The following is a 135,860-nucleotide window of genomic DNA, read 5'->3' as shown; positions in this document are numbered from 1 at the left end:
ATATTCTAACATGATTTTGCTTTGAAGCTGTGGTGATTCAAGCACTTCAGAAACACGGGGAATATAACATTTCTTTCTCTATGGATCAAGCAATTCTTCTTCTGCTTTTATTAAAATATTTATTTAAGGTAAGAAAAATACTCTGTGTTTTGACGGTGGATAGCTAATCTAATTGAATGTTGAAAATAAGTGGTTTGTGATTTGGACTGGGTTTTTTTTCCTGTTGTTTTAGCAGTCACAGGGGGCTCTCATTAGTGCTACTGAACATTCCCAGTCTTCCTTCTAAGTTGTTGGAAGCTCTTTTGAGATCCTTAGTCTCTCTCATTTCCTGCTGCTTTGGATTTAATGTTGTTTCCTAGAAGAAGTAGCATCTTTAAGTAACTTATAAACAGGTATGGGGTGAAGTAAAAACTTCAGTGAGTTCAATATCATACCTTTGATAGTGGTAAAAAGCAGATCTTTGGGGAGGACTGTAAGAATAGCATATGAGAATTATCTATACTGTTTTAGTTTCCCACCATTTGCAGCTTAAGGACTTCTTGAAATGGATGTATTTGCAGTGCATTTTGTTAGCTTCAATATTATTCCTTATTTCACAATTCACAGTTCAGTTGCATACGGTTTTAGTAAAAATCAGGAACAACCCACTGAGAAACAAGACACTATCTCCATGTAGAAATATGATGCGATGATAGCACCTAAGAAAATACACAGTAAATAATATGAGTGCTTCTCATTTTTATGGTACATATATGGTGGCACTGATTTTTATTTATTCTATTATTAGTAAATAATTTTTATCACTTTTATGAACTTCTATGAACATGAATGGGCCTTCTCTGACACCCCTTGAAATTTTTATTACTTGTTTTAGCTTTGTCAGATAAACTATTTATTTTGTGAAGAACTGCCTTTTTTTGGTTGTTGTTTACTTTGAATCTGGAGCATACTAGCTATGCTTCATCCTTTTCAGTGCTTGTACTTGAAGAGCAAATGAAAATCAATCTCTGCTCAATTCTGGCTGCTTAAGACCTCTGCTGTATTTTCCCTCAAGTGCCTCTTTTTCAGACTGAGAAGCCTACTTGAGTCTTGTGTTGAGAAGTAGTCGATAGCAGAAGTCAATAAGTGTTTGGGTTTTTTTAGGTCTCCTGGCTGATGTGTAGCTAACCTGAAAATAGATTTGAACCTTAGGTATTTGTGCTCAATTTAATAATATTTTTTTTCTTTTTTAAATTACTGCAGTCTTTGGACAAGGGCCTAAAAATTACTGACAAGGTGCTGAAAAAAAAAGGGACATTCTAAATCCCTCTCATTGGATATAAGTATGGAACAATGTCTGCGTACACTTGAAAATGTGGTTCTTGTCTTTTAGCTCTAAGGAGGTTGTATTTATGTACAGTAAAATGGCATACATTATTGCTGATGGTGGAAAATTATTTTAAATGGTTAATTAAATTATTGCCAAATATATATTTTTTATCTTTAAAAACAGATTTTCTTACTCTTTGGATTCTCTGCAGTAGATTGTTTACAGGGAACGCAAGTCAGCTATACACCCATTAATTAAAAGCCTGCAACTTTTCGAGAAAAAATGTTCCTCAAAAGACTTGTGTGTATGCCATCAATACTAGTCTAGTGTGTCAGTTCATCCCAGTGGTTTTATGTAACCTCTTCTAAAGAATTTATAGAAGTTAAAGGTTTTATAACCTTTATAAAGTATATACTTCAAAAAGTATAATCCAAACTCTGAACAGTAAATCTTGATAGATTTATAGTTACGTTAGTTTGTCATTAGTTAAAGGAAGTTATGGTAAGCTAAACTGAATTCCAGGGTATGTTAATTAAAAAAAAGAAAAAAGCTGAATGTTTTTGCTTTTTATATGTATGGGTTTTTTGTTTATTTGTTTTGTTTGGGGGGGGTTGTACAGGGAAGATTACTTTATAGGACAACAAAAAGTAATACAATAATAAAACTAGAACCTGTACCTGCAGAACTTGTAAAAAATTATGAAGCCTCTGTGTGTCACACAGTTGGGCTGGTGATACTGGTCCATATAAAAACTGTTGCTAGCTGAAAAGCTATAGTTAAAACCAGTTAAAATTGACAGAATTTAATTATTTAGTTAGAGGTACATTTTCTACTAAGTTGCATTCCTGTATGTTTCTGTTACAGGGTTCAGAGTGTCTCGACTGTGACCAAGGGAAGATGCCTGCTAGAGCAGTTTCGATAGAGTGGACTGAATTGCCCAAAGGGGAGGATCCAGACTACTATATTGTGACATGCCAGCAAACAGATGCTTTCAGTCAAAAAGTAAATTTCATCAGTCTAAGCACTGAGTAGTTCCATATGTTTTTAAGCTGTAAATAACAGTAACTAGTAGCATTGTGTTTGATTGCTTTTTTTTTTCTAATTCAAAATAACAAATCAAGAGAAAGTTTTAAAAAATTTTACGGAATTTTGTAATTCATGTTGTTTATGTGCACTATTACAGAGTCCTCCTTAAGCCAGTGGAACTTAAAAGACCTTCAAGTATTCTGTTGAATAAAGATAGATAGGCATATGTTCAAAATTAAGGATATGCAAGATCTTCAAGGAGAAAAACCCTTTGAATGAGGAGTCTAACTTCTCCAGGAGAGGCACAGACACTACTCCTACCTCTCTGTGGGAGGGTGTTGTTCTTATTTTGAGTACAGGATGTTCTGGAACATAAAGAAAATAAGAGGATTTCAATATGAAGGTGTTTGTTAATAGTGTGATTTCTAAAAGGTTTTGTTTTAAATATTGGGTATTTTACAGTTTAAATGAAGCTGTGAGTTTGATATGCTGCAATATCAGCTACCCTTTTAAAAACTTTATAGATAATTTATGAATTGCATTTTTATTACTTTCACTATATTCAGAAATTCTTTTAACTTGCAGATTGTAAGAAACATTTCTAAAGTTGAACAGGAACCTGTTAGTACTACAGTTCTGCTTGAGGAAAATAAGAAGTATGATATAACAATAGAATCTCTAAAGAATGGCCAAATCTTAAGGGTAAAATCATTTAAGACACGTAAGTAGAGTAGCACAAAAATATATTGGTATCTTTATAGTTAATCTAACATTGAAGATTAGAGAAGCAGGTGTTTAAATCTAGAGGTTAATCATGTATTTAGAAACTCTGAATTGATATATATTTTCAACCATGAGGGGTAGTAGGAATAATTTCATATAACATATTTGTTTAGGGTAACAATTCTGAAATATGGGACTGATGTAAAAGTTAATGAGACTTTTAAATACCATAGCTTTTGATATGCTACAGTAATTCTAGGAGAAAAGATTTATAAAAGAAGATCATGGAGAAAGTTACTTAAAGCCTGGCAATTTCATATCAACATAGGGTTGTGATTTCTTTTCTTTTATAACTTAAAAAAAATATTTTTGTTTTTTCTTCATGACATTCCCACTTTAAAAAGGGTTAATTAGTAGCTTGAGGGCCTTAGCATTGTGACTCACTGGAACAGACTTTTAGTATAAGAATTTGTGAGTCTGGTCACTGAGCTTATAAAAATATCCTCTACAGCTATCTGTTTAGGACCATAAGTCCCACCAATTACTAAAATGAAAAGGCTTTCTAATCTTAATTTCATTAATTAAAATAGTTTATAGCACTACCTTTGTACACATTACAAACTCACACTAGCTTTGGAATACAGACTAGGATATGTATACAAACAACATAATTGGGAAAAATACACAGTTGAAAACATTGCAGCAGCTGTTGAATGCTGAAAGTACATTCAGCAAGCTACAGAAAATGGTTCATGGTTATGCTACTAATGTGTTACTGCACTGGACATCTATTACTTAACTGCTATTCTATAAAAGTATGTACTTTTACAGCTAAACACTCCTTAAACCGTGCACTTTTATTTCTTTTTGCTTCAGACATAAGTTTACATACCGTGACAATGATTAAACCATGACTTTTAAAATGACACTACCTTTCTTTCCCTGCTGTGTGTATCGCTTATCACTTCTCAAAAGAAAAACATAATGATGTTAATGGAACTCTGAGTTAATTATTCCTTTGTGGTAAAGACAATGTCTATTTTTTCTTGTTCTACTAGGTGGAATTTCAGAAAATTACATAAAAACATTTGTAACAGCTACTACAGTGTCTTTTAACTGGAGTATGGTGACCAAAGAATTTTCAGTTTCTGTTTTACTGAATGGTACTTCTGAGATTATAAAAAGACCCAGTGGATTCTTTGTATGGAGAAATTTGACACCTGCCACCTTATATACATTCAAGTTTATATTTGAACAATTACATCTTGAATTTGTAAATGTGACTCAGTCACTGGATGTTCAAGCCGAAACAGGTATATATTAGAGTTTCTTGTAGTCACAATGAATGCAGGTTAGTACTGCACATTTTCTAGATAAGTTAAGAGTAAACTGTAAAATCCTGTATTCCATTTTACAGTTTATAGTAGATATGGATTGTTTTAGTTCTGGAAAGTGGAAAGAAATTGAATGTTACTGACATAGAAAAGTTATTTCTACTTACTATTTCTTAGTATTATTAGTAGGAATAATTCGGATTTTTATGTGCAAATATTTTAAGCTAACTGTATTTTTGCAGTCTAAAATGGAGTCAAGTCAATGTTGAAGTTGAGTTGTAATTATTTGAGTGTATGTATTGAATTTGCTACATAATTTCAAGGAAAAAGCAATGAAAATCCTGAATTTGATAAGCATTTGGAACACTTTTTACAGCATTCAAAATACTGCTGAATGGCTAGCCTAGCTGTGCTATTTTGTTAGAAGTGCTGTAAAAGAGACAGGATTCTGAGGATGTTACGGCTTAGTTGTGTAATTTTAATGTAATTTTAAACATGCTACTCTGATAATGCAACTTAAAATCTTTAAAATTAGAAAAAGAAAGAATAATATACACTCAAAGTCAAGGGAATAATTATTTTCCTAAACTCGGGAAGCTATTAAAAGCAGGTTATTTGTTAACTTAATTTTTAATGTTTAAAAAAAAGGACCATTGGAAACTAAGTTTAAAGAATGATATTTTTTCTGGAGTAGGATTGAAAATTAGTGAATATCTTTCTTTCTTTTTTTTTCCCCCTTCACTGGCTTGTAGTTGATATTCTTCTAATTCAGTCAATCAGATTTTTAAGACATTCAAGATTTTGAAGGACTGTTGACTCATAATTACTGAATATTTGGGGGTTGAAATCATGAATTAATTAAATGCTATTGTCATCAAAATGTGTAATTATAAGAAATCTTGCACTGTACCACTGACATGAATGATACAGCATCTCTTTAAAATCCTGTCCTTCACCTATAGGCACCTGTTCCCAAGGGTGGGTGGCATTCCAAAGCAGCTGCTATCGAATGGGTAAGGAGAGCAAGCCATGGAAATCAGCACAACAAACCTGTCAAACATCTTCTCAAGGGGCACATCTTCTTGACATAGGGAGTGAAGAAGAATATGGTTTTATGTTGTCATATCTCCAGACAATTAGCCGAATAATCATGATATGGACAGGTCTTAATGACTTAAAGGTCAGTCTATTTTATCTTCTTTGCTATTACACATATGGAAGCAAAAACATTTTGATATGTAGAGCCCGACTGCTTGAAATAAAAGTTGCTAAACAGTACATTGGTTATTTGTTTATATCGTTATTAGTAATGAGAAGAGGAATCATTATTTCTTCCTGTTTAGAAATACTGAAAATAGCTGTGGAAAAAAACATGTAGTTTATACATAACCTGTTTAACTTTCCTCTATTTTGTGTATATGTGTGTGTGTATTTCCCTGGGATATTGTTTTGCCTGTAGGTGGTGCTGTATTACCAGATTTTAAATCTTAATCTACACAAACGTTGTTTACTATGGTTACCAAAGTCCGGTATTGGTTTACTCAGTTTTGATGCAGGTCTGAAATGTTGAGTGTTGAGCTTAGGGACGTCAATCCAGTACAGATGCTGGATAGGCCAGTGGAGAAGGAATTGGAGCAAGGTATTTCTTGTAAAAGGTTTCCTGTTCCTCATATTTGAAATATGAAGGTTCTTAATGATGCATCTGCTGTTACAATATGATTCACCGCGGTGTGGTGTCTGATGGTGGTCTGATTTGGGGACGACTACAGACATAAATAAAAATATTGGGAAAGTGTTTAGAAAGATGGAGGCATTTGCCAGAACAGTGGGATCCAGTCTTCTGTAATTTGGTTTAGTGAAAACTTCTTTTAAGTATCAGGAGGTTGGGAGAAAGGCACTGTTTTTCGGTTTAAAAAATCTGCACTTCGAAATTTAATTTTAATATTGATTTGATCAAATTATTTTAAAAGAAATGCTGTGAAAACAGTAAAACCAAAGCAAACCTTATGTGTAAGAGCAAGAGTGGTGTCATACCACCTCAAAGACAGAAAAAATGTTTTTTGCTGGCTGGGACTACACAAACAAGTCAGAGTGGGATAACATACAGACTGAAGAAACACAAATCTGTCTAGGTTTGTGGTTAGTGAAGCACTAACCATCCTGGTTATTAAAGCACTATTAATATATGCATTTTACATGTAATATTATTTTGTATATGACACTGTAGAGTCACTTCTCAAATGGCTGTAATTTTTACACCATTCATCATAACCAACTTGGTATTTTAGAAATATAGGTATTTGTAAGTGGCTGCCAGAAATAGATGTCCCATGGAAGCATAATATTTTGATGTGTTGGAAAGAGTACTAGAAATTTGGGGGGTTTTAACTCTGATTGCACAGAAAAGAGTTAATTGCCAATTTGGAATTTGACTGTTAGTCAACTGTTTAATCATTACATGCATTTTTATGTTTGTGGGAGTCAGTCAGTTAAATGAACTAGATGAGTACCATGTCTTAAGAATAGCAAGGGATAATAATAAAATTCTTGTTTTTTGAGCACTTCTTTCCTAATTATTTGTACTTAGTTAGTGTGTTCAAGTACTGTTTCATTCTGAAGTGTCATTGTTGTCATTTGTTCTCATTTTATGAGAACTCTAAATTGTACTTGCATCAAATTGTACTTACCTCAGGAGCTCAAAGATCATGGAACATACACCAGGAGTTGCAGGATTTGTTTAAAATCTGAATAAAAAATACAGATTAAATTATTTTTCTTTCTCATTCATATTTGAAGCACTAGGGAGTTAAATTTCTGTTTTCAAGTGTTTTTCTCTCTAAGTACCCATGGGACTTGAAATATTTAATGAGAAGAAGTTGAGACTATAACCTACTCAGAAGATTTCAGCAGCCTTCAGTGCCAAGCACTGTGACATTGATAAAAATTAGTGATGTTGTGAGCAACATTAGTTCTGTAGCATTTGTATTCTCACAGTGTCTTCTTCTTTAACTCTGCTTTGATCTGTACCTGAATTAAAATCATTCCTGATGAGGCTGAACATTCTTGTGAAAAGTAGCAGAAACTCTGGAGATGTAGGTCTGTGCCTTGGATAAGAATGAATGGAATGCTTTGGTGGTACCATCATGTCCCTCCTGACATGTGCAGTTCTTCAGAGCTAGGAAGTGGTAAAGGTAGCCAAAGATTGTTCACTGAGGTTTCTCTTACAAACCTTGCTGCAGAGGTTTGCATCGTAGTAGTATCTTGTGATTTCCTGTGGTTGTTAACTCTGGTGACCAAGAAGACCAGTATAAAAAAATTTTGATTTATATAGTTTCTGAAATGGCAGAGTATACCCACAAGTCCTCCTGAAAGTCAAGTTGAATTATTTCATACCACTGAAAATCTTCTTTACTTTCCTGGGGAAATGAATGATATCACAATATTTCATTTGATTTTTTTTTTCAATATAACAAATTAACTAAAAAAATAGTCACAGTCTCAACAAACATGAGTTTTTATTGTTTTCTCAGAGCAATGGAAAAAATCCTTTTTTCTCCTCCTCCTCCCCACTTTTGAACATCTTTAATAAAAGAGTAAACAACAGAAGACTTAAAATGATGGTGGTACCTCAACTTTTCTCCATTACAGTACTTAAAGCATTTACTTAGGCTGTAGCACCACAGACTTGCTATGCCTGAAAGCACTTTATGCAAGTTTACTGCCTGAGAGTGCCTCAATGCCATGCAGAAATGTGCTGGGTTTTCTATTAAGCCCTTGTAGATGTTAGTATATGTTAGTGCAGTGCAGACTGAAACCTGTCTCCCACTAGAGGGATCTGTGTTGCCATGCTGTAAGCATATTCTACAGGCATCTTTCCTCCAAAATATCATGTTGCCCCATCTAGTACCTGTTTTCTGCTAGAAAAACTGAAAGTACCTCAAAGGTAAGAAACTTGGAGGGAGGTGTGAGTGTGTCCTAAATGCTGAGCGATCAGTAAACAGGAAAAAGGAGAAAGATAACATTTTCTCATCCGGTTGTGAATCTAACCATGTTTTTTTTTCAGCTAAATATTTTTGCTTTCAGACGGGATTTATGGTTATTTTACGCTTTTTTTTTTTTAAGTGAATGACATTTTTAGACAATTATCTGTACAAGATTATGAAATTATTTGATTAATAGTGATTTTTAAAGGCTTGTTTGTAATGATGAAACATACTCATGTGGCTTATATTATGTTATGTTATTAGCTTGTAATCTTTTGTAATAGAAGAGATAGAATTTTACACTGAAACATTTGCTTTATTCCTATATAATTAATTTGTATAAATGAAGTACATAAGTTTTGTATGTTTGGGAAATATGCTTGCAATGAGGAAAGCCTTAATAATTCATCATTATAATCTAAAAATACATGTTTTTCTAATGGTTTTTTTTTGAATCCAGGAAGAAGGTCAGCTCTTGTGGACAGATGGATCTCCCTATCTTCTAAAAGCTGGTATCTCATCTTTGTCAATGATACCAGAAAACCAAACTGACTGCTATGCCCTTCAGAGAGATCCTACTGGTCCAGATTATTTCTTCACAGGATTTTTCTGCTATGTACAGCTGCCATATATTTGTGAATATGAATGTAACTATATTTTTTCAATCTTTTGCATTTATTTTTAAAAACCTTCCCCTGATTGCATTTATATTTGAAGATACAAATATATATTAAAAAAAAGGTTTTAATGAATTTTTTTTTCACTTTTGCTTTTCTTTTTCAGTACCTTTGGTGCCAGAGAACATCACGTTTAGTGTGCATGATGTCAAGACAACTGAAGCTGTATTTATGTGGAGTGATATGGGCATGTGGCTTAAGTCAGGCTTTGCACTTGTAATCAAGTACTATTTTGATCAGTGGAAACCATACATTCTGAACTTGCCTGTTAATACAACTCAAACAAAAATTGTGCACTTGTCTCCTGGCCTTCACTATAGTTTTTTATTAGCAGCAAGGAACTCAGAAGGAGCACAGTCTATCTTAAGTCCAATTCTGAAGGTAGAAACAAGTAAGTAACAAAAATAAATAGCAGTAGTAACCAGATAATCATACACTTTTTATATTTTTTTCCTTTGATTAAACAAGTTCTTGTGTTGATATTTTGTCTGAAAACATAAGTAAATCTGAGCATGAATTCTGATCCAGTATTTACTAATTTGTAGAATGGATTCCAAAAACTTCATTTAGGTTTGTGCTAAAATCCTTTCTTGGGATTGATTAAGAAAAGCTCAGTTTTCAGTGGCTGCAAGAACAAAGCCATACAAATTTTGTTTCTGTGAAGTATATTTTAAAATCTCATTATTACAATAATTTTACAGAGTTTCTACTGATGTTCAAAGGTAAAGCTGGATGTCAGAGTAGCAGTAAAGTATTTTTTGGCTATGCTGGTGAAATTCAGAAACATATTTTCAAATCGGAAGTAAAAGATTATGTCAGAACAAGCAGAGGTATCCCTGTTTATCTGCAGTTAAGATTAAGATGATCTCTATGGTTTAAAAATCCATTGTATTTTGACCTGCTGTGTGATGCAATAAGTCCTAAGTAAAATTCATTCACAATTAACTTGTATTCTGGTAAAGTCTAGCTGAATGAAGCCAAATGAAACCTACCAACTGGTAGACATGAAAAATGCCTTTTCACCTAAAGGTGATCAAGTGGAGATGTCCTGTTTTGGTGATGCTGGGGAAGTTTTCTCATTTTCAGAAGTTAAAGAAAACGTACTGCCCTAATGTTTTTACCAATCCTGGCAAGGCAGTTCAAATGTAGATAGAGGTCTATTTTCTTAGAGATAGAATAAAATACAGGTTAATCTTTAGGTGAAAGAAGCTATTCTTTTTCTCCATCATATATGTTTTGTACAGTTCACTTCCTCCTCTGGGCTTTAGTGCACTTGGAAGTTCTGTCATATCCTGTGCCTACCAAACTCTCTTCTCTATAATCTGATTGTTTGGTTTCTGTTTAAAAGACCTTATAATGCAAGTTGCCTCTATAATGAAGAAAATATATTCTTGCTTTCTCCTATGCAAAGCAACTATAAGAGGTGGGCTTGTGTGAACTTAGTGAAGTTCAACAAGGCCAAGGGCAAGGTTCTGCACCTGGGTTGGGGCAATCCCAAGCACAAATACAGCCTGGGCAGAGAATGGGTCAAGACTAGCCCTAGGCAGAAAGACTGGGTGGTCTTTGTGGATGAAAAGCTCAATATGACTTTGCAATGTGCACTTGTAGCCCTGAAAGCCAACTGCATCCTGGACTGCATCAAAAAAAGAGTGGCCAGCATATCAAAAAGGGTGACTCTGCCCCTCAACTCTGCTCTTGTGAGAGACCCCACCTGGAGTACTGTGTCCAGGCCTGGGGCTCCCAGCACAGGAAAGATACTGACCTGTTGGAATGAGTCCAGAGGAGAGCCACTACATTAATCAGAGGGCTGGAGCACCCCTCCTGTGGAGACAGGCCTTAACTGAGAGAGCTGGGGCTGTCAGCCTGGGGAAGAGAAAGCTCCAGGGAGATCTTTTAGTACCTTCCAGTGCCTAAAGGGAGCCTACAAGAGAGCTGGAGAGGGACTTTTTGTGAGGGCATGTAGTGATAGGACAAGGGGAAATGGCCTTATGTTGAAGGAGGGTGGGTTTAGATTAGGTAATAGGAAGAAACAGTGGTGAGGCACTGGAACTGGTTGTCCAGAGAGGTTGACTCTCCATCATTGGACGTGTTCAAGACCAGGCTGGTCTTGACGGAACTTTGAGTAATTTGGTCTAGCAGAAGGTGATCCTACCCAGGTAAGGGGGGTAAGAACTAGATGATCTTTAAAGTCCCTCCCAACCCAAACCACTCTACAATTCTGTGATTCCATGAACTTGGGTAATGCATACCATTTGTCTTAGATGATATTTCTGAATGGACTGAAATAGAAGAGATGACCTAAATTCAGAGACTGAGTTCTACATGAAGATCTAGGTGATTCAGAAAAAAACTCAATTAGAGAATAGGAGTATTCTCTATGTGTCAATATTCACTGTCACTGATACGCTGTCAAGGTTGCCTTGTTAGATTTGCTCTAATACTCTTGAGCCTGTGTGTAAGTGTGTATTGTGAGGTTTTCAGGCTCTATTTAAAAGAAACAAAGAAACAAGCAAAAAGACCCCCAAAATATCCCACAGTTATTGGTGAAAGGCATGAGTAACTACTGTCTTGTTTCTATTCCTAATCTTATTCAATAGGGCCGTTGCACTCCCAGAAGTTAGAGGCTACATATGTTTCATCTGCAGAAATACATTTAAAATGGAATCCTCCACAGCATTCATCCAGTGCTTCTTTTCATTACTACCTTGTCAACGTGTTGGATACTGAAACCAACATCTGGGAACAGTTACCAGTTGAAAAAAGCAAGACTTCAATAGTCATACGAAATATAAAACCTTATCATCACTATCAGGTATATTTACAGAACGTAGCAGAGAAAGGAACTCTCAGCTGCCATGAAAAGCCTATATTAGTCACAACAGGTGATGTATCCATTTTTTAAGATGTTTTATTTTGCTAGACAGAGTTTAAGTTGAAAATACAAGGCATAAAGGTATTTTTAAGGCCTTGTACAGATTGTGGTTGTTGGGATATTCTTCAGAACCTTCCAAAATTGTGAGTATACCAATACCCTTATTTATTTATTCATTTACCTACTTACAGCATATTAGTATGAGATAAAGAAGTGACATTCTGCTTGAGAAATACTGATTTGTAGTTTATGTCTTTAATTTGAGCAAAGTAGAAACATTAGAGTGATTTCTTTTTTAGGTGAAAGCAGATTAATTTATTCTTCTAATAATAGATACAGCGACTCGGATTGTGTCATCTTTTTACTCTATATATATCTGGTGGAATGGAATATGCTTGCAAAATAAGTCTCTATTTGTTATGAGAAAACAGAAAACAGAATCTGCCTGTAAATCATTTTAAGAAATAAGTAAATGAATCAGTAGTTCTAAAATCATGACATTTTAGAAGAAAAAAATAAACCAGAGACATCATTGGGAAGTGATTGTAAATTGATTGTAAGTTTGATATATGGTTTTATACTGACATCTTTTTCTTTAATCAAGCTGTCAGTCCACCGACAGCTGTTTATATTCACCCAGAGGATGTACAAGAAGAGAGTGTGATCCTTCGCTGGAAGCTGCCACAAGAGTGTCAGGAATCCTATGTTCAAGTAAAACCTAATGCAGACATGGGTGAAACTAAAAAGTTTACATTAAGCAATACAGAAGAATTTAAGATTGATCTCCTAGTTCCTGGAACGACTTATGAAATAGCAGTGGCAAGTGTGAATAATGGAACTATGAGTGAACTGAAGACCATTCAATGCACTTTAAGTAAGATATTGTTTATGGTGGAAACTACAGACTATAGCACACATTGGTCTAACTATTGTTGCTATGTCTAACAGATTTTGTAGATCAAATCAATTTGCTAAATACCCAAGGATCAAAACTAAAATATAAAATGTTCAGATCCAATCCTAGTTGTTAACAGAAAAGTTAACAATTTTTGCAAGGAGGGTACAACCTTGGAAAATGCATTGGTAATAGTGACAACTGCAATGAGGACCATAGCTGGAAATCCTGTTACAACTGGCAGAAGAAACTGGGTGAATCATTGATTTACATTGAAATAGGAAAATACTGGAATGGTTGAAACAGCGTATTTATTTTTGGAGATACAGTAGTTGTTCTGTGAACTGCGAGAAAAAATTGCCCTACCATTAGTGAGAGGGCAGTAGGAAAGGAGTAGAAAGAGTTAGAAGTAGTAGTCGGTAAAAAGTAAAAGCTTTACATTGTTTATCAAAGGGTCTTCCCCATCCATAGGGAAAGGTTTAGTGAAGAGTCTTAGTTTACCAAAATGTTGAAATGCTTTTGGTGCAGTTTAAATTTTTTGCATATGTGAAAGGAATGGGCAAGATTCACTTGGTATTCAAGTGGTATTTGAAGGCTACAGCTGTCAGATTATAGATACATGAAATGCTGCATTGTAATTTTTTTTTTCTAAATGATTACAGTATTTTGGAGGGTAGCAGTCTTAATCTTTTTTCAGAATTTTTTATATAGGATTATATTTAATACCTCATTCATGACACAGATGACAAAATTCTAGATGAGATATTTCACAGCTGTCAGAGCCAACTGTAAGGGAAGAAAACTAAACACGTCAATGTTATATCCATCAAACCTATCTCATTCTCCATGGTCATCTCCCTGTCCATATTCACATTTCTGTATATTTTTCCAACTATCCTGCTTACCTTCCTAGTGCAGTTCTGGTTGAGAAGATAATTCCAGTAATAAAAACTTAAAAGATCAGGTTGTTCTTTGTTTCTGAGAAGTGATGTTTTACTGTGATAGCTATTAGTTTTTGCACTGGGCAAGCATATTTCTCAGCAACTCAGGGTAGTTGCTTCAGATTCATTATGTGGTTTTCATTTAATTTATTTTCAACTGATTTAACATGTGGCAATTTCTTTTTTCTTTTTTTTCTTTTAGAGCCCAAGCCTGTTCAAATTGTAGTTCCTTTTGGGCTTTATAGCAATGCTGTGGTACTCTTTGTTCGCATGCCTGATATTGGAGTATTTGATGGCATTTATGTTACAAGTAAAGAAGGACCTAATGCAACATTCACTCTAAAAAGTGATGGTAAAATAACAGTTGAAAATCTTACTGCAGGAACAGAATATGATTTCTGTGTTTCCACAAAAAGTGGAAAAATGTTGAGCTCCTGTTACCATATATATGGTGTAAAAACATGTAAGTATTTTAAGTTCTTATAAAATTGCACCATATAAAATCCTGATTTTTGAACCTTTTTAACTTTATTTTTACTTCAGTGCAATAGAAAAGACATCCTATTCACAAATCTTCTTGATATATCTGTAAGCAATTTGTAGTTGTTCTAACATTAGCTGATTTTTAAACAAGACTATAACAATACCTTATAATTTCTAAACTTGCTAAGTTGTGGTTTTTATATTGTCTGTAAAATGTCTAGCAAGTATTTCAGGATTTGGGGCTGTATTAAATTGATGTCCTTATAGGAAGCAAAACACATTTTGACAGCTTACTTTAAACAAGCAGATGAGTATCAATGGAGTTACTTCTGTGTCTTGAAATTATGAAGCTCATTCCTCCTGATGCATCTTTAAGCAAGTAATAAAAACACTGAGATTCTCCAAGATAATAAATTCAATAACAAAGACATTAAAAAAAATTCTAGCAAAGGTTTTAAAAACAAAATTTTAGTAGGAACTTCAAAACTGTTTAAAAATACCTGCTGAAATTCTGGTTTGACTTTCCTATTTTTTATTATCTTTATACTTCCATAAGATTTTCTTTTCCCATTTTATAATTTTCCTTTGAAATTCTTTTCTGCTCTGTTTCTTTCAGAGTAGAAATTTTTTACAAGGAAAAATTAAGATAGGATAGGAAGAATTAAGGAAGAAAGAAGAGGAGAATGATGGCAAGACAGAAAAATCTTTCCTAGATTGTGAAAGACTAGAAAGTTGATTTTTTAAGAAAAATCAGCTTTCAAGGATTTTCACAATAAAAACTTTGTGTTTGATCAATCTTGTGACAGGATTTTATAAATTTAGTGGCAAACTGCCTTAGAAAACGCAATTTTTGTCTATCTCTTCTGGGGCCCCAAAAACTTGGAAGAAAAAAAAGTCCTGATCCCTCACATGTACACAGTTTTTCTTGAAAAAAGTGTACATTTTGGTATATTCCAGACAAAAACAGTTGTGATAGGAATGAAATAGATGTAAAGAAGAGTGGATACTCCTCTGAAAAGTGATCTGAATTGTACCTGACAAGACTATACTAATTAGGGATAAAGTATATTTGTCTAGCATGATATACCCAGTTTTGCTGGGCTGTTTGACAAAATTTAAGTATGTTATGACCATTATGGGGGTGGTATTGGAGGGATCAACTTAATTCTGAAGCACTTTCCCACCTTGGAGTGCCAACTCTGTCCTTGGAGATGTGCATGTTCAGCCTCATGTAATTTTAAGATAAAGAAGCAAGTAATTTTCCTATATCTTTTTTCTTTCTCCATTTTTCCTTTCTCAATTTTGGAATTGCTGTGTGTCTGCATGCCTGAGATCAGATTTTGCCCTCTATTTGTTTGAATCTATTACTGGTTATCTTCGCTTTTATGTCTACACAGGAGATACAAAAAGTGTTAGACTGAACAAAGTATTGGATTGAACTGTAATGTGTTTTATGTTCTTCTGTAGGTCTGGCAGCTCCGCTCAATGTACGAGAAGGTGACGTTACTGACACTTCAATACAGATTACTTGGGATCGGGCTGATGGAGATTTTGAGCAATATGAAGTTATATGCACAAACTGTGCAAGCGCTTTCAGGGTATATTTTTTAGAACACCACTTGTGTATAAGCAATGCAGTTATTTGTCAGTCTTCTATTAAGAAGAAGCTATATCCCCCATTAAAATGGTTGGATATACCATTTACATAAGATAAGAAAATTTTGTAAGCAGTTTTGTGAGAGCTGTATTTGTATTTCTAGGTCCAGAAGGTTAAGCAAGAAACAGCAATGTTTTCCAACCTTAGTCCTGGTAAGCTGTACAATTTTGCAATTCGAACAGAGAAAGAGGGTTTCAGAGATAGTGTTCTTGTGACAAAGGAAATAGACACAGGTGAGACCACAATGTTGTCAAATTTAGTATTTGTTTTACTCCTTATATATGTCTTGCTTTCTTTCTGAATTTCCTTTTTGTCTCAGAGAAAAGTAATTCAACCATCTTCATAATTTTCTTACAATTTTTTCTTATTTTCTTATAATTATTCACTTACATTGTTATTTTTCTTATTCTTTGTCTGCAAGTGACTTTTAAGAATCTGAATATGGTTCCTGTGTACGATGAACTACCAATGTTGACTTCCTGCTGACTCAACAAGCTGTACAGTCCAGTAACTGATACTTGCACACCAGCGCTGGCTACCGGCACTATAGAAAACAAATTTTTTTTCTTAGACTTCTCTTTAATTCTTCATTTTTCACTTCAGTGCTGAGTTTGAGCATGCTTAAATGTTCAGAGCCAAATTAGTTTTATGATGTTTTCTCATTGGCCTCCCTGTATATCACAAGGAAATTTGGGCTTTTCTACATTTAGGACATTTGATTCTTAGCAGTGTAGTTCTCCTCTATTGTAATACTGCTAGCTGCTTGAACCCAAGAACATGGCCTCTCAAGCTATTAGATCTGGCATGTTATATTTTCCTCTAACCTAATGTGGAAAAATAAAGCATAGTAGATGTGACTGAAATGGTTCAACATCTGTGATCGAAGATACGTAATGTGTTGCATTTAAGGTACCAGTGAGGTAGAACTGATATAGGAATGTAAAGTGTGGTGTAAAATAATTTCTGAGAGGACAAGTCATGCAGAGGCAAATATGGAGCAAGTAAATGATAATTCACTGACATTTCCTTTTCAAGAACTAAGGACTTGAAACTAGAAGAGAGAAAGTAGAAAACAAACAAATGCAAATGGTTGTTTACTAAATTTGTAGATAAATTGCAGAACTTCTGGCCACAAGATATTTTGTGTCATGGTTGTGATCATATGTTCAAGTGGAGACCAAAGACATTTACAAAAGAAAAATCTGCTGAGGTTTACTAAATTAAAAAAAATCACCTTTGGCTCATGAAGTTCTTGGGCTGCAAACTGCAGTTTGGGAGATTAAGAAGGGGATTACCACTCTATGCAATTCTTGCTTTTCTGGAGACATATGCTTTTGGTCACTCTTGAATAAGAGACACTGTGCTGCTCATGACTTTGGTCTCTGTCCAGTATGCTACCTCTTATACTGACATTTCTTTTCTTGAGGAATTGTCCACTTTTCAGGAACTCCACATCAGTGATATCAGAACTGCACTATGTAGCATTACAGAGCAGCAAACAGTTTGGCTCCGCATCTCCTGGATAACAAAAGCCCCTGTACACGTTACCTCAGTGGTAGTAGTCTGTGTATCCTTGAGATAAGGAGAGACATGACATAAATTTTGTGGAGTTTGCATTGCATTCTGATGATGAGAGGCCTGTCATAAAGAAATGTGTTTAAAATGCTTTTTTGAATCAATGTATTTTGTTGTATTGTCTCACAGTACCAAGTGCAGCTAAATATCTGAACTATAGCAGAGACTCTGAATCAATAACTGTCACCTGGCCACCAGCCCAAAATATATTTGATGGATATGTTCTTTCAATAAATAGTAAAGACTTCAGTGAGAAGAAAATGTTACCTTCTGATGTAAGGTATGATGATTACATTTAAAAAATAACTGATATGAACTCAAAGCAGCTGTTTCACTATATATTTAAAATAAGTAACCTGTCCTGTTATTTATATGTGTATTTGATAATTTAATTGACATATGATACTATACCATGTACTTTAAGAATTGCATTTTTTTAACAAATTGCAGGTCTCATATGATGTGCTTGTGCAAAGAAGACCAAACAAAATACTGCATTGGAGTGAGCAGTAGTAGAACCTGTGTGCAATTCTGGATGTTTAATTTAATACTTCAGGACTTTCTAGTACTTGAACTTACTGTGAACCATAGTGTAATGCAGCCCATTTAAGATTTCATAATACTAAAATATTTTTTGAGTGACAACATATAAACATGTGTATACACATCATGTGTAAATAATATCCACAAAACTATAAAAATTAAATATATGAAGAGATGTGCATTTCTAGAATCCTAAAGAACACAATCTCTTCTTTTAATCTTTGTAGAATGTACAAATTTGAACATCTTCTGCCAGGCACTGATTTTCTAATCAGTATTGTGACAATCAACGGATTAAAAAGGAGTCACCCTACCATCCTCAAGATTAACACCTGTAGGTTCATTTTATTAATGACTTTTCACAGTTTCAAATAACTAAGGTTGTTACATTTTAAGGTATTGTCTTAGAAAAACTATTCCTTATTAAATCAATGCATCTTAATAATGTCTGGATTAATTCATGTAAGTCATTCTTTTCAATCTAAACATATTTCAAAGCTACTAAGCATATAAAAGCTTTTAAAACACAAACAAGTTTCATCTGTATTTAATGGGATTCTGCCAGTAACTGAATCAGCAGTAGTATTAGGACGATAAAATTTTTCATAAAAATTTACAAATTTTTATTTTATTTCTGATTCTATTGCTAATATGTGGAGACAATTTTCATTTATTTGAAGGTCTTCTTAAGTGCAAAATGAAATCTATTACTACATGGAACTATAAAATAATGAATTACAGTAGTGTATTCTGCAAATGCTAATTTCCTTAAAATTAATATAGATAATTTTAAATTTAAATTTTGCATTCTCAGATCCTGGTCCACCATCGGATTTACAGGTGTTTGGACAAGAAGAAAATACAGTCTATCTTTCTTGGAAACTACCAAGAGGAGGATTTGATATGTTTCAGGTGAGATAAGGATGGGAAGAATCCAATGTAATTTTTTTTTTTGGTAATTTCTCAATGAAGTTATCATTCTGCACGTACTGCAAACCCAGCAATAAACATTTGTCTGTATAACCCGTGGAAGTATGAGAGGGAATACTGCTATGGGGAAAGGCCAGCTAAATACATACTTCCTATTGCATAACAATTAAAAAAAAAAGAATATTCTAAAATTATACTTTTCATAGCTTTCAAAAATTGATTTTTCAACTAGTGTGCAATAAAAAAGATTACAGATCAAGGGTTGAATGCAACTGCAATGTAATCTTTTTTCCTTAGCTTTCCAAATTTGTAATACAAATTCATTTAATTACAGTGAAAGATAAAAAATACATTCCATATAGAAGAATCTAAACATTTTCTTTAGAAAGTTACAGAATAAAACATTTTTTTTTTTAATACAGCAATTTATTAAACAAAATTGGAAACATCTGATACTGCCCATACCCTCCTGACCTTGGGCATTAAGAAGTTTAGGGATTTGGTATGTAAATAAAAATAGTTACTATTCCTGACTTTTTTCAATCATTTATACTTTAGAATTTTTTTATGTCCCGTTTAAAAAAGTATTAGAAATAACTAGTACTTCCCTGTTCACCATACCCATACTTTTCATTTTATAAACTTCAATTTTCTCAATTGTCTTTTAAGCAGCATTCTTTTATGGAAGATGTTCTACATCTCTTATTATCTTTTTCTTTAGTTTTTCTAAGCCTTTGGTATCCTTCTTGAGATTGGTTGTTCCCATAGGTGTGGGTACACAGTGGAGTAATCAGATGATTAATAGCATTTTCTGTTTTGCTTCCTATTTCTTTCCTAGGCAATAGCATGCTGTCTACCTTTCTGACTACTGTCAGACTATTTTTAAAACCTCTTCTGTGAACATTTCAGTTCAAGACTACTCAATTTGACTGAAAATTCATAGTTCATTAATAATGATTCTGTGTGGGAACATCCTTACCATTGAAACAAATAGATCAGTTACTATTTCTCAGATGCCTTGTCTACACTGAGTGTTCACTTTGTATTTTGGTCTGCTAGTGGTCTTTCCAACATCCAGATAAGCTCATTGTGTGTTTAAATCACTGGTTTTATAAGTTATTACACCCTTTTCAATTTTTTTTCGGTCTCTTGGCCCACTAACCTGTGTTTCTGCTCTGCCTTGCTTCCTTGTGCTTCTTACGTTAGCTTGCATAAATTATATAAGTGTATAGACTTTATTTTTCTTGTATAGACAAGGTCTGCAGTTTTAAATGATATCATTCTCAAAGTAATACTTTTTACTGTTCAAATGGCTTTGCTCTTTCTGCATTCCCTCTACAAAGTTTTGAGTCATATTATGTGTCAAAGTTGCATTTCAATGTTTTTTTATACCATGACACTTTTGGATACTCTCCATAATTTTCTTTTAATTTGCTTGATCATTGTTCAGTAGCTCTCCTTTTATAATTAAATTTCACTACACTAGACTTATAATTTTTTTCTCACAAAGAAGCTGATATAACAGCGTGGCTCTTCAGCATTTGTAGTTTGAATCATATCACTTGCAAAAAAATCTAGAGTTATTTTGCTTCTCTCACTTCTCTTTCAGAAAAAATCCACTATGACATCTAAATACTTCGTACATGGATCATATTTCACTATGACATGCAACCAGTCTCCCTTTTGTATCCTGGCTTTTGCAATCTGTCTTGTATCATCCTTTGCATTTTGCAGCTACTGTGTCAGCACAATAATGCGGTCAATAAAACTTTGTGATAGTGTAGTGTTGTTTTAAACATGTCATTTGAATCAATATAGATTTAGAGATATGATCTTGTACAGTTAATTTACTAGTCTAGGATATTTTTTAGTATACAATAAGACAAAGTACTTTCCTTAAAAGGTCTACACGGTTTATACTCTAGTACTACAGTGTTCAATTATTTTACTCCCTCTCTCCCATGACTTCAATTATATCCTTACCTAAACCTTGAAATCTAAGTATCCTTAGGATAGTTCCTTGATATTTCTTCTCTCTTCATTAGTGTAAAGTTGCATTGATCTGAATGGATAAGAGTAGCCAGTTAACCTCTCAACACTGTTTGCTGGTGTAGCCTGGCGTATTTTTACAAATTTTAAAATTAAATTCAATTATCTTGTTCCTGTTTTGAACCTGTTCAGATACACTTTTGAATGTGGTCATGCTATTTTTACCATCCTGTGGAAAATAATTGTCATCTGTAATATTGATCTTTATGGCATGGTATTATTGCTCAGGATCTCATAGAGCAAGCAACCAGTCACATTAGACAGTGCTTTGTTTGCATAAATGAGCTTATCTTTAAATCTTTAATGAGAAAGGCTGCCGTAGACTGGTTGCTTAGTAAGGTGCACCTGCATAAAAGGGATCATTTTACTAATCATTTAAAATTAATTATCTCTGATCAGCAACTCTCTATGCAATATATTGTAGTTTGTAGAGCGAAGAGTTCACAAAAGGTACTTTCCTAACTTGTTTGTACTAGATGTAAATCTTTAATCTATAGCTTTGCTTCTAGCATCTTGCAGTGCTGTAATTCTAATAAGGTGATGACAGTTTCCAAGATTTAGTTTGCATGAATAGGCACCATGCTGGTAAAATATACAGGGGGGAAGTGGATTGCTCTTCCATAAATGAATAGCAGCTAAACCAAAGTGCTTTCAGGTCGCTGCCATGTGTATAATATCCCCCTTCTGTTGGAGGAAATAACGTGTCAGGACAGGACTTGCTGATGTAGGCAGTTGCAAACCTTGATCTCTTAGTATCAACAGCCATGCCTGAGAAACCCATGTGTGCATGTTGGAGATGCTTGTCTAGTGCCCTCCTCTGAAGGGCAGGCACAATCTGCATCTTGCCTTTCACTAGTGCATCTATGAAGCAGTCTGCAGTTTTCTATGTCCCCACAAAGGACTGTCACAGGAATTTTTTTAGTCACCTTAGAGTTGTCTGGGAGGTCAGAAGGAATCCTCACAGCCTCTAGGAGTTAAGTGCTCAAATTTCAATTACTTGGTATCTCCAGCACTTTTATTCTCTGCAGTGGCTGTAAACAAAAGAATTTTCAAGGCATAACAGTGAACAGAGTTGAGCGACTGATTCCTTGGGATTCTTTTTAGAATCTCAGCTCTGAAGAGCGCACAGGTGGAATTTTTGGTTGAATGGTTTTGGGTGGGGTCTTTTTGGTCTTTTTTCCCCTTTGTTTGGTTTGGTTTTTTTGTTTTGTTGGCTTTTTTTTGCCAGAAAGGTACAGAGTTAGTTAACTGTACAGTTCATCAGTACAGCTGTGTGACTGAGCAGTCAGGGTATACTTTATTATCCTTTCTCCAAGAGCAAGAACCTGTAAGCCATGACTTAACTTTGATTCCTACATCTACTTTCAAAGTCATTGCTTTCACCACTGTCTGTTCACTGGGCTATTCATGAATCTTAGAGTAATTGTGGATCAACCTTGTGGAACATAATACAAAGCTTCTTGATTTTTTTTGTCTTTAAAATATGGAAAATATTCTAAATATTTTTATATTTACAGGTAGTTGCAATCTCTTTTATGAAGTTAAATGGTCTAATATAAGAAATTCTTTTTCTTCAATAGCTTTCATATTGTCCAATGAATAATGAAAAGCTGATTATCAGAACTATTTATGACAACAGAGCTGTAGTGCAAAATCTGGCTCCTGGGACAGAATATATTTTTCATTTAAGGACAGTTAAAGGCTTGGATTCCTCTGTGGCTGTGGAGAAAAAAGTCATCACAAGTAAGAAAATACCTTATGTCGTTTTGAAAACCAGTAAATATTCAGAGACATTTAAATCATTGTTTGTAAGTGACTGAAAAGGGTCACGCATTTCAAAATGAAACTTTATCTTTGGGAGGCAAGTTCTGCCTCTTCTTTAGATACTTGTTTAAACAGGACCCTTCCACATAACACACTGGATTCAAGTTGAGGAGTGTAGACATAGTTGAAGATAGCTCTTTGAAAAACAAGGTGAACTCAAAATCCTTTCAGCTCTAACAGAGCCAGAATAGCTTCCTATACTTTGAGAAACACCTTGAATTTTGTTTACAATTGTTTCTGCATCTCTTAAGTTCTTGCAAGCCCGTAGTCTCAGATTGTAGGATTGTTCCTGTACAAGGCCACAGAATGCTTAATATAGTAAGAGAAATTGTGTTTCAGATAGCTTAACAAGGTCCAGAAACCAGTATCTTGCACTCATTTTCTGTCTCTGAGCAAGCATGTTTTCCAATACTCCTGTGACACAACATAAAAAGAGGGAAATTTTTTTTTGAAGAGTTTTGAAGAAAAAGATTTATATAGAATTCTGACTTGCCAAAGGGGATAAAAAGCAGCCAATTGTAATCAGGAAATAAATCAACTCCCACATTTATGTACATGCACATCGTAGACCTCCTCTCTTTTTCAGTGGATTTTCTATGGCTTGTTTGGGCTATAACTCCTTAACTGAGTTAATAGTCAAGGGGGCTCTATTTAGTTATTCAAAGATAAATGAATCTCTAAAAAAAGCCCCAGATCTAGTTCTGCAGATTCTTGATAATGAAAAGTGAAGCACAATAATCATTATCATGGTCCTAAACGTGATTTTTATCCTCAAGTAAATATTTTCAAGAGAATTGTGGATGAGTACAATGTATGGCTAAATTATGGAGAGTTTACTATATAATTTTAACGGTAAATCTTTAGGATTTTCTTTCATGTCGAATAATAAGAACATGTTAACTAATATTTTTTGGGAAAGTTTCAAGCAAGATAAATTAATAATTTAGATGATTCACTCTTTAGGAGGAATGGAAACATTTTTCTTTCCTAACTGCAGCTGTGCTGCAGAGGTTAATGGAGGTGTTATTTATAAATTATCTGCAATTTTAGGAATCTTCATGTAATCAAAAGGATTATTTAAAAGGGAAAAAAACAGTAATCACTGAGACTATGCTATTTACTGTGTTCCTAAGTGAACAGATGAACGGTTTTCCAAATTTATATGGCCTATGATGTATATTAGAAAACTTTAAACTGAATAAAATCACTACTTCTGCTTAAAAAGTGTTCCCATTCTCATTCTGTTTTACCAGTGAGCAGTGTTAGTGTTCTTACAGAAGATCTGATTAATTTGGAATTTTCTTCCATAAATTACATAATGCACACAGGAGATACATTCCCAGGTTTTACTCTGTGCAACATTATGGCACAGTTTACTACATAGCCATACGAACATAGTTCTAAAATTTGTATCAATATTTCACAATGCTATGAACTCTTAATTAGTTTAAATAAAAAATATCTATTTTTAAAAACTAGTATTTTCTTATGTTTTAAGGACTAGTGATTAAATTTTTCATTATCAATCTGAATAATTTTTATGTAGAACCTGCTGGGATATGTGGTCTGACATTAAAAATGGTAAATAGTTCATCTGCAACTGTAATGTGGAATCCAACCAAGACAAACTTCACTTCTTATAAAGCATCTTTATCAAACGACACCTTTATAAAAATGTTAAGGATTCCAGGAACACTGACTGACTTCACTGTTATGAACTTGACTGCTGGTGGCATTTACAACTTCACACTGCAAAGAGTGAAAGGAAATACTGAAGGAGCTTCTTCTTTCATTGAATTTGTAACAGGTCTGTACAGTTTCTTGCTTTCTCTTTGCCAATGAATGGTAACTGCCACTAACAATTCATGTTTAGCTTTTTAGATCTCACTTCATAGCATAACACTGAAATTTCAGGAGATCTTGCATGTAATAGTTTGCTTTCGTTCTGGACATACATTACTTATACCCTATCCAACCTGCATGTAGAGATACACTACCAGAAACATTATGTCTTTAGCTGTGTTGCATTTCTTTTGGCCAGTTTCAGGTCTTATCCTGCAAGGAGTTACACATGAGCTGTGTTTTACCTTACCTCATTTCAGTAGGTTTTTTACAGTCAGTGAAGTTAAACAGGTTTAGAAATGTTTGTAGAGTTAAGGCTTTAGATTGTAAGCTACACTCTGAGATTAATCCTGGGTTGTATAAAAAGACCTCTAAAAGCATAAAATCCAGCTTTAAAGGAAGTTGAGATCCATGGAAATAGTAGCACTGATGATAGCAGCAGGACTTAAAATTTATAGGTATATACCAAAAGGAAGAAACTATGCTCTCAGTTAAACTTGTCCACCTCCACTATTATTCTTATATTTTTTGTTCTGTTAGTGTTAAAATAAAGCAACGAATTAAAAATGAAAATGAGACAATACAGACTGAATATAACATCTAAAGTTAATATTTGTATATTTTAATATTTTAGATTATTTTATGGCAGAACTGGAGTAATCTGTTTGAAACAATTCTGCAACTTTGAATAGTCAGTGCAAAGAGTTTGTGAAAGATATATAATCTAAGCAGATTTAGAGCAAATAAAAAAGGAGTGGAGCTCTTTCAGGGTGGAAGCAATATGATATTCAGACTGTGCAGTACGATACTAATGTGTAAACAGTGTTAGAAGATTTAGTCTGAATTCTGGAGAACCATATTAGTAAAGCAGACAGAGAACTGAGTGCAAGGGTAGTGGTGAATTTGAAATGTGGCAAATAGCATCACTGACTGGGCTTGCTCTGAGAGATAAGCATAGGGAAAGCTGTTAGTTGTGCATATGTTCCAGAGTAGAAAGGAGACAGATACACAAGGCTACATTTTAATGGCCTATTGAAGAACTTAATATTTGATTCATTATTAGGCTTAGAGTGGATGATTCATATTTAAAGGTGCATTTAAAGGCAGATGAAAATGAGGTAGTGTGACAGGAGCAGGTGGGAACTTGACTTTAATAAAAGGAACAGACTACCCAAATTTTGGGGACTTAACTCACTAGAGTTCATGGAATTACTAGGATTACAAATACATGAAATGTATAAAAGAGTTAAGAACCTGCTAGCAGCAGAACAAGCACCAGCTGTATGTTGAATTTCAACAGCAACTCTACTTATGTCAGTAGTAGTAGTGCTAACTTTAAGGCTGAGGGCAGCAGAAACACCAGGACTGTTCAGCAGTGTTAACTGAACACTGGGCAGAGATCCTTGAGCTTGCTCTCTGGGAATGGAGATTTCCACACAGTGTACTTGGGAGCCTATCAGCCAAGTCTCAGAGCTAGTATAGCAACTGTAGTACCCAGACTAATTAGCAATTATCCTTCATGTAGTAAGTAAACTCTTCTTGGATACTTTTACATTTAGTTGTACCTACCAATATATTTTTCAAGGGCGTTAATGTCTTTTATTCCAAAATTCTCTTTCAGAACCTGCAAAACCAGAAGGACTTAGATTCTTCAATGTTTCATCATATTTTTTTTCACTGTATTGGACACTACCATATGGACTTGTAGACAGATTTCATGTGGATCTTATTCCTGATCATGCTTCTGTTGTTATCCTAGATCTTGGAGTTAGGAAGTATCAAGTATGTGCTTTTATTACAGAACTTGCATGGCCAGCTTTTCCTTATGCACTTTGCTGGTGAGAAATTGAAGCTTTCCCCCTTAGCTGTTTAATGTGAATATGAATATGAAAGTGTTAATGAAAAATTGGTGAGAGCAAATTTCAGCAAACAAAGTTTGTTACTTAACAAGTAGTGAATTTACTTTTTTTTTAAAGTCTACTAGGAGGATACAGCCAGTCATCCAAGGGTTCATGAATAGTTTAACAAGGGAAGGGCAGGGCTATTGAGTAATACAGACTCATTAATTGTGCACTTGCCAGGAAGATCTGCTCTTAAATCATTAATGCAGGCAACACTTCACTGCTAAGCCATCAAAAAGATATAGGAGCACTTTTTGATTCTGCGGTCTGGAAATTATAACAGTGTTAACAGAAATAATGGTTGTTCTGGATATTTTGCTTTTTTTTTTCATTGGAACTGCAAAGATACAGGTATTTTATATAGCGGCTTGCTAAAAAAAATTAATTATATTGATTTCAAAGGATGGGCTAGCTTAAGGGTCAAAAACTTGTTTTTCAGGTTGCTTTTTTGTTCATTCTTTCCAAGAGGAATTTTATAATGCCTCATCTTTACTTTGATAATGATAACACAGAAAAACCTGTATAGATACATTGATAAGTGATTCTCTGATAAAATTAATAGTTAATTTTGTTGTTCTTTAATATTGAATGTTATACTTATCTTAGGGAGGATAGTTAAATAAGATAGCAAAATACTGTAGTGTAGCCAACAGATGTAACCTACTATCTTTTACTGTTGCAAATTCTGTTATATCTTTAAAAGCTTATTAACAGATCACTTTCAGTAATGAAATGATTAAATTTTTCTGTGATTTTTTTTCTGTTTTATTTTCTGTTTGTTTGTTTTTTCATTTTAATGTTTCTTGGTAAAAGACTTAAATAAATCTATGTCTTATTTCAGGCTGATTTTTCTAATACTATTCCTGGAACAACATACAATGTTACAGTGTCTGCAGTTTCTTCTTCACTTTATAGTTCACCTGCAAGTAGAACAGTGACAACAAATGTGACAAGTGAGTTAAAAATGACTGATGAAATTTCGTTGATTTTTTTTTTAAATAAACTTTTTTGTGTTATTATATGCACAGTAGTATCCAAGAAATTATAATCAGTTTTGAACAGTGATTAAAATCTTTCATCTTCTTTAACTGTTTAAAAATACACTGAATCTGATCTGTTCTATGAGAGCATGAGAATTTTCAAGCTTTTGAAAAATTTGCTATTGTGTTATGTAGTAATATCCATACCCCAATTTATATGTATAGTGGCACATACAGAAATGTTCGGAGATATTTAAAAAAAAAAAGTAGCCATATCAGATGTGTTTTTTAAGACAGTGAATTTGCTTTTGACATGTGTCATGGAAAAGAACTTTAATTAAGAATGCTGGAATATGTCAAATATCAAACTATCATGAAAGTGTGTTTTTAAGACAAAGATCTTGAGCATTACATTTTTTACATTCTTACAGGAGAATAGTTCCAGTGCTCCAAAATTCATTTAATCGTTTTTGTAATAGGACTTTAGCCAGAAAAAAAGTGTTTTTTTCAAAAGTACATCAATTTTCGGTAGTTTTATGAGTTTATGCTGGTAGATGATTTAATTTCTCTATAGAATCTGTGAATCTGTCTCCATTATTAGGAAAATTAATTAACAACTGGGTTATATGTGTATGGTTTTTTTTAGATCCTGGACCCCCTGTGTACCTTGCAGGTGAAAGAGTGGGCTCTGCTGGGATTCTGCTGTCATGGAATACACCACTGCATCCAAATGGCAGAATTCTCTCCTATATTGTTAAATATAAAGAAGTCTGCCCATGGAGGCAAACAACTTATACACAGGTCACAACAAAGCCAGATAGTTTGGAAGTTCTTCTCACCAATCTTAATCCTGGAACAACTTATGAAATTATGGTAAAAGCTTTACAAATGACTCTTAGTATTTTGAATTCTGATTAATTGTAAATTGTGTAAGTTTATAGTAGGTCCCTATAGAGTTTTCAGAGGGACATTGCTAATAAATTGTTGCCATATTACAAAATACACTAGTCAGGTATTTGTTTACAGTAATGTTTTTGAATGTACTTAAAAATATTTCCAACCAAAATTGTATTGAAATGTAGTTTCTTCTATTGATATTCTTATTGAAATATGGCATTATGTGCTAAAATATGAAAAGCAAAGGGTAGAATTTTCAGAAACATCTAAATCCATCCTCATCTTCATTGAGTTTTAATCTTTCAAATGACTGGTGCACTTTGGATATTACACATAGATTTCTAAATCATCTCAGCCAGATCCAGAAAAGCAGGTCTTCTATGTATGGAACTTGTTTATATTGAGATTAGGCACTCCTGATCCATCTCTGAACTCTTCAACAATACATGACTTCAAGTGGACACAAATTAACTGCTATTCTCTTGGCAGTAGTTGCCAAGCAATTCTTTGCCTGACTTACTGTTTCACAAGAACCTCGGAGAGGTTCCTCTTTTCAAAATCAAGAATTAAATGAAATTATGTTTTTGATTCATTACATATCATGACCCTGAGATTAGCTCAGCTTTATTAGCAGGGTGCTAATAAAGCCAAGGTTGTAGGTTTGATCCCTGTTGGACCCTTTATTTAAGAGTTGGACTTGATGATCCTTCTTGGGTCTCTTCCATCTTAGAATATTCTCTGATTCTGTGATGTAATTTCATACAGCACAAACCTATAAAGAAAATTGAAGTTGACCAAGCTAGGAATAAGGCTGTGCAAGGATCCTTTGTAAGGGTGGTGTGTGTATGTAAGAAAGTAAAAAATGTAATTATGCCTACCATTGTGGGAAAGTTGCTCACTGTCAATCTAGTGCTGATGACTGTGCTGATAAAGCCAGTATATCCACAGCTTGAGAAATTTTTATCATTTAAACTCCTGCCTCCGGTCATCTGCTAAAAAACCCCACCCCCCAAAAGAAAAAAGTTTTTCTACTATTTGATAAAAGCATTAACACTTGGGATCTAAGCAGATCAATCTCCTCAGATAAATGACATTATTAAGAGAACTCAATTTGCAATCAGGAGTACCACCAGAGCTCTTCTGTGGGGTTCATTATTAAAGGTTGTGGAAATTACATTCTTTGCTCAATATATAAATCTTCCTTGGGAAAACTATGAGGCATTTTAAATAATTTGTTTTATTTAGCAGTAATTTGCCCTTTCTTGATATATATGGGAAGAAATTTTTCCCATTCCTGATGCCTGAAACATTGCTCTTAGAGCAGAATTTGATTCAATGATTTGTGACCCACTAATAACCACTAAGGTGGAACACTTTCTACTTCATATATGTGTACAAAAAGAAATATGACTTGTTTTCCTTCTCTGGAGGAATTTCTTGTGGTTCTTTGGTTAATGTTTGGGGTCTATTGTATCATTAGAAGTAGCTCTTGAATTTTGTATAAGTGAAAATTCTTCACTGTTTTAGGGTACCTGGCTTGATCCTTTTGTGAAATTCTTTCTGGTAAATAATGTGACATTACAGTTCATCAGAGCTTATAAGATTTGAATATAGGTTTCCAACCTGTTTGTAACAGTCCAGTCTTAATTTCTTTACATCTAATAAAAAACCAAAACAAAACACTTATAAAGGAATAGCAGTTACAAGAGTTAATTTTCTAAATGCTGAAGAGCTATGGATAATTTTGAACATCTGATCATCGATAATTTTGTGAAATTATGCATGGAATATTTTTTTTCTAAACTTAAATAATCGGTGACAACATAAGTCAAAGCATAAAAATTAACATGCCTTCCAAATGTAAACTGCAGCTATTGAACCTTGGATAGTACTTTGTTATCTGCGCAGTAAAATTGTCCTTTTAAAATGTTTCCAAGACTTTTTGTACAATGACTCTTTTTGTGGCAGTGGTGTCTAGAAGTTACCAGTACATTGTGTAAGCATTTATTTTGATTTTTCTTCACAGCTTATCAGTGCTTGTAGCTGAAACCTTTACCATACAAATTTTTGCATACTTACGTCATAGTAACTTCGAGTTGTCTTGAAACTACACATATGAAATAGGAGTTTCCATGTCTATCTTAATGCTAATTTTTCTTTCTGAACTCTTTTTTTTGAGATGAGATAAAACCCAGTGTTTAGGTGAGGATATGGCTTTAGATTTATGTAATGCAATGTAAAAACTGTCAGAATTTTCTGACTGCCTGTCAGTCCCCTGAAGCTCTCCAGTCAATTTTCTCAGCTACTGCAATTACTGTGGAATTCACCAATGCTTAAGGAGGTTTCAAGTCATTGTCTCTGTGATGCACAGTTAGGTAGGATTGGCTATAATCATGAGGTGTGTGTGCATGGGGGGCATGTTTGTATGGCTTAGGAAGGAGCTAGCCAGTGACACAGATTCTCCTTTACATCCTAGATGTAAAGAATACACTACCTTGTATTTCTTTGCTGTGTTTTTCTGCTAGGGCTTAGTCCTTTTGTTTAAACAGCTTTACAGTCTTTGAAAGATGCACTGTTTAGTGCTGAGAAGTGATTAGAACAAGTTTCCCTGTCTGACCTGTGGGCTCCCTCTACTTTTTTTTTCCCTTCCTGTGTGCTGTCTGTCACTTCTATAGTGATCCACACTTAGTTTTACACATCTGCCCCTTCTCACCCTGTGTTCCCCTAGGTCTGTGCTGTCAGGTCCCTCAGTGCCACTGCCATACCTTTGTTGCTTGACGTTGGCAGGAGGGAATGACCCTGGAGAAAGCTGGAGAGCTTTTCACTTTGCTTCTTCTTTCACACACCTCTCAACAACACTCTTGGAATTTTGCTCATGTTTTACCTTTTGTTGTCTCTTTCACTTATCAAAATAAGAAGTTAGACTTCATTCCTCTTTATTTGTAAGTAGTGCATGCTATGGCCCATCACTGCATCAAGTTGTCACTAAGTCCTGTATTGTGAAGCGAACAGCATTATTGTTTTGTTTATCTTCACAAAATCTCAATGTAGTGCCCTTCTGAGCACTACATTGAGCACTGAAGCACATCTACCATAAAGTGCATCCACAGTTCCCTGACATTTTGTCTTTCCACAAAAAGACATGTTTTCCTTGGGTTTCTTCTCTGAGGGAGGTTGACCTGCTCTTGCTATTCTTCATGAGACAGAGAAATAAAAGAGAACATATATTCCTTTTTACTCTTTTAACTCATAGTAAGTAAAATAGGATTGTGAAAGCTGGTTTAAGTGAATTATGTTAAGGAACAAGAGTGTCACTGATGTTATTCCTATGGTTGAGTGCCATAAAATAGGGACTCAGCACTTCTGATGAAAATCACACGTGATTTCCTCCATTTCTTATGCTGTTTCCTACTTCCTCCCTTTTATTTTTCTACATTTATATATTGAATATAAATTTAAACAGTGCAACTAGAAAAGGCATATTTGTTTGTATATTTACAGTTTAAAAGCTAGAAGTTGAATCTCTGTGTATCCTTGAGATTTTCAGATTCCTGAAACTATATATTCTATAGATTCTCTAATGTGAATTCTTTTTTTTTTTCTGTAGGTTGCTGCTGAGAACAGTGCTGGTATTGGAGTATTTAGTGATCTTTTCCTTTTTCAGACTGCAGAAAGTGGTAATTTTAATAAAGCTGCTAGTTATTTTAATTAAATCTACTCTAATTTGTTCAAATAAACTATCCACGGTAAAATTCGTACTTGAAAAAATTCTAATGCATTTAGAACAAAATCATAATTTTTTTCTTATTCTCTCACTCAGTGGCAAAGATTTATTTTGTTCTATTTGCTAATAACAGCATTTAAGGTGTGCACATATGGGTGTCTCTTGTATGCAAGGTCTGTTTCTGTTAGGCTTTTCCTATGCCAGTTTCTAGGTAGGCTGCTTCCAGAAAGTAAGGTCACAGGAGAGCAGAGCTACGTATTAAGTGGACCCATCTGTTGTTGCCTGCAACAGTACCAGGAGATAGATTTTGTTTTGGGGTCAGCTCTGGCATTGCCTACTTAAATCAATCTGTATTGGTTTAGTGCTGGGTTCTAAGAAGCCTTGCACAGAAACTATTGTACTAAATTTTTATGTCTTAATTCTGAAAAAAAATCTGAAATGAAAATAAAAATTAGAGGTTTTTTTTAAGATTAAAAAAACATAGTTTGAATTTGCATAATCTTACTCGTGCTCCAGGAGCACTTGTGCCTTGGCTGAAGAGCTGGCACCAGTCCAATTACATCAGGATGAACCAGTCTCAGTGGAATACAGAATTCATGCTGCCATGGCAGTGACTGTCCTTCTGTGTTTAGGCTACTTTCTGTTTCTATGCAAGCTTCAGAGTGAGATATCTCAATTAATGTCAGAAAATCATTGCTCTGCATGAGATTTCTAAGATAATGCAATAATATATGAAACCAAATATGAGAAGGAGGAGTAAACTTGACACATGGAGCTATGAAAAATTATTATTCTTCACTATTCTAAGTACATTATTGCTGGTGGAAAACCATATTTCTGTGAGCTTTATGATTTATTCATCTTTGAGAGAGGACAACACTTACATTTTCCATATGAGAACATAAGCTTTTTACTTTTTGATGCATTTCTGACTACATTTTTATTAAGGCTAAAATCACTTATTATGAATGCAATTGTAAGATTTCTTCAAATTCTAGGTGAGTTATGTGTCACTGATATTACATTTGTACTTTTACCTTCTTAACCTTTTTTTTGTTTTAAGTCTTGCTTTGATGGCTAAAGAAAGCCAAACATCTTGATTAACATGCAGATGTGCAGTTTGAAGTAAGAAAGTTAACCAGAAAATAAAATTATTTAAATTTAAAGGCTGTGGTCTGGGAAAGGGGAGAAGAAATGAAAGGTCTGGAAAAGACTTAGCAGGACTAAAAGCACTAAATGGGAAGCTTGGAGGAGCTGTCTTAATTCACCCATGAAAGATCTGCAATTGTGGAATGCTGGTTTTTTTAAAATAGTGTAAACAGCTAACCCTTTTCTCCGTAGTATCAAGGCTACCTATTACAGGACTTGCTGCAGACTGTGCTACATGTAGGCAGGACTAAGAGAGAGGGACTACTCTAATTTGCAGGAAAGTCCAGATAGCATGTAAAATCTCATTTAGATGCTGCATGTCATTCTTTTGTGCTATGATTAATACAGATACTCTGACAAAAGGCCACAGAAACTGTCACTGATACAAAGAACACCATTTCTGCAGTAATAGTGAATAGTCTGTTTAAAGTGAGTTATTTAAAGCTACCGTAAATCTATATGCAGCTGAAAAGATGACACAGGTAAAGTGAAATAAAATGCCCAGTGTTGTCAGATGCTCTTAAACAAACAAAAATGGACAAAATTTTGCTACTTTTGCAATAGTAGGTGACTTTCTTCTAGAAAGAATATTTTTAAGCTGACCAAACCAATTACTATATTATCATGAGACTGAAATAGTTATATTTCTTACTTAAACTATATAGAGAAAGAGCTGGTTGTATATCAGCTGCTTTACATGTGTTTGTGAATGATTGTTATCTATTTGCTCCAGGGTTTGGAAACTAGAAATGGCATTACCAAAAAAAAAAAAAAAAAAAGGAAGAATTTTCTTTTTTTTCAATGCTGAGAAGAAAAGTTTATCTTACTGCTTTTGTTTGTTTTGTTTTCAAGCTCCAGGTAAAGTAGTGAATCTCACAGTTGAAGCCTTAAATTCTTCAGCTGTAAATCTGATCTGGTTTCTACCTCGGCAACCAAATGGAAAGATAACTAGTTTCAAGATTAGTGTGAAACACGCAAGAAGTGGAATTGTAGTGAAAGATGTCTTGGTTAAAGTAGAGGACCTTCTGTCTGGGAGGTTGCCAGAATGTAATGTAAGTGCTATAAACCTTTTAAACTAGAAATAGACTCATCCCACAGAATTTAGTTTTACATTGAATATGGTTATACATTTGAATTTTGAGACATAAAAAGTGGAGAGGCTTGCTTTTCAGAACAATTACAAATGCCTTACAAACTTAGACCCAAGGTAGGATATAATGGTTGAAGAAAAATCATTCTGTTTAAAATCATTTAAGCGGAATGCTTTTCCTTGAAAAGCTCAGTTTAATCAAAGTAAAAATGTTAAGAAAGATTAAATTTGGTATCCATTTAACAAAAAATCGCAAAATAGATCATTTTTGTTCAGTTTTCATTTAATTTTTTTTTGTTTGTTTGTTTTATAGGATATTCAGTTAGAAAAAAAACAAGAACTCAAGGAATTTTTTTGGTCAGTGAAGACATAGAGTAATATTAATGTCCTATTTTTTATGTAGCATGATAATGCTTTTTATATTTCGAAAATATGCTTTATTCTATTGCATTTCAATATTTTTGAAATACTTCTCATATCAAAATGAAAAGATGCATGATTATCAGAGTGATTTTCAAAAATACATTTGTAGTCTAAGTTGTTCTTAAAATAAGCATTCATTGAAAATTTTCTGAATTTTAACTATTAATTGCATTCAGACCTGTAACCACTGTATACCTTTCAGAATTTCTTGAGGAAAGTTCTCTTTTCTAGCATTTATTCTCCTTTTCCTTCTTACTCTGAGGACAGTGTTGCAACTACTCAAACTTTTTTCTTTTTTTCTTTTTTTTTCCCCTCCATTTTTTTAGGCTTAATATTTTAATGAAAAATGTAGATGAATGAAAAAGTATGATAACTTTGGTTTCAGATTTTATTTGGAAAACCGTCTTAGGCATTGCGAAGGTTCCTGATGCCAGGCTGATTTAATTCAGCACTGAGAAGGCAGACTGCCACCTACTGAATCATAAGTATTGGTTACCATAATGTTTAACAGTTTTCCAGAGTTGTCTCCTGGCAGTATGTACTAAGAAATTCTTGTCTGGTTTTGTCCATGATATATGGATATATGTATTCTGTATATGTATATATACATACATATATAGAACATATATGTGATGTAAAAGGACCTCACTACAGAACTTTTTTTCAAGAGGGAGACTGAACACTGAAAAAGGAATCTGGGAATAATTAAATGAATCCTAGAGAGATGCTTCTGTTCAGTCAGATATGAGATCTTTTTAAATAAGACAGGAAACTACAATACTGTCACTAACAGATGTACCAGCACTGTCAATCTAAATTTGGAAATGGAGTGTAAAAAGGAAAACCAATTCAAGCTAATATTTTTTCAAAGGTGGTCTGCCTTTTTTTGATCTACATATATTTACAATTATAGGTTATAGATACAGCTTATCATGTTTCATATTTTGTCTTTATAGGATAAGAGTGAATCATTTCTATGGAGTACTACCACTCCTTCAACTACTTTTGGGAAATCCACAATTCCTTCACAGTCTACAGTTACACCAAATACAGAGGCACCAAGTCAGATGAGCTCTGTGTGGAATGAACCGATTAGCTTTGTTATAACTAACCTCAGGCCATATACCACCTATCTTTTTGAAGTTTCTGCAGTTACCACTGAAGCAGGCTACATTGACAGCGCAATTGTCCGGACACCAGAATCAGGTAAATACTGCTTTCAAATGGAAAGCAGTTCTCAGATTTAGGTAAAAACTTCAAAATATCAATTTGAATTTTTGTTGCAAAATACTTCAGTCTGAATCTGTCTTTATCTGTATAGTACAATGGAATTAATAGTACAATGGAAGGAGAATTAAAAATAAAGATGGAGGAAAAAGGTGTCAGTCATAGTATTCAAAAAGTATGTGTATTGTGTACATAGCAATGCTCTTAAAGCTTCTTTGCCTTTGTAGAGAAATAAGCACTATAAAGAAAACTCCTGTCATGTGGTTCCCAATCTGGACCTATTGCAGAAATTTGTTCAGTAATGAAGAAATCTTTAAGCACTAGGTGAAGCTGATTTTGGATTACTTGCAATGCACTGAGAAGTTAGAATTGGAAACAAAGGTCCAGGAAGAGGAGTTTTATAATGGCTTAGGTAGTGGACAGCACTGTTAGTAAAGCTATACCATAAAGGCATTCTAGAAGAATCATTCTGGCTCTCTGTTTGCTAATACATCATTCTTTTGCTTAACTCGAGTTGATATTACTCAATTCCCCTTCTACATACAATATTCATAGCACTGTTCAGATGAAAAGAAATTTTATTCCCTTCTAAAGCAGTTAATTTGCATTGCTTTGATAGAATCTGAATAACCTTAGTTTGCTGCTCTGTTCAGGTTAATGAAATTTTGGACAGTTTCTCTTCTAATGATATCAGGGCTAATTTCCAGTATTTATTTCACCCTCTTAACATCCTAGGATAGATGCACTGGTAGTAAGAAAACCCTGGAAAGTGATGAAAATCTTACAGAATGGGATTTAGTTTCTCCACATGCATAGAAATTGTCAACTGTTTGAAAGATAAGGCTTTCCCTCCTTGCATAGAGCCAGGGTCTGTGAAAAGGGAGGTGGGCTTACTGGTCAGTGTGAGTGTGCACAGGGCCAAAGGCACAGTCAGTCCTTCTGGTCCCAGTCTCAGTAAGTCCTTCCTCTTAGCGGCACACCGGTACACCCAAGCTCGTTGGTGCTCCATGCTGAAAATTATTTCTGTTTCCTCCTGCTAGAACTTTCTGAGCCATGCTTCAGCTCTCCTGTGTTTCTGACAAAAAGATATTTTTCTTGCTTTGATTTTTGGAAAGGAGGCTACTTCTTTAAAGTGTTTTAAAATCCTAGATTTTTTTTTTTTTAAATCTGCATGGAAATACTCCCTTTACCAGGATGGCTGTCAATTGGAGGACACATTTACAAAGAGAAAATGATTAAAACTTGGGAAAAATAGTGGACTTCTGAGATGATGCTTCAGAAATATGTGCAGTTTTAACTTATGCAATTTGCAAAACTAAGAATGATTAAGTAGTCACTACTGACTAATCTATAGCATACATTTTAGAAATGACAGGATTTTTAATTTCTTTCATTTGTACAATAGTTTTTACAGAAGACAATAGTACTTTATAATAGCAGTATATTAGTTAACTTGTGTATTTGTTTACAGCATCAGTTATTGTCTCCATATTGGCTTAGATATCAGACATGACTCATCAAGACTGATTTTCATAGAAATTTATGTCAAAAATTTTCCATATGTTTACTTCTGTATGCAGCATTTTTGAAAACTGGGTTTGATTTCACTCTATGTGGATGTAAACAATTCCATCTCCTTTAATTTGATTCTGATTTTAATATCAATAATAATCTCTCATTACTTTATAGCTGCAGTAGGGGGTACTTTAGAGAGAGCAGGGGTTGCATCCCATAATCACTTGAGTATCGGGTTCACTTAATTTGCACAAGTAGTGTCATGAAAATGGAAAATTACTCATGTATGAAATGTTTTAACAAACTTCATTGGTTACAGATTTAGCTTTCAGGATAGTAATATATATCATTAGAGCTGCAAGAAATCTTCAATATGAAGTATTGTCTATATGAAAAATGAACATATTCAAGGAAGGAAAATTTACCTAATGTGAGCCCTGTATTACTGAGCCTCACAATCATATTTGAGCATCTTCTGTATGTAATCTACAGCATGGTAAAATCCATGCTAAACTTGGTAGAATCCCTACCATCTTTGTCTCTTAACGACTATTTGCATACTACCAGCTCTCTTGATACCTTTTCTGAGCGTTAACTTAAAAGAGAAATTTAGTAATTTTAATGACATATACTTTTCCCTTCAGAATATTTTATGTTAAAAATGAATTGTCTGATATGTGGTTTTGGAAATCCTAATATAAATTATTTTATGTTCAAAGACTTTTTCCAATATTGTTTAAGTTCCAGAAGACCCACCACAAAATTTTGCCAAGAGCAACGTTACAGCAAAGTCTTTCTCAGTAATGTGGGAACCCCCAGCCATAGTAACAGGAAAGTTTAGTTACAGAGTTGAGCTGTATGGACCATCTGGTAAGTCAGAGCTGATGTTACCATTTCTTTTTCTTTTTTTGTGATTGTTTCCTTACACTTCTATTCTTACTGTGCCTGTCAATCAAAAATGAATATTTGAAAGCAGTGTTATGTATCCTTTTTACTATTAGGTGTTTTAATAGTTTTTAGATTACTCTTAAGGGAAAAGTCCATCATGAAGAGGAGTATAAAATTAAATTCATATTAGATATTCTTAAGAATGGAGAAAAACAATTTTTCCTCAGTCTTTCAGGGCTAAGGTTGCAGCTGAATTACTGTGCTTATACATCCAAATCCTCCAATCGGGAGGTCTGGAGACACACTATCTATAACGCTGCTGCTTCTTTTGAGAACGCACGTGGGATCATTCTTGAGGAGAAAAGACAATGCAGAAAGAACCATGTCCTGTCAATACCACCTAAGGAGTCTTTCTGCTGTGCCTTTTGCAACTGGTCTTGTCTATCTCGCATTGTTTTAGCTACCAGCGCGCTTGTAGCAAGTGTGGGTAGAGCCCTTCCCAAATCTTCATTTGCGAAGCCCAGCCATGACATCCAAAGAATTCTCTATTTTACCTTTGCTCTTTTCTCTTTCTGTTAAAGATTTCTAGAGGATTTTCATTCTCGTGCAGTATGCAATCAAATGTTTGAGTCTGTTTTGATGTTTTTGGAATTTTTTTGAACTCTGACATGTATACATAGAGAAATTATAGAACTGCCTGTAGTTAAGTAATAAGTTTATGAGCTGTATCTAATGTTTTTATGAGACCACACAGAAAAAGCAATAGAAATTATTTTTTTTTAAAAATCCCTTCCTCTTAAAACCCACACCTTCTTGAAGTGGCTTGTTGGTTGATTGGTTTGTTAGTTTTTTCCCCATACATTCAGTATTATTCCACTGAAGTTTGTTCAAAATTAGCTTTTCCCCAAAGAAATTTGGCTTTTCATTGTTCATCATCCTGAAAAGTAGCCCTGGACTGTTTTTATTTTTGAGCTAGAATCTCTTCATTTTTAATTCCAGGTCATATTCTGGATAACAGCACAAAAGACCATAAGTTTGTATTTAGTAACCTTGTGCCGTTTACAACATACGATGTGTACGTCGGTGCTGAAACAAGTGCTGGGGTGGGGCCAAAGACTAACCTTACAGTTTTCACTCCTCCAGATGGTAAGTAATCATAGAGAAGCAAAATATATGGACTGACTGTACATGACAAAGGGTTTCAGTTTTCCCTTCAGAGCCTTTCTCTGGTTTTGTCCAGTTCACACACTGTCACTCCATTTATCCGCCTCTCAGAGATTGTGCAAGACATGAAGTCTCTTTCTGAATGAAGATGGTTATTTTTAGATACGGTAATTATGTTGCAGGCCCTCCCTCTTCCCCGTTAGATGGCAGCAAGTGGAAACGAAAAACAGCGCAGGATTTCCCACGGCAGTTCAGCCCTAATGTTTCTTATGAAACCTCTGGTTTGACTAATTCTCACCAAATCAAAGGCTCCATACCAGGGTGAACACCCTGGAACTTACCCGGGAACTTAACTTTGAGGCAGACCCAACATTGAGGTCTTGTCCTGGTGCAGTCACATGGTTGGTTCTGTCTGTGAACACTGTACTCTGTGGTTTAGAAGTTTTGGCTCCCAATAGTCAATAGACATGCAGTTTTATCTTAGATATATATGAGATTGTGCAGGATTTTTTGTCAGCATCTGAGGACGCAAACAGAAAAAAACAAGATTCAGTGTGTGATGGGCAGTTTCAAGATAGTTATAAGACAGAAGTCTTATGTTTATGCCACACAACACAAATTTAGAATATCTCTCAATCAGTGATTTCTGGCAATGTTTGTTGTCAAGGTATAACACTGGGAGGAACACCTATCCTTACTTATTTTATTATTTCCTGAAGTAGCTGCTTTTGGCAACTCTCAGAGACAATTTCCAGAGGTAGCATGCCTGAGTACAGTCCTTCTCATCTTGTGTCAAAATGCACTGTCAAAAGCCAAAGGAAATTTTGGTGGGTTTGATATTTCTTTTAGTGTAACATATAATTTCCTGTCTTAGTGCCAAATCTACAAATCCTCATTATGCAAGTAATTTCAAGATTGTGTTTTACTGAAGTGTATCAAATCTGAATATCATTCTATTGAATAGAAATGTATTTTGTCTCTGGAAGTCCTATGGAAAGTACAGTATCATTAAGACTAAATAGTTAATGAAGAAATCGAACCAAAACCTGTTATAAAAGAGAAATGAACTAGATGTTTTACGTTAATTTTTTTTCAAGCTGTTTACTTGTATGGTTTTAATAATTTTAAAACTAACGTTTCATTTTCAAATATACTTCAGATTCCATATAGGAAGACAGCAAAGATCTGCTTGATTCCAATACACTGACTTCAGCAGAGCCATCCTGATTTATGTCATCTTAGTGTCTGACCATATGCATACATATGTCATATTTGTTAAAAAAACCCATGCATATTTTTAGAACTGTAACTTGTTCGCTAAGAAAATATGTGAAGTAACTCTCTACCTGCATAGGATCAACTCAAAAGTAAAGGATGTGAAATTTGACTAGATGCCTGTTGTGCCTTGCATGCAGGACTGAAAAAGTTTGTAATAATCACAGGTGTTTAATCAAATAAATTTTCTTCTTTAATATTTAGTCCCAGGTGCTGTATCAGATTTACACTTAGCAGAAGTGGAAGCCACATATATAAAAATTGTTTGGAGGAAGCCACGACAACCAAATGGAATCATTACCCAGTACAGAGTTAAAGTACATGTGCAGAAAACACTCATGACTTTGGAAAACATTATTCTTGGAGATAAAAATACGGTATTCTTTTTTTTTAACATGGATTTTTTTTTTTTGTTAGATTAAATTTGCTCTCTGCCTTATCTGATAGTTATAGAATGTGGAATTAGCCACCACAGATGAGTTGTTAAGGTTTTTAAAAGCCATCTTCCTCATCCCACTCTCTCTGACTGGGTTTCAAAAAGATTCTCATAATGCTCTCACCATAACATGAAAAAAAAATAATTCTGGCAGAATGATCCAGACTGTCTTAGCTACTGAAGGCAGGAAGCCATAGCCTACAGTCTTGTCCTTCTGAGTCCTTGAGTTCTTTTCTGCATAGGGTGACCTAACTGTAAGAGTTAGGTGCCTAGATTGATATACAGCCTGTAAGAGTTGCCTAGACTGATACACATATTTATGTGCCTAGATTGATACACAACCACTCAGCAAAACCTCTAGAAGATGTGGGTGTGAATCCTGTGCAGAAGTGAATTGAGCAGAAGTGTCACAAGGCTGGTTAAGTGTTCTACTAGCAAGGCAGACACACCTACACTTTCTCCCCCCATTTGCATCCTTAAATTTACATGTGTGATACTACATGCTGAACTCCATGCTATGGTTGCTTACTAAGGATATCTGCACGCATCTATGGGATTCTATCTCTCTGGAGACTCACGCTGTCAATCAGTCCAGCTTTTGGATTTTGAGCACTGATGTGCTTTACAGTCTTAGAGGAGAAGCTCTGAGTACTCAGCACAGAAGCTCAGACTCCTAGTAAACATTCAGCTCAGGATTGAGTTCTTTCTGAGGTAGGGCTTTTTGGTTTGAATTTTCAATATAGGTGCCCAAAGTTTGCATAATTCCTTTTTTTATTTCAGACAATGATGTCTTTCACTGGATCTGAATCGGAATCTAAGTTTTTGATGTAGAGCTCAATGAAGGAGTTCACTTTCAAGTTGAATGATATACATTATATAGAGCCCTGGAGGCAAACATTAAGTAAGGAGTAAGGGAAAAAAAATTGGGATAAGGATCCATTCATTAAACCAGACAGGCGTCCTTGGAAAATTAAGTATGTAACTTTATAATTAAAGATTGTATCATAGCACAGACACAGAAAAATTAGAATTGTCTACACAGAAATATTTCCATGATGGAATTTCCTAGTTTGTGAGTTCTTAGTATAGCATCATTGCTGCTTTATTATAGTTTTTTGAGTTTTCTAATTAAAAAACAAAGCAAATAATAATAAATCTTTCTTTATTTAGAACCCCATTGACCAAATCTTAGAGCATCTATGGGATCTGAACTGTCAGATCCACAGTGCTAATTATACTCAATAACTAGTAGCAATAAAATGTTGTTGTCTTATATGTGGAAAACACTTATAAGCAAAAAGTATCTCAATGTGAGTTACTACTTTGCTATAAAAAGCTGGTGAAGATGAGTCATATGTTGCTTTTACCTCTTGATATTTAGGTGAGATTGATGCTGTATCTCTGCCTGTGGCTAATGCACCCCTAGTTAAAGGAGTAAAAAATCTGCTTTGCCATCTCTCCTCCCAGAGTCCATAGGGAAAGGACTAATGTGTATTAGTTACGTCACTGTAAAACCATCTCTTTCTGGCTATGAGGTGGCTCATATATGTGAGTGGGGAGTGCTCCAGATGGCAGCAGAACAATTTAGAGACACTAGAGTCCTGGATTTGGTCCCAGATTCTGAAGGAGTATAATGATTTGGTGCTTACACACCATTTTGCACCTATGTTCCAACCTCTCTCTTTTTTATTATGCTTTTGTTTATCCTCTCCTTTCTGTTCTTGATCCCCTTATATCTGTTGCCATCCCTTTCCAACATTTGTTCTCTGTCCCTTCTCTCCTATGGGAGTCTATATCACTTACCTTCCTTTCACTCTTCCTTTTTACATACTCCCTAATTTTTCCCTCCCCTCCAATTAATTAGCTTCTGTTTTTCTTCCTCTCTACTTATCACATCTTAGTGACCTAGTCAACCTGTTAATCCTTTTCTTCAGGGCCTGGTAGGGATATCTAAAGTCTTCTTGCTTTCATTGCCTGCTACTCTCTTTCAGAACATGCTTAATACAAATTTAATCTCCCAAGTTCAAATGTGTATCTGTTCACTATAGCTCCAAGGATACAGCATTACAGTTAAAGGCCTTACTCTAAAACTGCCACCTTACTATAATATCCATATTTTAAGAAATAAAAAAAAGTGGTGTTTGATTAAACAGTAATCAGAATAAAAGGTTGTAGGCTACTGGCAACTGAGCTTTTTTATTATAAAGATTGCATTTTGCAACGTTAATTACTGTAGTGAATGATAAGGTTTGTATGCCAGCATTTATATAGTATGCTTATATATATATGCACAGATATACAAACACTATTTCTATATTATATGTAAAATTAATTATATAATTTAATGATGACAAGATTTGTGATTTACTTTTGTATTTCTAATTTTTAGTATTTGATTGATTCTTTGGAGCCATACACAATAAATGAAAACATAAACCCTTCTTCTCCCACTTGGAATTCATTGGAAACAGCCAATGATTTATATGAAGGTTCAGCTGAAATGTTTTCCAGCATTCAGACAGCTTCCCCAGTAATATTTACAAGTGTATCTGGTGATAATTTGCCTGCTATAAATGGAGCTGCAGAGTTACATTCTGCTTTGGGTAAGGTATTTTAGGATATTTTTCTACCTGTTTCTTTGTTCTGAAGGACCCTCATCACTGTCCCAGATATGATCTCTTGCACATGGTTCAAGCAAATTATAAATGGGTCATTGGCTGGAGTCAGATTTTTTTACTACCAAATAACCTTCTGAAGCAAATGAGAATGCCACACAGGCAGGAACTAGCCCCTTGTCACCCAGCTGACCTTCTTCCTAGCGAAAGAAGCACCCGAAAGCCATCAGCCAAGCTGCATAGACAATCAGTTATTACAGTTGCCAAAGCAGGTGTGATTGTCAGGGATTAACATATCTCCAAGCCCTTCAGAGACCTTGATTTCTCTAAGCTGTTTGACTAATAGGTTTTCAAATGTCAGTGAAGGTAAATAGGTCAAAAAGTTACAACTTTGCTATATGGGTTACAAACAGGTGGAGATGACCCCATGACATGGTGATGTCATTAGTGAGTACACTTGTTCTGTATTATCAATGGGCCACTGTTTCTTTTCCAAGTATGGATATTTACAAATCATTAAGCAGGCTTCAGCTGACAGGCAGGGATTTCAAATACCTCTCTAAATTTTTACGGTGTTTGAACAGTGGGGAGAAACTAAAGTTTTTATTTTTTTTTAAGTTTTAAATTAATTTAATGAAGTCACTGAATTCCTCTATATACACCAGTATCTAATACCAGAATTCAATCCATTATTTTAAACTACAGTGGTTATTTTCTGTACTTAGTTAATCCTGAAGAATCTTCCTTGTTATACACAGAAAACATACAGTGTTTTAAATGAAAATCTTCTTTTTATGGCCTCATTCATCTTGAGGTATTGAGTTGCTTAATGATGTCTGTGTTGCTGAAAAATTGATTTCAGACAATGTCTGTTGTGATCCAGCATAAGAGTATTATTTTATAGGAGTTACAGTAGTTAAAGCTGTTGACAGCCAAATTTTCTTCAGGGTCTGCTGATTTTTCAATGCCTTCACAAAACTCTGAGCCTGATACGCAGATATGAGAAGGACCCACACTTTTTCATTTGCACTGGCATAATGACTGCTTTATAACAAATGATTTTGACTATCACAGTTGGATTGTGACTGACTTTGAACTTTATTGGAGATGCACCAAAAAACTCTTTGTCGGCATGCATGTCTTCTTCATTCTGCTGACCACAACTCTTTTGCTAAAAATCTCGGTGTGAAGGGGTCTGTGAAGGCAACCTTTCCAAGTATGGTTCTTTTAGCACCATTGGGAGGGGGAGGGCAAGGAAGAGGCAATCTATCTTTCTCAATTTAAAATATTTTAAAAACCTCAAAAATTTTATCAATCCAGAAGCCATGGTTCTGAAATCACTGGAGAGACTAGGCCATATACAAAGCTACCTTCTCCTAGTTTCTGGGGGATTTCTCACAAACCTCACAATTCTACCTGTGACCTATTCATTCTTTTACCTAGACCAGTCTATCTGTTGTACACATGAAAATGGACCTATAATAGACTCTCCTTTGTGTAGTTAAGAGATGGAGTGTAGACTTTTCTTTATATTCTGTAATTGCCATGAAAGTTAATTATTTTACAATGAAACAGTTGCAGGTTGCCCTGCCAAAGTGAGTTCAGAATGCATAAGAAAAAAAATGAGTTTATGAGTAAGTAGCTATTTCTCTCCATTTACTCACAGAAAATCAGTATACCATCAACATTTTGGCTGAAGAGCTGTCATATGTTATAAAGAGCCTCACACCTTTCACAGATTACACAATTAGTGTGTCTGCTTTCACTGCTGTTGGAGAAGGACCACCATCAGTTCTTACGGTCAGGACATGCGAACAAGGTAAAGTTTTGTAACTCTGATATTATCAAGGCTAACATACATGACTTTTTTCACTGAACATTTGAATTATTTTTTAGTAATTTATTTGCTTATCGTTATATTTTTATGTTTTTGTTGCAGTTCCAAGCTCAGTACAAAATATATCTTACAAGAATATTAGCTCCTCCTCTGTTTTGCTGTATTGGGATCCTCCAGCAAATCCCAATGGGAAAATCATCCATTACACAGTTTATGCAATAGAACTGGATACAAAAAGAGCATTCCACACAACAACTTCAAACAACAGCTTACTTATGACAGGTATAGTGCCATTTTATTAAAAAAAGATAAAAATTTAAACTTGCAAATACATTATACAAAATTAAGTTTTCCAACTTTATATAATATAACCATTTGCAAAGTAGATGGATCAAGTCTCACATATTCACACACATCCACACACACACAACATAACTGCATGTAAAAACAAGGTTGGTACACTACTGTTAGAGCTGTCTACTGTGGAGAAATATGTAGGGAATATGAGATGAGAGCAGAGGGAGAAGATAAGCAGTAATTTGAGAAAGGGTATGAGTAGTAATTTGTGAAATGGATTTCTCCCTGGAATTTTTGTCTAAGCATCTTCTGTCCACATAGAAAAATATTCCTAAATTGTCTATTATTTTTTAGACTTGAATTTTTTTCACAGTATTTGTCTAACATTAATAATAATTTTCTTATTTTAAGATGATAATTTTTATAGTAATTGAAGTAAATCCATTCTTTAATAGGGTTTCAGACACTTATTTGTGCTAATCAGAGTAATGCATATAGAATAAACCCACATATTTGGATGTACATATACGCATCCTTTATTTTGACAAATAAATTCTTTAAGCTAGTTACAGGGTTAAAGCTAATTGACTTATTTCAAAGTCTGTTGGTTTAACTGCGTGCCTATTTGGCTGTCCCCACATAAATGGTATTATATGTATTCTATCTTTTAGGTAACAAATGTGCATCAAAAAATCTTAGAACAGTATTCAGTTTTATAGTTTCATAAGTAACTATGACAAAATAAATATGTTTAAGAAGTAAACAGTCAAGATTTTTTTACTTAATCTTTTCAGGCTTAAAAAAGTACACAAATTATAAAATGAGAGTGGCAGCCTCTACTGCAATTGGAGAAAGTGCTTTGTCTGAAGAGAATGATGTTTTCGTGAGAACCCCTGAAGATGGTAAGTACATTGATTGCAATGATGATTTGTCTTCTGTACTGAGGTTTGCATTTGTTTAGAAAGAAGACCGGGCATGTACATAAAGGGAAAAGAAAGTGCAGAAATAAAATCAATGTTTCTTGAAATTATTGATCTTCAATCAGTCAGTGATTTCATTCAGACCGTTTTTAGGTAAGTGCTGAAAATAATAACGAAAGCTGCAGGAATCAACGAATTTCAGTTGTGATCAACAAATGGAAGGAAAGCTGCAGAGCTGAGCTTGCCTCACTGAAACCATGTCCCTAGCACCCACCTAAACTGTAATATTTGTGACTTCATCTTATTTTCTTTTTCTTTTTATGTTATCATGTGGAAATCAGGTTGGTTTTGAAGTATCTGAACATGGCACCTTCCACTATTCATAGGCCATGTTGCTATCTGTAAGCAGAGATGCTGATGAAGTGAAGATTTTTTACACTGAATGATATTATATGCAATTGTTTCTGTAGAGTTTTGGGGGCTTTATTAATTTTAAGACTGATCAATAGTTCTAGCATAGTGTTTAATGCTACTTTTTGAAGATTTCTGGATCTTCCTTAATTGCTTGCAAGGCAGTCTCATCCCATGAAGGCACTGGGACCGTAGCTGAAGTTGTCATTGGCTTCTGCAAAGAAAACACATGAATTTGATTTACAGAGCAGAGTCATGAGTATTAATCTTTTCTCATTTGTATCGTTTGCTTTTTCACTTGTTTCAGCAAAGTTATTTCTAATTTTTACCAAAGTAATACAGAAGGTGATTTTCCATTTGTCATTTATCTCTCTCCTTGAAAAATATGCTATAATACAAGAAAATTAATTGAGTGCCAATAAAGGAGAGGAAAGGATTATGGGATTAAAAATCATGGGGATTTATAAAGTTTAGGTGATTTGAATAACCACCCAAAATATCAAGTTCAACACTGAAACTTAAAGTACTTGCAAATATTTTTTAAAGTTGCATGCTTCTATGCTATTAGTTTTGCAGAGGAAATGTATATCACAAGAACAGAAAATCACTTATCTAAATATTTTTTTCTCTGAAAGTTTACAATTCCTTTGCCTCTGAGTCTTAAAGAAATTTTTCAAAGTGGAGTTTCAGAGCAACAGTTCATCCATTTGTAAGAGAGGTGTGTAAGGCTTGAGGAAACTAATGAGAAAACCAACAATAATTCCTGCCTTTTTTATGAGGCTATGTATAATTATTTGTCTTCTCCTTCTTGTTCTTTAGTTTTCCTGAGGTAATTCAGGCTGAGATTCGCGTCTCCTAACCAACCCTGGACTGACAATTTGTTTGATTCTTGAAAAGATAGATACCTCCAAATAAAATATTCTCTACAACAGTTTTAGATAACCTGTGTTAGGATTGAAGGGCTGTTGCATTGAAATATTGTACCATGCCAGATAAATTTCAAAATGTATTTCAATTAAAAATTAAGCTTCTTCACATGGGAAATATCCATGTGGGCAGTCTTGTCATCCAGAGAACAGTGATCTGTTACAGTTAACACTTTCCGTTCATGCGCTCAGAAATCAGAAATGAAAGTGGTTTGTGAGACCTTTCAGGCAAAAAAAAATTCATGATAAATTCTGAAATATCAGTATATAGGTAATTCGTACACAAACTGAATCCTATAATCCTGGGTTTGTAGTATTTTATTTTTTTTAATTTTATAGACAGGTTATCTCAGGGGTGAAGTGATGAAGCCTTCAGAGGAATCAAAGTTGACATTCAGAGTTGATTTTATTCGTAAGTGCAGCCCACTCACTCCTTCAATGCTTCTGTGCTTTATTAGCTTGCTGGAGCCACATGAACTCATACATTGCCAGTAGATTTAGCCAACACATTATCCCAGAGCTGGACTTGTTTTGTGCATGACCTTCACACCAAGATTTACACCAGGGTCACAAAAAGGAATTTAGTTACAGTGCATACAGTCCCTTTTGTTGTTCAATAGTTGATTGAGTGAAATAAGAAGGGTGGCTATTTATGTAGAAAGCAGTAAGAGGGCATGAATCTAAATTTAAAGAACTGAATATGAGGAAGACAATGAGAGGATCTGAAGGATCAGTCTGCATGAGATCAGTAGAGAGAAGAGATTTTTTTTCCTAAAAAATGCAGTTTTAGATAGATTTAAAAGTAGATGAGAAAAGAAATTCTTGAAAAGCAAGTGTTGTGACTCAGAAAGACACTTAGTTTTATTAGTGGAAAAGAAGACATACTGAAATTAACTGAGATAAAAAGGCTTTGAGGAGAGTGAGAGAGTGAGTGTAGTCCTTTTGGTACAATTAGCTAATTTAAATGTTAGGATCCAATAGGTTTATGCTATTAGCCCTATATTCAGTTAATTTAAAGGGCTTTTTCCTGATTTCTGTATTGCAGAACCAGATTCCCCACCTCGAAACATAGAACTAATAAATGTAAGTGCAACAGAAATAAATCTGAAATGGTTACCACCTGAGCAGCCTAATGGTCTCATAACTCACTATGAAGTTCTGTACAGTGATTCCAATGATTTTTCTATTAAAAATACCTCATCTACAAGTATATCACTGAGTGAAATGAAGCCATATACTCTCTACAATATTTCTGTAAGGGCATTCACCAGACTTGGTCATGGGAATCAGTCATCTTTCCCACTTCTGGTCAGAACTTCTGAAACTGGTGAGTATATTATATGTTTTTTAAAATGAAAATTTTCCAGAATAAACTGCTTTATGATAACCTTTGATGCCCAGGAGATAAGAATAATTAGTTTTAGAAGTATTTGATTGCTTTGCAAAGCAGTAAGTTTGAATCCTGTTTTTTCTCTTTCATAAACCAAGCAAAACAGCAAGGCCAGCTGCTACATAAGGGATGGGGAGCCAACGCTTCACATGTATGAGACAGGTCTGAGGTCAAGGCAGGTCTGAGGTCAAGCCAGGAAAGAAAGTTAGCAGGTGCAGTGGTGCTAAGTCAGACACAGTTCAGTGACAGCTGGGCAGGTCTGTAATGGTGGAGCTGAAGCCAGACTGCCATGTCAGTCTGCAAGTCAGGGAACTCATCAGTGGGTCCATGGCCAAGCGCAGCCATGGCAGCGATGAAGCAGGAACTGTAGCTCAAACAGGGGCAAAGCACAAGAGCCACCTCTGAAAGCAGCTCCCAGAGGCCAGTGGTCAGCCCCAGCTGCAGCCTCCCTGCAGCATTGCCTGGGAGCCTGTCATAAGGAAGGAGGAGGCAGCCTTTGACACTACTGCTAAGCTGGCCCTGAGCCCCAACAGCCAAACCTCTGAGAGGACATGCTTTCAGGGCTCTTACAGAAGGCTTCCTTTTTTTCATACAAGGGTTTATATAGATGACCCGGGCAAAAGAAATAAAATGCATGTTGATGATGCAAGCTGTTAATTGTGGCAGCACAACACGGAAAACCTCATAACAATAGCTAACATGAAGAATTGCAGGGATAGTTCTGGAGCATTAGAAGGAACGTTTAGTGTCATGCTCCAGATTTTTTTAATCTCTCATATTAGGATGATTTCTATCAATTATTTTTTTAAATGACCTTGTTGTTATGGTGTCTGTCTGCTATGTGTTTTTGATCTTCCAATTCAGCCTCTTCTAAAATGTATTTTATACAGAAAAATATAATACAAGTCCAAAGGTTTGCAATGTTTCTTTTAAACCACTTTACAGAAATTCTTCACAAATCAATGAAACTAACTGAAATCTTGTATGAATATATTTTTTTTCTTCTAGTTCCTGATTCTGCACCAGAAAATATAACCTATAGGAACATTTCATCCATGGAAATTGAAGTATCATTTTTTCCACCGTCCATTCCCAATGGAATTATACAGATCTACACAATATATCTCAAGAGGACTAATGGGACTGAGCAAAAAGTTATAAACACTACTCTTCTGACATTACGTATTACAGGTCAGCATATAATGATCTGGAACTTATGGCAACTGTAAATTGTTCTGGGAAGTGTTCAACAGACAGATTGAGATAAATTAGTTCATTGGTTGGACGTGATCCTGCTTGTCCTTATATAAAGTTTTTTGCTGCCTGTCTGAGAAATAACCCACTGTGTAATGTGGTGAAATGGGCCATGAATGATATAAAGTCTAACGTATATCCATTCTATTTTAGATGTTTAAACTGCAAGGAACTTCAATAGATATCTTTGCAGATCTATCATTGTAATGAAGTAAACCCTCACATCACCAACATATCTTTCTGATCTTAATTTGGGTAAAAATACTGGACAAAAAATTCTGGATAAAAACCTTCCCTTTCCACTCACCTTTGCTTCTTTTTCTAAGTTCTGTCACTATTGCTGAGGCATGATGCAGCAGTTAATGCTGGGAGCTTAATATCTTAACCACTACATTTTCAGAGTACAATCAAGAACAAACTGAAAAGCATTCTAGGAATATGAAGTATAAACTGGTAATTAGAGCTTTGTCCCTGCTTTTGCAAAATACTTTGTGTTCAAACTTTCTTAATGCTTATTTCCATCTCTAATGACACAGGTCAGTGTAAGTGATAGGCCTACTCAGCACTTCAAAAATACTTATGGTCCATTAAAAAACTGATTTGTTCCACTGAATGGTTGGTTCATTGAATTATTCTTTTTTATTTAGATTTAAATAAATATACAGAATATACTGTAGAAGTGTCTGCTAGTACCAGAATGGGGGAGGGCCTTCGTAGTTCACCTCTGCATATACTGACTGATGAAGACGGTAAGTCAGAACAGAAGTTGCAATGTATTCTTGTCTGCCTGTATTCTTAAATTACTCTTACACTTCATGTCAGTTATGTTTAAGTCCTATGCACTTTTTTGGCAGTTATGTCTCTCTATTGCTATCTGTGTCAGTCTGTCTACACATGAACATACTTTATGCCTCTCTCTCTCTCTCTCTCTCTCTCCATCTATCAATATACTTACCAGTACAAGCAATGTGAAATGGCACAATTGCTGTGCATGGACATTTGGTCTTACCAATATCTTATGAATTTGAAGAATCTAAATTTACTCATAATATCATAATCTAAGACACTGCACAGTAGAATTAAATATTGTGTTTGGTTTTTCAGACACATGAGAGCTGAGGAAAGGGAAAATCAAGAAAAGGCAGCTTGAATGGTCCAGGGACATTTATGCGGATTTTTTTTCTTTGGTGATTTTTGTATTCTTCTAAACAGATGCGTGTACAGATACACGTAGATACATGTAGAATTATTCACATTATGAAAATGCTCAAAGTCCATAATCTGTAGCACTGGACTCCCAGAATGAGCAGGGGAGTGTTCTGCACTGCAGGCTGAGGACAGAACCCATTTGTTGCAACCCCTGCTAATTTGTACAGTAGGTCACAAATCAGCAGAGGAACCTTACAACTATTTATACTTTCAGTACACAATTTAGTTATAGGAAGTTATCCTTGGTCACCTCTATAGTTTCTGCAGGGAGAATCATGAAAATCAATTCGAAGCAAAAATCTTAAATTAGGTGCTGTGACACATTTTGGAAAAACCTATGTCTCTCTCTATCCATTGTTTAAAGAGGAAGTCTCTGAGAATCTATACTAAAGTGGCATTGACACAAATGTCCCTCCAGCCTTTCCTAGATTAAGTCTCTTTTCATGTTTTAGGAAACACTGATTTGCCTCAAATTCAGCTATTGATGATAATGGATCATTGCATATCTTCAAGATGTTGATGGGCTTACATTCACACTATGAGTAAAAAACATTTGCTCAAGAGTCACGTTGCTGGAGCAGACTGAAAACAGCTGATTTGGACAAATCTATCTTTTTCACAGAGTAATTTTATACAGAGCAATGTAGTTTCTATTCTTTAGCAAAAAAATATCCTCTGAAGAAGAATTGTAGAATGAACTAGACATGCCAAAAAGACATGACATTCACCGTATGACAGATCTTTTATTATATAGTCACTAAGGATAATATAAAAAATAAAACACTAAATACAGCTGTCAAAATTTTTATCTAGTAAATACAGACACTCACTAAATACAGTGAACCTTTGTTCATGAAAAATACAAAATATTTTTTCATAAATGTAAAGAGTTATAAAATCTTTATGCCAATTTTCGAGATAGTGAAAGAAGGAGCAAGAACTGAAAAACAACAATATTTATAATACACCACATGTTCCTTATTCACAGGAACACAGTGTTCCAAGGTTCAGACCAAATGTTTCATAGATTTGCTAATAGTTATGCTCATATTCTCCATTTTCATGCATGACTACAGCTATGACCTGAATTTTTAGTGCATGATGCTCTTTGGTTTAATTTGAGAAAAACAAAAGTAATTCTAATATTACTTCATAGTGATACATAGGTCCATGAATCAAGATGAAGAAAAATATTTATTTTTTAATAACATGCTAATACAAAGCAGTATCACTTATGCATACATGGGTATATTTTCCTCAGCAAAACTAATACAAATTTTAGAATGAAATCAAACATGGTCTAATATTTTTGTTTACTTACAATGTTTCCCCGCGCAGTCGTGGTATGGTGTCATGTAGAGGTCAACTTAAAATTAATTTTAAGGGTCTCAGTAAATGCCTGTCTTTTCATTTACCACTGTGATATGTTAAATGTATGAATGTGGTCCTTATTTGATGAGTGAATAAATTTTACTGCTGCTCAGTATCCCACAATTTTATTGTCTCTCAATGCTATGCTTATCCATTCTTCCACCTTTTGGTGCTTTGTATAATTCTTTACAGCACCTCTTCTTCCTCAGGGGAACTATTATGCTATATTTTACATGTGTTCATACTATAAAGCTTTCGCTTTTATTAGAATGGGGAAAAAATTTACAGCAATATACTTGGACAGTAGGGGAATCACTGTAACCTACCCATTACTCTGTTTTCTCATGAAGTGTTTTTTCCATTGAATCACAGAAACAGATGTTCTAACACCACCATGCAAAATCTTCTTTTATCATCTGTTAGAAAAAGGAAAAGAAGCTGCGCCTTAACATTAGCTGATGGATACTGTCCCAATGTGATACAAAGTTCACTTTCCATCACAAATAACTAAAAACCTATTTAAGGATGCTGCATATCCCATTGATCTTAACTGTTTAACAAGATGTTGTGTCCTTTTCTCTCATTTTATAGCTCCGAGTTCTCCTCCACAATCCCTCTCTGTAAAACAGTTGTTGGGTGTCACTGTGAAGTTGTCATGGAAACCTCCTTTGGAGCCAAATGGAATTATCCTCTATTACACAGTTTATGTCTGGTAAGATTTTCTGGAAGTAGTTCTGAGAATAAATATTAATCTGTAACCCATCAGGAATGTGGGGGTTTTCTTACACAATGTGTTGATTACATGTTTTTGGAGAACGAATATTCATTCAGCACTTACAATACTAGACTTTTGTATATACAAATTTAGAGTAGATGAAAATTGGGGTATTAAATATTTTGTAAGAATTTTCCAAAGGTTATATTATAGTAAATGAATTAGATTTTATACTAGAGCATGGTGACTATTTTCATTATATTCTGATTAGACCTACTGCAAGGCAAGGCACAAGCCCATGCTGAATTGTCAAGGAGATTTGAAATAGGCTTAAAACTGAAAAATATTGCCCCTTTTTATAAAAAGTGTGTAAGAGCCATGTTCAGAGTCTTTGTATGTGCTATCAGTTATGTCTACTGCTATATTTTGTATTTATTACATTCATAGCAAATGAGTATTTTTTAAAGATATTATTCATTTGCTGTGTTTTGGTTTTTTCTATCTTTTCTTTTTTTCCTATTTTTTCTCCATCATCCCTCCTGTGATATTTTTTCACCTCTAAAAAGGAATTTTGTCACTTTAAAACTTGCAGCTTCTGTCCTATTCTCTGTATAACATAGTTTGGCATCTCTTCAAAGATCTATCTATAACTTCTACTAGGATTGAAAATATTTTGTTATTGATAGCTTTTGATATATTATATTCACGCTGTACCATGTTATTGCCACTACTAAGGTGCAGGAAGTAAATATTGAAGTGCACCTTATAAGATGTGTACCAGATGTGCAAATCCACAGTTGTTATAAACACACTACTACTGAGCTTACATTTATTATTTTATTGTTACTTGGCAGTTTCAAGATAGGGTTTGGCCTCAGTTCCTACTGATTTTTTTTTTTTTAATTACAGGTTTAGTTAAGTTGGTGATAAAATGAACAGGAGTGAGCTCTTCTTCCCAGAAAAGTTAAATTTGTCTTCTCTTGTTACTTCTACTGTACTGGGAATGTCTGTTGCTCTTTAAGGACAAACCGCATTTAAATTAATGACTGTCCTTGAGCTAGAGAAGAGTTACTTCATGATAAGGGCTATGGTTTTGATTCAAGCTGTGTTCAAAGACTTGAGGTTATACAATTTTTCATCCTTATATTCTCTTATAACTTACCGCTTTTGTTATTATGACAAAGGATTTAGCAAGAATTATTTTTTAAAAATACCTCTTAATTGATCCGACTAAATATTTTACTTAAGTAACCATGTAACTTTTTGCAGTAGACCTTGTCCCTCTTAATTCCATATTCTCCTTACTCTCTCTTATTTGTCATACTGTGCCATATCTAAAATTAGAGGGGCTTTAGGTATCATGTTAAGACAAGGACATTGGAGAAAAACTCCCATTGCATTCAAAGGGGTCATAACTTCACTGCTTCCTTGAGGGGGAGGGAGGGGTGGAGGAAGGAGAGGAATTTTAAGTATTTAACAGAATTGTCTATATGATTCCATAAAATGCATTGCAGTGTGAGGTTTGACAAGATAAACTGCTGTGCCATACAGTTGCTACTTTTGGGAGGTATTCAATGTATTTTGGAGGAGATTGTTAATCCCAGTGCTTCTCAATAAAGCAGAATGATGAAGGTTACTACGGATGTTAAATAAACGTTCCTCCACTTCACTTAAATATTCTGCAACAGTTACAGAGAATTTGGTAACTTTTCTTTAACTAATCCAGAACAAGTATCTACAACTACTAGAATAGAAAGAGTAACATCTGGAATGTTTTCAGTGTTGTATTTAATGGTATTTGTCACAGGGCAAGGAGGTTTTGGGTGCTAGCAGGTAGTAAAGCCTGTGTACCTTGAATCTACAAACTCATACTGCCTAAGTCTGTAATTCTGGAGTATTAAAGGCATATTTACAAAATTGCCAAATTTTTACATAGCTGTTGTCCTTTGCCATTATCCTTTTCAGCAAACTTCTGTCAGATAATTATTGACTAGATCTACTTTGAGGTAAAGATTTTTAAGAAAATATGGTACCTGCCTTTGTCAACTGAAAGTATGCAATTTCTTAGAACCTCTGTTGCCTGCATTTCTGAAAGTTCTGATTTAAAACTTTTTATTATTTTTTCTTCAGTAAAATTCCTTGGCTTAGCTGATTCTGCTATGTACTTTCTTTCTCATTGTCTGCAGAGACTGCACTCACTTTGATCAGTGTTTTCTTATTTTTATGGCAATCTCATTTGTTTCTAAGCAGAAAATCATCTCTTGAAACACCTCAAACTTTTGTTCTTCTTCCTATGTCTGGTTGTTGAAATGTTTTTTGCCAACTAAGATGTTGTAAGAATGCAGCTTCTGGGAGCAGAAATGTTTGCAGCACTAAGCAGTGGATTTTCTTCTTACCTGAATTATAACCAGATATGTTTTTCCATGCTAAGAATATATTGGGCAAAGATCCAGGAAAAGATGTCTTTGTATAGAATTTGATAACTGCAGCTGCAACCTTTTGTATCTTTTTACAGACTATTAAAAGTGTCAGAAGTTTGGGAAAAATGTAAATTTTAACTTTCTCTGTTACCAAGAAAATTTCCCATGTCAAGTGACATTCAATTCCACTCAAAATCTGAAAGGGTTAGAAAGAATTTTTTTTTCATTCTCACACATTTTCTCATTCCAGTTGTTTTTATTTCAGATATATTAGATGGTGATCTTTGCTAATGGGACATTAATTCCTTATCAAAGGATGAAAAGTGGCCCATCTAATAATTTTGTATCACCTTTCCCTTTTTGGTTTCTTTTTTTTTTTTTTTTTTTTTGAATTAGAACCCATTTTCATTTGTGAAGAGTGCCATAGTGATTGCTGGAGCAAGATATTTGATTTTAGTTATCAAATAATCATCCCTGTGTGAAATTCTACTGGGGACGCAGAGCACCTACGCATACAGAAATCTTTACAGGAATGGAATGTTTGATAGTGGGATTTTTTCCTCCTATTTTTTCTTAAAAGATTGCATTAACTTTACAAGGAATAGCAGACTTTTTGAATTCAAGTTAGTTATTTCTCGTATCTTATTTTACTTTCTGATAACCATTTCATACCTATGCTAATACCAGCATTTTATTAATGTTACATCTTACAGTCTTTCTAGGCGGGTTTTGACCTTACTGGAGTTCCATTCTGATCCCCTGCTACATTCCACCAGAATTAACTCAGCACCAGCTAATTCCTGTTCCATATCATCTTCTATTATTCCATTTATAACTTCAGCCTTCTGACCAATTTCACAGAGTCACAGTAGGGCATGCTCCCTGCTATAATCTTTTTATATTTCGCTATTCCTGTCCAGAGAGACAGTTTAGTTATGCCCTACTGTGTCCTTCCCAAGGGTACCACATAAAAATTTCATAGGAGTTCATAGATGGAAATGCTCCTCCTTAATATTCCATACAATCATTGTCTTTGTTGATTTTTTTGTTGTTGTAATTTGCAAATATATTAATGTGGAGGTTTTGGGTGTTTTTTAAGAAACAACATTAGGAGCCCTCTTGTGATGCAAGGGTACAAAAGTGAGCTTTTCAATATAAAAGACAAAAAGAAAGATTAATATACTTGTATTTACCACAGTGTTGCGTTTTTCAATTTTATAACATACACTATAGTTGTATACATATGGAAACGGTGTGTGTATATTATTAATAAAATACTTTTTCTTCAGGAATAAAATGTCAAAAAGGAGTGTTAATGTAACAGAAACATCATTGGAGTTCACAGACCTAGAATATAACTATGAGTATAGTGCTTACCTAACAGCAAGTACAAGATTTGGAGATGGCAATATAAAAAGTGATACTATAACATTCAGAACTTCTGAAGGAGGTAAGTTTAAATATAGTATGAACCTCTATTTTCATTCAGCCTTATATTTCTCTCAGCCTTGTTTAAGCTAATAAAACCTATCATCTATAATTGGAGTATAGAGATGTAACTTCATGAAGTTCCATGTCAGCAAATTAGACATCCAAAGCTGTAAGTACAGGAAAAATTCTATACGAAAACACTATCTGTTTAAAAATGCAGCTAAATACAAATGTGTCTGAAAAAGTGTTTTAAAAATTCATTTACATATGCTTTTTTCCCTCATCATGTCCAAAAGCAGTTTTTATACCATAACCAGAAATACATTTAATTTGACATAGGATGCTGTCAAATCTATAGTGGATGTTTCTCAGGCACTAAAATGTACAAAAATCTTGAGGTACAACGCTTTAGGTATGCTAAAACTCAACATTTTTCCAGCACCAAGTGATCCACCGAAAGATGTTGCATACAGAAACCTTACTTCCACATCAATAATGCTATTCTGGTCTCCTCCCCAAAAACCCAATGGAAATATACTGTACTACTCAGTTTATTTCAAAAATAATTCAGGAATATTCATACAGGTAAGTTTATTTTTATATTCTTCTTTTGTAGAAGTCAATGAAATGTTCTAATAATTCATTAAAGATTAACTCAATTTTTCTAGCTACCAATATATGTTTTTTAATATTTCTTTTATCATTATGTAATTTTTTAACTTATAAAGACAGAAGCACATCTTGTAATCATGTTACATTGTGCATCTCATAGAGCATTCATCTAATTAAACATTAAAGCCAATACATTTTGTGTAATATTTTATTATGCAAGACTTATGTATACATGTATGCACACATACATTTAATACATATATCCTCTTAACATATGTAAAGGATAGACACAAGACCTATTACAATCATGTCACACCTTATGAGTGTTTATTTTAGTCTAATCTATCAATTTGAATAAATTTCTGTAACAGTTCTGGTTTTAGTTTTTAAATAATGTTTGTACAGACTTAAAAATAAGAAGTTAATGTGAAAGTAGGGAACATATTTTAATTTCATATTTTTCTTATTGTCAAAAGAAAATTACTGTTCAGTAGATTGATTCAAAGATATTGAGATTTTTATGTTAAAGCTTAAAGGACAAAATGTTATAAGTAACATTTTGGTGATCCACACATTTCCTTGTAGGATTTTTTGTTCTGTTTACTTTCATTCTTATTTATGCACCACACTTATTCATTGTGTATATAATTTTTCTGTTTTCTTTTCTATGAATATATTATGGTACAAAAATATAATAAGAGAAATAAGCTTTCCTTACACGTTTTTGATCACAAGTTTTACACATATGGAAGCAAAGAAAAAATATAAATTCATTAAGAAACTTATGCATGGAAAATAACCTCTACTGCATAACTTTATGCTCAAGATATGTCCAGGATGAGGTATACATGCATTTGAGAATAACTAGAAGAAATATTCACAAATATTACAAAAACCTGTGACTGAATAATTGCTAACATACTTCAGTGTTTACATTTCTCTGACTTCTGCGAAGCTGTGTGGTTGTCAGGCTCTGCATAGTTTCATATGCAAGCAAGATTGTGCCATGAATTCATATTCTGATATTAAAATCGGGGCTACAGTTCAGATGGCAGACTGTTTGCACAAACTGTGATAGCAACACCATTTTTTTTTAAAAATCCTTGGAGAAACCTTTATTTCAGTGCATTACATGAAGTAACCTATCCTATGAAGAACGTCTGCATTTATCTAATTCTTAGAAATCTCAGGAGATTTTAGAGGACCACTATGGACTTGGACTAGTCTTGCCTTTAGGAAGGTGGAAATCTGAGGTGAATGAGTAAGGTGAAACTGATACACTGAGAGCTAAAATCCCTCTGGATGGGCCCAAGACTCTGGAAATAAAGGAGGAAGATAGGGAAGATGAAGCAGAATAGTGTTGGTCCAGCCAGGTGAGGGTCCAGTTTCATTATCGTGTGATGTAGTTGGGCAGGGAAAAATGGTGGCACAAGTGGAAATTACCACTGCTCTGGCATACTATGTAGTGGATGGCAGAAAAGTGCTGACAGTAGCTCTACTTCTGTGTGTGGAAACTACCTTTTTCATCCTTTTAACTTTGATTTTTTATCCTATCCCTCTGCCACCAGAAGATAGGTTTCAGCTGCTGTTGCATCTGTCTCTTACTGCCCCTGGAATATGACCATAAATCTCTCAAATCATGATTGAATTTTAATCTGTCTGCTTCCCTTAACTTTTGCCCTTCACATCCTGTCCATTCACTGTTTACACATGACAACTACCATATCTACATTGCATTTCTGTCCTATACCTTGGAATTCCTGTGGATGCAGGACAGATTTCAAACAGATGAAAATAGGCAACTCATTTCTGTCAGATATTTTATATTTCTCTTTTTACAACAGAAAAATGCATGTGTGAATGTCAGTCTGATATGTGAATATATGTCATATACATATATGACATATACAGACAGTTGTGAGCTACATAAGTGTATTCAAACATGCAGCTTATGACCATCTGGAACTTAGAAATATAACCATGTATTTGTGAGTCTGTTGCTAAGTTTTTTATTGCACACATTTGGAAAGAAATAATCATCAGTTAGAACACTCTACATCGAGGTCACCATTCTGCTTTTGTTTATCCAAACTGTATTTTCAGTTTTAGAAATTATCTATGACAATTGAAAAAGGAGATGATCTTTTCATATTTCAGGGAACCCAGACTTCTCAGATGTGTGGTTGAAGGCAGCCAAACACTACCAGTCTTTAATCTGCTTCTTTGTCAGGAAATAATGTCAGGGGTCCAAGTCTTAAACCATGTCTTCTAGATGCCTGAAAAACCACCCTTGTTGAAGAATATCAAGAAAATTAACATATACCAATGCTGGCATAATCTGAAGTAGCCACAAAAGTCATACCAAAACTGGTGTTATTCTGTTGTCTCAATTTCTCCCTTATCACACATTCTCAAACTCCTCAGGAACATTAAAACCTAATTAATAAAAACCACAGAGTGTTAATATGATAAAACCAGGAAGTTAGTAACTGCAGAGTGAAGCATTTTGTTTAGGGGAAAAACCCCACAAACATAGCAAAACACCTGAGATTAAAAATGTGGTTTTCTCCTTGACATTATAAAGAAACTTGCAGGAAAACCAGTTTTTCTTTAAATAAGAAAATGTTATATACCTTCATAGGTCAGAAAAATAATGTATAGTTTCTTTGCTCTATAGGTCTACATGAAAAATCATGCTGCAGTTGCCCAGCCAGAAGGCTGGGGATGCTCAGACCTAGCTTCAGAACCAGAACAGCAGAAGGAAATATTTAGTGATGGAGATTGGATTTGAGGATTTTGGTAGATGAGTGGGCTGTTTCTATGGGGATTCTGATAGGTTGTAAAAGAAAATGTGTCAGAGAGGGAGGAATGACTGGTAGGCAAGTAGAAGAAACCATTATATACACAGGGCCAACACTTCTGCCGACATAGGTCTAGGGAAAATGCTACCTTTTGGTATATGTTTGCTGTTGTGTTCTAGTGCAGTAAAGATATAGCATGTATGCTGACAAAGAACACTTCATATGCAGATGACATGACACTGAACCTTTTCTTCACATCACTTCTCTGTGACACTGCTTTCACTGTTTGCAATAGCAGCTTTGCACGTTTTGCTCCACAATGCCTTGCCTGCTGCTTGAAGCAATCACACTGCCCACATTCTCAGTCTTATTGAGGAAAAAAGTCAAAAAATCTATGGAAGTAATTATCTCATAGCTGAATACTGATCTGTGAAAGATATCCTTGACTTGAATAAACTCTTTTATTCAATTTCTATGTACTTGTGTTTTGATTAGCAAGAAAGTGGGAAAGGTGCTAATTATGAATATAAAATTATGCTTGGATAAAGTTCCCCAGTGTAGGAATTTCAGTACAGATGACAATTGTCCTACTCTGCCAGGGGAACCAGGAGCTAAGTACTGAAAAAATTTACAACCCTTTCAAGCAACTGAACATCAAAACCCAAATCATCCAATGTCTACTTCAAGCCAATTGAAGTGACCATGACTGGATACAGTTCAGAGTGAAATTCAACTTGGATTACCCTTGGGATGCAGAAAAAGGGATGCAAACAATGTGCTATATTAACAATCAAACATTTTCTTTCACCAGTATGACCACAGCAGGGATAAAAAGGGGAACTTCCCAAAAATACACTGCAAATACATGGCCTCAGAATGGTGCAGCACACAAAAAGGAAATATCTTCGCTTAGGTTGCTACTGCAACAATGTGCATTATGCTCCTTGAAGGATGGCTTGGATTAGCCCTCACAGTGTCACCACTCTCATCTGATTGCCAGAGTCCCGAATGTGATCCTCTGACTCAAAACAAGAGTCAGATGAACCTAAAAAAGAAAGCAGAAGAGGGGAAAAAGGTTAACAGTGAAGAACAGCAGCACTGCATTTTCTGTGTGCAACTAATTACAGTTTTATGCCACTGGAAATATCTGCTGCTTCCTGAAGAATATACTGCATTCTGCTGACACTTTCATGGCCTGTGTGTATTGCTTACACTTAGCTGCTTTTAATAATCTGATACTTTGCTATGTCAAAACTTCTTTCATGTATGGATGAAGAAAGGGACTGAGGAAGAATTTCTTCAGCTGTAGCCAAAGATCCTAAGCTGTTTGCTTTCATCTGGAGCCACAGTTAATTGTAAAACTTCCTATAGTGTTCTATCCCCAGGGTACAATTAGTACAAGTTTTGTCTTTTCTCAGTTTGTACCCACACAGTTCTTCCTGCTCACTGTTACTCCTAATTATGTGTTCCTTTTTTTTTCTAATATTTTGTCATATCAGAAGTTTGAGATAATCCCTGTTCCTTGGGCTCTTCACAGTAAAGGAACTCTCTCTTAAAATAGTTTTTGTTGAACCAACAAAACCCTGTTGTTATAATGTTCACGTTGGTTCACTAAGTCCTTAACTGCCAGACAGCTGGCTAAATTGTAAAGGTATGCTTTTTAAACTAAGAGTTGAATTTTCAGCTGTTCGTACCAATAAACTCCCATTAAATCTAGAATCAAAATTTGATGTGGTACCCTTGACATTTTTACCTTGAAAACTCAGATAATTATGTAAGGTCTTATTAAAAAAAATCTGATTGTTAGATATTGTTATTATAAATTATTAATTATTTCTCATTACAGTATCTAATAATAATAACAACAGGATGGTATTAGAATGCTTCTTCTGGGCTAGATGATATTTTCTGTCCGATTGTGCTTAAGCATCAGAAAGTTTAATTAAATACCTTAGAATTCTATTTTCTGTTTCCCGTATCTTAAGCTATGCAAGTGTAATGCAAAGCTCTTCACAGCCTTTTCAGTTAGTTATGAAGACAGTGCGAGATTCAAACTACTTTTAGAAGAAAATCATATATTAAGGTGGAATGTTTTTGTATTGTGACTGATATTGATTTAACCTAATCATTCAGACAAAACTAATGGTGTGCTTTAAGTCAGTTAATAAGACTGGATATAGAAACTTATACTACCAATTCATGCAGCTTCTGTTCTGCATTCTAAACAAAGGTTTAAATTTTCATTGCCAAACAAACTATTTACTTATTTATATTATCTAAGTACTGGTGACTGTAGGCAAAACTAGGTCTTCAGATATTAGCATGAAAATCACTGAATGAGAGTGTGACTTCTTGTTTTCTGCAAAAATAAAATGATCTTGTCTGTACAAAAAATTGGCGAAGTGTTGCATTAGATGTATAATTGATATGTATTGGTGACAGAGATCAAAATTGGATACTGGACTATCAATTTGCACAGTACTGACTCAACTGTGTGGTAGAGCATATTACAGTGACTTCTTCAGTAGAAACTTTCCTCATGGGAAATATAACCCATTTTTTAGTATGCAGTTTCAGCATTCCTCTGTTCTTATGTGATATTTCTGAATTTTAATACTCAAACATTACTGTTGCATTTTTCTGCTTTAGTAAGTCTTCTCTCATAGCCTCTCTCTTTTAGAAAAGAATTTAGTTGAAAGCTAGCTTTGATTTTAAAGAGGTGGGGGTTGTAGATAAGATCTAACACCAAAAATAGGAAGCAGGCCAAATAACTGGAATGTGTACTAGTCAATTCATCAGGGTGTTGGGCGAAATCCAGTATCCCCTGAAAATATTGCTATGTAGAAAAATTAGGACTTTGATCCTGAGGAGTGCTGCCCATGCCATCTGCTCAATGGGGCAATGTGACTGCCACAGAGGAATAATACTGACACTCTCAATCAGGAGCAAAAATTTGACTTCCTGCACAATGCTGGAGCTGAATATGCTCATGGGCTACATAACCTCTCAACAGTTTTCAAATCATGAACCAAATTGTGTTGGATCATCTAAATTAGATTCCCATAATGAGGTGGGTGATTCAACACATTCAGTTATGAGGTAAAGCTGACCTTACATAAATAATCTGATTTATATTTTTTCTTTTCCTTTTCCCAAAGAGTTGATTCTAAACAGGAATAGCTTTCTTGGAGGGGCTGATCTAAAGCACTAACCTGCTGATACAGTCACAATTTTAGTGATATTTTAGTATTGTGCAAAGGAAAATGGAATTAGATTCTGGTGCAATCCTTTCATTAGCAAGTAACTGAACAAAGGAAAATTTTCTGTTGATGTCTTGAGTTTAACATGGTCCACTGGGTATAGACATTTGCATTAGAGATAACAGCATGTTTTTATTGGAAGGGACAACTAACAAAAGGAACAGTTTATGAAGTGGTGCAGTAACATCTCTGCTGCTGGAAGTTTTAAATTCAAAATCTACTCTCATAAAAAAAGAATAAAGTGAGAGAAGTCCTTTGATTTGCTTCATGATGATCAGGCAAGGCAGTAACATGTATGATCATTTAATCTATGAGCAATTAGTGGATGGTACATTCTTGATGCAATATGGATAAACACATTGTAATATTACAGATTTAATCTGTGAATTGGCATTCAACAACTACAAAGAATAGGGGGAGTCATTACATACTCTATGTACTTACAAGGAGTAACAATAGAAGTCAAAGTGTAGATTTATGTCTCCTGAAAGCTATGGTAAATCATATCTGGTGGTGGTGATGGTGACAGCTAAATGGGGAACTAGAAAGAGAAATCAATGAATAAATAACATTTTCAATGGCAATGAATAAACAACATTTTCAATGGCAACATTATCCTTTTTTTTTCCCTTTAGAATTTCACAGCTTATGGTAATGACAGCAACATCAGTATGCCCCCGTTTGTAGTTCTGGATGACTTGGCAAAATACAGCCATTATATTTTATGGTTAACTGCAAGTACAGCTTTTGGAGATGGAAACAAAACCAGTGAAAAAATAGATGTGTATACAGATCAGGATAGTAAGTTAATAACTTTTTTAACACTCAGTGTATATCAGTGCTTACATTTATTAAACATTCTCTAACTTGAAAATTATTTTACTGTTATGATGCCAATGTAAAAAAACCCAAACAAAACAGTAAGTGTGGTTTTCAATGCTGCAGTATTTTTTTTTCAAAGAAGGCATTTTGATCTGAGTCTTTACTTTGTAATACTAAGAATGTAGTTCACAAGCAATAAAAATATTGTCTTAAACAATCATTAATAAATTTTTCTTAAAAAAATTTAACATAAATGATTATTCATATATGCCTCCAAAGTATTTTATTTTTGATATTGAAACATAAGTTATTTTTATAAGTTGTAAAAAATATGACAAGTGACGTGACATTTTCAGACTAATCATATTTCGAAGAGTGATTTCTGGTTTGGGTTTGGATGTTTCATTACCGTAATCCATGCATTTAATTTTTTGTGTATTATCTCTCATAGTCCCAGAAGGTTTTGTTGAAAATCTGGTCTATCAAAACATTTCCTCATCTTCTGTGAATGTAAGCTGGCTTCCACCATCCCAGCCAAATGGCTTAGTCTTCTTTCATGTTTCTCTAAGTTTAATGCAACTGGGAACCAGCAAGGTTTTGTCTTTCCTTACTTACAACACAAGCATAATGTTTGACAATCTGGAGAAATATACCGATTACATTCTGAAAATCACACCAGCCACTGATAAAGGATCTTCTGAACAGCATGCTCTAAGTCTGCATATAAGAACTGATGAAGATGGTAAGATAAAGATATTTTATTCATTTCTATGGAAATGTAGTAAAAAACCCAAACAATTTTCTAAAAGGAAACAAAAATATTGTTTATTTTTGTCATGTTAACTTGAAGCTTTTTGGGTATACAATGACACAAATGACTGCTACACATTTCTATTTTGACACCATGAAACAGAATTTTTCATTGTAACATGTTTTCCTGACATTATCCCTATTTTTCTCTTTCTTATTTCTTCATGTAGTCCCAGAATCAGCACCTATAATCAAAACATTTTCAAATCTCTCAACTACCTCAGTTATGTTTTCATGGGACCCCCCTGTTAAGCCAAATGGTATCATAATAAGTTATGATTTAAATTTATTTGGACCAGAAAGGAATAACTCATTCTCTACCACCAATAATTTTATCGTCTTGGAAGACCTTCTACCATTCACATTGTATAGCATTTATGCAGCTGCAAGAACAATAAAAGGACCTGGTCCATCTGCTGTGCTTCAGTTTTACACAGATGAGTCAGGTGAGCAAATTCAGTTGTAACCAACTTTGAAATATCAACTCTAAGTTACTGCATCCATCTTAGGTCTGAACACCAGACCTGTTGAGATGAAGGATTAATTTTCCATTGGTCTGTGAGTGAAGAGCTTTCAGAAGAAGAAAACACTGCAAGGGAAGTGTTTTCTGAGAGCTCTTTCTCCTGCCACAGTGTGCAAGAGGAGGTCACATTTTGCATGGGATTACAAAAATAACTCCAAGGAGAAATATATTTTGTTTTTGGAATGTGTTATAGTTTGCCAAGTCTCAGGGATTTTGAAGCAAGCAACAGTACTTTTCTCTTCATCTCCCTATATAACTGAAAAATGATAAAACATGGAAATATTTCTGACACATTCACATAGGTCTCCTGTGTATTGATCTCCCCTCCTCTGCATGGTGAATTACATATTCTGTAAATATATGTTGAGTTGTGCTCAATATATGATGTAGGAAGCAAAGTATATCACATTCCAGTAACATATGTAATATGACTTGCTAAATGTCTTAGTTCTGGCAATGGGGATGTTTAAATGATTAATATATCTTTTTAGATCTCTAAGATCTCTTACTGAGTAAGATTATATTCTGCATTAATGGAATTTGTTGCATGTCAAAGAGAAAGGAAAAGGTTTAAATAGCAAGGAATTAGTTAACTTGAATTCGTATAAAAATGTTAACAAAAATATCTATTTTCTCCTGCATCTCTAAACTGTTTTGTTTTGCCTGGATTGTTTTGTCATTTGGAAGTCAAAAGCATTTCTCTTTTGTAGTGCCATTAGCTCCACCCCAGAATTTGACCATTATCAACTATACTGCAGATTCCGTGTGGCTAAAATGGGATCCAAGTCCCCAGTCAAATGGTGTTATAATGAGATATAATTTTAAGATTTATCAAAACAACACAGAAAAACTAGTTTATCAGGTATGTTTATAATAAAGTGTTTAATTTTTTAAAATATTTATTTTGTGCTTTAGGAACAAAATATATGACAAATATTTTAAATGTCTGTTATGCTCCTAGAATTATGAAGCTCCTCTAAATTCCTGTTTGCTAAGACAGTTTACTTACCCTACCACCATAACTGTAATTCAGTTTTTAAAATTAGATAGAAAAAAATTGTTAGATTTTAATTTGCTTTGAACTTCTAATGTTTCATTAATGATGAGATTTATTAATATTTAGTTCATATTCCAGTGTAAGCTTGATGTTAGAAAATTACAGAAGTTACTTGTTTTGTGGTTATCTTTGTTTAGCTATTTAGTATCTATGGACTGTCAAGATTCAAAAAGACAGATAGTCATCTTGAAAAATAGTTAAAAACTGTTTAGCGGTTTGCAAATTTTTTTTAATTTTTGCAGAATAAGAATACTGAATAAATTTTAACTGAAATGGTTGCTATATGAATGTTCAGGGCTAGGTTGAATGAAGCTGTGATTAATCTGGTCTAGTGGAAGGTTTCCTGCTCACAGCATTGAGTTTGGAACTGAATGATCTTTAAGGTCCCTTCCAACCATTCTATGACTCTATGATTTTATGATATACAAAATTTGATCAAGGCATTTCTATCTGCTTAAATCTGGGTGGCATCAAGACATGTGCTGTGAACTGCAAAGGCAGCAAGCTAAGGTCAGGATTGCATCTGAAGCAGAGAAACTATATAGTGAGTCCAGTTCACCCTAGGTGCTTGTAAAAGCTGCAGGGAAAAGATATTACTGCAGTGAGATAGGAGTTTGAGACACGCAGTTTAAGGTACGTGTGTGACTATGAAGAGCTTCATTACTCCAACTCCCTCACCAATACAGTTCTTATTACAGAGACTGAGCATGCACGGAAACTGTGTGTGCTGTTAAGTGTATGCACTGGAAACCAGTCCCCATGGAGCGGCCTACTTGGCTACCCCTTATGAGGTCTGCTGTTATTCCCCACTGTGGAATGAAGTACTGGCATCACCCCAGTTTCTTCTATAATACTTGAAAGAACACAATGAACCTATGAGAGAGGAACTGTGAATTTTACAGCCAGCTACCTTCGGAAACACATTCTCTGGGTGTTCAAAGAGACCACTAAAGATTATTCTCCACTGCCCATGTGAGGCAGTCTCAAATCCAATTAGAATGCAAAAACACTCTGGAGCACTTGAATGCATCTGCTTTACCCTACATTCTTTCGTGTTTTGTAATGTTATGTGGGCAAGAAAATAGATCTAGGTTGTGGCAGCAGGACAAGCAGAGCAATTTTTATAGGAATACTGTATTTAGACACCATAATTCTCTGATAACTTGGATTCCACAAGATTTTCTTGCTGAAATTCAGCTCTTTCCCTGCTGTTATTATAGTTCTCTCAATATTTGAATAAAATATGCCTTGCATGCTCTGGGAAAAACAGCTAAAAGGAATTGAACTGTGTTTTTAAACTTTTTTTGGTTTTGGTTTGGTTTTTGTTTTGTTTTGCTTTTTTGGTTTTGGGTTGGTTGGTTGGTTGGTTGGTTTTGGTTTGGTTTGGTTTGGTTTTTTTGAAGCTCTTTGTCAATCTGTGTATCTAGTTCAGGTAAAGTAAAAGAAATAGGAAGCTATGACCCATGACGTCTTCTACTGCAGAGGTGTAGCAAGGAAGTAGAAGGTGAGAGGGATTGATGAAGTGGTGTGGAAGTGACAAAAGTTTTCAATATTTGACTGAAATCTCCTCAGAGTAGAGGCAAAACTATGGCTATAAATCTTCTGTTCATTTCATTGGGTTCAAGCTGAGACCCACAATGTTTCTAGAGATTAATTGTGTACTAGTAATTTTTTCTTCCTTAAGAACATTTCAGGTTCAAACCATGAGGCAAACCTTGTTGGATTAGAACCATTCAGCCCCTATTCTATCAGTGTCTCTGCATTTACCAAGCTTGGGAATGGCAATCAGTTCAGTAATGCTGTCCAGTTTACAACGATGGAATCAGGTTAGATACGACTTTTTTTAAGCTGCAGTTCTGTTTATATATATTTATGTATATTTTCCTTGTATGGCTGAAAAACAGTGTTCATCTTGTCTCCAAAGAAAATGTAACATAACACTATCTCATTGCCTTCTGCCTGTGTAACACCTATTCACATTCTTATTGTAGGCTGGGTTTGAAGTTTGATGTCGGAAGTGTAGAATTAGAAATGTCCTCATCTGAAATGAGAGGCTTATATGGTTACTATAAATATTTTAATAGCATCACAGATAAAGGGAGGAAAATTAGAAAGATATCAGTCTTTGCAGATCAAAGCGATAATTCAGATCCCTGTGAAAATAACTGAAATGTTAGCAGTATCAAGAGCAGCTGGTCAAAATATTGGCAAATGAACATTAAACAAACAGAAATTTTTAACATTTTTAAAATAATTTAATTTAGGAAGGAAACTAGCCACTAAAAGTGAAACACTCAATATTCACTAAAGAAGAGCCCGTGAGAATGGTGGGTTTGTGAAACTGGCCATTGCGCAAAGCTGTAGCTCCTTTGCCAGGTCAGAGCAATCTCTGGGCTCCTGTGCTTTATAAGGGCTGTCAGTGCCAGGGAACCAGCATGGCTCAGGGGACTCTCAGCTTTCTTTATACTGTCAGCAAAGGGAGCAGACAAAGTATCGAAAGATGCCATATTACTATAGTTTCTCCAAGATCACATTTCCAGTGAAAGATTCTTGCTGGAACTGGTAAAACAGAGTTTCTGGGGAAAATTATGCTGTTTATTATACCCAGGAGTTACCCACCATCAGAAATCTGGACCATCACTAAACTGGTTCAGTTTGGCAGTTGGATCCCTGCAACTGAAGGCTGTTCTGCTATAAAACCATGGTCATCATTCAGTTGTCTCATTTCACCACAAACATTCCATACTCATGGTACTTTCTTTGGAAGTACTGGAGAGACATTTCTCCCAGGAACATGATCTAGTAATATTATAGCTTTATCTCAGACTTTATGCTTAGGTAGTTGCAGCATGTTTCCTTTCCCTCCAACCTAGATTTTGGGCAATTGCTGGATCAGTTCCTCACTGAGTTCCTCTAAGGATTCTGTCCCTAGTCTTTATTAAAAGTGCCAGTTAATCTTCTTTATTCTGCAGATGTTGCTTCTTAAAAAGAAATTTTTTCTTTAAATTCTGAAAAGAAAATTAATCTTTTTAAACAGATTAATTTACCTCTGTATAGTGATAATGAATATGTTTACCTCTATTTTAACTGCCTCACTACAATCTTTTTACTATTTTATAGATTCCTCAACCTGTTTCAATAGAAGAAGTAGGTTGGGCCACCCCTCACTGTGTATTTGTTTTCTCTTACATGGTACAGCCAGTAATTTAGCCCTTTTGGAAATACTTTAATCCATTTTTCTCTTTAATCAATTGTTCACATATAATTGCTCTATTTTCAACATGATTATAATATTTGCTACAATTCATTAATTTTTTTATAAGCATTTAAAAAAATTTCTCCTGCCAGAACCAGCAAATAGATTGGGAACTGTAAGATAATAGCATTGATATGACAGCTCTGAAACCTGCCTCATGACTTCTGTGCAGGTTGTACCTCTGCTGGAAGGACAGAGAGGTATGATAAAGTGCCTAAAAGAAACAGAGCTAACATATAAATAAGGAACTTCTGCTGTTGATGCTGTTGTGGAGTATGTATATGGATTTCACACTACTGTGTATGTTTTACTACACTTTGTTTAAAAAAAGATGTGGAGAATATGAGCAGGTGTGAAAACAAAATTGGATCTCACAACCAGGGAAAAACCAGATAGATGACTTCTTCTATTTCGAGTACAATCATCAGTCACATTCATAGTAGTTGGAAGTGAACCATTTAATGGGAACAAAGACATTTTTTTGTTCTCTCAATGTGTTTCTTTTATTAATTTGTCTGACACTGCAATGTTTGACTGTTCCTATGAACATTGGATCTGCTTCTCTAATGATATTACTCTGTGATTCCCACTTTAATTGTGTATGAATGTTAATCTTTGGTGCATGTGTATCTTTTAAGTACCAGATGCTGTCCAGAATGTTCGTTGTATTGCAATGAGCTGGCAATCAATCCTAGTGCAGTGGGACCCTCCTGCTTCATCCAACGGTGTAATTACACATTACATCATAACAGTTGAAGGAAATTCTACAAATTTTTCATCTTATGATACACTCCATACTTTTAGAAATCTGCTTTCCAATATTACTTATCAAATTAAAATAAAAGCTGCAACGTCTGCTGGGGATGGTGAAGAACAGATATGCAATACCAGTACCCTTCCAGAAAAAGGTAAAAGTTTATTCAAGTTAATTTTTTTGCTCAATTGAAAAAATTACAATGAAACAAGCAGACCTGAAATAACTGTTTCAATACAGGTAATTAAATCCTTCTGTTATTTAAATTTCTTGCTAATAGTGAATGAAGAGAAACAGGATTTCCCCTTTCTCCTGTTTTAGAATAAACTTGGTGATGAGAATTAATTACCATTTTAAAAAGCACTTTATTCTGTGTGAGTTTGAAGAGTTATTTTATTAATTTATGATCACGTATTTTTTTTCTTATAATATCTACCTTTAGCATATTTGAGACTGAAAGTCTGAAAAAATTTTTGAGAGCAAAATTTGTATTTTGCTTTTACTAGCTGCTAGTGCTGTGACTTCATTGACAAAAAAGCTGTTCAAAATTAGTGCAATTGAGAAGAATTTAGGTTCTACAAGCAGACTTTGTCATTACTCTTGATGGATGGAATTTTTTAAACAAGAAAGAAAATTGAGTTAAATCCAAAGAAGAATGTAGGCAGGCTTTTTGGCATTGAAGTGAAAAATTGTTACCCAAAGTCTGTCTTCCTTTCCACACACACACTTCACACTTCACCTAATCTTGGCCATGCTTTCATTTGGCATGGCTATGAATTTCTGGTCAAAATACAGTGCTAGTTCTGTGTAAATAGCTATGTACCTACCTTCCAAATTAGCTAGAAGCCCAACTCTATGCAGGAAGCAAAGGCCTGTTTCAGCTCTCTTCCCCAGTCAGGGGTGATTTCTACTCTTGGGACTATTTATCTTTTTTTTTTTCTTCTTTGGTGATAGTTTAATATAAATAAAAAAAGTTATGTTCTGCGAGCAAGATCCAGAAAAGACTTCACCTTTCTACTGAATTACAGGAGCAATTACTGCATTTAGTTTCTTTTCCTATATTCTCTTCAGTGATGTCAATTTATGCAGTGGAGTTGAGGAGGTCTCTAGTTCAGAACATCTGGATAAGGAAACAGGGGATGGGATGGGGGAGCACAACTCTACTCCCTGATACTTAGAAACCAAACCTAGCTTTTGTAATAATTTAATTACTAAGTTATTGAATAATTTAAAAGATGAGTTGCAATGAGTTGCAGCACTCATTCTCATATGTATTTCAACTGAAAGAGTAAGTTTTCTCAAACTTAGTCAAATACTAAATACAGGTTCTGTGTCAGCAAAAAGGTTTATGCTCTGAATGACAAGTGGAGGGAAGTAGCTCTGCTACGCAAACTTGAATCAGACATCTGAACTTGGAGAAGATCAGACTTGCCCTTATGCTTAGACTTGTTGGTAACTTTCTGAGTGGCATCCACCTCCTTTGGATCCATCCTATTCACAAAGTCTTGGTGTCCCATTATGAGGTTTGATTTCCACACTTCTTAAAATTAGACTTATGGATGTGCATGTCTGGATTAATCTACATCACGCCTGTGTTGTCAGCTGAACTACTGCTGCTTTGGTTCCAGATCAAGTGGCTGAGCTCCAAATGAGGACAAGCAGGGCAACCCCTTGCTAGTGTGATGTGGCCAACATTGTGAAAATAGCCAGGGTTGTACTTTAATGGCTGCCTGTCCTCATGGTACAGTCCGTCCCACTACAGCCTCACCATGTCCCTTATTTGAACTATGAGGTGTCACTCATACCTATTTCTGATGAAATTGTTCTCTCTAAATTCGTTTCCTCATCAGCATCTTCCCTACAAATGCTGCCATTTTGTGATCCCTGCTGGTGTCCTTCTGTCCAGCTCCTTGTCAATTTAAGACTTCTGCCTGGGTAGTCTATTCTCTTGTTTGCTCAGAAACTTCTGTTTATCAGCAGCATTCAAAGTCCACTTTTGAAAAGGTATTGTTTAAATATTAGATATGAGCATACTAATATCTGACAGTTGGCTGGAAGCAATTTAGTGAGCTTAGCTGCTGTGCTGGATGTGGATGCATGTGCTAATGCACTTCAGTACACTTCTTAAATGCAGTCATAACTCTCAAACCTTTCTTTTAAATTAGGGCTGCTGAACAGCCAACTCAGAGCTTGAGCAAGACTGAGTCTGGGGATGGTGTTCAGACTTGGAGTTAGTCTTATAGGAGGGTTGTTACCCTCCGGTAGGGAGGAGAACAGGAGACTTCCCTGGTGGTTTATATCTCAGAGGATGAGGGAAAGGCTTCTAGTAGTGTTAAAGAAACCTGGCACCTGAGAAAGTTAATTGTTGAGATTTCTGCAAAATTTGGTGTTGGCTGCTAATTAGTGCTTGAGGAAAGACTGAGAAAGCTGTGGATTAAGCCTAGGCTTGAGAGGGAGACTGGCAGTCTCTTGTGGTCTGTGTTATAAAGAGCTGTACTAGAAGGGAAAAAAAAAAACAACCCACCAGTCTTTAGTTTGTAGCAACATGTGTCTTATGTGTTTTATCACTGGGAGTTTTCCCAAGTGAAGGATTTGTACTACAATACATGTAATTTTTGTCACATATGCTGCACAGACCCTTTCTTGCTTTGTTGTTGCTTAGTCATATTTACAACAAACTAGTTATTATTAGGACATTTCCTTAACTGCGTGTTTGTATGAATTGTTTTGTGGTGACTGGATACTAGGAATTGGAGACTCATGGATGGGAATGGAAACAGTTTAATAGCTGTTGTCAGCTTCTTATTTATGGTGGCCTAAGATTAGTCACAGAATATGTAGCCAGAACTGAGTCACTGTCAATGCATTTGTTTCTGACATAAAGTGAAATCAAATTTGGCTCAGTGTCCCACTGCCTAGTGTTTGATCTTTAAATTCTTAGCAAGATTATTTGCCTTTTTTTGAGGTAAATTTGTTCATATCTGGGTACAATTAAACATGAATCATGAAGATTAAATTTATGAGGAGATTAGTAGTGTTTTGTGCCCAGTCAAGTTCCATTGTCATGGTATACCACCTCTGCCAGGCCGCATGATGTTATAAAAACTGTCAGCTTTGTAGTGGTAGTATTAATTTGTGATTAAATACATTATAAAGGATTAAATACATTATAAAGGATATGAAAGATAATATAGTATACATACACATGCATAATTGAGTTAGGATTTTATGACTGAATAGCTATCCTTGGATTATTTTGAAGATAATGCACATATTAAAATGCAATTTTTTTAAGGTTGAGTGAATTTTTAGGGGGAGAAAGAGCCATAAAGTGGTAGGAAACTTCTCCAAAAGAAACACTAAAACTGTGAAGATTCAGTTAACTCACAAGTCTGGGACATTCAGTTGACAATAAAAATAGAAGAATTAAAAAGCCACTTGAGTGTGTTCAAAATATGAATAATATAAAGAAAACTGCTTCTACTTCAATTTTTTTAATTTAGATTTTTCTTTATAGGCTTTTCATTATTCTCTGAGGATATTAATTGTATTGATTATAGTATTAAGACACACAGACTAATTCTCCCCTCCCCCCACCCTTACTGCTAGTAATATTTAGTATTATAACTGACCACAAAGTGTTGGAAGAGTTTGAGACCCCCATCGTACTCTAGTGACAGTTCTTACCATTTGTTTTCTACTAAACAGAGATTCATTCATAGCTTACATTTAAAAGAAATATGGATAGAAATCTGTCCAGGAAACATTTTTAAATTTAATCTGGGCTTAATTTTGCTGGCCAATACTAACTTGTAGCTATATAGAGAAGTATGCCTTGTGCAAGAAGCAGAGTTGTGCCTAAAAGAATTGGTAATGGGAAGGTTTCTTAGGTCTTTTGGTGTGAAGGTGGGAAATTAACACCATCTTTTGTTATGTGTGCACAAAATGTCTTTACTTTCTGCACAAGGGAAACTTTGAAGAATCTGGGTTTGTATCTCCAGTATGGAGATGTGGGATTTTTTTCATCAAGGCCTGCAAGGAGCACAAAACATAGTAGGGGCTTAAAGCCTTCTGGATATCCAAGGAAATGCTGTTTCCTTCACCATAAATCCTTTTCTTAGTATATGGCAGCTCATGACATCTCTCAGTTGGAGGTACATGAATTTCCTCATTAGCCAGTGAAGAAAAGGATGTACTGGAATAATATTTAAATCTGTACCTTAAAGTGGTTCTTAGGGCTTCAAGCATGATGTGCAGTGCAGTATGTTGGCCTGGTTATCCTGAGGAATGAGCCTACTGCAGAGCCACGGTATTGGAAATGGCAGAGCTTCAGTGTCCCCTGTCACTAATGCAGATTAGAGCAGTGTGTTTCACATGTTCAATCAGTGCTGAAAAGTCATGTTTCCAAACATATTATAAAGTAAAATAATCAAAACATTGCAGAGTGAATCGTGACTAAGAATCTTTGAAACATTTCTTTCCAAGATCATTGATTTTTTTTCCCCTACTCAATTTTCTTTATGTAATGTGGATTTTTTTCATGTTTTCTGATTAGTTGTTTTGTCCAAATTTAAATTAATGACTTTCATGCGGATGGCAAATCTTCACTAGACAAATGCAATGATCACTCGGTTGCTGCCAGTGAAATTGTAATGATGTTATTTTTATAAACAGGTTGACAAAAATAGATGAAGGAGTATTTTTGTGGGGACTAGGGCAACCATACATTAATAAATAAGAAATGGTGGTGGCATATAATACAAAGTTGACACGGAAAGCATTTACAGGTCAAATACGTTGTTTACTGAAAAGTAGGCTGTGGTTTAGTTTGATGGAAAGCTGAACATTCTTATTTAATTCAAGACTTGAGTACGGACAGTTTTCACTTCTCTTTTTAGCTTAAAGGAGTGCATTTCTCCCTAGATTTCTAGGATTTGATTTTTCAGTGCTTAGATCCCACAGTTAGAGATTGAGTTTTCTAATGGGCTAAGGTCTAAGAAACATGGTCCACAGAGGCTCTTTTACGAACAACTGTGCAAGTTTCTCTAAAGCATGTCTGATAATGTCAGTTCTGAGTCATGGGAAAAATAGTCTACATTTTTTTTTGTATTTTTATGTTAGTAAGATAATTTGGGGCCTATTCATGATGTACTTATTCATACTGAGCAGGACTTTATGTCGTGATGAGTCCCCCTAATCTAGTATAGCAGTCTATACTAGCCTAGGACTTGGTGCGATCAGGGTTAACGGCTTAACCCAAGGAACTTATTTGGTAACTAAGCTTTCAAAATCCAATAGAGATAATCAATACAGAATATTTCTTTTCTTTTCAGATATTTCCATTTTCTGAAGGCTTTTTCTGGTCTGTGCCCACTGCTGTCTGTTCTACTTTGTTCTTCACTTTCCTCCTATTCATGCTCTTAATACCACCCAACAGACTTCTAGGCTGCCTCTGTTCTTTTAATCCAAACTCCAGCTACAAGCAGCTGTTCTGTAGGCAGACTTTTTTTTATTAACTTTGTTAGGAACTATGCCGTATCATATTACCCTCTTCTGTTCAGCCTGTGCAGCTGTAGTCATTGCTTTCCACAGAAATCTTTGCAGAAAGCCATAACCTCTCTTTTCTCAGTAGATTTGTGTGTGTGTGTGTGTCCTTTGCTGCCCTTAGGTTATCTTTGCATTGTGAATAAGATTTTTTCTAGCAAGTGTTTTTGTTAGTTTTAACCAGTTCCACTGGCCAAGTTCAACTTGATCTGAGTCTTTGCACAGTACCAGTGCTTTTTCTACCAGGAATTTCCTTTCATTTAGGTTCTCAAAAAATTAATCTCAGAGCAGTCTACCAGTTTTGGAAGGACTGATTACCATTGCAACCTGACAAGAATAAGGCAGCAAGGCCAAGACCTGTGAAAGTAACTTCTATTGAGGTGTGTAGCTTCCTGTCAACTTCAGTAGGAGTTCAGGCACGTATATAAGTTTTAGGAGCTTAAAATCCCGTGTAGATCTGGCTTCAGGCACTTTTCATTGAAATTTAGCCATTATGCGAACAATGGTAGATGAACCTGAAAATACCTCATTCCTCTTCCAGTCCAGCAACTGAATTCATCAGCATTTCATGGCTAGTGTCTCTGCCAGCTCCCTGACTGTTTTTCAGAAGCTGAATTAGAAGCTATTAAATGGAAAATTAGGTAGGGTACATTGCACCAAATGATTCAGACTTAGAAAAACTCCCTACTCCCAGAGTTAGTGGAATCATAGCAAATGCAACAAAATACAATAGGGAAAGACTGTCAGATATGTGATGAGACTTAAGGAATCCTATGTAGGATTCTTGAGAAATTTAAATATGGGATTAGCGCAAGAATGCCAGCTAGCTAATCAGGGCACAGTCCTCAACAATTAGCTTCTTACAACACCATAAGCACAGCCTTTTTCATGCCTTATCTTTCAGTGCATCTCCCTGAAAATCAGGATTAATAGTAAAGTTCCCATTAGGAGCATGTCTAAGCAGCAGTGTATAAGAGCAGATACGTAAGTCTTTATGTATCTTATAGTTCCAATGTAATTTGAAATAGTAGCTGACAGACACAATTTTTGGCTTCGATAATTTTTACTGTGAACAGTGATCATTTCATCATAGTTAAGTCATGTTTAGAAAATTTAAACAAGCTGCTTGATTACTCTAGGAAGCATGGAATGGTTTGCTCAAATCAGTACCATCTGTGGACAGAAAAAGTTGGGGGAATTTTAGTCATTCTTGAGGAATGGAAATCTGATTCTCCATGCTAGAGTAATTGTAATCCTCTTTGTATCTGTAACCCAATAGCATAGCTGTCTTGAAATTGTCTGTGAACACAGTCATCAAGTGCAAGAGATACTGTGCCACTGGGTGTCACTCCTCTTCACTGTGGCCCTAGGTTCAAACTTCTTTGATGTGCTCCAGATTCAGATCACATCTTTTCATTTGTCCTAATGAGTGATTATATTTATATTTGATATGTCCATGTAAGCAAGGAGATAAAATGATCTTGATTTTAAACGGAATAATGTTTAAGGCTCTGGTTTCATTTTAAAGGTCTGTCTAGGCACTGGCAGAGAAAATTTTACTGTGAATTTTGCTGGCTGACCCTTTATTTTGTGGGCTCAAAATATTTTGTTTGTATGCGTCTTAGTAAACTGGAAAAATGACAACATTAAATAGCTACAAAAGCTTTTGTCTGAAAAAAGAAATGGTTGTCTAATCTGTCTGTTATGATGATACCTGCAAGTTTATCTTTAAAAACGATAGTTTTCATGTAGTTTTACTTGCAGATCATCGCAGACATCACCTTCAGCCTTGTGAAGGTAATGTGTATGAACTCCCTTTGTAGTCAATGGGAAAAAGTACAGATAGAAAGAGAAATAATTTCTTAGCCTTCCATTCTTTCCCCCACTCTCAGTGAGTTTGTCTCTTCTCCAAATACAAGGAAAGCTCATGGAGGTTGGATTTATTAGACTTGTTCTGCAGGAGAGCCCACAAATCAGACCCACTCTCATTTAGTCTGATATAATTTCTAGTTCTATGAAAGCCAAGCATCTTTTCCCTCTAAATTGCTAACTCTCAGTTCTTTCTGAAGTCTTCTGTGTTGAAACTAGGAGAACAAAGTACTGTCTTTAAGAAGGAAAGCCCACCATACTGTCCAGAACACGGGCACTGCTCATTTTATACCTGTGACTAGCCTCTTTAACCTGCCTTGTTTTAGGTGCAGAGACTGCAGTTGTGCCAGCCATGGCTTTACCAACTGCACGTTTGAGCAAGTGAAGGTATATATTTCCATATGAACTTCCTATTAACAGTCAGCAAGCAACCAGTTACTATCTACTTCATTACAAGCCCCTGTTTCAGTATTGGAATGTAGCCCACTAATCAGTTTTCAGCAGATAGAAGTGAGTAATGGGAGACTGAGAGGCATTAAAGCCAATTGTTTCCATCTCCATGTTGCATACTTTCACACTTTTATTCCAAACTCACCAGTGATGGCTGCTCCTATCACAACAAGAGTTCCTGGAGTCGTGTCTGGGAAGGTGAAGTCATATTTCTTATCAAAAAAAGAGTAGTAATCCCCTCTGAGTGAGAAAGAGAATTTAATTTTCTTAAATTCTTTTTATTTTTACCTGTTCTGATATCTTTGGAATTTCTGAATTGATTTTTAATTCCTGGAATACATCATATTGGGCCTTAAAATACTTTAACTCAACTTCAGAGTGAGACTGGGTGATAATTTTTTTTTCACTCAAATAGTTTTATCCATTCTATCCCACATTTTATCATTGTCATAATTGAGTGTGTAAGATTCATATTTTTTGCAGTATCTTAGCAGATATTAATAGCTTATATTACAATAGAGTAAGGATTTTTAGAGGAAAGATACAGCTGTATTCTGGTAGCAATTTAGGATTTCTCTGCCTTTATTTTCCACTAATTAATGGTCAAATTAAGCCCTTTCTTGTAATTTAGACAAACAGCTATTACAGCTTATAGAGTTTTTATGAAAATATTGCAGTGTTTGTTTTTTTTTTTGAAAGTGGATAAGCGGGGTATTACATCTCCAAATATGTGCACATGTAAAAATGATACTGCATGTTTTGGGTTTTTTTACAACTTTCTGTACTTATCTTTATGTTAATAACAGCAGAGCAAAACAACTTTAATTTTGATAGCATGGGCTATGATGATGGAAGTTGTCTTTGGTAAAGACTTTTTCTTAGTCAGTTTGTTCTTGTTCTGTGTCTGGCTAGTGTGTAGCAGGTTGGGAGCATATGAGGCTGTTGCATGCTGTGATGTTGTGTACTTATGTGTGACAGCTCAGTGGAAGGACAGGGGAAGGGCTCACGGTTCTTTGTCTGGTCCCTCTCCTGCAGACTCCACCTGCTTTGGGCTCATTTCAAGGGATTTTAATTTCTCAACCTTTTCACCATGGTTTAACTCATAATTTACACTTCTTGTTAAATATTCAGATTTAGTGAAGAAGTTTCAGCTTGTTATATTCTGATGATTTCAACAAACAAATTGTTGCAGAAAAAAAGCAGAGATCAGATATTCCCACAAGGCTGAAAAAAAAAGAAAAAGGAAGGTTTTCTCTTTCTTCCCCAGTAATGTTGGTCTGGGATTCTTTTCTTCTTTATGTAAGCCTTGGGACTTCTTCAGTTTCAGTTAGAGGGTGTATCATGTGTTTTTCTTTGACCAGTGATACCTCTTCCCCCAAAGACTTAAAGCACTCTTTAAAGCTAAGTGCACAAAATGATTTCTGAGCTGATTGGCCAGTACAGTTTTTGCCACAGAGAGTATTGGTATTATCTTACAGAGTCTTAGAGATAATATTAGCTTACTGTATGATTATGTGATATAGCACAAAACCATATGTTGCATCTAGTCTATGAGAGCTGGGAGTACACTGTTGGCTCAATATAGATAGAGTAAATGTGTACACATGTGTATGTATGTACATAACATGCAGTGCTTCTGTCTCCATGGACATGAATATAACCTGTATACTCATATATACCTATGTGTATAAATAAAGGATGTATGGAAGCAGCATTTATGGGAAATTTCTTCTGGTTTTGCTCCTTATTGTGATGTATTCAGCTCTTTCTGTCAGTGTTCTTTTAATTAGTTATTTGCTGAACAACTTGTAAAGCACTTATATAATGCTAGGAAAACATATTGTGTGTATTGATACTTTCCATTCAGAAGGTGAAACAGGAGATTTATGTAATCTCGAGGTATTACATGAGGATTTCATATGTTACCGAGAGAGAGACAAATGAATATTTCTAAGTGAGAAGTGAAGAAGCCCAGTTAGCAACTGCACTAAAAGATGCTATGGGTAGGCCAAAAATAACTTTGCTTGATATTCCCTCCCTTAGTTGAGACATAGCCCCAAATGTAGCAACAGGAATGTCACACCTCTCAAAGCTGCCCCTGCATGCCACACCTGAAAGTATTATTTTTTATTTCAAAAACTATTGTAAATGTATGACACCTATACATGTACAGTGTGATCTATGTCAGTGGAATTGTTTCTTGTTAACCATAGGAAGTTGAATCTTCGTCTTTATGTATGCTTATAAAAATGGTTTTTTTAACACTGGATAAAAGGATTATAGTTGCAATCACTTTTCATTCAAATTAAGATGTCTTACAACTGTTTTAATCTGCAGTTCCTAGTGCTCCCAGGGATATTGTTTTTTCCAATGTGCAATCAACAAGTGTGACTTTGAATTGGAGAACACCAAAATCTATCCTTGGCTACTTTCAAAACTACAAGATTACCACACAGCTACAGTCCGTCCACTGCAGTGACTGGGAAACTAAGGAATGTGTTGAATATGAGATGCATCAATATTTATATGAAAATGTGATGGACGACTGGATAGAAGACACAGTGTATGGACTGAAAAAATACAGATGGTACAGATTTGCAGTTGCTGCCAGTACGAGTGTTGGTTATGGCAGTTCTTCACCTTGGATTTCAACACAAACACTTCCTGGCTGTAAGTAAGGATATCTCCCATGTCTCATAATGCTGTAACAATGTGATATTCACCTAAATAAGCAAGAACACTGGGTAGCAAGTTATTTCTTCATAGACCTACAATATTGGTGAAGTTAATAAGGATTTATTTCAACTCTTCAACTATGAAACATCATGATATAAATCATGTGGTAGGTATACATACTTAACACTTCTCGATATTTTAATGCCTTTTGTATGCTCTATTTTATTTACTGCTTACCTAGCACCAATTTTAATCCTTAGCAATACTCCACGTCTAGACTTGGTAAGTCTAAATTTTGGCTAATTTGGGTTGATATGCCATTTTCAATACATCTTCACATGTGGGGCGTGTCAATGAAAAGTACTCCTTTTTTAATTCTTTGACTAAAAGTCTGTTAATCAACATTGTAACACTTTCCTGAAGTTCTGATGTATGTTCCTGGCAATAGAATTTAAGCAATAGTTTCAGAGGAATTAGAGATTTCTTTCCAAGACCATATACACCTATGGAGTTTACAAATCAGAGTAGCCACGTAACTTGTAGAGGATTGCCATGACACATATTAGAACTCTCATGCCTCAGCTGAGGACTGAAGATTCCAAGTAAGAGAAGAGTTGTCACGGATAAGTTATCATTAAATATTTGAGAGAAGGGGATGTGAAACATGTATTATTTAGGCAGTTGTCATGGGGACAAATGACCTTCCCTACCAGTTTGCAGCCATCATAGTTCAGAGAATATCTGAGATCCAGCCTCTGACTGAATCACAGCTCCTTCACTTATTTCCCCGCACAAAGTAATAATAATGGAGATACCAAGGACTTTAACAGCTGTGTACCAGGGATTACTCAAGGGTCCACATATTTATTTTGTTCTACTCATGTTTTTAAAATCATTTGATGTGAATGCAGGAGGCTTTTATGTAATGCTCCTTTTAGTATCTGTGCACTCACTGAACAATAGTACATCCACCTATCTTTAAATACCTCACATTTCTCTACTAGGAAAGCAGATATTGTCACCTTCATTTGCAGATGAGAAATTGAAATAGAGAAATTCTAAGCCCCAAAGGGCAAAGAGATTTGGACACCATGATAGTAAACATCATAACAGCCTGTTTTTCATGTAAAGCACAGAAGCAGTCCTTTGGATTGAGTACTGGAATCAGCTGCAGAGTCATTCTCATGTGTATGTGCTTCCTTTGTCCATGACTCTTATGGGGATGCTCTGCCTGTAAATTAATGCAATATTTTAATTGAGGGAGAAGAAAAAAACTCCAAATAAACCCAGATGGAGCAAGAAATAACTAACAGAAGTTGTGCAACTCTTCAGCCAGAAGGTCTAGGGAGATGCCTTACTGTTAAATTGATAGAATTTAGTTGCTGACATACGCAAATAATTATTTTCAAAAAATTATTACTGAGTTTAGAAAAGTTGGGGATTAAAGCTGGACAGAAAAGCAATAATTAAAACACATATAAATGCATAAAATTAGGATCTTCTTTATTATTTACTCTCTAGACAGTGATAATTTGCTTTAAGAAAGAACTAGTTTCCTGTCAGTCCCACTGAGAAGACGGTAGTTAAAATTATAAAAATCTCATTAGACTGCACAGGCCCTTTCCATGCCAATACAGTGTCATTCTCTGCAGTAGCTCCTCTGTGTGCTCTATTAGACAGTTTAAAGTGGTGGGGTAGAAGTTAAAAAGTTCCATCTGTTCTTCCAGCCCAAGTGTTTGGGGCTGTGTCTGTGACGAGGGAAGTAGGCAGCAACAAATTTCCTGTGAGCTAAACAGGTGACACATCAGGAGATAAGCTGCCTATAAAACACACCTCTGTGGAGTCAAGGAAGCATGGGCACTATTTCAGATATTGTGGCTGGGTGCTGGTCTTTTTCCTGGGATAATGGCAATCAGCTGAGGAGTTAAAAAAGAGGAAGCTGACATGTCACAGCTGGGTAGCCAGCTGGAAACTTCATTGTGCTTCAGTGGTGCTGGAGCCTCCCTGAGCAGTGGCTGATCTTTAGCAAGGACAGTTCTCCAGCTACTTCATACATGGCAAAGACTAGACTTTAGAAATACTGTTAAACAGGCTAAAGAAAACCTTAGTTCCGTCTTTCTTTTGCAAAACCTGTAGCAGGAAAGAAAAATTTAGAATGAACCAAACAGACTCGGTACTCTGGGCAGCCTTGCAGAATGTGTCCAGCGAACAGGTGTTGATCCCCCTCTCCTTTCCCTCGTGGACAGGGCCAAGCATCCTCTGGATTAGCCTGCTGATACACAGCCAATATACATGGTCTGTTAGGGCTTAAGGGTGCTTAGCTGCTATGTAAAATACCCTGAGTACTTAGCCTGTAAAATCAATGGGAGTTGTGTTTGCAGGTTTGAGGGCAGAAGTTAGCCACTGTTTTACTTGATTTTCAAGAAATGCCTCTGTAAAGCATTGGTTCTCCTGAAGGTAGTTACCTTGATTGTGAAATAATTGTCAAATGCTTTTCTTCATAATTCATTGAGTTCTCATAAATTTGTGTTTCTCTCAAACCTAAAGAAAATATTATAGGTATTATATTCATATTCAGCATTTAAGATGAAAACTGTTAAACTAATTTCCCAGAACATAAAGAAAAGAAACTTCAACAGCAGCAAAAATTACATAACAGAAATCCTGAGTATTTTTTGCAAGTGCTGAGGATTTGACTGTTGTGCTAGAGCAGAAATACCTATTTAGAATAATAATTCTGAATATCCAGTGACTAAGGTGAGGATCTTTGCTTGTTTGTTTCAGTTTTTCATTATGAAGGCAAGTGTAAGGCTACAGGAATTATTTTTAAGATTCTTTAACCCATTTGCAAGTTTCAAGCAAAAAATAATGGCAGTGTTCTGTACTGAGAGTGGTTATAAAGTTACTCCATGGAAAATGTTATAAGCTGTTCAGTACAGTCTGGTTCTCACATCACACAGATAACCTATTCAGCCTTCTGTCTTACAGATTATCCTCCCAGGGATTGTCCTATTGTCTCATAAAATAGTTTGATGGCACTGTTATTACTTACCTGATTGATTACTCAGGAGCCAAATCTAGTCTGCAAGAATAAATATTTTCATTATAACTTAGATTTATATAGTTACCAGCACATAATAACACAGTATTGACTCACAGTAAGGGAAAGGACAAGAAATGTTTTACATAGCTAAGGAAACTTTATTTGCTCACACCTGCACTTACCCTGACCTTCACTTTTGCATTTATAAGGAGAATAAGATAGGCTAAACTTCTGTTTTCTAAGAGAAAAATAATTCTGGAGGGTCAGTGTTAGATAGAAGATGAATGACAGTGAGATCACTGACCTCATTTTGGATCTCGTACAGTTACACAATGCAGTGCTTTTTGGTAAACTGCCAAGTCTCCTAATGCCAGGATATACTGAGGTACAAAGGGAAACCCCAGATGTTCGAATATCCCACGAATGCTAGGACATAGATGCATGGGGCAGAGGGTTATGCTTCTCTTTTCAGCACCTTCTTTCCCAATCCCTGCTGATGCCCAGTTGCTTGGTACTATTAAAGATGAAAAGTATGTGTGATGAAAAGTAATGAGATTTCATGTCTTGTTATATGCCCTTTCTTCTGGAAAGTTTTGCCTGAGAGAACTTGTTTTAATTTGTTCCTTTCATTTCCTCAGAACTAAACACTGGAAAGTAAATACGGCCTAATATAGCTGTTTAAATATAGGTAAAAGTAACCTGGATGATTATAAAATTAGATAACTGAAACACACAATTTTTGTTGGTAAAGGAGCTGATCTTAACTAAACTGGCAACCATGAGTTTCTGTTAGAAAACTGGAGTATTCAGTCTTATTTTTGAGAATTATGCTAGATGATGGGCTATCCAGACTTATCTTCAAACTAACGCGCTTAACTGCTACCTTAGCACCAGGACACAGATGGATGGGAAAGATGACCCTGACCTCCATAAGACCCACATTCCTGTGCAAGGATAGAAGCATGATAATCAGGAAATGATGGTTATTAGTTACAGAAAATGCATTATTGTGAAAACCAGGAGAAAAGTGCTTATGAGAGGAAGTGATTGGATTATGGGGGAATGAGAGAATAAGACTAGGTCATTTCTACTGAGTAAATTGCTGTGATTTATAAGAGAAAGAGTGTAGTGATATGGCCTCATACTGACTAGATTAATTTCACAAGCAAACCCATATCAGAATATGGCAGTTATCCACTGAAATCAAACACAGTTTTAAAAAAGATGTTTTTTTGTAAGACGTGAGACATGTTAGACACCTTTAATTTTGTAGTTTTCTTTCTAATTATACATGTTATTTTAGAAAATATTCCTACATTTTAGTATGATTTGGTTAATGTCTGATATTAATCCTTAGATGTATTTTAGATGAGTATCTTAAAGATAACATATTCAATCTAAATTTTATTACAAAGATCTAAAAAGTGCAGCAAGTGTAAACTACATATGGAAATTACCCACATGGTTGGGTAATTTGTAGATTAGATTATGCCTTAAAATTATTTCACACCATTGTTGTCTAATGCATAGATGTAAAGTGACCCCTGAAAAAAATTCTGAGATTAAATGCTCCATTAGTTCTGTAAAAAGTAATGGAAAATTGTCTTTGGAAACTTGCTTGGTTTGAAAACTAAGGCTCAATAAGCTATAAATATAATTTTATACTCTTTTCCAGACATTTCATTTTGCAATAAAGCTAATAAATACCACTGCCATAGTTACTGAAAGCATTGTTTACTCTGAAAGACACTGTTTGAGCAACAAGTCTGTCATGCATTACCTGAAAATAAACTTTATTTGTGTTTGTTCTAATTTTCAGGGAACAAGTTTGCCCTTGTATTTTTGTTTTATCTGTTGTAGCTCCCACTTGACAGCCAGCCTTCACTGAGCACTCTCCCCTTTCACCACCCCTCATGTGCTCTCACAGTTTGTTCAGTTACGCTCTTCATTCAGTTGTTCCATGCTATTCAGTATTTTTGGGGACTGCTTCCAATGGTTGAATTTGATCCTGCCTAAAAAGTCTTGTATATTGCTGTTGATCCCAGCACAGCAATCTAACTCCCATATCTAACACCCTAAACTCATCATAGCACCTTGTTTACTCCCAAATCTTCCTGTTTTATTCTGCAGCCATGGTGCCAAATTTGTAGTGTAAAGTTTTATTATTTTCCTCATTAATCTTTCATACATAATTTCAATAGCTACATACTTCATTCCATGTTCTTTTTTCTTTTCCTACCCTGTTTTCCTCCTAAAAAACTAAGTAACCTTGTATATCCTCCAGTTTTTTCCTCATTAAACCCTCTTACATAATGATTAATGGTACCAGGCCACATATTCCTGCATTAATTTTGTTTTAGAAAAGAGACTGCACCTTCTAGTTAGAATAGGTATGATCACTTTAATAATGTTCTTATAACATACTGTTAACTGATATGTATATTCTTTAGTAGATTATAAAAAAGACACCGTGAACCCAAGTTCCAGAAATATGTCCAAATCTGTTGCTTCTGTAACAGGCTGTTCAGTGATACTTACCACAGTTGTCTTTTTTTTTGTAGTAAACCCCCAAAAAAGGCAACATGGAGCCAAGTTCTGAAGTTATCTACAAATCTGTTGTCACTTCTATTCCAAGTTCTGTTTTCCTGAAATTTAAAATGGTCACTATGAAAAAGTAATACCACTTACTGAGAACTACTGTGTTGTTATTATAGTTTCATTAATATCCATGAATAAGAAATAACTAGTTAATTCACATATCACCTTGACAAAGGGAAATTTTAGGGAAATCCCATTTCTTAATGTGAACATTCTCTTTTTATTCCTATCACTTTTTTTGTGTGTGTTTTCTGGAATTTTTAAACATGTTAAGAATAAATTGAAAGGAAATGTAGAAAGTTATTTCTACTTGTACTCTCCGACATTGCAGGAAATTTTTTCTAGCATGCAGAAAATCAGGTATTTTCACAATTTCTTTTTCTTTGAATGATTCATTTGACATAAACAAATATAATTTGTCTAAATAGTTATATATATTTTGCTTGTGTCATGTAAAATTAATACAAAGAACTTGTAATTCAATAATCCTATAATTTCAATTTAAGATGCAGTTGTAGGCAGTTCATGCTCCAGAAAAGTCATAGTGGTTACAATGAAAGATGTGTTTCTAAATCACATGGTATGCTTTACAGATGAAAAAGGAAAAAAAAAAAGTTATAATTATTTAAACAGTTTGTTAAGGTAAATGTGTGAAAAAATGTTATTTTCAAATCTCTATTGGCCACTAAAATTACTGGGTTATTTTTTGTGTACTTCTTTGGCCATGATTTACATGCACAGTTTTTTCTACAGCTCCAGATGGTCCTCCAGAAAATGTGACTGTTTTAGCTACATCTCCTCACAGTATTAATATCAGCTGGAGTGAACCTGCCATCATCACAGGACCAACATGCTACCTCATAGACGTTACCTCAGTAAGGCAACTCAGTTTTACTGTTAGTAGTTATATAGATGTTTGATCATGTAAATACCACAGCAGGTTTCCTTACAGAAATTACAGGACAGAAATAAATGGATTAAAAAAAAAAAAGTTGACTGTGTCTATTTCCACATAAATTCCACATAAGAATTAATTGTAGATTTATTAATTTCTTAATGGGAGATAAATTAATTACTTCATATTAAAAAATGTGTGCTAGTAAGAGCTCTTGGAGAAAAAAAATATAGCTATAAATGTACACAGGAAAACAGTAGTTGAGCTTTGTGGAAGTGTACCTCTTTCTAACCATAATGACTTCTTTCTTCTTCAAAGGAAGAAAAGGTTCATCGTAGTGATTTTACAAACCAAAGTGGAGAGCCTAGCAAAAGGAAATGACCTGTACAAAGTTACATGGCACCAGAGGGCAAACTTTAAAGTCAAACTAGATTTCCCACTTTGCACTTGGTGCTCTGTCCATCAGATTAACTGTATTTTGGTAGCACAGCAATAACACTTCTTTCTCCTTGATCTTTATAACAAAAAAAAGCTGACATAAGAGAAAAGATCTAGTGGCCTTTGTTTTTTCATCCTCTACTACTCTTACAAAACTCTTTAAAACCACCATTAATAAACCTAATTTCCTGCCCTGTGGCAAGATATGCAGCTTTCCAAGTTCGAGCACATGAGAAGTAGGATATAGGTTCCTTGTTCTGCCAAAAATTATACAGACAGGGCTATCAGCGAAAATAGGAAGTAGTGTACCAGACATTATCCAGGAAAAGTTGTTTGCAGTTTTAAAACTTCTAAAGCAGTCTGTTAGATAGTAGCAAAAAAAATTATAAAAATTAAAGATTACTTCAAAATATTTAAGGCCTTTAAGTAGAAAGTTCTTTTAATTTTCTGAGAGTAAGACTACATGTGTATTTTCAATGTTTCTGAGTCTGTCAAAAGAATTACAGACATGCCAACATATTAATGCTGAGATTTTTGTGCAATCAAAATTTCCTAGGAGATCAGTAAAAAAATATAAATCATTTTTAAGCTACTCAGAAAAGTTACAAGAGAGACTAAAAAAATGTGTAATCCTACAATTTTCTCTTTCTCTAACTTCATTGTACAAGATGTAGAGAGAAATTTATTCAGTTCTGAAGATGCTTCCCACAGCAGTAGAATGGCAGGATGAAGGATGTACAACAGCAAGGGGAGTACTTACAGGGAAAGAATGATTCCTTGGCCCAATGTGTAGGTCACTAGAAACTAAATAACAAGTTTTATTTCTCTTTTAATAAAGTTAGAGAAGACTTCTTCCTTGTGAAAAGTTCCTGTCACTTTTGACTAAACAGCACTGTAGTGCATTAACAGAAAAACAGATCATGGTTTTTATAAACTTCCAAATTCAATTCTCAAATCTTGATTTTTTTGTATTTAATATTTAATCCACTTGTATTTAAATAATTTCTTCTCTCTCTGATAATTCCTAAATAATATAGAGAGTATAATCTGATTCTACACACTGAAAATATTATAAATACCTTTTCAATATAAGTTATAGTAAAATTCCTAAAGCAAGATGAACTATGGAATGTGAGCTATTCCATGTGAACCTGCCAGCATTTGGAAGGAACTTAAAAAACTGTTTAAATCTTCAGTTCAGAAGACTTTGGTTTTTGTTTTACAGAGTGAGTTTGTTTGGGTTTTTTCCCCAATATATTTCAGGTAATCAGCTCTGTGTCTGTGGATTCCTTGTAATCAGATGTTGTCTGTCTAATGATCAGTAACTACAGGTGTCAGTTCTGTAGAAATTTGGTAGACAAACAAATCTATTACTTTGTAAAAGCCAATAAAACTGTCGCAATCTTTTTCAGTGAAAATTTTAGTATATATTTTATAGTCCCAGTGGGAAATTTTTATGAAGACTCCAAATTCCACAAACTTTACTAATTTTTATTTTTAACTGAGTATCTTTAAGGATTTATAAAAATAGGATCACCAAACAGAATAATTCAGGTTTCTACTCTGCTATGTACTAAAAGTTAGTAATTAGTATTCATAACTCAATGTATTAGGGTTCTGCTTAAATTACTAGGACGTTCCTTGCAGTTTTGTAGATCAGAAAAACTAAAAACTACTCCTTCATTATTGTTCCTCAGAGTCATGTTTTACTTTGTCTTGCTGTCTACTATAATTAGAATAGTCCTGAATAAAATATTCCTGGAAATGGGTTAGAAACTATTAAACTTCATGAAGAATAGAAATAAATTTAATAATGTAGTGCTGATTGTATTTTAGCTATTGTATAAATAATTATATGCCAGGGTTTTTTGATAGTCAAATAGAAGAAAGTGTTTCAGCTCTTGATGGCTATCCCAGGAAATGAATGTCTGTTTTATCCATCAGATAGTTTAGTTCAGGTTAATTCTCAGTGGGGATATAGGGCTATCTGTCAAATAAAAGGTATGCTTGAGCTATTCTAATGTTTTATCAGGTGCCTTTAATACTGATTTTGTTCAGTGGGAAAACTACTGTACAACTACCTAATTCTCTTTTCAAATTACACACTGAAGAAACAATAATAAAAACATTATTAACTGAAGTAGTGGGAATAGACATAAATAAAACTTTGTAAATGATACTTGATCAAACACTAGAAAAGAACCCCTTTTTTTCCTTTTTCTCCTTTTTTGAGGCTACCATTAGAAGTGATTAATTGGATATAAAGTCTAACAATGGAGATTTGTCAACAGAACTACAGATTATTTGACATGTAAGGAGGATAGGTAGCCCAAAATGTAATCCAACCCATAGTCTGCTCTAATACAGAGACAAATATACCTAAAGTATTCCTCACAAATTATTCATTACCCTTTCCCTCTAATGTCTGGTGCTGAAAATTGCTCAGCAACCCTCAATAGATTGTTATGGTTTCTAGCTAAACTTATAGTCATTGTTTTAATTACTTAGTTAGGTATATCATTGCAGTCTGTGTAATTTTTAATTCTAATTTTTTTTTTTGTGCAAGTAAAATTTCTATTTTCATGAACACTGTAAACAAAGGATTATCTTCAATTTATTAACATGATTTTTTATATATTTCAAAGTCTCCTACCATCCCTGTTTTCTGGATTGAACCCAACATATTTCTGCTTTTCAGCTTTTCTAGTGAGAGAATTACTCCTTCCCCACTGTCTCATAAAAAGGGCTTCTATTAATATATCCCAAGAGGAATTGCACTTTCTGCAGTTGTATCCACATTATAAAATGCTGCCCAATTTTCTAGTTGTTTTTGTATTCCAAATAATTTTCTGCTATATGGCTGCTTATCTTCTGGATCTCTGCCTAGTTTGATTCCCATTTCAGATCTCTACAGTTCCCCTGCCCCAGTGCTTAGAAATCAGTTCATGCTTGCTTGGTGTAAGATGGCACCAAGCAAACAGCCCCTGTCCTTAGTCCCATACTACAGGAAGTGACAAAGAGGCAACACATGGGTGAGATGGGAGTGTATTCCCCAGCACAGCTTTCTAGTCTTGGTAGCTGGAGAATTCTTGTGAATCCATCTACATAACTAGGTAGAAAAGGGGAAGAATTGAAGTTAAATAAGATGTTCAAATAGTAATTTCTTGGGTTTGGGTGTTTCAAGCCTTGTAACATTTTTTTTTATTCTATTCTTTTTTTACAGGTAGATAATGGCAACTATAAAGCTCAGTTTTTGAAGACAAAGGATGAGGTTAAAGTCTTAGAAATTTCTGATTTAAAAGCATTTACAAGGTATTCTGTAGTAATCACTGCCTTTACGGGGGATGTTAATGCTGCTCTCCTAGAAGGCAAGGCTAGTTCTCCAGTGATTGTCTCCACTTTTGAAGCAGGTTTGTATTTTTTTCTACTTTGTATGGAACAAACTTTGCAGTTTTTTCTTTCATGTGACAAATAAATGAGAATTTTGAACACAAGGTGTGCTTTTAATACAGATTTATCCTCACAATATTTTTTCTTTAATATTTAAAAATATTTCAGTCAACAAAAAAGGGATGGTTATGAATACTAAGATTTACCTTTACTTCTGCAGGGATCCTAACTTACTTCATGTAAAATTTGGGTGTGTGGATTACTAGATTACTAGATTATTTCTATAGTCAATGAAGAAGGAGGTCCTATCTATATTAGCATGTATATATAAGATACCTCTCTTAGGCAGGGATGATTGCCTTGTGGAGGTGCCTGTTTCTCTTAAGAGACTGCTGAAAACTCTATGCAACATGCTTGGTTTTGGTGCAAAATCGAAACACATAAAAACTAAATGAAAGTGAATCCTACCATTTATAAATTGTACCTGTATTGACTTGAGGACACAGTATGTGTATTCCTCCTTCCTTCAGTGCAAGGAAGTTGCTAGTGAAGGCTCACAGGGATCTATACTTGAGACAGCTGTTCCACAGACTCAAAACAATCTGGAGAATGAGCTACATATTACGGTGACAAAAGTTTCTGATGTTATTAAGTTACTCAGAGAAATAAAACTGAGAGAAGAGAGTAAGGAACTGTATGAGGACCTCATGGCGCTGTGTTACAGAAAAGTAGACAGGATTGTCATTTGCTTAGAAAAATATAAATAGATGTACATGGAGAAGATGCAGTCCTAACTTTACATACATAGGTCATGGTTATGCTCTACTATCTTTGCTGGTTTTGAATAAAAATATTTTCTCAAAAGGTATTAAAGTTTTGTTTCATTCGAAGTATTTATCAACTGTCTCTACTGAGGTCAGCTGAAGGTCAACTTTTTTAGCTACATACTCAGGTTAATTTCAGATTTAAACATACTACACAGTGATTGTATTTATCATTTATCTTTCCTTTGATGTATGAAAATCCAAGGTCCCTAATCATATGATACGATATGAGTGTGTTTATGTATATCTCTCCAGTGCCTTTAATAAGTTAAATTCTAAGGATTTCATAACCTGTTTATATCCCTGGAAGGTGATATGGTCTTTTACTGTGGAAAAATTAAAGAAGATTAAATTAGGTGCTAGCTGGGTCTATCCTGAGACAGACAGTATCCTGTGATACCTGTTTTGGTAGTCCTTTCTCTTATTTAAATGTGTGATACATTAGGAGGTGCAGTAACCTTAGAGAGGAACTTTCTTTTTTCCATCTCATCCTGTCTCATTTGGTTTGTACAGCCCAGCATATAGCTGAGTTAGGACCAGTTTACAAAGACTTGCTCCAGTGAAGCCTGAGTAAGCATTTGTTGGTTGGTATAAAAAAAAAAAGGAAAGTATGACAACTGCATCTAAATCCTTGGCTGAATGTGTTGATTTCACTATTTAGAGGTCATGCTACATACTTGTCTGCTCAGGTAGAGCAATAAATATTTAGCTGCCTGAAAAGAATGTTACAGCCTTTTCTTTCAGATAGGGACATTGGGAAAATGATTTATACCTTTGCTGTCTTGAGAATAAGCTACTGGAATAAGAATTTGACAAGAAACTACCTCTGGGAAAAATGCATGTTGTACTTGTGTCTGGGCATCAGCTAATGGAAAATTTTTTCCTAAAGAGTTAGCCGTGATAATCAGAGACTATTTGGTACAGTGGCTTGTTTATATGTTGGGAGGGAGCTTGCTGTTGACAGAGGGCTTTCAGAAAGTGATACTCACTGACACTTGCTTCTTACTTGTCAACCCATGCAAGGGTTTGTTTACCTCAGATGTATTTCAAGGTATAATGATACCTTCAGGCTTTCTGAGTAGATAATCAGAAGAAATTTTTGAAATTTTTTAATAAAACCCAGAAAATATCAATGGAATAATACCGATGTGCAAAAAATATGATTTGTAATTTTTCTGATTTTACTCTAATAGTAACAGTTGTAGACTGATTAAGTGGATCATTGAGATATTTATTTCAGTGCCTGAAGACCCACCTAACAACATAACTTTTCAGAAGATACCAGATGAAGTAACAAAGTTCCAAGTAACATTTGTGCCACCATCTGAACCAAATGGAAATATTCAAGTGTATCAAGCTATGGTTTACAATGAAGATGATCCCGCTGCCATCCAGATCCACAACCTCAGTGTCATTGAAAAAAAAGATCAGTCAGTCACTGCCATGATAGAAGGACTAAAAGGAGGACATACCTATAATGTCAGCGTAAGAATTGATAGTTTTGCTTTGGATTTTTTTCTTTGATATGCATGAGATTAGTTTGAATGGGGAACACAAACTTTGACTGACTATGAGATTTCCATGCCAAGAATGTTAGCTGGAGTGCAAAGAGAGGCAAGTCTGAGGAATGAGGGGAGCAATGAACAGGGTAGAGTGAGTGGGAGCAGGACGCATCCCTAGTCCAGCTGACCAGTTCCTGTGCAGTAGCACAGCAGTCTGACACATCCTCACAAGCACAGGACTAAATCTCTCTCAATCCGCTATTTGCATTGCTCACTCGGCTCCCCTGAAAGGTCTGATTCTGCAAGGGGAGCTTGCTAGGAGTATGTGAATGAAGTACTTTCAAATAGTCAGAAACTGGGACATAAGAGGGGGAACTAAAACTCTTCAAGTGGGCTTGTTTTCTCCTTTTTGTAAGAGCTACATTACAAGTGATGAAGTGTTACTGTGCTTAGGATTGTAAAGCAATATAAAGTAAGTTCTAGCAAAGTGTGAATGACAAAAGGAGTATTTTGGCATTCATTGTTGCTTCAAGTATATCCAGAACTGGCCAATATGAAGCTCTTACAAATACTTATTAAGCAAGTGTTTGCTTTTTTAAAGGTATATGCAATTAATGGTGCTGGCGCGGGGCCGAAAATTCAATTGAAAATAACCATGGATATCAAAGGTATGTCTCATAAAATACCCTTTATCTGAAATCTTTATAAATGCTGAAGAAATTGCTGAGTACACAGCTGTGCGCCTTTGGCTATTATTTAGAGGCCACATAATGTAGGAACAGGAATCTGTAACTGATAGCCTTGAATTGTAGTGTTCAATTTTGCTGCATATTAATCATCATTTGCTATTTGTATCTGAACAATACTGTAAAGCATGTGTAGACTCAATGAAGTAATCATATTGAGTTCAATATTTTAATTATCATCAGGGAACAGCTTAGAATGGGACAGAGGTAAAGCTAAGTATGCAGGGTAACAGTTGTCGAAATAAACAAAAGTGAAATTAACTGAAAAACTAATACGCGGTCTTTTTGTTTTCTCTTTTAATTGAAAACCGATGCACATAGACATTTATCAGAATATAGTTTTTAGAGTCTTAAGACATTAAGTAAAACATTAAATCATCCCTGAAAACATGCTGAAGATTTCTCATGCATAACACAGCTATGTGCCTGAACAATGTGTCTGTAGTGAAAATATTGTAAAACAGAACTCTGTGGTATATCTTTATTTAAAAACAGAACCACCAAGACCTAAAAAGAAACCAGTACCAGTTTATGATACCAATGGGGCATTACTCGTCACAGCTACAACAATTGCAATCAAAATGCCAATATGTTATTACAGTGATGATCATGGCCCTATCAAGAAGATACAAATTCTTGTTGTGGAAGCTGGAGGTAGAATTTTATACGTTCTCTTGAAAACTTTTTAAAGCTCAGGCTGTTTGTCTTTTTCATTTCTTATCTTGGGTTTCAGTAGTTTCACTTTCGAAAGCAGCTAACAAAGTCACTTTAGCTGTGACAATAGCACTAAGAGGAAAGTATCTTTCACAATACTTATGGCCTGGGTGCTGGATTTTGGGAACGCTTACCAATTAAGTGTCATCCACGTTGTTTGAAGCCACCAATATTATTCAGTCCCTACTTTTGTCATTATATTTCTTTATTTTCTATTTCCTTGAAATAGAAAGACCCAACATTTGACATTTGTGAAAGTTAAAAAGTCTGAAACCTTTCTTTTTTTGGCAAGGTTATTCTTCTGTCATCATTAGTGTTGCCTATAAAAGAATGCAGTCATGTGCAGTTGATATTTCCATTTCATAATGGGGGCAGAGGGAGTTATATAAATTCCTTCTGTAGACTATGGGTAAGAATGTTTATTCCCTTGTACAGGCTGATGAATATTTACTCATATGAACACTGCTGTGAAACTCTTGAGTAATTGCTTACCAATATGAGTGGGAGTTTTATGATAGGACATCATATGATCAGGCTTACTTACCTAAGAAGGACAAATTCCAGGAATTTAATTCCCTTATTTTCCTTGGTTTCAAAGTGCAGAAGTAAAGCATATACATTAAGTGAACTCACATTATGCGGGTCACCTTTTTCTGAATTTTGCATTTTAGCACTAATCCTAAAGAAATTTACTTCATAACTATAGCTGTGAAGATTTTATTGAACTGACAGATATGCAAACACCATGCTAAGCAATATTTTGAAGATTTTTCTCATAAGCTGCTAGGTACCATCCACTTATGCAAATCTACTGGTTTAATTTCTGAAACAATCTTTACTGTCTTGAGTAAACACTTTTTACTGTCTTTGCTAGCTAGCCATGCTCAGTTTCAAGGTCAAGTGGCTTGCACAAGTAATATTCTCTACAGGCAGAGCTCCTGTGCAAAATCACCCCGCAAATTTTCTAACTGTGATTCAGTTGACTTACTCAGAGATAACAAAACATGCAGAGTGGATAGTAAAAGTGCAAACGCAGCTATAGACTTAGTTGTGTAAATAGCACCAATAGCATGCTAAGCTCTTAAAAAATATATTTTCCTATTTAACTTCTTCAATTACAGCCTGGTTAGAATGTAAATTGTATCTATTATTTCTTTTCTTGACAATAGCTCAGCATGATGGGAATGTTACCAAGTGGTACGATGCCTACTTCAACAGACCAAGGCCATATTTTACAAATGAAGGCTTTCCAAACCCACCATGTGTAGAAGGAAAAGAAGTTCTGAGTGGGAAAGAAGAGATATATGTCATAGGTGCTGATACCACGTGTATGATACCAGGCAGTCAAGATAAAATATGTAATGGTCCACTTAAACCAAGAAAGCAGTACCTGTAAGTACATTTGTCTCAGTTTGTCCAAGAGAAGGATTTAAGTGAAATATAGATTTATGCAAACACATAAAACATGTAGTTTAATTAGAAAAGGTGGAGATTGAAATAATCGTCATGTGTTTCTAATTTTAAATTTTTTTGGCTGAGCATAAATATGGGAGACAAATTTTTTACAAAATTTTTCACAAAATTTTTCAAGCAACAAAAGGTGCTTACTGAGTTCTTAAATTAAATAAAGCCAAATTCAAGACAAGTAATTCACACAGGTTTTTTTAATACATTCAGGATATTGACAGAGTCCTTAATGTCTGTCATAATGTCCCTTTTGCAGGTGAATAATGATTCCAACTTATATTATGCTAAAGCTAAAAATAGTTTTTAGTTTCTAAGTGAAACAATATTTAAGAAAATGCACATAAACTTTTATTTCATTAGTTTTCTTGCTTTTATTTCACAGATTTAAGTTCAGAGCAACTAACATTAAAGGACAGTTTACAGATTCTGACTATTCTGACCCTATCAAAACGTTAGGTAAGGAGAGTGTCATTTAATAAAGTATTTCTCTATTTCCAAGGGTCTAGACAATTCCATTTTTCTTTTTGGTACAGTGGTTTTCATGAAGTAAATAATCTCTATTTTTGTTGGACCTAGCTTGACTAAAATGGCTGAGGAAATATATTTATTGCCTTGTATGTCCTCTTGAGGTTTCCAAGAGATTTTACCTCAGCCTGGAATGTTAAATAAAGAAGTAGTGTTGACAAAGTTCATTTGCAGAGATTCAATTATACCAATAAAACAACCATGTTGTCCGGATAGTTCATTTTGCTTGTTGAACTTCCAGAAGCTCTACTGTTTTTGCTGTTTCCTTCTGTGTTGGATGTGGAACTAGTATTGTATACTCTTAGCTGGTTAAAAAGATGGCTGGATGGCTAGGCCCAAAGAATGGTGGTTAAATGGAATTACATTCAGCTGGTGGCTGGTCACTAGAACTGTTCCCACTGAGCTCAGTATGCAGCCAGTCCTGTTTAATGTCTTTATTGATGGTCTGGACTAGAGGATCAAGGGCACCCTCAGTTGGTTTGCAGATTACACCAAGTTGGGCAGGAGTATTGATTGATCTGCTGGAGGGTAGGAAGGCTCTGCAGAGGGATTTGGACAGGCTGGATCCACAGTCTGAGACCAATGATATGAGGTTCAACAAGGCCAAGTGCTGGGTCCTACAGTTGGGTCACAACAACCCCAGGCAGCACTACAGGCTGGGAGCAGAGTGCCTGGAAAGAGTGCCCAGACTCTGCCCTGAACAGAGTCCCAAGGGAAAAAGGACCTGGAGGTGCTGGTTGACAGCCAGCTGAACATGAGCCAGCATGTGCCCTGGTGGCCAAGGCCAATGGCATCCTGGCCTCCATCAGAAATTGTGTAGTTTACCAGAACCAGGGCAGTGATTGTCCCTCTCTACTCAGCCCTGATGAGCCAACACCTCGAGTGCTGCATGCAATTCTGGACCTCTCACTACAAGACATTGAGGTGCTGGAGCTTCTCCAGAGAATGGCTGGTGAAGGGTCTGGAGCACAAGTCTTCTGAGGAGAAGCTGAGGGAGCTGGAGTTGTTTAGCCTGGAGAAACGGAGGCTCAGGGGAGACCTTATTGCTCTCTAGAGCTACTTGAGAGGAGGTTATAGCCATGTAGGGATTGAACTCTTCTCCCAAGTAACAAGCAATAGGACATGGCTTCAATTTGTGCCAGGGGAGGTTTAGATTGGATATCAGGAAAAATTTCTTCATAGAAATAGTTGTCAAGCATTGGAACAGGCTGCCCAAGGAAGTGGTAGAGTCACTATCCCTGGAGGCAATTTAAAGAAATGTAGATGTGGCGCTTAGGGACATGGTTTAATGATGGACTTGGCAGTGTTGAGTTAGCATTTGGACTCCATGATCTTAAAGGACTTTTCCAACCTAAATTATTCCATGATTATATTCCAATGAGCCTAGTAGCAGGTTACCTGAGGACATGACCCTCTAATCCCTTTATCTTTAGCTACAGACAAAGCCCCATATGAATTAATAAATCAATAAATTAATATTGTATAATAGAATCCATCTGGTTCTAATGTCACTAGCCAATAGACCAGCTGTTATTTGGTCTGAAATACAACATAATTCCTTCATGACTGTATTGATATACCCCCAAAATTGGGAATGATGTCTCTTGAAGCAAACTGTAATAAGATCTGTAAGCTGTTCTAATATATTTTCAAGACCAAAACTTACTCAGCTAAGCATTAGCCCAGACTTTCTGAAAATGGATCCCAAGACAACTGGATGAGTACCCAGAAGAATTTTAGTGGGCACATATTTTTCACTTGGCATTCATCTTCTGTGATATGAGCTCCCTTATTCATCTAATCCATTTTAGAAATTTGTTACACGATCTGGTACTGAAGACCCTGAAATGCTAATTCACTACCTCAATATTCTGAAAGGATCCGGTACTATTTCTCTAGTCCTGAATATTTTGGAAAGTGCAACATAAAAGTTGTCTTTATATGTTCTGAGTTTAAAAGTCAATGGAGCAAATATTTTGCCCAGTAAGGGAAAGATAGTGTTCCACTCAGGGAAAACAAGTTTACTAGAAATGAGTCCAATTCTATCCAGTTCTCTGGGCATCTTTCTCCTCTCTATCAGAAAAGTCTGCAGTACTTAGTGGCAGGCAGATATTCTAATTCATTTGCTTATGTATTTTTACTGAAAATTTGTGACACCTTTTCTCTTTCGTAGGTGATAAATAAGCGCAATCTCTTTTATGCTGAATAAAATGTAACAGGAAAAAAATAAACAACAAAACAAGGGATATATTCCTCAGATATCCATGGCTCCTCATACCCATCCAATGCCTTCTGCGCTAAACTTTAACATCAAGCACTGCTTTTTAAGACCAGACTACAGCATCCTCTTGTCTAGCCTTAACTTCTAAATTTCAGAGCCCATACAACAAGAAATACATGGAATAGATAACTAAAAGTTCTTTGAATGTTTTTTTACAAGTTCTGTGAAATCAACATAAAACTGATATACCACAAATGATACAGGTACTGCACTTAAGGGATCTTAAGGATGCAGCACAGGCAATGCCATTACCAATATCATCTTAAGTGAATAAGGGAAATTAGATTTTTTAGACACATTTTCTCTGGAGACACATAACATAAGGAACCTTGCCCAAGTGTTTTCTTCCAGAACATGCCTTGGTTATGTGAACTTTGGGCTTGCTCTAGAGGCCTAATTCAGAACATACAAGATAGATCTGTAGCTTTTAGAGGTTTCTGTGACCCAATTACTTATATTGCACTCATAGCATCAGCTTCTTTCCAAGAGAAGTTTATGGTGCCTGAAATCAATTAGCTTCTTTCATAATAATCACTGAAATTTGTAGTTTTCCAACATTACAGTTTCACTTTAGTAGATAAAACACTAATTTAAATTTTGGCAGAGGTATTCACAACAGTTAAAAGAACTCTAAATTATTTTGGTTCCTAAATCTATTAATCGAATAGGTAGGTCTTTGATCTGGAAAATCAGAAAGATAACCTTGTATAATTTGCAGCAGAAAAAAATATGGGAACCTTGAGAGATTTCTCTGTGACAGATGTCAGATGCTCTTGTTAAACAACAGGAATTTTGCTAGGAAGCAGAAATTATTGGAATACACAGCTGCAATAATGTTTTTTTTAATTATAGTAAAGGATACACTTTAATAACGTGCACCCACTCAACCATACTCAGAGTACCACAACCCTCCTCTTAAGCTGGAGAGGTGGAGTTTCTTCCTCATAACCCATGACTGACATTGCAAAAATAATGTCCATATTACAAGGAAAGGTCAGGATTTTTCCATGAGATAATTAAGATGTGGTGATAAATTCTGTTTAAACTTTTAATACATCAAGGCAGATTATAACCTTTTTGTAAACTCTGATAGCTTGTTCAGCAAATCATTGTGAGGCAACTGGTAAGTTGTGTAAGTGTACTTTTTCCATGTGAAATATAAAACTGATGAGATAAGAAATAATCAGAATGGGGTTTCCTGACACTGCCTGTTGCATAGAAACTGACCTTAATATATTCTACTATTACACTTTATTATCATCATGCATTGAGTGCAGCACCTCAGAATTATACAATGTGATATTTTCTGGTTTGTCTCCTTTCCCTTGCTCATAATCATCTCTACAGACATGTCTACACAGAAAAGTGTAGGCCTTCCCTGTTGCAAAGAAGTAGGAAAAAATGTGGGGGTTTTATTCTTGGTGGCACAATTCTGCTAGCACTGTTTTGGTTAATAACATTGGTATTGTTTGGACTGATGTTAATTGTAGGGTTTAACACAGACTTCACTGTTCACTGCAAAACAGATAGAACCATTGTAGAAGTTCCTCTGTATATTCTTCTGTCCTTCTTCCACATTGCTAACATTTTTGCATTATCATAGTAATAAGTGAGTGGCACGGATGTTTTCATTCATTTTCTCATTGAAACATTTTTGTATATATTTGCTTTTCTCTTCTTTTGTCTTTCCCTGGGTGAAATTTTTCTTATCTTGTAGTGTCCAGTGTTGCATCTAAAACTTTGTTAATGCAGTGGAAGAATTATTTCAGGCATTCTGTAAACTATACTGAATTCTGTTGCCTGTCAGGCATGATATTGCTTATTCATGTTAGTTTTGGTCTACAGTAATCTCATTCTTTCTTTTGATAAATTTCTATCTAACCTACTGTTTATTGTGCTGTATTATTGTAGCTGATTATTTCTACCTACATGTAGAACCATGCACTTGATCTTACAAAATTGCATCCTACTGTTTTAAGATCATTTCTTCAGATAAATCAGGATCGTTTTGAATTTGAATGATGTTCTCCTATGGACATCAGTCCAGATCATCTGCAATACACTCTGTAATCCCAAAACAGAGCCTTTTGAGAGAAACAAAGCCAGGACTACAGTGTTTCCCAAGTGTCTGTGGGAGGATGTTGTCCTTTGCGTGGGAAATCTCAGTTTCATATGGCAGGAAGCAGTACATTTTCTCCCCTTCCTTGAGGCTAAACAGGAGCTAGGTTTTCTACAGTGGATCAGCAGTGAAGGTGAATTTCAACAGAGGTGAACAATATCAGCAGTAGTATTCCCTTGCTTTACTTATTTTCACTGTTGCCCAAGGGAAAAAGAGGGTGAGGTTTTTTTTAGATAGGTACTGGATTACCAGGAAGGGTGGGAAATAAAATGAGTCTCAGAAATATAGCACTAAAGAGGTTCAAAAAGAGGCCTAGAAACTTCTAATCTAAATAGTTTATCAGTTTCTGAATGAGTTTTCATTCTCACCTGGAAGGACTGATTATTATCACAGAGGCCTTTATGATTACTTTTGACCTACTGATGGTTATTCCTGACAATATCACCAATTCACATAAACAAGGAGCATGAGTTAATTGCCAGTGAGGCAGATTAATCCAGGAAGTTCAGATCTGGTCACTAGTTGGGTTCTTTCAGCACCCTTAGAATATCTCTAAAAATAGTATCTTTTTTTTTGTACTTTTGAGTGGCAGCAAGCCTCATAGTTTTAGGGTTGTGCTCTGCCTTTTCCACTTGAAGAGTATGAGTAGTCCTCCTCTGTTCTTGGCTGCACAGAGACTGAAGCAGGAGCTTAGCTCAGGCCAAGATTCAGACTGATATTACTGCAGTGTAGACTTAACCAGTTGAGCAGGTAAAACTGAGAAGCACCAAGGGATGGCTGCACATACAGCTCTAACCACGTACTATTAGCGTTATGTGTTACACAGATCAGCAATGCTCAGGAACCTCTTCATAAATTGTTTCTGGGTTTGTTATATTTTTCTTTCTGAATCAGCTCTTCAACCACCACAAAACGGATGCAGTTGCACAGAGACAAAAGGAGTCTGTCTGCCATCATTTCCTTATTTCCCACTGTCAGAAATGTAAAAATTCTAAAGAATCTATGAAATACTAGCTTTCCACTTTCTGTTGCAGGTGAAGGACTAACTGGAAGATCTGTAGAAGTTATCCTTGCTGTTACTCTGTGTATACTTTCGGTTGTTCTTTTGGTGGCTGCAGTGTATGCTTTTGCAAGGTGAGATTTATGTATCCTTGCCATAGTATGTTTGAAAACACTCAAAAATGTTTTAAAGAAGAGTTGAAATGGTCTTATAAACAGAACAATTCTGTCATTTCAAAATGTGTTGGGTTTTGGTTGGGGTTTTTTGAGTAGCCTATCTTAAATTTCTGAAGTCACTTCTCTATTGACAGATCAGAGTGTCAGCTGGTTGAAGCTATCGTGATGACTAACACTATTTATAGCTGAATATGAAGTAAATACTCTAAATTCTATTTTCTGTCTTGCTAATGAATTTATCACTTCAATACATTGAAATAGCACACATGAAAGAGAAATTGAGTTCTAATTCAAATTGTGAACAAAATCTCCATGTAAAGAAGCAGGCTGGGCACTGCACACACAATGTTAGTTTCCTCATTCATCAGTTCTGTTCTCCCTCAGTTGCATTATTCAGGCATTACCAAAGAATTTATGTAGGAAAACTAAAAGAATATAGCAGCTAGATTCTTTTTTCTGAATTTTAGACAACGTAACTGCAGTTACATTTGTCCACTAAATTAAACCATTGGAAGGGAGAGAATAAAGGCCAAGGAAGGATTCCCGGCAACCATTTTTCAGTTTCAGCCTGTCAAATCAAAGTATTGATATATATGTTCTTAAGTCTTTTGCATGTTTATTTTTCACTTTATTCTCTGTTTAGAATTCGGCAGAAGCAAAAAGAGGGAGGCACATACTCCCCACGAGATGCTGAAATTATTGACACTAAGTTCAAACTGGATCAGCTGATCACAGTGGCAGACCTGGAGCTGAAGGATGAGAGATTTACACGGTAAGCATACTCCTTAGGCAAAACAGTAGCCCAAAGGGTCTGTAGCCATGACCCCTTTCTGACCTTTGCTTGTTTGGAAGTGTTTGTGCTGTTCTTACTTACACAGGTCACTGAGATCCTTTTTCAAAGAATGACCTCCATCCTCAAGACACTTCTCACTAGCTTTTAGAAAATCACTTAATCTTAAGCTCTTTTTACAACAAGGTAAAGATCTAAGTGCAAATCACTGTTTAATTGTGTTAGCCAAAAAAGGGTTACATATTTTTAAACATGCAGAATTTCCGAGGTTTTAATGGCCCAGTGTTTCTGTAGGCTGCAAACTTACATAAGTATTTTGAAAGAACCAAACTCCCAGAAATCCCTGTCAACTAATTTGAGAAAAAATCAACTAATTCATTAACAAATCTATCATTATTTAATTGACATTCAGAAAACTTTTTTTTTTTTTTTTAACCAAGGTATTTGCAAAACATCTGGGTTTCTGTGGAGCTCAGCACACTCCTTTAAGGTGCATGCAGCAATTCCAGGCTATTCATATTTTCTATTTGACAAGGAATCTTATCACAGATATTTATCAAAGGAAAACCACTCTTTTTGACTGCCAGAAATATGGATACTATTCACCAAATAAATATAACTCTTATTCTCAATAATATGGGACATCCAACTGAGTTAGAAATATTTGGCAAACATTCCTCACCTGCCAGTATTTTCCCTGCTGTGTCACAGATGAAACACTGTGGTAGGCAGTCTTCTTAAAGATGAGAAGCCTAAAATAGTCTTGCCCTACAAGTCAAACATCCTATTGTTGCAGGTTAGGAATAGCTGGAAGATGAAAGGTTGTTAGCTGTTGACCTGGGCTTTTTGTACATGTCTACGTGTGTGGTACAGAGTAAGTTGATTGCATGTACAAGCCTGTTCAAAGTAGAGCACACAAGAATGGCTGCTTGTGACAGATGAGAAAACATACTGTGAATCATCTGATGTAACAGATGTGGTATGTTGTGTGTGGGACACTTGTTGTGCAGATAACCTTGTTTAGTACCTGCTAGCAACAGTGGAAAGCATCCTCTGAAGACAGAACCATAGCCAATGCATGGTGATAACTGTGACTCATATAAATGGTCTTGATGGATCTTCAAAATTACCTTGTTTCCAAACTGTTAGCTGAATAAAAATAGCATTAATTTTGCTTATATACTAAAGTGTTAATGGATTTTACTTCCAGATACTCTTCGTTTTTCTTTAGACGCAAGGAGATATTTGTCATCCAGTAAGTTTTTGTATTACTGAAGCAACATGTGTTTTCTATTCTATTCTCTCAACCTGTGTGTTACTGTACTGTATTGAGCAATATAGTTAATAAAAATGAAATGTCAATCTTTGCAGACATAATAATGACAAAAATTGTATTTGTCATCATGAAATCATGTCTATTTTTAGTACCTAACTTTAAGTTATAACAGTTCCACAACTATTTTACATGGAAACTATAACACATTATGGCAATTTAACCCTGAGATATATAACCTATCCTTAAAAAAAAGGTAGTGCAAATGCGACATAAGAAACATGATGTTACTTTCTTTGGCAGTTAGAATGTATATACTCAAGATAAATTCTTTTTTTTTCTCAACTGCCTTTTGTACTCATACTGCAGGAGTTTCATACTATACCCCTACAATCTCAGCAATATATCCCCCCAGTCAAATGTTTTATCAGTTTTCAGATACTATTCTGCCACTCTTCTGTCTAAATTATGTGTAGTTTAGACTTGCAGAGTCTCAAACTCTTCAGGGTAATTGCAAGCTATATTTTTTCATACTTATGTACACTTCACTATGTGATTTAGACACAGCAAGGCCTTTACTGAACTGTGTTTTAGCAGTTTTAGTTACATCACCCTTATTTTAATGAGTCAGATTCACATCTTGGTTTGCAATTTGTCATGTTGTTCCATCTGTACTTTTCTCTTTCCTCCTTCCATCCCTTCTTTAATGGTCAAAAGCAAAGACTCTATATTTCTGTCATTGTGAGGTACATGAAGTAGCTGTTAAAATTTTTGATTGTTACTTTTCAAACAGTAGTGGTACTGAAGCTACAGTGGCCTCCTTGCTCAGGTCTTTTGTTGAACATTAAGACAAACTGTTGAAGTTTGAAGTGCAGGCACTAATTGAGAATTCCTCGGGATAGAATTCAGGACCTCTTTTCAACTGGAAGACAGAAAATATACTGTGGAACCCTACTACATAACATACACATAGTAATGAGGGGTAGGATATCCTTTACCTGATCAAATTTTTTGAGTTTATTTTGACTTTTTTCTTTTTTAAGCTTCAAAGAATGTTTCAATATCTGTAATGTTCTGTTCTGGTAATGCCAGTGACCAAAAGAGACAATTTAGGTGTCCTTCTTCATAATGATGAGTTATATCAAGGAGCTGTCAGAAGCATGGCAGCATGTGCCAAGGCAGTTTACTGCAAAGCCTAATACCTAAAATATGTTTGCTACCTGTTTTCAGACTTCCACAGTTGCATCATGAAAGAGCTTTAGTACTTGTTACCTTTGGGGAACAGCCATGCTGAGTCAATCCCAGTCCCAGTTCTTGTGTTGACCCTATAATTTCATTATTTGTTGTTAAAGCAGTGACATGTTAGCATGTTAAATTATTGTATTACATGTTGATGACTACAGTGTAACCTTTACAAATTTCCCATGCATTTGGAACAGGCATCACTGCATCTGCACAACCTACTGCTATACACTGACTGCATTTAGGCAGGTATCTCAACTGTGTTTCAAAGCTTACTGTATTTCAGTTTGTGGTATTCTGTAAGTGTATGAGGAAAGCATAGATGGGCAGATTCTCTTGTCAGACTGGTATGTTTGTATTTCTTGGATAACAGTAAATCAGTTGAAATCTTATCCAGCTTTCTACTCTGAAAAAGTGATGGGGAGTTTGTGTGAAACTCTTAGGTGATAAAAGAACATAGCATAGATTTTTTTTTTTCTACCTAATCATCACCTTATTCAGTGCTCATTTGAAGGGGATGTTTTTGAAACCACATGTTTTTTCATTTCTCAGACAGTATATTATCTATCATGGTAGTGACTATAAATCAATAAAGGCATGCACTTGCAGCTGACACCATTCATCCACAGAATCAAAATACTCTAGCCTGCTCCCCAAGATCTTTCTTGACCGTCTCTTATACATTATCTCTTTAGACAGTCTCTCATACTTAGTGAATTGTGGCCTATGATCTTGGCTCTTGTCAGAAAATTTGTGCAGCTGGTATCACACAAGAAATGGAGTAGAAAAAGGTTTTTCTGTTCTGTATGAATATGACTGGAAATATTTTTTATCATTCCTAGATCAAAAATTTGACAGCTTGAAGCTTAGCAAATGTTCAGTATAGGTTAATCAAAGCATTATATTTCAAACATTTTTATGAATTTTTTCATATTAAATATTTTGCATTACAGAAGTCAGTTTGACTAGAAAAAGACAAATTTAAAAGTACTAAGTATCCCATTTTGACAATTTTGAAACTTTTTGGGGGGTAACATTTTTTTTCAGACCATGAAATTAATGGAAAATCCCAGTCACCACTAGTAATCTTTTAACATAATGGTCATCATAAAAAATTTACTTGAAAAACTTCAGTGTCCAATATTACTAATACTAGCAAGTGCATATACACTGTCTCTCAACAAGTCTTTGTTAGGCAACTAATTAATTGGATGCAGTTTCAGAGGACATGCAGGGAATTAAGTCCTACTGAATTCAGTGGAAAATGAGATCTTCTTTATGAATCCAAAATGAGTGTTTGGGACATATGATGCTCTCCATGATGGTGGAGATGGTGTGAGACAGGCAATAACAGAAAAAAACAACCTTGTTTAAAACATATACAGTCCATCAATCTAAATTAGATTAAAGATTGTTTCATTAAGCACACTGAATATACATATGCTGGGTGCTCTCGTTACTTACCTTTTAAAACATTTACATAGGGTTTGCCAAGTCACTTTTCAAAGCAGACACTAAATTCTATGAATAGATTCTGTCACTAAATTTTCAGGGTATGCCAGGTTTGGTGAGAGACAAGTAACTCTTCCCTGTTACAGGTGCTCACCTAGGAGACAATCTACTTGTCACCCTCCTTTTGCAGTGGTTTCTGCAGCAAGATAAAGCTGTGCAGATCCCTGTTTCCTAAAGTCTTTCCTTGAGAAGTTGCATCTTGCGGTTGATCCTTTGAGGCTTTTGTTTCACTTTGTGTGAGACAGCTTGTCAAACAAATGGGGCACAGACTCAGAAGAAATTTTTCTGCATTACAGACATTGTAGCCATTGCAAATACCAGGTAATTAGAAATCCTTTTGAAAACTATTGTTTATAAAATGATTATCTGATCTCACCCTCCCTATATACTTTACATATGGTAGGTGTCTGTATTTGAGGTAACAATTTTGCACACACATTACTTTCCATAGACCAGCCTGTTTCTTTCTGTAGACAGACCTATCTTCCTTTGAGTGGGGATAGGCATGGATTCTGCCTTGCCTTTTTCTTAAACAAGTTTCCTCTAGTAATCTATTATCAAAAATAGACTTCTTGAAGTTTGTATTCCAGGAGTACAAAGTTTATGAATGTATGTGTCCTGGTACAATGGAAGAAATGACCATGTGTTCTCTTTCCTTAAACCTTTAATATTTAGGAAGGGTTAAGCTCCGTATTGCTTTCAATTAACTTGTTAAAAATTAGTTCCTCCCTTGGTCCTAGGAAGTGTCAATGGTGCTTATGAGTTAAGCCTTTTGCCCACAGTCATTTCTGTTGTTTTCTATTTGGATGAAGTTTTAATTCCCTGTGGATTTCAGATGATTGACCCAGAGAGAAAGCAGAGTCTGTGTGGCAATATGGTCTTCAGTTACCACTGCCAACACAAATAAATGCCTTCTTTCTAGCTCTATCATAAGTAATCTGAGTGGGATTCAGATTTTTGATAGACTTCAAAAAAACCCCACACATGAAACAATACACTGTTTTAAAAGAAAATCAGATTTAAGGCAATAAAGCATTCTTTATCTGAGAGAATGTTTTTCTTTCCTAGTTTCAAAGTCCGACAAGTGGGAATCTGAAATGGTCCAACTGAAATAGGGAAATTTTCAACTTTGTGGTGTGATTCTAAATTGTGCTCATGAAGATCTAGTGATATTTATATTTTTATGTTTTATAAGAAAGGCTGGGAAATGTGGAGGATAAGATTATAGGTAGATGAGTATTTGTTCATTGTTCAAACACTGTAAGATTATTATTACATATTCTAAATCAAGAGACATGGAAATATGCTAATTTTTTAAACCCAAGCATGCTGAAACTGAGCACAAGCGGAAGTTTTTAAAGAGAACACAAAATTCATCCTCTCTGAAGATCCTTACACAACAAGACCAAGATCTTTACCATAGTTAGTCAAGAAAGACATGAATTTTCATATAAGAATTTAAGTAAATAATCTTATTTTCTGAGCTCCCAAGCCACAGCTATATGTACTTGCTACTAACAAAAGTTTTAAAAATCAAGTTCTTCACTTAAATGCCCACAGACAGGTTAAAGTGTCAATCTGTAGATGTCTTGCTTCTTAAAAAAAGGTATACTGCTTGTGAAAGATGATATATTATTATGCCTTTAAAAAATAGCCTGTTATTAATATTAAAAATTGACTAGAAAGCAACACATGCAACACTAATTTCCTAAGCTATTTCAGTGCTTTACTTCCCTGTTTCAAGTGCAAGTAAAAAAAAGGAAATATTGTTGGGTAAGGTGGTGTCGATGGTGCTGCCTGTCGTCTATGGTCTTTGCTGTTGGACCCATGTACCTTCAGCACTGAAACACTAATGACATATCTGGGTTGCTTATATGCAGCATAGAAGTAATTTTTATTCCCTGATGACCAAATTGTATTTTCTTACTGCAAAGTAGGTGCAGTAAGCCACTACTTGCTATGAATTTGAGAGGAGAGCTATCAATATTTGAAAAATTAGTGCAATATCAACTAGGACATGATTTTTTTCCATTGTTCTGTGGTGAAGATAGGTGAATTCAAAGGAAAAGCAAGGGTAATTTCTTTGCAAAGACTGATTATAATTTTATCCGGAAAAAAAGCCTAAAAAAAGTTTATGTTCTACTCAAAGACAAATATATTTGTGTGCAGTACATTGGCACAGCTATTAAGAATACTTTTTCATTAGAAAACTGTAATTCTGTAATGTTGCCAATATTACTAGAAAATAGTTTAATCTGCCACATAATGCAAACAACATAAGTGATATAATAAGAACAAGCTATATGTCTTAACATTCATAGAGTTGCATGCTCTGCTATCTTTTTCATTCTGAAGCTGTCCTTCAATTGTCCTGTAAGCACTTTGGGTTAGAGCCTTTTTCTGTGAATACTTACACTTTTAACTCCAGTGAGACTGACCCAGAAAAGCTTTCATAGCCATTTGCTTTATTTGAAGATAACTGTTCTAACAAAGTATGTATCACAAAGGCATCTTTAGTAGCTTTGAAATTGACTTCTCTGATCCTTAATAATGAGTGATTCAACAACTGTATTACTCTCATGGTTCATCAATTGTATTAATCTCATTTTATTATCTAAATTAAAATTTAAATAATTAAGAATAAGTTCATAAACCAACTTCTTTTTGAAGCAATTTTTTCTTTTCTATTAAAATTATGACAGCAGTACAGTAGACATTTGTATTTGTATTATAGAATACTTTTTGTAATATTTGTCAGTAAGAATGTATGATTTTTGTAGAGACAAACACATAAAAGGTGTACTTAGAGCTCTTTTGAAGGGGCACATTATCTTTTAAACTATTATTTCAAACTTTTTTGGCTTTAGACAAGCTTTGTCAATCAAGGCCATCTAAAAGTCTTCTGAGTATAGATGCTGATGTAACATCTTCATGAAACCTACTGTGGAATCAAGTTAAAGATTTAATATGTATCACAGTTTTTAAAATTGGCACACATGGAAACAGCAGTGACCATGTAAAAAATTAACATGAAACCAGGACACTATTTTTTAAAAATCTTTAGAAAAACAACCATAGCTGTGGTTTCTATAGAGGCACACCAGTAGTATGCTTCATCTGTCACTTATTTTAGATACCTGCTTAAAATGAGATTAAATCATACCTATTTCTCTTCATTGATTATAAAAGAAATCTAGAGTGACTAACTCAGAAATATGTGTCTGTGTTCAGTCACATTAATTGTATCCTTATGCTCTGAAATGGCCCTTAGAAGAATGATATTTGGTGCATAGTGTAAAATGAAGCCTGTCAATGTATAAAAAATGTTGTGCTGCAAGCATGGATTTCCCAAGTCCATATGAGCCCAGAGTACTGTAAAATGATGTGAAGAGAATGATAGAAACTACAACTACCTTATTGATATCTGCCAATACCTGAGATAAAAACTAAGCAAGACAATCAGCCAAGATATCTGAATTTGAATCCATAAGAGAAATACATCTGGTCCTTTAGTTGCTTGGTATTTAATCTAGAACCTATTAACATGTACAATATTGGTTAACTGAACTTGCTACATTTAACAAAAATCTCTGTTGCAGATTACTTAGTTATAGAAAATCCATCAAGTAAGTTTATTAAAGATTTTTATGTTGTGTTCATTGGTGAGTCTCAATGTGTGGTTCCCTCTTCTATGTTTATTAGAAAAAAACTCCAAGCTGCGTATAAATCATAAAAGCATGACTAATTGCATGGTAACTGGAGAAATGCGTTCTCTCTCTCTGGGGTGAAGCCTGCATGTCTGTGTTTTAGCTTGGGAAGTAATACAGGGATATTTAAACTCCTCACGATTTAAAAACCATGTCATTATGAGAATGAGGTCATTGCAATATTTTATAAGTCTAAAACCTTGCAATGTATAAAATGTTTTCTGTGCAACAAAGACTTATGTACTTTAGAATGCAATGATAACTTTACAAATTTACTTTAATGTCCAAACTTCACCTTGAAATGCTGTTACCTACAAAAACAATCATATGCTACAGGACTTAACATTAGCAACATAAAAAATTTTGTGAGGGGGAACAACAAGGAGAAAAAGTGTTTCTATTTTAAGTGACCAAAAGGAAATCAAATAAGCACGCTGTAAGCAATTTATAATTTTCTACCCGTAAGTATCAGTTCCTATTGAACTGAAAAACTTTGTTTATTAATAAATTGCAGTTAATAAAAAGAAGGACAAAGACATTCTCTATGGGTTTCTAAATCTTCTGTCATTACTTTCAGGCCAATAAGCAAGAAATCCTTCCTACAGCATGTTGAAGAACTTTGTACAAACAACAACCTAAAGTTTCAGGAAGAATTTTCGGTATGTTGCTAGCAGTTGTCACAACATGGCAAGACCTTCAGTCGTTTCATGTGTCACATTTCATGTCCATTTTAAGCAGACAAGGCCGTGAAGGACTCTGGCCTTGATAATCAATACCCAATTACCAGGTTGATTGTTTAGAAAGTAATATTACACTGATTTGAATTCTGCTGTCTATACTGCAACCTTGTCAGAATTATTCACCTTAGTGTCAGCAAAAGATGATCTTCTTTAGACTTCAGCCCTGGCAAGACCACCATATTTGTGCTTTTATGTGTATAGTGATGCATATATAGTTTACCTAAGAACAGATTATTCAGAGTTTTCTAACATACATACAGATGTATTTAACTGCTGTAAATATGTTCATCTTTCTGAGTGATGGTGACTCCAAAAACACAATTAGTGTTTATTCTGTGACATTTTCAGGCCCGAGTCATACTGCTATGAAACTCAGAAATGTTTTTCTTTCATGGATTTCAGTGCAGAAAATAAAAAGTTTGGTCATGATACTTTGCTTTTTGTTCCTCTTACAAATAATGCCATCCTTGTTATACTCTTGAGAATAGCTTCCATGTGAATAGCTTCCATCTCTTTATACGAGCAGATGAACACAGCAAGTCTGCCTTTCTTTATGAAAAGAGCCTTGGTTTCAAAATATACATTACAGATAATATAATGCATATATAGTTTCAAATTTATATCTCAAAGTTTTCACTATTTTCATTAAGTCATATTTTACGGCTATCATATTTTTTCTAACAATATCTTCTCGTTATTTCAGATTCTTTATCATCATTATCTTTTAACACATATAGTGTTATTTGCCCTCCCAAAAAAAATTTGTCAGTGTCCAGTGGTTTTATTATTTTGGATTTTAAAATTTATCATTAGTTGCTTACCATTTGGATTTACAAAAATGAGGACTTAACAATTGGCTTTTCTTCTGCTCGATTATAATATTTCAGTTTATGAGGGAACACTAACAAAAGTGTTTAAAGATTAATGGTATTTCCTACAGCTTTTTTGTTATGCTCATTAGGTAAAATTGGTCTGGATTTAATAATAAAAATCACCATAAAATTCTCTGAGAAAGAAAGTAAGAACTTTTTTGTTCTGAAAGTAGAAGTGTTATTTCACTTGAACAAGAATGATTATAGTTACACTATGCATGACTGAACAGATGAAAGGTTTTACTAGCAATAGCGTTTTCACATATTAACATTCATTACTGGAAAGTTTCTAGTATTACTTTCTTTAGGTGTGACCCACAGTGAGTAAGCCTTACGGCATTGTAATGCCTTAAATCTTAAACAATAGTGTTTTATCAAATCAAAATCTTTGTATTCCATTTAAAATTTAGAGAAATATAAGAAACCGAGGCCTCATTCAGTAAGTTATAGAGTCAACTTATAATAAATGGGTTTATATGCCATTTAGACTTCCAGTAGTTTTTCTCTCTGAGCTTCAGCTTCCATGTTTCAGAGTGTAGTGAAATCTTCCCAAATGACTTGCCCAAAGGCAGGCAGAATTTCCAAGTGGGTTCAGTCCATGATTCAGAATGTATCTATAGTATTTGCAGCACATCTTAACAGATGAATAATAGGATTGACAGCGCACTTGAAACAACATCAGAAATGACAATGCTCAGAAACAGGCAATGCACACAACAAACAATCAGACCTCATGATCTGCATTGTTTCTATCCACAAAAAACATGGGTTTGAGTTTTCCAGCATAAATTTAGCTCTTTCCATTTCACTTAGTCTTGGAATCCGGGGACATTTCTGGTTTCGTCTAATCTGCTGGATTGACCAAACTGCTGTACCAGAAGATCTCTAGCATTCAGTCTCGGTTACATGGGAACAAGACCTTTGTGTAAACATGATGAGAAGAGAATCAAGACCTCAGAATGGATCTGGATCCATGCCTTGTCAGAAAAGACAAGTTTAAAGAAACCATAGGGAGCCAAAGGGTGATGGGCACCACCCAGCTGCTATTCAAACTTCCAGCTTTCCAGCTGATTCATGTGGCTCTCAATACCTTTGAGAAATTAAGCTTTTCTAGTAACTGGCAAATTACTGAAACATAAATGCTTATATAATTGTTTTATGATGAGTTCTGTTCATGAATAAAAAAGCGAAATACCTCCAAATGTATGACGACAGAGTGCCATAAAAGTACTACAGTAAACAAAATGCAAATTAATTATTTCAAAGTTTTCTGAGTCTGCAAAGAAATATGATTTCTGTGACAAGTTGTTATTGAATCTGGAAACCCAAATAGTCTTTCCCCTATTCTGAAATTAATAATTTAGACTGAAATCCATATTGATGCAGAGAATTGGTATGAGGCATTTGAGCACTTGTTCAGAAATGAAAACCTAGTTATGAAAATAACATAATCTGCTTCTCTATTTCTTCTCTACTACAAAATGCTGTCCAGAAATGCTACTTCTGTACTAATTAACTGAAGAACTAGGACTTGGAGGAGTGAGGCAAATGAGGCAAGTTAAAGTTCACATGATATGGAATTCCATGGCCCAAAACACCTGCAAAATGCCATAGGCATTTTGTATATGTCCTTCCTTCATGCAAAATTCAATGACAGAAATTATGTGTAAGAGTTTCAGCTTTCTGAATAAGAGGAATTTTAACATCTCCACCCTTAGCTGTGTATTACAGATATGGCTGACAGAATACTTGAATTAGCAATGAAAAAAAACCCAACAGAATAAAACTCTGCTGGTTTTCCATTTTTCATTACCTGTCTCATTTATTTATTTACCAATACTTTACTTACTAGTAATTAAAATTTTTATAAAAGACAAACTGTCTCAAATACCTGAGAAAAACCACTTGAAAACAATTAACATTGAACCTGATAGTAGTGCTATCTGCCCCACTTTTGGAAGAAGCCCATACAGAGGGCTTCTTTTATACCTTTTATATTAGAAGACAAATTTGAAAGGAATTTTGAAGGGGTTACTTAACACAAGCAGCAAAATTTTCTATTGTGCTCATTTAAAGCAATCTTCTCCAAATCCAATTTCTTAACTTGGATGTTGAAACAGGTCTTCCATATAACATTTGTCAAACAAAGGGAAAAATGTATTGCAGGTAATGACATATTTGAAATCCTGGCTTTTCTGGGTTTTCTATTCTCCTAACACCACTATGAGATCATCACATCAATACAGTTTCTGCATTAACAAGTCTCCACTGTTTTAATCAATTTGGGAAATTATACCTATTTATGCACACGAATGTACCCATCAAATGAGTTCTTCAATATGAATGATTTATCCAACTCTGTCCTTCCAAATAGAACTAATCACCAGTTATGAAACTGCAGTCCAACCCAAAATAACTCTTCCTACCTGTTTCGCAAACAGTCCTATGAACAATAGCTAATTGCCAGTTGTCTCAAGTTAATTAAATTCTCATCAGTTCTCATGCTGTGGCAAGAACTGCCCCAAGCACAGGAGTCAGGAAAAGGCATTATTTAGGACTGAGTCAGTAGAGCAAGGTAACCAAGCATGTGACTTCATGAAAAAAAACAGAAAAGAACTACAAAAGGTGATAGACTGACTTTATCCAGGCTTGTAAAGGTGAAAGTTCATGTAAGCTTTAATTGTTCATCTTGACAACATTGTCTGCAGTGCTACATCTAACATTGCTGGTGTAACTGGTGTTGACAGCGAAGGCAGAATGCTCTGTAATGCTTCCAGTTGTTCCTAGAAATGCACTCTGTTACTATAGAATTTTTCCTCTTACTGAATGATTGTGCCATGTTTTAAATTCACTTAAGGGCAAAAGTTTTCCAACAAACACTTATTCCTCTACAGGAACTTCCCAAGTTTCTTGAAGACCTTGCTTCAACTGATGCTGATCTGCCTTGGAACAGGTCTAAGAATCGTTTCCCCAACATAAAGCCATGTACGTGAGTCTACTGATCAACTTCCCCATTTTGCTCTTTACTTTCAATAGTGCAGCATATATTTGGAATGCAAGTGGTTTTTTGTTTGATCTGCTGTTGAAATGGCAGTTCAATCATGTCCACATTATGAAATAATTTTCTGTCAAGTAATATATCTTTTCTTTGTGTTTTTTAAAGACAGTTTTATTTGCAAGTAGCTTTAAACTTGCTCTCACAAGCTTTAATATGCAGGTGCAAGAAACTGTAGCCTTAATAGTTTCTTAGCTTTGTAATTTAAGCCATGTAGCAAACTTTCTACCATTCTTGCTCATTGGATTTTTTTCCCCTTTAGTAAGAAGTAATTTTTTTAAACATATAAAATCCACATTTATGCATTTAGCCACCTCAGGGGCCTGGGTATGCTTTCTTGTGGATATGTGTACATGTGCTACAAAGGTTCCACAGAAGATCAGAGTGACTGTATGATAACTTATAAGCCCAGGCTAGATATTATCACAGGAGACAGGAGTCTGTCTCTCTATACTCAACACTGCTTCATTTTTCAGTTAATAAGACAAGAAATGTCATTATTATTTTAGGCATTAGCTGTGATGTGAGATGGAGTGCATGGCATTCCTTGGTTAATAATGCTACATTCTGTGCTATTAACTTTTCAGAGCAGCTGTTTCTGCTACCTACTGCCTTGTTCAAGACAATACTCTAAGTTACAGTCACTAAAAATTTCTATTCATGAAACACGATGAAATACAGACAAGATTCATGAATCTTTAACTTTGTATTCTAATTTGTTTTTAACTAAGTTGAGGATCAAACATGAAAATTTTGGTATTTCATGTATGACATGTTTCTGCGTATGTACCATGGGACCAAATCAGAAACCCTCAGTTTGTTTTTTTTTTAATAACGAGTTTACCTCATGTAAAATAAATAAAATTATGTAAAAATGCCAGGATCTGGCTCAAATCTGTGACCTGAGCAGCAAGTACATAGAAAAAACTGTCAGATCCCTGCCCCTGCTGTCTGATTCACATAGAAGTTGTGTGTGCTAGAACAACATGGCTCTTAGTACCCAGGCTACTTTTAGGCAGAGAATACTCCCACACGTACATCACATTGAAGGTTTTGGCACACTGACCATTTAAATTAAGAAGTATTATATAAAACATGCCTGGAACATTAAAGAATGACAATACAGTAATGGAAATAGGTTGAATTACCTTTGTAATTAGTGTTCTGCTATGTCAAATATTGTTATATCAGCAACAATAACAGTATTTTTTATTTATTAGCATTCCAGGAACACTTATTATTACATATTTCTATGTTTTTTGAACAAATCTCTCGGTTAACTAGACTTTATTTCCATGATAGATAATAACAACAGAGTAAAACTGATGCCTGACGCTGGTATTCCTGGATCTGACTACATTAATGCCAGCTATGTGTCTGTAAGTAGAAAGTCTCTCATATTTTTAATATGTTTGTTTTCTGGTAGAAGAGAGAGTTAAAAAATAACTTGCAAGAAGAACAGAATTCTAATTTTTCTTTCATTTACTACAACCACTGTTGCCATGGCATTTTCCACTGTGGCACTGAGCATGACTAGTTAAAAATACACATTATTGTATTTTCATTGCTAAACAATGATTTCCAGTAAGAATCAAAACTGTGTCCAGCAAATTGCTTTTTATAAATTGTCTCATACCATTATCATTAAAGACAATAGTGAAACTCCCACAGAGGTCAATTGTTTAGACAGGTGTTATTTGATTTCTTGGTTCAGGAGTTAGAGTTGTTTTATATGAACAGGACAATGTAAAGATAAACTGAAAACTTTTACAGAAATTGCTCGTAGTTTTGGCATGACCCTTATGGAGGAAAATGCAAATAGGCTTCTTGAGGAAGAAACTGATAATGTATTTCTCATCCTCGGCTTTCTTCCTAGACGTTTCATTTTCTTATTATGTACTCAGTAAATTCTTTATCTATATTTTTACCTGATTTTTTGTCCTGTTGAAGCTCAAAGTGTGAATTATAATTATGCATTTAATTTCTTTTAGCAGTGGCTGGGGATCTCACATGAGGTCAAGACTTGATTTGCATTACACATTTTTCAAACACATAGCAAGACGTACAGACGGTAGTCTAAACTGATAACACAATGGCAAGTAGAAATAGTTATTTCCAGGTAAATGAAAGACATTCACAGAGAATAAGCAATAGAGCTGAGAGCATCTTCCTTTCTCATTAAAAAATGCTGTTTATTCCCTTTATATGGAATATCTTTGTTCTGACAGTTAGCAGATAGGAAGAACCATGCCACTTGATGCTGGGACTATACACAGAAAAACTGAGAAGGCAAACAGACAGCTTGGAGCATGGCCTAGTCTTTACCGTTTCTATCACTACCTGACACGTCATGTCTTATGCAGGGAACATGAACAGCAACTTCCAAAAAGCTGCAGCAAAAGCCAGTTACAGAGAGTGTTCCCTGCTGAGATTTTGCTGGTCCTTACTGCATACAGGCATCTCATTTTGGGACACAATTCATCAGTGAATAGACAACTCTGGTGTTGCCATTTCTCAAGGCTAAAGCTTTGCCCTTTAAATGCTCTCCGTATTTGTAGATGTGTAAATATATAAATGCATATAGCTGAACCTCTGCAATATGTGTATGTATGTTTTTACATATCTAGTTATTTAGGTGTATGCTCGCAGGATTACTCTAGAGGAGAAAAGACAACGCAGAAAGAATTGTGCCTTGCAGAATATATCTCCTAAGGAGTCTTTCTGCTGTGCTTTCTGCAACTGGACGTGTCTATCTCGTATTGGCCTTTTTAGCCACCAACGCGCTTGTAACAAACGTGGGTAGAGCCCTCCCCAAATCTTCGTTGGCGAAGCCTAGCCATGATATACATATGCACAAATATAAAGAGAGGAAAGGAGAAGTCTTGTATATAGTTTTAACAAATGGGAACTCTGCTGCTACTTTTATTTTCATTGGTTAAACAAGAAAAAGTCAGTAACTGAACTGTGAGCTTTGCATCCCTGAATCATAGTTTCTCACCTCACTCTCAAATTGGGGAGGATTAACATAGTTTCCCATTTCCACCTGTTCTTTATATTATAGATGGAGTAAGTAACAGGCAGCTGTGAATTATAGGGCTATAATTCCAATAAGGAGCTTCGATGGTGCTATAAACCACTGTGTCAGTTGTTTTGAGCAATAAGCAGAACTCTGTGATATTATAAACTGCTAGTACTACAGCATAAATTTATTGTTATTATTGTTATTATTTTACTTTCTGTAATACATAATAGTTCCTCTATGTATGCTTTGTTTCTTTGAGGAAACAGATCCAAGTGAAACCACGCACTGACAGCACTTGCACAGATTTTTTTTCAACAAACTTTCTCCCAAGTTTTACATCAATTTAAAAATGAATTAAACAGTAGAAGACAACACCAAAATAAAAGTCAATGTCTACAGTAGGTTTCTCAAATAGCTTTTACCAAAGATCATTTCTTTGAGTAAGCTCCAGCCCTAAGTTACAGCAGATCCCTGATGAGCACAAGAAGAACAAGGTCATCAGTGGGGTGTATCTTGCACTAGCTCTCAGACTGCTCCTTAGTTGTTTCCCTGGTTCCACTGCTCCTTAGCACTATGTTGGCCACCTCTTGACACAGTTCTTGGTGGACTCTGCCTAGATCTGCAGGAAGGCTAGTATGAAGGCTTAGATACTTTTAAATGGGAATTGATGACCTGATATCCCTGTTAAATGCATTTCTATTAGCATGGCATTCCCCTATGTCTGACTAGGTTTTAGCCTTAGGCATGACAGATACAGGCACAACTATGAGTCACATGCAAGCTCCTTTTTTTCTTTGCCAACAATTATGTGTAAAATGTTTTCTTTTTCTTAGGGTTATTTATGCCCAAATGAGTTTATTGCAACTCAGGGACCGTTACCAGGAACGGTGGGCGATTTCTGGAGAATGGTGTGGGAGACAAGAGCTAAAACACTTGTGATGCTTACACAATGTTTTGAAAAAGGACGTGTAAGTTACCAGAGTACCAATTAAAAGCATTTGATATAAGTGGAAATTCTGTATGTAGTTTCTGTCAAGATTATAACACAATAATGTTAATTAATTAGTAATCATCTCCCCGCAGATAAGATGTCATCAATACTGGCCAGAAGATAATAAACCAGTGACTGTGTTTGGGGATATAGTGATTACTAAATTGATGGAAGATATTCAAATAGACTGGACCATCAGAGATCTAAAAATTGAAAGGGTAAGCCAGAACTGGAAGTTGATTTTATAAAATCCACCCCAAGAATATCAAATGTGCTCCATCCCACCCAACTACCCCCTCAGTATTCTTCTTTTAATCTTTTAATGCATATACGCTGTACTACCTCGTTGTCCTGCACTTTGTTCTCATTCATGTTTTATTTCCTGAGAATTTCTATCACAAAGAAGTCAGACATCCTTCTGACAAGCTTTGAAGGGCCTATCAGGGTTACTGAAACTCTGATATGGTGGGAGGTGAGGTTTCTACTTGGGCACCTCAATTGTCTCTTCTAGAAAGGAGTAATCCTAACCATTCTGGAATCAGACAAATCCCTTTGAATATATCCCTCTCAGATTAAAGGGAAAGATTCTCTGGTGCAGCTGTTTTGCATTGTACCACCAGCCGTTTTGACCCCCACCCCCAGGAGATGCACCCAATATAAATGAGTATCATCAGTATTACTCCCACTCTGTAATGGGAAGTGAGGGTAGGGCTGCAGCGTAGATCTGTGACTATAGTTTCCACTCTTTGGGAAAATTACTACCCAGCATTAAGTCAGAGCAGCAGGTAGGCTCAGTAACAGTCTGGGAATAATGACCCAAGATTAAGTCAGCCTTTTTATGCACCCCCAACCTTGATCTGTGTTGTACATAGTGCAACCAGATCCTAAGAACTGAACTTGGCTATCCAACTGCACGTATCACCATTCTGTGGCATGTGCATGTGACAAAAGGCACACAGGGGTTAAGGGATTGTCTCAGTGGTCACCCAATAAGGATATACTGTGCACATAGTACAGGGTAGTTGAACATTTAAAAATGATTGGGAGAAGATAAATCTTTTTTCAGCTAAAATAGAACATAGAGTAAACAAGACTAGAAAAGGGACTATTAAAAGTGCATGCCAGCAAAATGTGAAGTCGTCTGTGTTAACCAGGGAGAGGCTGAGAAGACAATCTGACTTGACTAGGTGATCCATTTACTATAGGTGAACTACCCTGCACAAGAAGTTATGCCCTTTACAAGCATGTCATTAAATGTGCCATATTTCTGGTTTTAAGATTGTACTTCATCTTCCCTTCACAAATGGGTGGATTCTTCATGATCCTCCACTGAAGGTAAAAAGCATATGTGAGGCAAATAACTCAAAATTATTGCCATATTGCATCTCTTTAATTTTTATGTTGATCAATTAAAAAAAAAGCATAGACATGAAGTAGTTTCTACACATAATTACTCACAGTTGTTCAGTGTTTCTTGCAATATGAAAGGAGCAAGTGATTGATTCAAAAGAAATTTAAAAAAAATAGGAACTGCCTCATTACACAACAGTTTATTAAACTGTGTTACTCCTTGCTACAGGATATTGTGAATGCTAAAAACTTACAGGGCTTCAAAAAATCTTCATAATTTAGTAGAAGAAAATTCTGACAAGTACTTTTAAATTTTGAGATACTGTCTCTGGCTAAATTCACAAGTCACAAACTACTAAGGATATTCTGGGGAACTATAAATACATTGTTGTAGTGTTTTATAATGTTCCTTAATATTTTTCCTTAACCACTGTTGGAAACATGATATTGATCTTGACAGGCCTTTGGCATAATCCTGTTTGTTCATTTTTATGTCCTTCATAAATGATTTAGATATCTGCTCTTTTCTTTAGGTTGCTCTTGCTGCTGCTCTGATTGAGAGGGCATCAAACACTTAGAAAATATATCAGTGTTTACCAGTGTATGTGTGTTTACCTTCACTACACCGGATCAGTCTTGGAGTGGTTGCTTTTTCCTAAACAAATTTCTCATTCCAGTTCACTAATCTTCTAAACGAGCCATAGAAATTTCAACCTTCAATCTAAAAATTAGATTGATATAGTGACTGAAGTCAAATGGATGGTGACTGCCAAAGTCATTAATAGTTCCTGAAAGATGCACTTGATACCATCTCAAAAAAACCCCACCTGCCATAAGTTCTGTGCACAAATTATTCCTTCATGCCAGTACATCTTATAATTATTATGCTATTCTGACTATTTTTTACATGAAATTTTTGAGAAGACTATATGTAACTTACTGAACCTTCTGTAACATTTCTTCTGTAAAAATTACATTATTTTATATTTTTCAGCATGGAGACTGCATGACAGTGCGGCAGTGTAACTTTACTTCTTGGCCAGAACACGGAGTCCCTGAAACAACTGCACCAATTATCCATTTTGTAAAACTTATCCGTGCAAGTCGAGCACATGATAACACACCAATGGTGGTTCACTGTAGGTAAGCACATTCATCAAATCATTGTTTAGTGTCTTAGAATGTCAAGTGCATATTAAAGTGCAGGGAAGTTGCCAGAAGAAAAACAATGAAGACTGAGTGCACAGATATGGTTCTAGTATGGACAACAATGAAGTTTCTCTAGCAGTTCTTAGTCCTTTCTGGGAGGTAAAATGCCAAAGTGTGTCTGTTCTTTCATTCATGGAAATCCATTGAGGTGATGTTAGTGAAATTATTGCTTCAACAATTACCATAAGGTACTCCTGGATTTATCTCTGTTTTCCTCTTTAACCATAAGAATAGGAATAGCAATGGCATGTGTTTATTTGGCATGTGTTTATTTAAATTACTTCTATTATGATTAGAGCTCTTCTTAACAAATAAGTATTAAAAATGTATTTATAATGTACATGTCACATATCATAAGGAAGAAACTATTTGGAAACCACAGAGAATGACAAATAGGAATAAAGAAAAGCTCGCTTTGGTGCCACAAATCTCTGCCCTAACTACCCACTTTATCATGCATGGGAGTTCTTTTTTTCTGTCCTCGGTGTCCTAAGGGTGCCACCCATGATGGATGGTAAAACCTCATTTATTAGATATCATCTTTGACAGACATTTGCCTATACTGCAAGGGCCAGAGAGACTATTACTGGAGAGAACAACACACTCTTCATGTTTTCAGACCACTGGCATTCTCTGGAATCCCTCTGCAATGAATCCTATCCTGTTTTCAGAACGCAGATATGTAAAGGGGCCACCATGGGCCAGATACTCCACCTGTGCTCAAATTCCTAATGCTTATAAAACTTCATTATGTGTTCTCATATCCAGAGAACTCATTTATTGCTTTCTGGTCATTAGTCTTGCAAGTTCAAGAGTTTTGCTATACATCTCCTGATTATCTGCAGTGATATACCCTTCATTTATTATACCAGTTGCAGAGAAGTCTGATAGTGATTTTCAGAAAATCTTGTTCATTATGAAGTCTTTAAATAAAACACTAGCTAGCAGCATGTCTTGCACACTTATCCTCCTTTTAGAAGTATTTCCTTTAAAATGTTTTGCTAGATCCCATGTAGTTTTGTGTCAAATACCAAAAGTATCTCAGAATCCAAGTGTGATTTCGCAAAATCTTATCACTTTTTTCTTTCCATTAGTGAGCTCTGGAAAACTCACACAAAAGCTGTAGAATCTTTTTTCCACTTTAACAGGTTTGGTTTAGTTATATTTCATTTGTCTGATGCAACCGCTTTGTAGAATCAAAATCAGAACATGGCTCAAATCAAGATGGCTCGAGATTTCACTTTATTCCATTCAGCAAGGAGACACACACATCACAAAATGTAAATACTGAAAAAAGATTTAGGAGTTTTTTCCGAAGTTTTCTTTTCTCAATAAACTTAATTTATCTAGAATATTCTATGAAAATACGAAAAGCATTAACATAAAGGCTTTATTTTATCTTGTGTATCATGTTTGCAGTGCTGGCGTTGGAAGAACAGGTGTTTATATTGCACTTGACCATTTAACTCAACACATAAATGACCATGATTTTGTGGATATCTATGGACTTGTAGCTGAGCTAAGAAGTGAAAGAATGTGTATGGTACAGAATCTGGTAAGATTTATCTATTTTGTTTTCCTGTTGTTAACAAGTCAATCATCTCATCTCCTGATCTACAAACAAGACTAGAAAGCTCATAATAATCAGCTGTATAAAACATTTTCTACCAAATCCTGCTTATATTTATTTCAAACAATGTGCAGATATATGGTCTGTATCTATTTAAGTATATTTGGCCAGCAAGGTCTTGACAAGTGCTGAAAAGAGTGATATTTAGACTTTAGAACTTAGAAATTTCTCAGTATTTGAGAAAGTTTATTTTAAGTTTTGGGTGAAGAACAGTTGTTAATATAAAATTGATTTGCTCATTCATTGACTTTATTTACTACTTAAATGTAATTTTTTTGTGTATGGATATGTGGCATAGTCCTCTAAAGTTTTAAATATTTATTTACCACTGAACTCATTATTGATTCCTTGATTCTGTTTCAGTTGCATCAAATAAAATAGCACATATGGATAGATTTAAGCACAGACTTCAGTGTTCAAAATCAAGGCAATGGTGGGTTTAGGGTCTAAAAAAGTACATTTCTGGCAGATTTATTCAGTATAGATATAAGTTTGTGATGAACTGCTGGTGAGGAAGACCTCTGCTATATCTGGAATTCTGAGTATATGTAAAGGAGTAATAGAAGAATTTAAAGCTGATCCTAAATGTCCAGTGGAACAGAAATTAGCTGTGTTTGCATAAGGCTTCTGGCACAAGTCTACTGCAGACCAGATCTAATCCACGACCTGAAGCCTTTAAGTCTACAGAACAACTCACTACCTTCTCAGTATGGATGAGTAGCTTCAGGATGAACCTCCTCATAACTGATGGATTTAAAGTGAATTTAATGTAAGGAGACTTGCTCCACTGGGAATGCAATTCTGCTATTCCTTATCACTGCAGAATATATGAAAAATGTGTCAGAATATACAAAGCAGTTAACCTCTCTTCAATAACTGCACTTCAGAAGATTTTGCAAGACCTCCTGGTGATACTGTGCCATGATATATCTTGTAAGGTGCAGTCTGATTACCATTTGCTTTAAATTTTTCTGTTTGAAGTCTTGATGAAACTAAACAATTGCCAGGACTTTCTTGTGATGATGAATCCTGGGAATGCTGTTTGGTTGTTGTTTTACACTTTTGACTAGAAGTAGAATCATCTGAAAATAAATCAAAGGCTAGAAGAACATTTAATGTGAGCACTCCCAAAATAAAATATTTAAATGGTAAGACATTAGATAAGATCAATGTACGTTTTTAAAATATGTATAATTTTTGTATATCTCTTCATGTGCATATTTGGGCGGGGACTAGGAAAAGGTGTGCCAAAATGCTATACAAGATGATGGTGTCATAGTTCTGATTTCCTAACGGATCAAGTATCAATTTATATGCTAGTTGCAAAAGTCTGAAACAGGTTGTTCTCTGTCCAGGTCATTTCTAGCTCATGTTTACAAGACTACAAAAGTCAGATCAGCAACAAAACTTGCCCAAAGGGAATCAATCTTGTAAAGTTTTATGGTGGATTGCTATTCTGAGAATTCTGTTATAAAATACTGTTGAGTTGCCTATTAATCAGATTTTATGTGATCAGCACAAAAGATATAAAGAGAGGAGCAATTCCTTCCCAGAGCTCAGTTTAGAGATCCATCAGTCAAACTGTCTGTAAAATCTATGGGTAAAATAAGTAAAAACTGCTTGTTCTCAGACCTGTATTTTGCTTGTTTATAGCTTCAAAATAGTTTTTCTTTTGCCAACAGTCACGATCTGTTACTGTAGCCAATGGATGCAGAATAGTTAAGAATGTCATTGATTCTAACTGGGAAAAAAACTTGTTACACATACATTGCCCAGGTAGCCTCTCCCCTGGCAAACTCAGAAAATTTTCATTGCTACATCAGAGGCAGCTGTATGAATACAAAAGATTACAGAGCTTTCAGAGTCTGCCTTCTGAACTGGAATAACTAATCTAAACTCCACTGAAACTTCAGACCTTCATTCTAGAAATCCATATTTGTCCAACAGACATGTTAAAGTTTATCTTGTTGCCAAGTACAAAGGCTAATTTGTACAAAGTAATGCCATGCTACTACTTTAGTAAGAAAGCTATTGAAAAGTGTAATGGTACCGTGTGCTTCAGGGGCTTATGAAAGACTTTTAATTACCCACAGCTCTGGAACTGTGAGCATAAAACATATCTGTGTAAGCAATTTCTCTTATACATCTGAGACACTTGACTTGAAAACTGATGGCAGTTCTGAAACAAAATGTCAATTATTGAGCAAAAAAATTACTTATTTTTACCTGGGCAAAAGTCAACGATAACAAAGTGATTTTGGTAGAGATATTCCATATCTGTCTTGACAAGGTTCTGGGAAACATATTTTAGCTGACACAGCTTGAGCAGTGGGTAGTTGCACTAGATATCTCAAGAGGCCTCTTCCAACTGGAACAAATCTCTGATACTGTGATCTGGTTTGTTTTCTGCATCTACATATACAATACTTCTCCTATGTGAAGATATACTTAATCTATTTATTATATTTCTATCTATTTTCATTCCTTTATTTCATTCTTGCATTGCCTTATTTTGTTCTTCTCTTTTCAGACTTTATGTCCTTGGAAGTGTCAAATTAACTTTAGTTGCCCATACTTTGCATTATAATCTGTTAAAAATGTGGCTACAGTTCAAGAAGTATCACTAAAAATACTGTGGGTTTTTTTGCTCCTAGCAATGATGCATGCTCCTAGAACATAAAAGTTTAGCTTTACTCGAACTTCTGCATTTGAGTGCACCCTGCTGGTTTTCTCTGTGCTATAAAGAGGGGAATTTTCTTATCTAAATATTACATTCATATGGTTCAGTTTCTTCAGTCTGAATCTAGTGGCAAAAAGTCTTTTCATAGAACGAACCTTCACAGAAAATTGTGGAATAGCTTATTAGTCTCAGTTATGGCTAGTGTAATTTCATATATCTTACTGTGCATAAGGATTAATATGTTTTGACAAATTTTAAAGCATTATGCTTCATAATGAATGAAATCAGATCAGGCATATATGATATGGTCACTGAAGTACTGAGATTGCTGAGTTAAACTGCAGTTACTTTGAGAATATCTAGATGTTATAAAAAAGTAAAAGACTTTTTGGTATTAGAAATACATCTAATCAAGCATCTTTAAATTTACATCTTACAGGCACAATATATATTTTTGCATCAATGCGTATTGGATCTGTTGACAAGCAAGGGAAGTAGTCAGCCCATATGTTTTGTAAATTATTCAGCACTGCAAAAGATGGACTCTCTGGATGCCATGGAAGGTAAGGAGATACAAACTGTCTCAAAATCATTTTTTCATAGACTTTTCCAGATTAAGAAGCAGGAAAAAAGTACTTTGACATCCATTTTTTGGCTTCAAAAATGTAAATTTCTAACATTTTGCTGCTCTTTAGTCTTCCTCATAGTAATAGCCATTGTTCAATCTTTCCACTTCTTTTTCCCTGCAAGATCTTTTAAATTCAGCCAAAAATAGTTATCTGCCGTTAGTTAGTACTTGTTTACAATGTAGGTTAATGTAATGTATCTGTTTCTTTTGTAGGTGATGTGGAGCTTGAATGGGAAGAAACTACCATGTAAATACTAAGAGTAAACATGAAAGAAAATGAGATTTTGAAAATTAGTCATATTTTTCTAAGCACAGGGGCCAAAGTGAATTCCCCTATTTTGATGATTAAAGCAAACGCAGATGATCAAAGCATCTTCTCCTCTATCAATGTGCCTTCATAAGTTGAAGTATTTTATTCAGAACACTGAGCAATAATGATTAGGAGTACTCTTGCACAGACTGCACTTCTGGTGTTATATGAATAGTGCACTCAGTATGTATAAAGTGTGTTTGAACATATTCCTTTTTTTCTGATTATCTTTGTAAAAGAAAAATGAGCCAAATAAGATGTAAAAATATCATATTCCCGTTGAACTTTTTTTGGTGTGAATTTGATGTGTTCTGCATGTTTTGGTTTTAAGTAAAAGCTACAGTTTCTTGAATCATTCTTGCTAGATTGGCTTCAGTGTTGTCAGCTCTTGCAGATTAATTCCAATACCATCATAATGATCTTTACATAACTGTATGCTCTGGTGTTTTGAATATTTTTTTTACAAGTGGTAGCATATCAGCTCATGATCCTGAACAGCTGAAGAGTCACCTTCTGACATGGAAAGGATTATTCAACTCTTACACAGCACACAGTAGCTCTTCAGGGACACTTGGGGCTATTTAAGCTATTTAATAATCAGCAGGTTGTTTTTTTAAATATATAATGGTGATTGCATATGTTCGATGCAGAAGAAAGTATTTAACATTCCTGCTACTTTTTCAAACAGATAAAACAAAGTAAAACTATAAATCTATTATCTATTACAAAGAATTTTAGATTGACTTATGTAAAAGAATGTCTAGAATTCATTCACATTTCTTGAATATAATACTATTCAGTATTTCAAAAGATTGCTCAAAATGTAATGTCAAGATATTTTATGACAGTGTTGTCAAGTAAAAATGTTCTTGCTCCTTCCTCAGGCTTGGCATCACTGTAGACACTGAAAATTATGGGAACTAATATTTGGAGATTTAATAAAAGGAAACATCTTCCACTTCCACTAATGATGATGATTATTATTATTATTATTTATTATTATTGGAAAGAGATCTGAAACAGGAATGAGAGAAGCGGGAGCTCTTATCAGAGAAGCAGAGCAAAAATATGTAGAGTAGGAAGACTAGAGAGATAATTAAACTGTGTGCCCTAGTTTTGCATGGAAGTGACAGTATTCAATTGATATTAGTGGGGGGAAGGGTTGATTGCTAAGTTTTTCTCTGTGTAAAGAAATGTATCATCATTCTGAATAACACTGAAACTGTGACCTTAATCTGAGTGCAAAACATAATAGCAAAAAGACTTCAGAGCTGCCATCTTATATTATGTTTAGACAGAAAAAATCAAAGATGCCTTATTGAGGCATCAAGCTAAGAGAAGTCAGGAAAAACCTCTTTAGAACCTTGAAATATGTATGTGAGGAGCTGTGTTTGCATGCACACACTCTGAACGGAAGAGTAAATGAACAAATCTTTCCATTTCTTGACTGTAGCTACCAGATGAAAATGGTATGCAATGTGTAACCTGATACTTTTCAGAAGAAAACGATAGTAGGTGTTTTTAGAAGCTGGCGAGATTGGTACAGTGAAGACCCTTTGTAATTTAACAGAAAGTGCTAAATATCTAGAACGAAAATCAAAAGACAGTGTTTAAGGAGGTGGAAGTGGTCTACGAAGATATTTGGGCAATCTGTCTTTTAGGAAGATTGACGGTATTGTAAACATCACCTGTCAAGCTGAAAAGTAAACAATGCCTTTTAAAGCTGGATAGAGCAAGAGAGAGGTGATGTCCACAGCTGTTCAAGTCTCTGGCAAAGCATTCGGAGCTCTAGTTTCATTTGGCTCCTATGAAACACGTGTTCTTCATTTATTATACATGTACTTTAGAGTATTCTGACAAATTGCTTATAGGGACTTACAGATGTTTTTCATCATTTGTAGTTGTACTTGGTAGCAGTACATGCTATGATAAATTTACACTATAGAGTCATAATCTTTCATAATTTTATATCCACAATAGTGGAATATCTGTATGTGTGTCATTTCTCTTTTGATTGGAGGAAAAATCTAGGAAGCCTTATGCAACTTACAGTTGAGCTCCAGAAGTTTCAAATGTGCTTAAGTGTTTTCTGTTTTTTATAAAATACTTAATGATGAAGACTCCTGTATACTCCTTTAGGGAACCTACCTGTGGTCAGACATTGCACTTGGTAGTCTGGTGGTCTGACAACTTAGTAAGAGACTAGAAAATGTGTGTTTCTTTGCTGTAGAGGCAAAGCAAAAGCTGAAAAGTAATTCAAGTAGTTTACTGTACCATTTGATGTAAGCAATCTCGTGTGTTCTACCTTGATACATTTTGCATTGTCTTCAGGGTAAAAGACAATATTCAGCATAAAGTGGCCACAACTCATAAGATATATGGTCAGGGAAAGAAATATCTCCAAGCAACTCTCTCCAAGAATTGGTTTTCAGTATAAACATAGCAGTAGTTCACTGACCTTCTTGTGTGTCTGCCAATGCTTTACAGGGGTAGGAGAGCATCTATATATCAGAAAATTCCTCCAGACCTTGGTGCAGTCATGAAGAAAGAATTTCCACAGTCTCTTGTCTTTCATCCCTCCTCCTTCCCTTATGCAATGACAGCTATGGTGGTTCTACTGACAGCACTGTAGAGCTGGAGGCAAGCAATTTCTCTTTTGAGAGTATGGGTATATAAATAAAGCAGCACACCAATTCATTTTTAATATCATCACTCGATTTTCTACAAATTCTTGGCATTACTAATATATCAAGAGTGTACTCTATCAAAATTAGAAAAGGAATAAATAAAAATTGGAGAAAAATTCAGAAATTCTGTAGGATGATTCAGAGATTCTCTAGGATTGTTGAAATTGTATTGAAACTAAGTCATACTGTATTAAATTATCTGGGCAACTTCTAGAGACTGATATATCTCCATACACAGAAGAAGCAGTGTTAATATATGTATTTATAGCCAGTTCTGCTGGACATCATTACGAGAGGCTACTGTCAGTGTCCTTAAAAACTAATCTGTTCTGTTCACAAAGGTAACAGAAAGACAGCAGAACACCACATTCATGTTGAATTTTAATCACTTCTTATATTGTTAAAAGAGCTGATAGAAATAATTGTGCAAAGTTGTGATTTTACTGTATATATGGAGCTATTCAGTAATTAAATTCATAACATTATGTGAAAGATTAATAACATGAATTAATCTGTGTAAAACCCTCTGTGTACTGCTGTAATACAGAGTATGCTCATAAGCAGTTGCTAAGATAAAGCAGGAAAGAGTAATGAGTCAATCATATTTTATACTAAGGTAACAAGACAGGGAGATTTCTTGGTTGAATACAGAAATCACAAAGCATCCTAGATCTGAACATGAATTTGCAGAGATTCAGGACACAGAGTCCTGCAAAATCTGTAAACAGAAAAGATTTTCTCTGAAAATATTTTGACAGCAAGTTACAACAAAATTTGAGATGTACCTGTTTCAGAGGGTATTACATGTGTGTTATAACACAACATCATTGTCTATCCATGGAAACAAATGATAAAAATAGATACAAATTAATTTCTATTTTAAGACCTATGAAAAGTAACCAGTTAGCTCTCCGGTTTAGAGGATATGCATATGATAATAATAAATTCAGGGTTGTTTTATAATTAAGCTACATGCCCATTCAGTGCTGAAAAAATCTGTAATGCCTTGAGTACAGTCAACTGTAACTGGAAACCACTGACACATAGTGCTGAACATGTCTTTGTCGATTTTGATTTTAAGGAAAATGTGATCCACTGTTTCAACCACTTCTCTGTGACTGTTGTGTCACCACTCTATGTATGGTGTTGAAAAGACAAGTCCTCTCAACATCGTTCTCCATGGTTTATTCTCTTTTCTAATTCTGTATTGCTTGTCTATATGTGATTATACTAGAAGGAATTGTAAACAGTAATATGGATCCTCTGAATTCAAATACTGCAGGCATGATCTACAGGTGTGTAGTGGTCTTACTTCAAAATGTTTCTCTATCTCCTTCCCATGAGTTGATTTCCAAATGACATCATAGAATATCAGCTGCATTTTTGGGCTGACTGTTGTTCAGTACATTTTCTGCCCTGTCCTATCTGTGGCTACAATTATGAGGTATGAGGCAAGTGCAAACCTGCTTTTGTCGTCTGTGGTCTCAGAGCTGAACTGTGGTATCAGTTGCATATCTTTGCAGCACTGGCACTGTATGCAATTGTAAGGGTAAGCTGGCTTCCTATCCAGGAGTCCCCCTTACTGCTATAAGAAATTCTGGTATAAATTTTAGCACTGGTCATTGTTCAGTGACAGCTGAAAAAAGTGTTTGATGTTTTGCATGGCCATTCTCTTCTCCCAATTACTTTTCCCAAACAATGCTGACCTAATTCTTATTTTAATTATTTATTCTGACAACTCCCTTATCATGTAGGCCCTTTTTTAGATTCTACTATGTAAAGAAACATGAAAATCAATGGCTTTTCAGCACTGAGTAACAGTGTATGATACCTTTCACAGATCCAACATCAACAGGCAGTTTGAAATGAAGTTGTGACTCTGTATTTCAGTTGAAAGATAGCATTTAGAAGGTTTCAGATATATTTAGATCATCTTACTCTGCTTGTTGATTAGTGTAACCAGGGTGATCTTTTTGTAGGATGACAGCTGCACCCAGCTATCCACTGTAATCATGAATAAACCATTCCAATACTCTTTACAGTCAATACTGTAAAAGCCGAGAGAAGTTTTACAAGGATGTTCCTGAAATATTTTGCAGGAGATGGAGTTCTGAATGATATAAAAAGAATACTTGGATACTGGAAACCTAATGTGCAACTAAAGCTGTGCCATTCACAGCTGCATTCCATGAAGCCTGCTGAGCAGGGTGTGTGTCGTAGAACACACAAAGAATATTTGGGACAACATAACACAACCTTGAGTACTGCAAGATATGGGGAACTCTTGCCATCCATGCAGAAATGCACTTAAATAAGGTTTACTGTAAAATGTTCCTGGTTTACTTGAAAAACATAAGTGCAGGAAACACATATTATTACAACTGGTAATAACTTGTGATTCAAGTTATTGCTAGGAACCAAAGGAATCTATTTAATCAATTCTTTCACTAATCTTAAATATAGAAACAAATATTTTGACACCACAAGTGTGGAACATGGACAGATAGAATATAGACAAAGATTTTCTTCCACTAACAAAGGCACTAGCAGAACAGTAGTTAAACCTCTATGTCCCTCTCTTTTCTTCAGTCTGCTGTATGCATGTGCTCACTAGCTAGGAATAATTTCAGATAAATAGAATTTATTCACTTTTAATTTGATTCATTTGTTGGTAATCTCTTTCTCAGCATCCAGCATAAAACAATTACAGAACATTGCTTTTTCATTTATCAGTCTACTGGTTAGATTCACAGTAGCTCCATTTAACTATTTTTCTTACAGAATTTTACTAATTCTCTGTCAATATTACACAGACAAAATACATAGTGTGAATTTGGGCTTGCATATCGTGCACAGAATTCTTCATTGAGCTGCACTAACACAATATTGCACTCCAGGCATGGGCAAGGAATTGACCTGAGGAGACTGGCTGCCTAGCATGTAATCTTACTCCTTTTTGAGAACAGGATAGTTATCTGACTGTCCCAGTCAGGGAGTCCAGAAAATGTTTCCAAACCTGTCTGACATTTATATGTAGGAGTTTAAACTGTACTTTTCTCTGCTAAGTATGAACTAGAAAAATCAGGACTATTACTGTTGCTGTTAGCAACTCATCTTTGCTGCTTAGGATACCAAGAAGTAAACCTCTTGTTTTACTGGTATTAACAGTGCTTTTAGCTTATAGAGACTTACTTTTGTCTTCTCAATATGCACTTAAAGTTTTGACAAATTTCTGTCTTTTATATCGTTTTTTCTCTCCTTCAGAGTGGGGATTTGGAGATACTGATTTTTGAATAGTTACAGGTTGCCTAACAAATATATTGATCTATCCTGATAAAATAACCATTTGAAGGATGCTTTGATAAAAAATGTTCTATAATAATGGCCAGATTATTGCAATTCCTCAAAAATATACCTATATCCTGTGGGGTGGCCATTATTGTAAGAACTTATCTACTAAACATGCTGTACACTAAGAGTGCAACTGAATACTCATGAAGGCAGATACATTTATCACTTCTTGATTTTCCCATTCTTTTTGCCCTTCTTTACTGATACTCCTAAGCAGGTATTGGGGACATATCAGGTCGCTGGTTAATGGAGATTGTGTCAGCTATAGTAACTCTGTTAAAATTTAATGAGACAGACACTCCTCTCCTGCATACTGGTGTGCTCTCTCTGAAACCAGAAGGAATACCTGGCATCACTACCAGAGCTAACTGGTAGTCAGAGAAAGATGGGCCTCTCCTAGTGTGGGAGAAAATCTGTTCTTAGAGTCAAGTTTTCATGGACTGTGTATGTCTGAAACAAATCACTTAATTTCCTTGTATCTTAACTCCCTAAGCCCAAAAAATAAAACATAATTTAAAAAAAAATTAAAAA

General features: G+C 35.1%; 1 protein-coding gene across 1 annotated transcript; it reads left to right on the top strand.

The window, feature by feature from the left end:
- Window positions 1-22,623: 22,623 nt before the first annotated feature.
- On the top strand, window positions 22,624-129,833 carry PTPRQ (protein tyrosine phosphatase receptor type Q). Its single transcript, XM_025895953.2, has 47 exons — window positions 22,624-22,740; window positions 24,368-24,628; window positions 26,285-26,445; window positions 27,406-27,517; window positions 28,191-28,417; window positions 32,049-32,118; window positions 34,167-34,366; window positions 35,784-36,033; window positions 38,311-38,439; window positions 39,457-39,603; window positions 41,101-41,273; window positions 43,722-43,935; window positions 45,614-45,766; window positions 45,887-46,066; window positions 46,876-46,983; window positions 49,384-49,665; window positions 50,737-50,919; window positions 51,630-51,731; window positions 54,154-54,274; window positions 57,987-58,147; window positions 58,568-58,713; window positions 65,437-65,602; window positions 66,075-66,365; window positions 66,604-66,879; window positions 67,667-67,818; window positions 69,698-69,839; window positions 71,908-72,177; window positions 82,224-82,556; window positions 88,957-89,078; window positions 92,760-92,946; window positions 94,991-95,235; window positions 95,854-95,920; window positions 96,494-96,652; window positions 97,882-98,104; window positions 98,562-98,635; window positions 104,139-104,238; window positions 104,924-105,052; window positions 112,697-112,723; window positions 113,382-113,463; window positions 117,311-117,401; window positions 118,774-118,850; window positions 121,327-121,461; window positions 121,577-121,702; window positions 123,829-123,977; window positions 125,463-125,598; window positions 128,793-128,916; window positions 129,195-129,833. Exons 2-47 carry the CDS (start codon window positions 24,400-24,402, stop codon window positions 129,230-129,232), a joined length of 7,269 nt encoding a protein of 2,422 aa, XP_025751738.2. The 5' UTR covers window positions 22,624-22,740; window positions 24,368-24,399; the 3' UTR covers window positions 129,233-129,833.
- Window positions 129,834-135,860: the final 6,027 nt, after the last annotated feature.

Source organism: Manacus vitellinus, unplaced genomic scaffold, assembly GCF_001715985.3.
Source record: "Manacus vitellinus isolate BGI_N305 unplaced genomic scaffold, ASM171598v3 scaffold_5_pilon, whole genome shotgun sequence".
NCBI lineage: Eukaryota > Metazoa > Chordata > Aves > Passeriformes > Pipridae > Manacus > Manacus vitellinus.
Note: the sequence above shows the minus strand (reverse complement) of the source record. Positions and strands in the feature narration are given on the sequence as shown.

Coding starts and splice junctions, on each gene's coding strand:
- PTPRQ (XM_025895953.2), top strand. CDS start 24,400: ATGGTAAATAGTTCATCTGCAACTGTAATGTGGAATCCAACCAAGACA. Junction 41,274..43,721: donor TTCTTGGAGATAAAAATACG/GTATTCTTTTTT, acceptor TCTAATTTTTAG/TATTTGATTGATTCTTTGGA. Junction 98,105..98,561: donor AAACCAAGAAAGCAGTACCT/GTAAGTACATTT, acceptor TTTATTTCACAG/ATTTAAGTTCAGAGCAACTA.